Source organism: Psittacula echo, assembly GCF_963264785.1.
Source record: "Psittacula echo genome assembly, chromosome: 4".
Taxonomy (NCBI): Eukaryota; Metazoa; Chordata; class Aves; order Psittaciformes; family Psittacidae; genus Psittacula; species Psittacula echo.
Window position 1 is genome coordinate 69,725,223 of NC_137738.1, and position 144,179 is coordinate 69,869,401.

At 41.8% G+C, this 144,179-nt stretch overlaps 4 protein-coding genes across 6 annotated transcripts; 3 read left to right on the plus strand and 1 right to left on the minus strand.

Moving 5' to 3' along the window:
- The first annotated feature begins 862 nt into the window (after nucleotides 1-862).
- UBE2J1 (ubiquitin conjugating enzyme E2 J1) lies at nucleotides 863-28,694 on the plus strand. 2 transcript variants are annotated; one of them, XM_080616774.1, is made up of 8 exons: nucleotides 863-1,051; nucleotides 10,202-10,275; nucleotides 11,944-12,075; nucleotides 12,699-12,783; nucleotides 14,258-14,363; nucleotides 16,776-16,905; nucleotides 20,709-20,840; nucleotides 26,260-28,694. In XM_080616774.1, the coding sequence occupies exons 1-8, from the start codon at nucleotides 1,021-1,023 to the stop codon at nucleotides 26,527-26,529; spliced, it is 960 nt and encodes a 319-aa protein (XP_080472900.1). In that variant the 5' UTR covers nucleotides 863-1,020; the 3' UTR covers nucleotides 26,530-28,694. The 2 variants fall into 2 exon arrangements, with proteins under 2 accessions (XP_080472900.1, XP_080472901.1); XM_080616775.1 differs by lacking the exons at nucleotides 863-1,051; nucleotides 10,202-10,275 and adding an exon at nucleotides 10,364-10,578.
- A 630-nt stretch (nucleotides 28,695-29,324) lies between these two features.
- Nucleotides 29,325-52,404, plus strand: LOC308220299 (gamma-aminobutyric acid receptor subunit rho-2; the record flags this gene model as incomplete). Its single annotated transcript, XM_080616143.1, has 9 exons — nucleotides 29,325-29,512; nucleotides 32,694-32,800; nucleotides 39,850-39,917; nucleotides 42,441-42,664; nucleotides 44,879-44,961; nucleotides 46,424-46,564; nucleotides 46,809-46,961; nucleotides 48,280-48,476; nucleotides 52,096-52,404. The coding sequence occupies 9 exons, from the start codon at nucleotides 29,325-29,327 to the stop codon at nucleotides 52,402-52,404; spliced, it is 1,470 nt and encodes a 489-aa protein (XP_080472269.1).
- A 23,129-nt stretch (nucleotides 52,405-75,533) lies between these two features.
- Nucleotides 75,534-103,539, plus strand: LOC308219599 (gamma-aminobutyric acid receptor subunit rho-1; the record flags this gene model as incomplete). 2 transcript variants are annotated; one of them, XM_080614822.1, is made up of 10 exons in its annotated part: nucleotides 75,534-75,655; nucleotides 89,433-89,486; nucleotides 90,929-91,035; nucleotides 92,405-92,472; nucleotides 95,780-96,003; nucleotides 98,830-98,912; nucleotides 100,069-100,209; nucleotides 100,677-100,829; nucleotides 102,275-102,471; nucleotides 103,252-103,539. In XM_080614822.1, 10 exons carry the CDS (start codon nucleotides 75,534-75,536, stop codon nucleotides 103,537-103,539), a joined length of 1,437 nt encoding a protein of 478 aa, XP_080470948.1. The 2 variants fall into 2 exon arrangements, with proteins under 2 accessions (XP_080470948.1, XP_080470949.1); XM_080614823.1 differs by lacking the exon at nucleotides 89,433-89,486.
- Nucleotides 103,540-110,524: 6,985 nt separating this feature from the next.
- PM20D2 (peptidase M20 domain containing 2) lies at nucleotides 110,525-123,879 on the minus strand (the record flags this gene model as incomplete). The annotated part of the gene is made up of 7 exons (XM_080616535.1): nucleotides 110,525-110,920; nucleotides 111,712-111,819; nucleotides 115,936-116,071; nucleotides 117,386-117,540; nucleotides 120,446-120,588; nucleotides 123,188-123,336; nucleotides 123,418-123,879. 7 exons carry the CDS (start codon nucleotides 123,877-123,879, stop codon nucleotides 110,718-110,720), a joined length of 1,356 nt encoding a protein of 451 aa, XP_080472661.1. The 3' UTR covers nucleotides 110,525-110,717.
- Between the last annotated feature and the right edge of the window lie 20,300 nt (nucleotides 123,880-144,179).

A 144,179-nucleotide genomic window follows, 5' to 3' on the forward strand; every position in this document is an offset into this window, starting at 1 on the left:
GCTGCGTCCTGTAAGGAGGAAGATCTCTTTGCCTCTTTGAAAATTCAGCTCCTCATTAAGGTGGACTAAAGTTGCTTTATTTATTTATTGCTGTTACCACAACATCACTGTGCAACAGAACAGGAAAGGGAAGAGTAATGCCTTGTTTTGCAATTCTGGTAACATGAAGGGGTGAAAAAAAATGAGTGTTTCTGTTTACAACTGTTCTCCACTGCTGTTCAATCAAAGAAGGAAAAGAGAACTAAGATAGCAAAGCATGAAAAAAAAAATATTTCTTAAAGATGAACAGGAAGAATGTAAAAGTAACTTAGATGAAATTAAGGATCTAGAGACAAGAATTCATAAGGTAGAGATAGGAGTTTCAAGCTTATGTCGTTGAAGACAATAGAAAAGCTCAATGATTCTTAATTACAGCTTGTACTGAATCAAAAGGAAACAGAGACTGTGGAGATTATGACCACTCTAATTTACATATTTCCTTAACTGTGAATTCTTAAAAGCGCTATCCCAAGCGTAGTGTGGCTGTAATCAGGCGGCAAAAAAACCAAAGGTATAGCTACAAATATTCCCATTGTGGCATGGAAGAGGTTGCCCCCGGAGCCGCTCGTCTGCTGTGGGGCCCGAGTGTTGCCCACTGCTGCTGGAAACTGGCTGCTTCCTCCACGCTATGACACAGAAGGACGGGCGCCCTGTGTAGCTTAACCTCTGCGACACAACCACACCGATCTTCCCCAGCCAACATCCCCCGCCGGGACCTGCCAGCCTCCGCGGCCCGCCCGCGCCCAGCTGCACTCCCAGCTCCCAGCCCCGGCTGCGGGGCGGTACAACGAGGCCCGGGGGCGGTGCCGGCGCAGCAGGTGCCTCCCTCCGCGGTCACGGCGGGGCCGCAGCCGCCGCTGCCACGTCAGGGGAGTTTCCAGAGGCGAGGCGGGCTGGGACCGGCCTTTCCCCTCCTCCATCCCCTGCCACCGCTGCCGGAGAAGCTGCGGAAGGAGCGAGCGAGTGGAGGTGCCCGCTGCCATGGAGGCCCGGTACAACCTCAAGAGTCCGGGTAGGAGACGCGGCAGGCCTCGGCGGGCGCTAGGGAGGCCGCGGCCGGGCGGGGCTGCGCGGCTGTAGGCTGTCCAGGCCTCCGCCATTCGCCGCGGGCGGTGTGCTCACTCCGGGGCCGCTGCTGCGCGCGAAGGGCTCGGGAGGCCGGCAGTCGCCTCCCGGGGCGCGGGGGGACAGGTGCCTCACCCGGGCCGGAGCGGCGGTGCGGAGGAAGGATGGGGCCCTGGGCCGCGGCGATGGCCGTGGGGAGGTGGAGGCGCTCAGGCGGCAGACGGCTGGGTCGCTTCTGCTTCACAGTGCGATGGCATTGGAAGGTCCCTCTGAGCTGTAATTCGGTTTAGAATGCTCAGGCTATTTGCTCTCTGTGTGGGTGTGTGTACGTGTGGTCATTCCTGCTGGTTCACGGAAAGCAGAACCTTTGAACTTGTACTCTCTTCTCCTGGGTATTGCCTCATTTCTGTGTAGGTGCTTGTGAGGGGACGGATTGTCAATGATAGCTTAGTCTGTGCTGCTTAAGTTTGCTTTGCGTCAGTGTTACTGTAAACACTGTATTTACATGTATATGTGTGTATGGGATTCAGTGTTAAAATTCATACCTTATAACTCCTAGACTTTCTGTTGAATCCTTGAAGTGAGAGGAATGCCTCAAAATGCGGCAGATGTCTTGAGAAACAGCGCTGGAAGGGAAGGGTTTGCTTCCTGGGAAGAGAAACTGAGGATGGGTTGGGTTCTCCCACACAGCTGTGTTGGAGCCGTGGCCCCTCACCAGCTGTGCAGGGCTTCACCGCCTGCGAGCTGCATGCTGTCACTGCTGAAGGAAAACCCTCTTCCATAGCTTGTAAGGGCCAGTTGGGTTTGCATGGTGGCTCCTGACCTGCCCCTGCTTTCCCCCAGTCCAGTTTTGGGAAGTAGGTATTAACTCCCTCATATTACTATGTTGAATAGTTGCTTTATTCTTTAATCATGCTGTCCTATTACTAGTATGGGCGGTGGGGAGAAACTGAGTGTTAAGATGACTTGTACCTTACAAATGTAAATGACAGGCTTATTTACAAAATATGCCTCGTGGCTGATGCATCTATTGCTAAATTATGCCCCTTGCCCTCACACCCATGTTGCATAACTGAAAGATAAGAAGGATCACAAAGCAAATGATGTACTTGTTAATGTATTAGAAAGGAAGCTTTAGTTTTGTTGGGTTTTTTTGTTTGTTTTAGGGAGATATGTTGGGCGTGTTGCATGTATGAATTCACAAGGCCACAGGAACATGCTCACTAAGTGCGGTTTGCCATATCATTGGAAATAATGGTGGTGGGCTGTATGACATGCTTTCTGATTGGAGAGGGTAAATAGTTGTGCTTTAATTTAGAAATGTTCTGCCCCTCTGTTATTCCTATTCCCCCTTGTTTTAAAGAGAAAATTACCTTTACTGGAATTGGTTGTCAGCACCTCTGCTGTTCTATAGCAAAGTGAACCATACTTGGCAGAGATGAATGATTCATACAGTGGGCCAGTATCGTTTCCCCAAATTAAACATGTTCTATAGCATATTAATGTATTGAATTCAGAATCAGAATTACCAGATTGGAAGGGACCTTCAAGATCATCGAGTCCAACCCATGCCCTACACCTCGACTAAACCGTGTCACCAAGTGCCACATCCAATCTCTTTTTAGGGATGGTGACTCCACCACCACCCTGGGCAGACCGTTCCAATATTTTATTACTCTTTCTGTGAAAAATTTCTTCCTAATATCCAGCCTGTACCTTCCTTGGCGCAGTTTGAGACTGTGTCCTCTCGTTCTGTCAGTTGCCTATTTCTTTCCATATAGATGCTGAAAATCTATAAATTATTGAAATCACTTTTAAAGTCTCTATAATGTGATTTAAAACACTCACTTCAATATTCAATATGCATGAAATTTTTCATAAGAAAAAGATGGGCAGGGAGGTGTTGAATAAATATCAAAAAAGATTTAAAGTAAGTAGTTTATTCAGCAGTTGTTGTCCACTGAAATGAGTTGGCTGTAATTATGTATAGCCATTGCTTCTAGTGCAGCACTTTTCCTCCTACCCAGGTAGATAAGCATATGCAATTACTTAATATTTTTGTATCTATTTTACAGATTCTTATCTTACATGTTACATGCGCAGTTTAGTGATGGTATCTATCTTACACTTGCCACTCAACTGAAGGCATAAGATGGAAATGTAGATCATTCTGATATTAAGGTGGTCTTAATTGATGTAAATGCACTGAAATGCGTAAAGCTGAACCCACACCATGTTTCCTATTTCAAATGGTTGTGTCGTCTGCAGACTGAAGGGATTGTCTAGGTAACTGAGCTCTCTAAAGGCTTTAGAACTGGTAGCTATCCTTGTGCCTGTTCCTGTTGCTCTGACTTGAATAGTTAAAATCAAGCTGCTAACCTTTAGGTCCTGGTCAGCTTTAGGGATTTGGAATGTGCTATCTTGAGGCAGAGTGAAAAAATAATTGTTTCATACCTGCACAAGAAGCTTCTCCTGTTCAGATCTGCTTTTGGACTTGAGCAACCTCTGTTTGCAGATGGTGACTTTTTGCCTGCTCAGCAGAAAGAGCAAATACTACTTTCAGTTTTAGTGTAGGGTATTTTAATGATTATACTAGTCTTTACCATAGAGGAAAACACATTTTAAATTGGAAAATCTTGTTAAAAGAAACCTGTGGTTTTATTGATATTCCTTTCAAGCCAGATTCTGTTGTAGAGCAATGATAGGAGCTGAAGTTTTTCTGTGGTTATACGTGGCTACATGGATCCCTCTTCTTTGAGTAGGCATGCTATGCCAGATTGATGAGGATCGGTTAAGCTCTCTAGTGCTGTTCTTTCTGCGTGCTTTCAAATAGACCACATAAAGAGCAGTGTTGCTACACAGCTTGCTTCTGTTCTAATAGCTCATGGTCAATATATTCATCATCTTCCTTGTTCCATTTTCTCCAGCTAATGTTAGTTCAAACAAACATATCTGAAAGATGGAAACTCTCCACAACGTGAAACAAGTTGTTCCCTTGCACACTGTGTCTCTGTTGATGAGAAGCAACACAGCTGGTGTCCTTAGCAGGTCTCAGTTTACTGTAGGTACACGTCGTCACCACTGCAGGTCTGGGCTTGAGGAGGGTGGTGTGCTAAGCTGCTGCTTGGCTCTGTCAGTTATCCTCTGTGAGAGCAAGAAGGTATAGTGGCATTCACCTGAAGCTGTCTCCTCACACCATCTGTCAATGTGTCTTTATTTCTTCTCCAAAAGACCATTAATTTTGGAAGGGAAGAAATTTTGAAACTCTACGCTTCATCCTTTGGTGTATTGCTTCAGTAAGGCAAAGCCTTTTAAGCTGTTGCTTCGTATTTTTGGTTGTATTTTTGGCACTTGTAAAAGGGCAAGCTATTTTCTGTCTTAGGATTTCAAAATGGATTAGTCAATGTATATCAGCCTGCTACCATATGGCTGATAAACCTCTCCCGTCAATATTAAAACTTGGCTGACTGAATGACAGACTTCATCCTCTTCATGCTTCAGAACATCCCTATTTTCTGAAATTTGTAAGAGAGCTATTTGGAATAATCTCTTACTTTTTTTCCCTAAGAGTTGTGACCGTTAGCCTGCTGCGAGACCAGCCGCCATATCTCATAGTCAGTGTTTTGTGGCAACAATCTCTCCCTTTCAGGTAGGATGTTAACAGTTACTGAAAAACTGTGACCAGCCACTTAGTGACTCATGTAGAGCCTATGAACAACAGCGCTGTTTTATTTTAGTTTCGGCAGGGGTTTTATTTTGTTTTCAGCTGAAATCCTCACCTAGATTATGACTAGTGAGGGCACTGGAGGTCTGGGGAAAGCATGTGGAGGGAGGCATGGCTTGCATGCCCTCCGTTTCCTGCCCAGGAACAGGGCTTTTGGTTTCTGACTGATAATGTGCTGAGATTGTGATCCTCTTAGCTGTCATCTTCAGGACGTTTACTGCATTTGCTACAAACTATACTTCCTTCTCCACTCCATACAAGTAAGAAGTGTTCCTTGTCAACAAGCATGCATCAGTTCTTTGTTGTTAAAAAATGGTTAGTAGGAAATAGCCAGTAAGTACTGTGCTGCTTAGTACTTTCCAGGTATGAAATAAAGATAGATTTTGTAAAAATAACAAGTTGAGTGGATGTTAAAAATTGATTAAGGATGAAGACATTGTTACGTGTTGGTGCATTCAACGAGCACCTTACGTTTGTTTTATCTGCCTTTGTGTTGACTGAACAGTTGTTTTGAATTGTAACTACAGAAGAGTACTGTACTTCCTGCTGCTCTGAGGGAAGTGAGGACTAAAGGCCTGTTGTCTGAGAGTGAAAGAGAATAGACTAATAAAAATTTGTTTGGTTGGTTACAGTCATGAATACTTTATGTAAGTACAGGCGGCTTGTGGGTCTTGCAGAAAGATAGCATGAGGCTGTTAAGATGTAAAGCAGCTATTCAGGAGGCTTGTGGGTCTTGGGAAAGGCCCTTGGCCTTCAAAAGAACTATCAAACCAAATTTTAAAATAAGAGCAATTTTGGAACCCATGGTTGGCCCAGGCAGTTGTGCAGTTCTGTCGTCGTACACTTCAGTTTTGTAGGAGCAAGTGTTTTGTCTTGTTACATGTGATAAGCATAAAATGGGAACTTGACTAGTGGAAAACATCACAGAAGCAGCGAGTGGTGAGGGACTTAATTGTTTCCATTTGTGTTTAGTTAGACAGAAAAGTCATTCTCTGGTATGGAGAAATAGTGTTCTACTGATTATGGTGTTTGGAATAATGAAACTACAGTAGATTTTGATAGAGATGACTTTAAAATGGTGATGCTGATCACCCAGAACTGAAGTTTTAACTCTTTATTTTGCCCATTCCTCTAGTGCTGGAGGATGTAGATTTGATTCGGTGGCCGCTAGTGGTATGGGAAGTATCAGTAGTGTTATGGGTTTCTTCCACTGCTGGCTTCCTAGTTCCAGAAGACTGAAAAATCTGGAAATCTTTGCATGGTCTGTTAAAAGTATGCCTGTTTCTACATACCGCTGTTGCTGAATTGTTAGAGCACTGTCCCGTCATAGACTGAGCAGTAAGGAATGCTTTGTAAAAGAGCTTTAAAGAAACAGAATATGTAGTATGTTCTCCTCATCAGTGGTTAAGGGCTTTAAGGGGTTTAAGGGCTTGCCCAACTGGCAGTTTCATCTCTCTTCGGGGATTTTATTTTGGATGGATGTGACTAGGACATGTTGTTCTGAAGGATCAGGTATCATTGCATAATGAAACTTTAAATGTGGTCATGATTAAAGATTAAGTGACTGTAAACTGCTGTGCAAAATTTTATGAAAATACAAGGGGTTGGAACTAAGTGATCTTAAGGTCCTTTCCAACCCTAACTATTCTATGATTCTATATTTTTGTGAAATGGCATACAAAAATATATACAGGAACTCAAAAATCTATTTAAATACAGATGTGAACTTAGGTTAAGAAAGTCAGGGCAAAATGAATAAACACGAAGAATGAGGAGAAGAGCATTAGTAATGTGGACCTCACTTGAAATTTTGGTAATGTGGTTTTATTTCTAGAGTAGGTGCCATTTGAGACTGTATTCTGCTAAAGGATTCTAATTTATATTTCAGGGTACTTTTGGCTGAAGCCCCTCCTATGCCTCTTTGCTTTAAATGTTTTCTTGCATGCTTTAGTGACCACATCACTTAAAGGGATTTTTTTTTAATTTTTTTTTTTTTTTTTTTTTTTACTTAAAATGTCAAAGCTCATCAGTGTTGTCTTACAAGAAATCATATGTACTTTACATGTAAGTGAATCCTGACTTATTTTAAATTGCATGATCCAGCCTTTGTGAAGTTGAACTGCTGACTGTCTGTGATTCGCTGTTACGTGAAATTTAGGGATTTTATTTTGAATGCGAATACAGGCACTTTGATTGAATGGGTTCCCAGGTGCTTTGGGCTGCTGCCAGGGCTGGTTGTGGTGGTGGTCGAGCAGGTGACACTGTGAGCCCAGTGGATTTCACCCACCATGGGTCAGAGACTCTTGGCTCAGTGGTCAGGTATTGAGCAGAGGGGGAAATCTCAAAGCCAGCTGGATTTAAAAGACTTTCCCAAAGTGTCATCCATGACACACGTGCCATCTAATTGAAGGGCCTTGATGCTCAATTCAAATTGATTGTGTGGTTTCAAAGTTTTTATTTTTCTAATATTATTATCTAATATTTTTCCAAGTTGTACATAGTAACATTATTAATAGACAAACACTTAATGAATTTGACTTGTATTTTACTAATAGCTTAAGTGGGCAGAGTAGTTATAAACCCCTTTATCCCAGAGAAACTTTGCAAGAGTTTCACTGATTCCCTGGAAAACCTGGATTTGATAAGCAAATTATATCCTTACCTATGCTGTTTTGGTCAGCCATGGGGACAAAATTACTCTTTTTTTCTGTATTTCTCCTGAGTAGACCTCTAAATCTTACTTAAATTGAAGGAGAAAAAAAAAAAAAAAAGCAGCCATTAAAAAAATAAAAAAGTAGAAAGCATTTGCTGAAACAGTAAAAGTGGTCAGGTTGTTTTATTCTTTTTTTTTTTTTCCACAGATCAGATAGGCTAGCTTGAAAGGTTAGGAGATCTCCAGCTTAATGCCAGCTGGTTTGGGCTCCTTTGTTTATTATGTCCTTTTTCAAACAGAAGAACTGCAAATTGGTGGAGTGAAATGGTTGGTATCCATTTGAGGAAAATGCTGTCATGCACAATGCTCTCATGCACAACCCATATCACTTAAATTTGAATTTGTTTCACTGCAGTTATCTTTGTGTGCACAAAATGCTGTCTCTTCATGCGATGGAGTACTAGGGGCTGAGCCTTGCTGAACTGAGACCTCCTAACTTGGGTTTGATCAGTGTCACCCACCTCACCTCTGCCCATGTTATCCAAGAGAAGCAGTTGTGCTGAACAGAAATTCCAGGACAGTTTAAAGTAAACTTTAATAAGAAGTAGGATTTGACCAGGGAACAATTTTTGAAAGAAATAAATCTAAAAATCATACATGCATATGTTACACAAATTTTGCTCATTAATTGTTATGCCACCACCGCTCAGTCCTTAGGGAAGCTGGTGGCTTTAAAACTGATTCTCAGAATTTTAACAGAACATTTTGCTTTTCAGAAGAATTTGGTAAGTTTGGTGTAATACAAGAGCCAGATTGTCAGGCAGAGCCTCTGGCCCATAGCACCCGCTCTTCTTTTTGTTCCCCAGAGCAGTGAAGAGATCCTTCACCTCCTCCCAGGACAGAAACTTTACTCTTTAGGGTCAGCCAGAAGCTTAATTTCCTCAGCATGTAATTTCAATTAACATTATGATAAATCGTTGCCTGTGAGTGTACCTGTGAAAGCATGGTTATTTTTCATGCTGTCATGCCACATAAAAAAAGTACCTTGATTATTTTGTCTCTAAAACCTGGCTTTGAAAAATAGAATGTCTTGATTTGAAATTTGTTTTGTCTGAATTAGTGATACTTTCTGACTATTGACAATTCATAATTCTTCATTTTGAATAGACCCAAACCAGTCTTATTTTTCAGAATTGCCATTGCTACATGTTTGCTCAGATGACTCAGTGTGATTTTAAGTGGGTTGAAATACCATATTTTGCATCAAAGTTCTTTTTAATGAAGTTTAGAAAAGAATGTCGTACTCGTTGCAGGCAGACTTTGTGAATTATGGTGGGTTTGGCTTGGTTTTTAATCTGTTGCAGCTTTCACTAGCTGAAGAAGGGGCTGTGTTAATGAATGCTGCAGCTATTCTTAAAGAAGGAACAGTTTAATGATCTCTTCACTGGATCACACGTTCTCAGAATGAACTTTTATTGGTTCAGACTGTTCTTTGCATCCTGTCAGTTGACATTCTGGGGTGTGGAAACAGAATCACAGAATGGTTTGGGTTGGAAGGGACCTTGAAGCTCATCCAGTTCCAACCCTTCTACCATGAACAGGGACACCTCACACTAGACCAGGTTGCTCAAAGCCCCATCCAGCCTGGCCTTGAACACTGCCAGGGATGGGGCAGGACAGCTTCTCTGGGCAACCTGGGCCAGTGCCTCACCACCCTCGTAATGACAAATTTCTTCCTAATGTCCAGTCTAAACCTACCCTCTTTCTGTTTAAAACCATTTCCCCATGTCCTGTCACTACAGGCTGTGGTAAAAAGTCTCTCTTCTGTCTTAGAAGTCCCTCTTAAGTATTGAAAGGCCCCAGTAAAGTCTCCCTGGAGCCTTCTATTCAGGCTGAACAACCCTACCTCTCAGCTTTTCTTCGTAGACTTGTGCTTCTTAAGATACCCTAGGTTGCTTAATACTGAAAACTTCTTACAAGCAAGTTATTTCTATTACACTAAAGCTAGATTATATATTTTGCTGTATTTCATGCTCTGAGAGTGGAAGAATGTTTCATATTCTTTCAGCATTTTATGCTGGCTTAAGATATCTATAGTCTGGCTTCTTGATAATAAGCTAATGCTATGAAAAAATACATACAATATCACTCAATGAAATACAAAAATATATACTTTAAACTGCTTCCATTTAAAATTCTACTTGACAGGAGCCCACTTGCTGGTTGTCCCCACCTAGCTGCTGTCTGTTACTTCTCAGTGCAAACCCTTGATTCTGTTTTCTACCTGCCAGCCACTGGCACTCACACCCAGGGTACAGCCTTGGAGCTATGCGGTCAAAAGGCTGTTTCTTTCAGGGCAAATCTGATGTGCACTGCCAAAGATCCTGTGCCCACTTTTATGCTGGTAGGCTGGGTACAAACCTTTCTCTGAGTGTCAGTAAATGAAAAACTACTTTAGCTCCAGTGTTCATTGTTGAGAAACTCTGTGACCATGCAACATATTTTTCATAACTTTGTGCTTGTGTAACTCACTTAAGATTTATTCAGTGTGAGTAGGTTGTATTGTGTCTTGGATCATAACTCCAGTGCAGAAGCTGGTATGTGCTAGAAAAGATTAGTTAGCTGAAAGGAGCTCTTCAAGAACTGTTTATGTATTTTTGTATGCAAAACATGTAAATTTTTTTTCTTTATTTTCATGTCCTAAACTTTCTCTTTTTCAGCCGTCAAACGTTTGATGAAGGAGGCTGCAGAGCTGAAGGATCCTACAGATCATTATCATGCACAGCCTTTGGAGGTTTGTTTCTCTATGTGTTTGCAAGAGCTTGTAATTAGGCTAAGTTCTCTGTATGCGTATGTATTTAAAATGTGCATATTTAAGTACTAGTAGACCTTTTAACATTTGTTCAGCTATTTTTTTCCTTTGATGAATATTAGCAGCATTAGCAGAATTCCACTTTAATGGTATTGTAGTTTCAGGTTGTTGGTGAAAGTACATAATACCAGTTTTACACTAAATCTGAGTAATTTTATTGCACAGTTATAATAGGTTTGTTCCACTTCCTCTTTCCTGAGACTGCGTAAATGCATTATGTTTAAGGTAAGCTTTTTATACCCAAACCTGACATCTGGCTCAGTTGCTGAGTTGCTTAACAAAACACTTAGGCCTAAGTGATCTATGAGGATTTTGCATACGAAAACACCTGTGAAAAAGCAACTCTGCATGCATTATAAGAGAGACTGCTTATATTCCACTTAAACAGTAGTTTCTTGAAGTCTTCTGAACACCCTGTTAAGTTTTTGGGCTGAGGGGATAGCGAAGTTCTGGTGGCTAAAAGCTAAGCAGAAACCCCTTCTAATTTTCCTGGAATAATAAAAAAAGCACTGTTCTGTGGTATTCAGTTCAGGGTTTGATTTAACTGTTCATAGAAATGTGGAGCACACTTAGTATGCATACGGAAAATAGGTGCTACAGAATGGACTTTATTATTGACTAGTTTTTGACTGCACCTTGTGTTTTCCCTTCCTGTGGAGAAATGTAAGGTTTAATTCATGCTATTACTTGTAACTTACATGAAGGTCTTATTTCTGAGTTAGAACAGTGACTTGCTGGGAAGAGAACAGCAGCAGATGAAAGGAAATGCTGGAAATGTTGACTCCTCCTATCCCTGAAAAAGTTGTAACTAGCTTGGCAGTCACAGCCCTGTGATAGCAGTGTTCAGTGTTAGTTGAGAGCTCTCACTTACTGACAACAAGCGTCATTTGCACTCCTGTCCTAACAGTAGGAGTTGTTCTGCTTGTAAGTATTCAGTGTGGGCAGCATGAGATCTGATACACAAAGCAAAACACAGAACTCCAAAGAAATACTGCTCGAAGAGAAGTTAGTTACATGTCTGATGAAAATGATATTCAAAATTTCAAAGTGTACCTGTTGTGCAGTAAGGCACAATAGCTGTTTCAAAATTGTTTATGGATAAGCAAAAGAGGATGAGAATTCTCTGGGGTGTTAGTCAAGTCCCAGTGCTGAGTTGGCCGTGGAAGGAGCTTTGGAGAGACTTGTTAATGTTCTTCCTTGAGTGGATATCCATCAGTTCGCCAGAAATTATTACTCACTGGGGCAAAGACCTAGTTTTCCCTTGGTTGACTCTGTTTTCCATCTGTCAGGTAATAAAACTCTTGTCATAATTAACACAACTAGAATGCAGAGCTTGAATAATGAATTTGGGGGTTTCAACAAAGCCATTGTGTAAGAAAATTCCCAGAAATCTACAATATTTTATCCTCTTAACCAGAATCTTAGTACTGTGTTGGTTGTCTTGCTCTTCATTTGATTTTGATTTCTTAAAACTTACACTGTGCACTGTTTCTTTAACATGTCCTTATTCAAGAAAATGGTGTCTAGTTGGCTGCTTCTTTGATAACACTCTTTCTGTTTTTTGGTCTTCTTTTGTTGGGGGTGTTTTAGGATAATCTTTTTGAATGGCACTTTACCGTTAGAGGCCCTCCAGATTCAGATTTTGATGGAGGGATTTATCACGGGCGAATAGTACTACCACCTGAATATCCCATGAAACCGCCCAGCATTATTTTGCTGACGGTAAGCATGTATACTAGTTTCTTCTTTTTACATCATCAGTTTAACTGTAGGTGTCTGAAAGGGAGATGCTTGGAATTGAAGGTAGTTTTTGTAAGAAAAGTGGCATAGTACAATTAATGCTGCCAATTTAAGACCAGAAGTCTTTCAAAGTAACTTTGGTATTCTGTAATTGCATGTAACTTTGAACCTAATAAATGTAAGTTTTCTTCAGGAGTAAAGACATTGCTGATGTGATTGTCTAATCTTCTGTTCTCTCTATGGGCCTGCTTGGTCTCTGTTGGAGATGTTGGTCACGTGTAGGAAGGCAGACCTATAGTTTGGAACAAAGGCTCACATTTGTGCCTGGTTTCATAGGCTGTCCGTGTGTTGTATGTGGGTTACAAGAACAACAGCAAGCCACCATGTTACACTGGGACATGTGAGGTATCAGTTAAGGGTTTCTTAATGCATAAATAGAGGCAGATGGCAGAAGACTGAATGACAGTTTTGTGAGGTTGACAGTAATGTCATTATCAAGTGTTGTTTGCATATAGATTTGTTTGATCAGGATTTTTCCAACATGCACCAAAACCCAAGAGCTAACTTCCAGCATGTTTTATTGTATCCTCCTTCTTCCTTTGAAGGCCAATGGCAGGTTTGAAGTGGGGAAGAAAATTTGTTTAAGCATCTCAGGGCATCATCCTGAAACGTGGCAACCATCATGGAGTAGTAAGTAACATTTATTTGGAAAATGTTAACCCCAACAAACAACTAGATCTTTAAACTGAAAAAATCTCACAAAGAATATTTATAGTGGAAAAGGACATGGATTTTGAGAGAGTGGAAGTATGGGGATATTCAAGAAATGTAAAGTTATAAAGGAGTGACATAGGAGGATTTGGGAATGGTATTAAATAATTATGAGGTGAAAGGGCTGAGAAACTGAGGGGAAGTGATAAGCTTTTATTTATTTGGATGCACAAGCATGAAGAATTCTCAGACTACTTAAAATATTCTTTGGTTTTCTTTTGTTGTGGGTTTTTTCAGTTGTTCTTATGAAAATACTTTACATCCTAATTACCCCCTTTTTGAATAATTACTAAACTCAGCTGAATAGAGGGGAATGTGGTCAGCTTTTAATCCTGATGGTGTACTTCTGGACGCTCAGGAAGACAGACACATGGTCTGAGTTCAGCGTAACTGAATGTTTCTACATTTGGCCTTTTTTTTTTTTTTTTTTTTTAATGTTTCATTATTATAGAAGTGGAGAGTTGGTGCAGTTCATCCAAGGCAATATTTTTGTGTTTATAATTTTAGTTTTGCCAAGTACAGCACATCAGTTACTTCTTTGGATATCAGTTGCATCTTTAAAATATGTTGATAAGGTCTTAGAAATTTACTCTTAGACCACTCTTCAACTTCTGTAAAGTCTCTTATGGTCTTTTTAAAGAGTAGAAAATACTGTCTTCTAAATAAGGGGTGTAAACATCCTACCTCTATTTTGTGGTACTTATCTTCATGTGACACTTACTAAATCTGCTTGCAAGATGTCTTGAATTCTCAAATATCATAACTATGTAAAACAAAATGGAAGGACAGATGTTGTCAGAGATGTTTTGGATGACAGTTCAGTTTGGATGAGCTGTTACTAGTATATAAGTAAGCTCCTTCCCTGGCATGATGACATAAAAGGAACAAATTCTGCAGTGCATTGCATAGGAGAAAACGACTGAGCTTGTGAGCAGTAAATTGCAGAATTTGTGTCTAATAGAAGAAAATGCAGGCGTGCGAACACACACACAAAACAAAACAAAAAACCCCCTAGTGAATCCCCCTCTTCTCTCTTCCCTCCTCCCCCACAATTTGTACGTTAATTCTGTCACCATTTTTTCTTCAGAACCCATTTTTAAAGTCTGGAATTCTAATCTTTATATTGATGCAAGATTTTTGTGACAATTTTTCTTTTCTGTGTTGGTTGATGGAAAAATAAGGCATTTCATTTATAATGAGAAGCCTGAAAAATGAACAAAGCCTTGCTATGTACCAAAAAACCCTAGTGGTGCTTGTATGAAATTCACTTTACTCCCTTGGACAAAATGAAGTTTTGCAGGCAGAACTGCAACTTTTCTATATTGAGTGTAGCGTGAGATGACATAATAGTTGTTTCTCCAATCTTGTTTGTATCTCTGTTTTCCCATTTTAGTAAGAACAGCTTTATTAGCCATTATTGGATTTATGCCAACCAAAGGTGAAGGAGCAATAGGATCTCTGGATTATACTCCAGAAGAAAGACGAGCTCTTGCAAAGAAGTAAGTACTGGGTTTGTTAATGTAGGTACATATATATGTACTTTCTTTTAGGATTAAGCATTGAGTAGAAAGTAAAGTCACTTCAGTCTGTTCTCTTGCATTTATTCCAAATATAAAAAAAAGTTTTCTGCCTTGTGTGTTTATATATTTTATATGTATATATATGCGTGTATATATATACAAGTTTGAGGTTTTCTTTCTGAGCATTGTGCAAACTCTGAACTTACGGTCAAACAAAATACTTTCAGAGGGCTGTGTTCCTTTTAGCGTTGTGTAGTCAAAGTTAGAGCTTTATCTGAAATTCAGGCGTAGAGATGTAATTAACATTGCGATACAGTGGTAATTGCAGCATGGGGGGAAAATGAGCATGTTGAAATTGACAGTAAGTGTAGGTAGGGGAGAAAACAACCAAGACAATGATACATGGTGTCCCTTAAGGCAATAATAATACTACAACAATAACAAAATCTGGAGCAGCTGCTTCTGAATGATTTTTAGGAAATTAACTTAAAATTATATTTGTGACTGTGATGAAATTATTAACCTAGTGTACAAGGGCTTTTGGTGTTGCCTTCCTTATGCTCTTAGAGAAGAAACTAATGAAGTACAGCCTAGGTCAGTGGGGACAGTAAAGTGGATTAAGAACAGGCTGAGCTGCCTAGCTCAAAGGATTGTGGTAAGCAGCACAAAATCCAGCTGCAGGCTGGTGTACTCTAGGGGTCAGTACTGGGCCAGTGCTATTCAGTGTCCTTAATGACCTGGATGATTGGGTAGAGTGCACCCTCAGCAAGTTTGCAGATGATACAAATCTGGGAAGAGTGGTTGATACACCAGAAGGTTGTGCTGCCATCCAGAGGAATTTCAACAGACTGGAGGAATCTCAGCCTCAACGAAGAGAAGAGCAAAGTTCTGCCTTTAGGGAGGAGTAACACCAACCAACAAGCTGTAAAGGAGCTTGGAAGGGGAGGATCTGGGGGTCCTGGTGGTTACCAAGCTGATCATGAGGTAGCAATGTGCCCTTGCTGCTCATGGTATCCTGGGCTGCATTAGGATGAGCATTGCCAGCAGGTAGAGGGATGTGATCTTTTCTCTGTATTCAGCACTGGTAAGACATCTTGAGTGCTGGATCCAGGCTGGGGCTGGGTCCAGGTCAGGGTACAAGGAAGATACGGATTTACTGGAGCTAATCCAGTGTAGGTACATGAAGGTGATTGAGGAGCTGGAACATGTATCATGCTAGGAAGGCTGGGAGCGTTCAGCCTGGAGAAGAGGAGGCTCAGGGGATCTCATCCGCCTGTAAAAATACTTGAAAGGAACGTGTAAAGAAGGCAGAGCCAGGCTCTTCTGAGTGGCATCCAGTGGCAGGACAAGAGGCAGTGATCACAAACTGAAACTGCAAAATTCAATCAATGCACGAAAACACTTTTTTTTTTTTTTTTTTTTTACTGTGGGGATGGTCAAAGCACTAGCCCAGGTGGTCAAAGCACAGGTTGCCCAGAGAGGTGATGGAATCTCTGTCCTTGGAGGTATTAAAAATACAACTGGAAACAGACCTGAGCAATGTGTTTTGATTGACCTCACTTTGAGCAAGGAGACTGGACTGAATGATCTCCAGAGGTCACTCCTTACCTCAACTATTCTGTGATTATCCTTAAATTAAATCTTAGACTTGTGGGGTATTTCATCTTTCTCCTTTTCCCACCTGGGGAGGAGAAGGTATTTGAAAGACCATATCCGAGTCTTATAAGTGAAGTTACTGTATTCCAAATTGCAACCAGTACCTTATTTTGTAGGCATATGTGAGTTTATTCTGCCTGTACTCTGGGCCAATCAGAAGCTGTAGCTTCTGAGTTAGCATTGCACTGAGTCAAAGCTAATAAACCCTACTTAGGCATAGACTTTAGTGATTTGGTTTTGATACTGTATTATCAAGGCTGTGTGGTTTCTTACTGGCTTGGAGAGCTGCCTGCAGTGTGCCCTACAGACAAATTATGTGTGCTAGAGAGGACAGGTAATGCTCTTGCAGAAGCTGAAATTCCTGGATTTGAAGTGCAAGCTCCTGGGTCAAATTTAGTATTTCTGATAATAGTTAGAGCTTGATAATTGACATTTTTAATTTGCTGTAGATACAAAGTTTTAAAATGGTAACAAAATATTAATAAAGTTTAGATAATGACAATATGTAAGTAAATTGCAAATATTTTTCTAAATGACATGAGAGAATATGTATAGATACAGTTCTCAACATATTTTTCCAAGATAATGCAATTTGGGGTTGAGGGAAGTGCTTTTAAGCTATTACTCTTGACACCACTTGTCTTTCTGTGGGTTGTTTTGCAAATAGTTTGTTCAAACAAGCACCGAAGAACATTATGAGAACACTCTATTCTGAGTTATGTCATTTGTGGCCAGGTCACAAGACTTCTGTTGTGAAATGTGTGGCACATCTATGAAGACAGCCCTCTTACCACTAACATCCGGAAGAGTGTCAAGCCAGGCGGACAAGGAGGCTAAAGAACTTGCCAGACAAATTAGCTTCAAGGTGAAGTCAGCATTTTAAACTTTCATCTTTGTTGTGCAGAATTAAAAACAAGAAAAAAAAAAAAAAAAAGAGGAAAAGCCTTGTAAATTGCAGAAACATTCATCATTTCATAAACCTTCATCAGTCACTCTGTGGAAATCTGGTTTCTTAGAACAGTCTGAAAGGGAAAAATAGAAGTGGATCTTTTGCAATGTACCAATTAATAAATTGTACTTCTCAAGCACTGATTGATTAGTTTTAATTTCAGTGGTGAGCACTGTGGTAAGAACTGCTTAACTATGTCACTTTTACTTCCTTGTTTTCAGTCGCTAAGAACTTGATTAAATTCCCCAGAACTAGTGTTATCATAAAAGTATTAGGAAACTTTGGGCAAAGCTAACCTAATTTTTTTTTCCTTTGTGATTTTTTTTTTTTTCTTCTTTTGGCTTATGGAAGGAATAAAACATATTCCTACTGAAAAATGATTGCAAATTCTTTTGAACTACTCTGCAGCTGAAGATACTGAAAGTTGAACTCTGGTATGGAAGTTGCTGTTACCCAAAAATGTGTTCTGTAGCTTGTGTTTCACTGAAAGTAAGGTTTGTTCAGTCATATACGTGCCTTAGAAAATTGCATGTCTTGCATGCACAGGGTTGTTTTTCACTGGGTTTTCCACTAAACTCTTAAATCAGCCACTAAGGAAGACTGCTGTGCATGAGGGCAGGAAACTACAGTGGAATATAGTATCACGATGTGGCACTGGTGCTGGATAGATACTAAGGTCAGAGGTGCTAATATGTCCCCTTTTATCACCAATGTTCTCCTTACAGTGTCCTAAAAACTACTTTTTTTTTTTTTTTTCTTGTGTGCCATGAGAGTAAAGACTGCCTCCTACTGAGCAGGACCTTTATATTTCTGTGCAATCTCACATCTAGACATGTTGACATGGTTGGGTCTGTGTATAATAATGCTTATGAAAAAAAGTCTCAAAAATCTTTGAGAAGATGAGGAAACAGTTTTGAAGTTGAGCTACTTGGAAAAGCAATGGACTGCCTGCTCCTGGCTTTATTCACAAGGGTTAAAAACTGTAGTTTTATTTAAGAGCTGTTAATATTCATCACAGAATTTCTAGAAATGTCAGAGTATATATTTCTCTTTTTTTAGGAAGAACTCTTACGTTTCATACCTTTCTCAGTTTTAAAATGACAGAGACATTAATCTCTAAAGAATATTGATGTGTTCCATATATCCACATACTTAATTCTACATCCTAATTAAAAGCACTAAGCAAAGGAAAAATGAACAAAAGGCTTGGGTTTCTACAGTCTTTTACAATCCATTGCGGGGTTTTCACAAGGTGAAGCAGTTCTATCTTCTGGTTGCGCCTTCCCTCCCTTTCTCAAATTAATTTTTAGGGATTGAGTTCTTTTGAGCTTCCTGCTTCTCTGCTTTGCTTGACTTTATTATTGTTTGTTTGTTTGATGTTATTCCATTCATGTGTTTGTAGTAAACTAATCATATGAATTACTAGCAGGGAGTACAAAAGGTAGGAATCATTTGGATATATTCCGTGTCAATTTATGGGGTAAGATTTAACGTCAGATAGCTGATTGAGTGTATAATTTGAGAGCACCTTTCTACTAGCAAACATACTAGCAATCGCTGCTAGTGAAAAAGAGATTTCCTAACTTTTTCTAGATGATCCTGGGATTGTGAGAAATCATTTAATGTTTAAGCAAAATTATAACTTTTTAAAAAATACCCATGTGTATTATTGAGGAAGGAATATGAAATTCAGGAGGAAAAAATAACAAACCGCACTTCCTCATTATAGTTTTCCTGCTTCACCTTTGTTCCTGACTGTTTGAATAGAAAATTACTTCTTTAAAATCAGCTTTACATTAACTTGTAAATTGTTTTCTGCACTTTGAGAGCTCCACTCCACTTAAAAGCAAAAAAGGAAGGTAGATGACTAATAGCATATGCATTACTGTAAACCAGCATGGTTTACCTACATATTGCTATCACAAGGCATATCTTGCCATGAAATTAATTCTCTGCTTACCCTCATTATTACATTTAAATATATTGATTTTTTTTCTTTTTTTTCCCTTGATGACGATGTTGTCTCAGTTTTCTGGAAGCACAGGTAAAGGCTGAAGAAAATAGAGACTGGGTGACAAAAAAAGATATTTCAGTTTTGGGAACTTCCAAGTGCTCTATTTTCTTGAATTTTAGTCCAAATTCAGGCTGGCACACTAGACTTAGTACTTTCATAAATGAAAGTAAATAAAACGAACATTTTTTAGTGTATGTGCTTTATAAAGATTGAACTCTTGGAAAAAGCAAAAGTATGAAAAGCAGTGATCACAGGTTCCGGGGAGGGAATGTACAACTGGATATGGGAAAGGAAAATTCACCCTGTGGCTTTTCAGATGCCTGTCAGAAGATGTGGAATCTCCAGCTTTGGAGATGGCTGAACATGACTCTATTTTGAGGAGGGAGCTGGACCAGGTGACATTTAGAGATCCATTCCAGCTTTAATTATTCATAATCCTGTGTTGTTTCATTGCTGTTCCATATTTGAGTCATAACTTGTCTTATCCAATGATAGAATAGTTAAGTGCAAAAGAAGAGCAGTGTCATCAGATTGTGTTTAAAACTTAATCTTCAGGTTGTTTCAGTGACATATTCTTTGGCTTTTCCTGAGATAAATTCCCTTCTTCTTGGCGTGTATTAATTTCACACAAAATAGAATCATGAAAGAATATTATTTTGTGATCTTATCAGCTTGTTATCACCATAACTGGTTGGTTTCTAATACATTGTTTGTATTTCTTACTACTACTACCACTACTTATAACTGCATTTGAAGACAAGTGTTAGATTTGGAATTGTCAACTTTATAACAAATTGAGATCCAGATACATGACTTGGAAAGTGACTTCTTTGCTGATAAAAATTGATCTGGTCATGATTCTTTTTGTATAAATTTAAAAATATTTCAATTGAGGACTATGATGCTATGTCCTTTTCTATTCCCAAGAGATTATTGTAGGCATATATATTGTTTTAGCAAGAGGTTTCTTTGTGATCCTCTACATGTCACTGCTGATTGTCTTAAATTTCCAAAAGCATAAAATGTAAATTCTGGGAATTGATGCTTATTAGACGTTTTATAAATGTGTACAAAAGCACTATTACAAGACTTGGTTTTGTGTTGTTTGTTTTTTCGTTTTTTTTTTTTTCTTTCGCTCTGCTTTTGCTGAAATTTAAATACTGGAAATTAAGGTATGCGTGCCTGACGCAGGGTAGTGCCCTGCATGTATGCCAACTCTGGCTGTGAGGCAACTGCAGTGCTGAAACCAGTATAGCCACATTAAGTTAGCACTTACCAGAGACTAGTTAGCCCTGCTGAGAAACAGGCTATATTAGTTCACTTGTAACACTAGTAGTCAGCATTCATTTAAGGACATGAGAAACAGAAGGTTTGAAAAATGGCATTACTTCTGGCGTAATGTCCTGAATTTTCTAAAGAATTTTCTTTCTTACTCGATACGTCTGTGTGTTTTTTGAATGTTATGCCTGTTACATGAAAACAGAGTTGTTACTTAAGACTACAGATGCACAAGCGTAAGTGTATTTCTAAAGAGAATTTCTTAAGCCTGTTGGTGTGTAATTGAAATGCAGTTGGCGTACTTGATTATTACATTTCAGTAAGTCTCATATTCTGTGAACGTTAAAATACACATTCCAAAATGAGCCAAAATTTTTTGGAGCACTTTTGATCTTGTCTCTGAAGCCTACATATGTACTCCTTGTAGGCAGAAGTCAATTCATCCAGGAAGTCTGATGCTGGACCCTCAAACACGTCAGGACTGAACCACTCTGCCACTGCACGTGAGCCCCAGCAGGGTGGTGCAACAAGAGCATTCCAGGATCCAGCAAGTGCAACGGTATGGTCTGTCTTTGAGCTTTATCACTGCAAGTTCAGCCATAGTTTGAACATGCAGTTGGTACTATTAAGCTGATTGGAGGCTTCATTAAGAGTATGTAGTTTGTACTTCTTTCTTTTAGGATTTCTGCGTACTTCTATATGTGTAAACTTTAGCAAATAGTATGCTGAATCACTTTTAAAAATAGTGATCTCTTTACTTCCTTCTGTTAAATTAAAACAACAAATAATGCTCTTTTAGCAGTTCTTGTTCCCACTAGCTCCTTTAATGTATGGGTTAACAGTTCATTAAAATATTATGGTGTCTGAAGTACTACAATTTACAATCTGCATAATACAGGATTTTGGACTAGAATTCTTAGCCAGAGGCAAAAAAAATGTTTCAGTGATAATTTGTAGCATTTAAATATTAATTAAGAATATCTTCCTGGTTTTTATAACCTGTTAAGTGAATCTAAAATATTCTTACTGTTTGAAGTATAACACTTATGGTTTAATACTGCTAGGTGTAGGGCTTACATAAGGTTTTGGAAGTGACCGAGGTCTGGTAGTGGGCCAAGGCAGCTGCTGTTATGACTGTGGCAAATGCAATCTAAAATCACTGCTAAATTGCAGGCAAATCCCAGCTAAGCTGTCTTTTTCAGAGAGGATGGGGCTGCAGATCGGTTAAAAAACCTAAACCACGTCAAATAACGTCAGACCATCTGTTGCATGTTTGCAACATATTTTCTAGCTATGCAGAAATATAAACATGCTAATAGCGTACTTTTTCCTACAATAAGGATTTTTTCAGATTGTTCAGGATTTAATAAACCCTTTTATTTTACTCTTATTGCAAATCCTGGCTAATATAGTAGAACTAACCAAAATACCAAGGCATTGCTGGCATCTGCTTGAGGAAAGAGACTGTTTTTTGTTGGTTTTTTTTTAATTCAATTTCTAAGAAATGTCTTTTCATCATTTATGCAGATTTAGTAATTAAAGATTACCTTAATTTTCAGCAGAACAGTCCCAAGTGAAATGAGATATTTAAACATGTAAATTTATGTAAAGATATTTAAAGGCAATGAACTGTAAATGGTGGAAAGTGGATTCGTGTTTTAAGGAGTCAGACTGTTACACTCATAATTGTTAATTTGAGTTTGAAGCAATACCTGTGTTTCTGAGCTGTCACATTTTGAGTGTTAGGTATTTTCTGGAGCCATTAGGAAGTGAAAAGTTAAAGCCACACTGTGGAATAAAGAATTGTGTAACAGGAAAGACTACTTTAAAGAATTTGAGCTATCTATCTGTGTTCTTATTCATGTGAAAGTAAATAGAACTCTTCTCAAAGTAGGGGGCCAGAGGCATGAAAGAAGAGTATCTATGCAAACCTCAGATTCTTTCTACTCAGCTTGGCTTCTTGCATGTGTAAAATCTGATTAGTTCTTGTGTAAAGGCTTAATTCTACTTTACTAAGTTTTAAGCATTGAATGAGGGCAACATCAAAACTATCTGCTCCGTTTCTTGGATAAAGTGTTTACCACTTATTCTACAAATGTGTGTTTTAATTAAAAGCTACTGTAGAAAATTTGTTCTTGTGAACTTGAAATTTTTTTCCCTTTGAGAACAAAAAGGGCAGAGGTAGACCCAATACTGAATCCTACCACCCTGTCACAACCTACATTTAGTGTATTGATGTGGAATGATGTTCTACCTTGGTGCTTATAGTTGATGAATAAAGCTGATAGTTGGTAAGAATTACAAATTTATGAGTTAAAAACTGTGGTTAGCCTTTTTTTCTGATAACCTGGAAATATATATTAAACCTCAAAACACCTGTTATTAAGCAATATACTGTAGCAGTGTCCTGCACTAATGAACTGGCTGGCTGAAGTGTAATAATGAGGAGTGATGAAATAGTGTAACTGAAGTCAACTAATCTTGAACTGATGAGGGACCTTTCTGTAAGAAAATGAGGCTATGTTCTGATATACAACATTTATAGAAGCCCTTATTTTTAATCATGTGTTCTGAATGATATATTGTGAAAAGCTATTTCCTTTTATCGCTATTAAGCCATGTCTTAAGTTCCCTAATATTGCAGCAACAATTTTAAATGGCAGTCAGGAGAACTTGGCCCAACTTTGATTCATTAAAAACCAGACATTTTTCTTGTTGGCTGTTAAGCCATGCTGTGCCAAACTTCAGCTGTTCTTCAGTTGAAAGCTGTTACATGGGCAAATAAGTATTTCACTGGTCCTTCTGTCTTATTTTGGTCATAAGTATAACTGAGAGAGGCTTCAGTAACCCAGAGGATTTAATATGGTTCTGAGTTCGTAGAGTTTTTATGTTTTTAAAACATCCATTCTAAGATGATTATTTAATTCTTCCAGCATTCTGATAAAAAATTTTAAAATAAAAGCCTGCACATGTAAATGATGCGGTAAATGCTACCGTTCTTCAGTAGGCTGAACATAAATTTCCTTGCTTGTGTTTTGTTGTACAATAGAACTTTTTGTTAAATCTAATGTATATTCATTTTATTGAACTAGCCTTACTTGTCAAACTGCACTTTCTCTGAAGCAAAGTTTTCTACCTGTCCTAACAGTTTCAGAAGCTTCAAAAATACTGTGACACGTTAAGTGCATATTCAGTGACTGTAAAGATCAGATGCTAAAGGTGGCTACAGCATAGCTCTTATTAAACATTTTTAGTCTGTTAAGCCTTCATCACCAACATTTCCAGTATAATTTGGCAGAAAACAACTTAAAATTGGATGGAAGTTGTCATGTGAGGTTTTGTTAGTCTGAAAATCTCAAATCTCAACATTTTTGCTTAAGGAGAATTTAAAAACTTGCCCAAGTGAAGACAAGAAGATTGATTTCATTTTTTTCACTTTTTTTTCTTTTCTTTTTTTTCTTTTTTCTTTAACATGTAATACAACTCATCTGCCATTTTTGGGGATTCTTAACATTTTGGGAGTCTTAGCAATTAAGTCTTAAACAAAAAAATCTTTATATTATGGGAATGGGGCCAGACTCTTGTCAGTGGTGCCAGGTGTTAGGACGAGAACATAGCATTAGCACATAAACTAAAACACAAAGTTCCACCTGAACATGAGGAAGAACTTCTTTACTGTGAGGGTGACTGAGTATTGGAATAGGTTGCCCAAAGAGGTTGTGGAATCTCATTCCCTGGAGATATTCAAGAGCCATCTGGACACAAGTAAATGTGCTTTAGGTGACCTTGCTTGAGCAGGTAGGTTGGACTAGATGACCTCTGGTGGTCCCTTCCAACCTCAACAGTTCTGTGATTCTGAATATTTAAGATATGGTAGCATCTGGTCCCAAATTTATACCAGATAATAATCGCTCCTTCCTTATCTATCTTGCTTCTGCATGTCTGCTAATACTTTGTCATTGATTATGTTGGGAATCCCAAAGCGGTGGGTTAGCTCAGTTTTGCGTGAGGCAGTCAGTCTTCTGCAGTCCTCCAAAAAATAATTTCAAGCCTTGCAATTGTCAGTGAGGTTTCTCTTGAATCAGAGTTCCATTCATGTCGGTGTATGGCACTGTGTCTCATTCAGAATAGGACCATAGGACCTTTCTGGTTTATTTTTAGGTTTAAAATTTTGGGAAGAAACCTGGGTGTGTGATAGCCAGAGCTAATTACTTTTGTTAGTAAGTGTAAAGGCTCACGAATATTTCTAGACTCCTTTTTTAATTCCTTTTTCTAAAGCTGCTTTAACAACAGTTTGCCTGCTGAATTTTGCTGGTTTTGCTTCCTGAATGAACTTTTCTTCCTCCTCTTCTGAAAGATGGGAGTGTAGATGAATCTAGGAACTTCATTTGTCAAAGGCTCAATTTCTCTAAGTCTTTATTTCCCTTGGCATGAGAAGCTTCCAAGTGGGTTCAATGTGAAGCAGGATGACTTTCTCCTGCAGTGTAATGGAAATCATGGCAAGCTGCTCATGACGTTGTTCTTGGCTGTCTCTGCTGATAAAATGACATTTTTCTTTGAAGCTACCCAAGCTGCTTGTTTGCTTAGGCAAGAAACCTGTGTAAACAGGCAAGTTGTCAAATGTGTAATTACATCAGTGCTTCTATGCTGATGATAAACAGTGGATAATACTAATGATGAGGAGGTAGGAAAAGAACATCTCTTCCCTGGGCTAGTCAAATACTCACTAGGTGAAAATTTGGATTTCTTCTCCTACATGCAGAATATATGGCCGGAGAGTCACAATAGGACCATGTCTTGCGGATCTACAAGTCTGGTACACAGTTGAGGACATGCCCTGTCTGGCCATGCTTAAAGGATATCTTTTGTGGATATAGTAGCTGGCCAAAGCAGAGCTTAGGGTTGTGGATATTGTGTCTGTTAAAAGGCTTTTGCTTGGAAGTAAATATGGAATGTCCTGAATTCTAATTTTACCTGCTGTAATGATAACCTTTTAGAAGAAGAGAGGGGGGAGAAACCTAACTCTGGAGAATAGCTGCAGGGAATACCTGCAAACTATTCTGAGAAGTCAGAGCATGACTTCAGATTAATACCTTTGTGTCAGAGATACTATTTTTTAAGCACTTTGAAACTTGGCAGAATGTTTTATTTCGAACAACTATGCTGTGTCATTATTTTTAATACTAAAATGTCAGAAGTATGAGCCTTTTAGTATTGCAAGGAGGATTAGGACAGTGGAATATTGGAGACCATAGTTTCAACCTTGCAAACTGGAAAATTATTTTCTTTAAATAATACTCTCCTGAGCTGAACATCAGTTGCTAATGTTTATTTTGTTCACTACATATAATGGCAGACCAATGTTTGACCAGTAGAGGGCAATAGGTATGTGCATGCACAAGTACAGTGCTCAGTAATTCATGCTGGAATCACGTAGGTGTTTTGTGTTCAGGATTGTTGTTTTGTTTTTTCCAGCGGTGTTGATGGTGATGAGAACAGAGTTTTGGACCCAGCTGTCCACAGTAAGCAGTGCAGCTTTGCTTAGTTATGGTTCTCTGGACTTCTTTCAAGTTGTTTCCCTTTCAGTATAGGTGATAGTATAAATCCTCAGAGACTAAACTATCTGGAGGATTATTAAAGATTTATTGAACTGCAGAGAGTTAATCAAATTGTAGGCAAAGATATTTGAAATCTCGTGATTTGGAAACAGTCTAGAATTCAAGTACTGTTTGACAGACTTTCTTCCTTAAAAAGAATAAAGTACTTAAAACTGCTAATCTGCAGCTTGAAATAGACTTTTCAAGACAATATTTGGACAAAATGATGTCTATAACAATCTTGTAATTACTAGCGATATGTATTATCAGGCTTTCAAGTATTAACAATTATCTGAAGAGTATGTTTTAGTCCTAATGATTTTGTTCCTTGCTGATCCTACACAGTGTCTTGTCTCATAAGTATCCATGTTTCTTTTTTAGTCTGAAACCCAGAACAGCAGTGCAGCAGCCAGTCAAGAGCATACTCCTTCAGTGTCCACTAACACGTCTGTGAGTCCTCGGCAGCGCCGTGCCCAGCAGCAGAGTCAGAGACGGCCTCCGTCTTCAACTGACTTTAATCGGGTACAGCAACCAAGAGTCAACATGAACCACACTGGATCAACTGTTCTGATTGTCCTTCTGACTCTTGCATTGGCAGCTCTCATATTTCGTAGAATATGTTTGGCTAACGAGTATATATTTGAGTTATAATTAATTTGGTTTGTCACAACAGCAGTGACTTGAATGCTTCATTGAACATTCTCTATTGGGTATTTGGTATGATATGAGAACTGTTTACAGAGATTACTTTTTGTATTTACGCTTAAATCGTTACGAATGTTAATGTACCTACAGATACATTACTTGTAAGAAAAGCAAAGTTGTACATGTAACTACAACAAGTGTTAATTGAGTGCCCACTAGATACTTGGAGAAACAGTGCAGTGGAATAGTATCATTAAGGCATGTGGGAGAGGAGTCAATCTGAGTAATTTATCAGCTAGAAGAAGGCAACTTAAAAGAAGTGGTTGATTCACTTTTTTTATGGAACGTAAATGCAATTAATCATGTCGTCTAAGTTTTAAGATATGACATTGGAGAAGTAATTATGAAATGAAACATAATTACATGTTTGTGTCAGTGAACTCTTAATTTAGATGAGAGACAGTTTTGTAACCACTTTTATTTACCATGACACATTTCTAGAGGGAGAACACATACAAATTGGTTGTGATGCTGCTTTGTGTGTGTGGAAGGGGAAAAGGATTGTAGGGGGAGTAAGAGGGGGCCAGAAAGCTACTTGTATTATTTTGGTTTTTATTTTTTGGAAGAAAGATTGGATAATCTTCTGCAAGATTTGAATGTCCTCTTCTAATATTCTCAAATGTATATCTTGTTTTCTTAAATTTGAAGATTATATAAAACATGTCTATTCTCACAATAGTTATAAATACGTAATATAATTATTTACCCAGAGCTATTGTCTTTTAATTATACCAGAAATATACATGAAGTGTTGAACTGAATGTTTCATATGTGGTTTTATTTACTAAAGAATATTTGAATGTTGTCAAACTCTCATATATATGAACATGTTCAAGAGAAATATTTATTAAAAACCCTGGTAGTAATAAACAGTTTCAAGCCACTCTTCAGATACGTTCCAGGTATCACATAGCCTTTATGTGTGTGGTTTTTCCCCCCATGTTTTGTTGTTTGTGGTTTATGTTTTCATTTTTTTGAATTTAAAATGAATATTGGACCCAAAGGCTTTCTTATTATTAGATTATGAAAAAAAGAACTGGTAATATTAATGAATGCTGTTAAAGCACATATACAAGCAATAGACATACAATTTTTGGGTTTTGAGAGAAGAAAGCAATCGGTGGGATAATTTTCTTCTTGTATTATTGTTCAGATTTAAATGTATTCTAGCATGTTTATTTCAAAGGCAGTGAAATTTAGCTAACTTCCATTTCATTGCTGTCAGACATGACAGCACTGATTTAAGTGACATTCTTCTCCTGTTTCTCAGCAGAAACTTTTGTTAAATATAGCATGTACTAGTGTTCTGGAACATTAAAGTAGCTATAACAACCTCTAAAATAAGGAAAGCCCACTGTGTCCAAGAGTGGTGTGAAAATGAGGGAAAGAAAAACCAAAATCCAAACAATACCCAAGTTCTTTTTTTAGCTCTTCAGGTGCATTGTTTATAATCTTGCTTGCAGGTACAATGGAACAAAAATCAAAAATAGTTTTGAAAAGGTCAGACTAAAAGTATGTAGTTTGTTCAGCCAGTTATTTGCACATTGTGCTGCAAAACAACTTGATGTAAATATACTGATGTATTTTATATTGATGTTTTTACCTAATTTCTATATTCATCTCATTAGAAATTAAAACCCCCAAAACAACACTCCAAACCCTACAAAATGCCTGGAGACAGGGTCTGTGGCCTCTAAAATGCAAGTACCGTGTTTCCTAGGTGATATGCTGTTTGAATACGTGTTCTGTTAAAGTACTGCAAACCTGGGCTCATGGAAGAGAGCTCTGGAAGAGGTCTGACCCAAAAGACAGCTGTGCTGGGTTTTGACTCTCTAGCTCCTCTGAAAGCTTTGGTCTGAACGTGCTTTTCTTTTCCTAGAGCCTCACTGCTGTGCCACACAAACTTTTGCTCTCCTACCTGTACCACACACTGGCTCTTAGTAAAGCCACAAAATCCACAGGCGCAGTCTGCATTGCCCTTTGAAGTGGCTATGAGGGAAATAAGTGTTACGTGGTTTTTGAAAACAGCCTCCTCTTTGCAATTAAAGAAACAGTGCTTTGTAACTTCATTTTTATTTCCATCTTCTCTAATGAAATTCAAATGCCTGATGGTGCAAATACCTATTTGAAAAAATAAATATTAATGGTGACTTAATTTTATGTAGAGAGTTGATTGCATGTATAGATACTTTGGGGGTTATGTGTTTTGAAAGTTAATGGTAAAGTAGTCATTTTCAGAGGAAATAACTCATCTTTTTATCTTCAACGGCATAAAAAGCCTGACTGAATCAGAAAATAAAATCTCAACTGCTGTAAAACCATCAAAGCATATACATTTTACAGTTATACAGACGTCTGAAATGTGGCACAGGTGCCTTCCAGTTGGAAAAGATTCCGTGCAAAGGAGCAGAAAATCTGGAAAGCCTGGTGGACAGGGACAGCCTGGTTTTAGAGTCTGGCAGGAGGATAGCCCTGTCCTGAGATTATGGGATTGAGCAAAAAGCCGGCGTGCAGAATTGCGGTTTTTTTACATAACAGCTTCAGTAAATATCCTTTAGGACCCAGTGGAAATGTTTGGTAAGGCAAACTTCATGAGTAATGGCCAATCGTTAAGTGGTGATGAGGGAAAAGCTGGGAGTGAGAAGCCCCTGAAAGCCTGTCGAAAGCATCACGTCCGGAAGGCAGCATTTCTGCTGCTGATTGCCGGCAAACGCGCGGCGCCGGAATTAAGAGTTGATTCAATGTTTAAAGCCGGGGGGACTGGTGCTGCAGGAGGTTACTGGAGTGCAGAGTGCCCGGCTCCTGTTACCAGCAGGATGCCTTATTTTGCAAAACTGCTTTTATTAATCTTCTGCTTAGTTCTTCTTGTGGAAAGCAGAAAGCACAGGAGGAGGAGGTGGACAAGCCAGCTGGACGTGCAGAGGGCAAGGTAAGGGCTATTAAACCACCTGTGTTTCTTTTCCTGCAGTGTTACAAATACTACACAGACCTTAAGATCTGCCCTGTGTGTGTCTTTTGTGTGCAGTATATGTGGAAACAGCTTCGTATATGTTTTTATAATAGTGTCAGATAGAATAACCAGTTTTAACTGTAGATGGATGCATTTAATGCTAATGTTAGTCAACTGTTAATGAGGCAGGTTTTTGCAGAGAAGCTGACCTCTTCAGCATGGACTGTGGTCAATATATTCTTAGACCTATATGTGAATTATGAATTTAGAGAAGCTGCAATTAATAGAGAGGTTCAAATCTACATATTGTTTCAGCACTGTTTCAGGAGCACGTTATTTACCCTGCTTGCTGGAATATCCGTGCTACTTATTACACTTGAAATTGCCTGTTATTTTCTAACAATCTGAGGTGGGAATGAGGTATCATTGATGAGTAGAAAGAATGAGTATCATGCATGATACTGATTAATAAGAAATAAATCCCTGGAGGTTACCCTGGGATCATAAATCAAAAGCACATTTTGAAGAACTACATTTTGAAGTCCAGCAAAGGTACAGGAAAGAGTTAAAGGTCTTAGTATAGTTTATTAGATTTACTATTGCTGAGATCTGACCAGTGGTTTATATGAGAAAAGATAATCTTCCAAACCTGTCAGACAGTCCAAAGTATGTTATCCTTTTTTGTAGTTATGTCATCTAGTGGCAGTTATATCTTACAAGACTGCTCATTGTTTGAAGGGCTCAAAAATAAAATTGGGTTAATCCACTTATTAAATGGCTTCACTAAGGCTGTAAACCTCCATATTTTCATTTATTTTTGTTCATTTTTATTGGTTTAACACTCAACACTTTTATAGGGAGTGTTGTTAATTAAACATCTTGCAATGAAATGTTGTGATATAGTTGAAAGCAAAGGATACCTAATATGCTCTGGTTTATACTACTTATTGAAAATCTACAGTAGCATATGCTGTTAGTGACGTACACGTTATAAAGCTGAAACAGCTACTACCTGATCCTGAAATGCTAAAGCCGACTGAAGTTTTACCACTGATTTCCACAGAATCGCCGTTATGGAATGAGATCTTTCATTTTACTCTGAAGTTTTTTCCAAGTCTCTGTTCTGGAAAATGCAGGGGATTCAACAGTAGCATTTCCTTGCAAACCATTCACGTGTAGTAGAGATCGTCTACTTTGAAGGAACAAAGTAGTATAAATCATTCTTTTAAACATGACTTTGCCCCAGAGTGATGCCATTCTCTGGGTTACAACTGCTTGAATCTTTTGTACGTCATTTAAACACTGTGAACATAATATACGGTTTCTACAGTGCTGTTATTTTTATGAAGCTGTGATAAAGTGGAAGTCAAAGCACTGCTGAAATAATTTCTATAATTTACTGTAAAGAGTAACTGGTATTATTTGGTTTCCTGTGGAATGATGGCTTTAATGAGCAGCTAGGTAGAATCTGAGGAACTGTATACCTTATATATACACACACATTATTTATATGTATATATACACATTTCCTATGCAATATACTTTGAAAGTATATGAAATCAAGTTTTAGCGCATCCCTGCTCATGGCAGGGTGGTTGGAACTAGATGATCTTAAGGTCCTTTCCAGCCCTAACTATTCTATGATTTTGTGAAATGTGAATGACATTTTAAATACAGAAAATTCTGCAATATTAAAAACTGTATGGAGTAGTGACATTGATATTTTAAATTCCCAGTTACGTTTAAGAAGAATATAGTTGTGTCTAAACCAGCAGTGAACAGTGGACTCTTCTAGTAAAAGGAAATCAAAACCAGTTCCTATGCTAGTTTTTTAATCATATAAAAGAAATGGAAAGAGTGTCCTTTTTAATAACTTCATCACATTTTCTGTATAGTATTTCTCTTGCTGCCTTACCACAAGAAATAACAGTAAATTTTATAGTAAACTTATTAGCCAAGAAAATGTATTACAATGTTTGGAAATCTACATTGATAAGTTTGGCATTTTGTGTCCTTTAAGGTGATACAGCAGCCTGATCTGAAGATATTTATATTGACTTCAAGAAGCTAGCTTGGGTTGTGCAAGCATGGAACATCTTCAGTTCTGCAGTTCATTACTTGAATGTTGCATAGAGGTTATTTCCCATGGAGCTTTGAGGGCTTGGGGACCTGGCCCTGCAGGCAATGAGACAGTCATCTGCTAGGTGCACACAGAAGTGCACTGTTGAGCCTGTGCCTGCATGGGAAAGGAATATGGCAAAAGGCGGGTTAGGGCTGTGGAGGTAGGAACCCAAGTTAAGAAGTGCCAGGTTAAAGTGCTATCTGTGCATCCTTAATTGCTTCCCTTGTTCTGTGTTAATACTAAGCTGCAATGTGTTATTTTCCCTACAAGTGGTATTCAGTCTGCATGCTGTATAGATAATGCTTGCTTAGTTAGAAACTGTCATGTTTAATTTCCCCTTACTCCTGCATCCCCCACCTCACTGATAAAAACTCCTCTACAAATTGAAGTATGACTTAAAGAAATAACTGCCCTGTACATCATTGCTGTGGTCATTGCCTGGTGCAGCTTCATGCTATGCTATGGAGAGGCCAGGCTTTGCATAGGAAATTGGAGTGTGCTCATGAAGTAACAGCTCCTGGCTTTGATAGTAGTCTTTTCACATTTTCCAGGGATCTGTCATTCTCTGTCATTTATATTGCAAAACTGGGTGAAGGATATTGGTGACACCTATTTATATGAAGTTGAGGGCATTCCTGCTGATGTACAGGCTGACAAGTGGTACACTCACAACTGACAGAACGGTTGGTTAAACTTGTTGTCATCCCTGTTGTACTGTTATCGTTGAATCTCTCAAATAAAAAGTTAGAGTTTTTCCACCCTTAGTATTCAGAAAAGTGCAGGGTTGCAGCTCTTGCTGCCTTCCTTAGATAAAACCCCTCTTTTCCTGCTGCTGTGAAGGGAAATGTGTGGGTTTGTCATTGTTTAAAGTCAGAAGACAAAGCGCAGAAACTACTTGTACTGAAGCAACTCTTCCTCCTTGGGGCTGCCCCACAAGTCTGCTGTTCCCATGGTTCTGGAACTGGCTAGCAAAGGTTGGCCGCAGAGTGCTGCTCGGGCACAGAGGTGTCAGACCAACATGATTGCTGTCTTTTACAGTCACATCTACAAAAGGAACCATGACATGACCAAAACCTGGAAAGGAAAGACAGAGCAGCTTCTCAGAGTCGATGACCACGACTTCACCATGCGGCCAGCTTTTGGAGGTGAGAATAAAACAGTTGTCTTGATTTCATGCTCATCTAATTAAATACAATCTAATTAGCTAAATAAAAGTCATCTAATTAATGAAAAAAACCAACCCCAAACTTCTGTCCAGGTGCACCAGTGTGAAGGGAAAGGACTTGGGTGGTTTTAGGAGATGTTCAAGGCAGTTCAGAAAGGCTTCATCCTCACAGCTTCACAGCCCTCCATGTACAGCTCCTACAACCCTTCCTGTTGCTAAGTTGGCTCTTCTTTTCGCTAGTGTTCCCCAGAGCTCAGGATGTGCCAGTACGTGCTTCAATCTCTTGAGAAGATGAACAGGCTGCGGGTTTTAATGTTGTAGTCGGGATGTTGCAATGAGCTTTTCATCTGATGTGATCAAACTGCAAAGTAAAGAACTACTTGCTATCCTGTAGATTCTCCGTCCTCCTCTTCTCTCTCTATGGCCTTTAAAGAGAGCAGTCTGGGAAGCTCCTGTGGCTGCTTTTGAAGCAGTAACTTTTCTTGGCTTCATTCTGTGCTCAGATAGGAGCCACTATCATACAATAATCTTGCTGGAAATACATTGTCTTCTGACCATTTTCACTACTTGCTACAAGGCTGGTGCTGGTGTTTCTGAGAGATGGTGTTTCTGGTGCTAAAGAGCATCCAGGCTAGCCCCAAGGACAGATACAGCATGCATTGTCCATAGTTGCAGGCACTGAATGGACAGGACCACACACAGCTTGTAAATTACGGCAGTGGGAAGGAGGAGAATCCCAAATACTTACCTCTTGCCAGCTCGTGAGACGGCAGTCACTACTAAACTACTCTCACTGAGGGTGTCCATCCATACCATGTTTTGTCATACTAAAATGGGAGGGAATAGAGCAAGCAGAGAAAAATAGACAGCTCAAAGAGAGAGCACCACTATGGGATCCTTATTTGTTTTGGTGACTTTAGGTTGAGCAGGGTTGGTTTCAACTGTAAATGGTTTTCCCAGCCAATGAAGTCAGTGACAAACTCTGCTTGTCCCAAAGGGAAAGGATCAAGCTTTCCCTTCAGCAGGTAAAAATCAGTGCTCGTGTCAGAGAGGGAACTTTGCTGATCTTCTAGGTAGCAGAGGAAAGCTTCAAAGCAAATGGCTCAAACCCCGGAGAAACCCAGATTGTTAAAGTTGAGGATGCTGAGTTAGGTTTTCAGATTTAATCCTTTTCTAAAGCCAACTTCATTTCTTGGGGCTTGGTTGAGGGCTTCTGAATGCCCAGCGTGGACAGACTGGAAGTGCTGATCCCTTCTCAGTGAAGCTGTTACCACTCTGACCAAAAAACTATTGAGAAAAATCCTAACAGCCTTCTTTATGAAGGAAAAACACGGTGTTCCTCTAACTTTTGATCAAAACCTCTTTCAGAGCTACAGGAGACAAAGTTGGGGTATGAGTAAAGCTGTGCAGGAGCTGAATGTGATAAGGAGCACTATGGCTTTGTTGAGGCTCCAGCCTTGGAAAGCATGAGTTACAGTCACAGCAATAGCTCGGGTGCTACAGGTCTTGCACAGCTTCAGAACTGTGCAGTGTATTTTTAGTGACAGATTATAAGCCAGATGGAAAAATATATAAAGGAAAGAAAACAAAAGTCTGGTAGGAGGCGATCCTCTTCTGTAATGTTATTCGTCAGGCAGTCACAGTGATTTGTTATGCACTGTGAGTCTTCCCGGTTTGTAGCTGCGGCAGTGCCAGTCAAACTGATGTGGTCTGACCTGCATAGGATGAAAAGGCTTTTGTACTGCAAAAGCAGAGTAGAGGAGCCTGTGGGATGTGTGTGACTAGCTGGTTGCTGCCTTGTGAGAGCAGCTTGAGGAACACTAATGGAGAGTCCAGCCCCATGGGGTTGCACTGGGCCTGTGATGTTACGGTGCAGTTGGGAAAGGCAACTCAGCTCTGGAAAACATAAAACATATCATAAGGAAATTGTGAGTGACTTTAGATTACAAAGAAACCCAGTACTCTAAATATGACGGTTCCCGAGCCTAATAGAATAATGGGCAGCTCCTAACCTTCAACATTTCTGGTGGACCAGCCCACAGCTTCACCACTGAGCTTTAAGCTAAAAAGGGGATGTCGCTGCTCTATGGTGGCCACAGTGACTCTTCCTGGTCTGCAGAGGGCAGTCAGCAAGCTGCCAGCCCGGCACAGCTTTGAGCACTGGACAGAGCAGGCTGGGGTTATGCAAGCTGAAACAGAGGAAAAACATTAGAGAAAGGTGAAGGGGTTTTCAAGAAAAAGTATGTTTGCAAGTGAGCAAGCAACTGTTGTGTAAGTTGTGTTATTAACAACCCAGTAAGCATGGCTGCCTTGCCTGCTTTCAGCCCATTAGAGACAGGCTATTGGGTATGGCGGGAATGACAAAGTTTTTTGCTTTGCTGACGTTCAAAGTAGCCTCCATACGCCAGAATAGACAGCAGTTGTTTTGACCCTTAGGGAGTTATCTCCATGTCAGTGACCTTGTTCTAGCTAGCAGATGTTCAGGTATTATTTACAAATATTAATATTTAAAGATTATGTAAATGTTTGTTTTGCTGTCTTCCTTAAACATCCATTTTAAGCGTTTCATCTATGACATCTCGTATTTTACAGGGAGCCTGTGAATAAGCAGCTTTAGTTGATACTTAAAATAGCTGTATCTTCTTTGTTGAGGAGCAGCCTAATGCTGCACTTTTATTATATTTCTTCATAGCCTAATAGCCTAATGTCAGCTGGTCCTTGCTGCCCTTTCTGGGCAGCGTTTTTGTCAGGATGGATGAATAGTGGGGTGAACAGAGCATATGTAGTTCACTTAGCGTTCGTATCAAGGGCTGGGATAAAGCTTGCTTCTCTCTGGATGACCAGCCGTCACTGAGATGCAGAGGAAAGAAGCTCTCTGCAGCTAATGAGCACATCTCATTGGTGGCTGCCTTGAAGCCACCCACACCTAAGAGGTCCTAAACATATGTACATATATATATGTGTACATTAAAAAAAGAAATATATACACAAACACACACACACATGCAGAAACACTGAAGACTTTTGCAGCTTGCAGACATGGGATCTCTAATGGACGTTTACAAGCCTCTCTGGGTGCACACAAAATATCTGGCAGCAAAGATGTCTCAAAACCTGCTTGTTTCCCACATGGATATTTTTGTCTCAGGGCCTACATCTGCCTCACTTCTTCAAAGACAGATGAGGGGACAGAGAGACTGTCTCAGAGGAAACAATGAGCCTTTGAAATCACTGCCAAAGAGAAAAAATAGAGATGTCACAAAGGTTTAGTCTCAGAGCTGGAGTGGAAAACTGACTCCAGGCATTTCCATGGTACACGCTCTTCCCTATCTTCCAAAGCCTGTTAAAAATAAAACCCATGCTTATGTCCAGTACCTGTTTCTATCTGGGAACTGATTCACTCTTCGCAGCTTTCATGCTGCTCCTCAGTGGGTTGGGTGTAGGTGCCGAGACACACTGGGATGTGACAGGCTTTGACGTTGGGCACGTTCTTCAGTCATTCCTGAGCAGGACTTGTGTAAACCTCCTGTGTTCCCTGGAGGGGGTAGCCCCAGACCGGATGTCCCATTTAGCCTCGGGCAGAGTTTGGCATTCAAACTGGAGTTTTTGCAAGGAGAAACAAGCCACAAGCCACAAAGTCTTGTCAGTGTCAGAACCCACCCAAAATGGAGAGTTGCTGGGACTGTCTATTCTGCTTGTACAACCACTGCATGCAGATGCAAAGTGGGTCTTCTCTAAAAGTATTCTGAACATCACCTTTTCTACATGCAGCACCTAAGCTGAATGAGTAATGGCTTTCACTGAAAAGTTTGTCACAAAACAGAGCAGCTTACTGCAGGGGAAAGAGAAATGAGGAAATACTCTTGCCGCTGATCCTCAGGACAGCAGGTTGTGAACTTGGCAAAGGAATAAAGACACGCAAAGCCACAAACACTTTGACAGGCTGGTTCCTGAGTATGCCTTTAATACCCCAGTTTTCAAATCAAACCGTTTTAAATTATTCAAACTATTTTCAAATCAAGCTGTTGCCTTTCCTCAAGGCCAAAAGGCTTTGCCTTATTGTGCTTGCCTCAAAATATTGAGGCAAGGACACTGATATGCAGGAATTTACTGATGCAGTTTTGGCAGCGCTACCTTTACAGCAAGAAGGGGCAAGGGTGCTGCATCATGTCACGGGTAAATCTTATGCAGAAATTGTGGGGCTAATGCATACTGCCCAATAAAAGAGAAGGCACAAGCACTGCTGTCAGCCCCAGATTGTGCTTCAGGTCACTGAAATCCTCTCTCAACATGCAAATATAAATATCTCCTTCAGGAGGAAAATCTCCTGTTTTCTATTTCCAGCTTCTGTATCGTCAAATTTACTAATGACTGTGCAAGTGTCTTGAGCTTGCTTAGAAGCTGCCACTGTGCTGAGATGCAAGGGAAATAGTTTATTGGTGGTTTCATTTCCATGCTGCAGGTGGAATTCTGTGACTTTTATGCAGTTGTTTAGGAGTGCAGGGTTTGCTTTCTGGTTGTATCAATCCTGCTGAATTAGGATGTGTGTTCTGCGAGATATTGCTGTGACAGTGATGGAGATAATGGATGTTGACGTGTTTTCTGTTTCTGGAAGAAATGCTTCTGTTGAAGGTTATACAGGTTTTTTTCTAGACCTTGATCTATAAATACTTGAGCTCAAGTTTAATTTGAATAATCGCATGAATTTGCCTGACACTTTTCAGAGACCTTGAAGTATGAGCTGAAAAGCTCTGCTGGGCTGCAGTCTTTGAGCAAAGCAGCACTGCTTCCTCTTCTCCACAGCTTTCACGTGGATCCATTTACCTTCCCACCCAGCAGTGAACACCCTAGAGAGGAGACAGAGCTTTGAGAGTTCTCCAGTGATCCAGTATTCAGGTCTTTTGCTGCTTGTAATTCTTCAAGCTGATCCTTCTTTATTTCCTCTCTCTGAAGAAAGAATTAATATTGATAAAATATTGTTTATGATAAGGAAAAGGTAGCTGATGAGGGCTTTTTTACGTTTGATGATATAATCTAGGCTACCTATTCAGTGTGTCAGATACCATCTCAGCTGTTCTTTTCCCTTCCCATTCAAACCTTCCTCATCCTCTGCTCCCTGTCAATAAGGAGTTTTTTGTTTGCTCATCCCTAGTGGAATTTGATGGGGAATTTGGCAAAGCACCTGGAGCCTCAGGCAGTTACAGTCCCACGAGCTGAGCTGGTGCCACCAAAGGCAGAGGGCTGTCTGATCGGCCACCCCGCTTCCTGCCTGTCTCCTCTGGCTCTGGTGACATACTTGGCCACCTGACAGGTCTTTCCCTGGGCTGATTCAAGTCACTGTCTTGGAAGCAAACAGCTCAATTGCTGCTGCTTGTTGTGGCTGGGTTAATTTTCAGTGAGCTGAACAGTCTTACAGCAGGTCCCACCGCAACCTCAGTCTGCTCCTCTATGCAGCCTCACCCTTCGCTCAGAGTCATTCCCTGTGTAATCTGGGCAGGGGTCTGGAGACTGTTCTCACCTGCTGAACGAGCACACCTGGGTTGTGAAACCCTGTGTGTAAGAAGGTAACAATCTTCAGCACTTCTCAACCTTGCTGCTAGACATGGTTGTAACAGCCTGTCTTGCATTTCATCAGTGGGTGCAGACTGGGGCTTTGTGAGTTTTGGGGAATGCTTGGAACAAAGGAAACTGAACACTACCAGGGTGAAAATTTCCTTGGCCTCCAGTGAGTCTTTGTAATAAATCAGCCACTGAAAGAAAGCAAGATAGGCTCATGTCATGGGAGTGAAAAACCTGACCAAAGTCTCTGGGCTCTTGAGAAACACCCCAATGCTGATTAATTGGAATTTCTCCCCAAGTAAATCTTCCTGCAAACACCCTTCAGCTTGGACAGACACCACCAAGACACCAATAGGAATGAGCAAATATCTGCTGGCATTTTTTCAAGCATGAATTGCAGAACTCTGTGTCCGAATGTGATACATAGGTGTTTGTAAGCATCTAGGAGCCATAGAATCACAGAATGGTTTGTGTTGGAAGGGACTTTAAAGATTATCCAGTTCCAACCCCCAGGTAATGGGCAGGGACACCTTGCACTAGGCCAGGTTGCTCAAAGCCCTGTCCAACCTGGCCTTGAACCCTGCCAGGGATGGGGCAGCCACAGCTTCTCTGGGCAACCCGTGCCAGCGCCTCAGCACCCTCACAGGGAAGAATTTCTTCCTAATACCTGATCTAAATCTACCCTCTGTCAGTTTAAAGCCATTCCCCCTTGTCCTGTCACTACCTGCCTTTGTAAAATGTCCCTCACCAGCTTTCCTGTTGACCCCTTCGTGTACTTGAGGGCTGCTGTATGGTCTCCGAAAGCCATCTAAAAGTGCTGGGTTAGACATGTTTTGGTTTCATTGCTGGGGGCAACACTCACTTAAATTGGAATTGGTGGTGCTGAGCAGCAGTCTACAGTGAAATTTTGATACAGGGTTTCTATTAATAAAGGAGTGTGTATTTATTAGAAGTTATTTTATGCTTATTTAATCTTTGTGAATTCTCTAGTTGCTAATTTTAAAGCTATGTAAAAGTAATAATATCAATGAGGCATATGAATCAAAATGGTGGTGGGCTCTTCAAAGATTAATGTAACTTGCCTTGTTGATAGGAAATGAGAAACCTCCAAGGAAGAGCTCATTGCTTCCAGTTTATTCTTCTCAGTCCCCTGTTCTTGGGCTAAATTTGTTCATAAAGGCCTAAGGTTTATGGTGGGATGTCTCAATTTTGACAAACATATGCAAACATTTCATCCAAGCTCTGGATTAGCTGGGCAGAGCGTCAGTGTTGCAGCAAATGCCAAGGGGAAGATAATGCAGTGTTTCAAAGGGGTCTTACATGTTTATTCGCCGACTCTTCCTCCAGCCCCCACATGAAGAATCATGGACAGAAATGCATAATGTTTGGCATGCCACCTCATAGTGCTAATTAAATACAGGTTACATAAAAGAACAGTTATTTACATATCTAAATCTCGTTCTTCTACAGGCCCTGCAATTCCTGTTGGGGTGGATGTGCAAGTTGAAAGCTTGGACAGTATTTCTGAGGTTGACATGGTGCGTAATCCTCTTTTAAGTCTCAGTTATTTCTAGTCATGAAAAGTCCCTCCCACTTGAAATCTGTGGGTGTCAGACTATTGGTTGGATGAAAGTAATGGCAGCATTAGGCAAATTCAGAGAGGGTGATGGAACCAGATACCCCATAACAGCAGGTGATCAAAGGCTTATCTCTGTAGCTTCAGGTGAGGATCAAAAGTATGAGAGAAAAAGAGACCTTAACTGGGAGAATAATCAGTGCTGTGAAGGATCTATCACAACCAAAAATATAAACAGCTGCCTCAGAAGGTTTGAAGGTACATGGTGAAGTTCGCGCAAGCCATGCTTACTGCAAGAGTTTTCTTCCTTAGGGAACAGTTGAGTCCATTCGTTTAAAATACAGAGCTCTGGGAGGCCCACTAGAAAATTAAGTTGGCAACATAAATGAGGAGGAGCTGCTCCTTCTTCATCACTAGGAGTAACCTCACCAGGGTGTGTGAATGCCTGGACTGCCTCTGCCACAGTGGAATTTGGTGTGTGGGAACAGTCTTTCAGTCGCCGACGATGCTGTTCAGGAAATTTGCACCAGGTTCAGTTGTGATTTAATATCTTCCTTTCTTTATTAAATAAAAAGGAGGAAGAAACATATGAAGTTGTTAACTCTCAACAGGTTTCAAGGTGTTCTCAGCAAGGGGAGGGACTAGTCTACACGAAACATGAAGACCTAAAGGAAGAGCTTTAGAATGATAGTTTTTACTGTGGTGAACATCTTGATTCAAACAAGGAAGCTTGCCTGCCTGGATATTGAAAGAGAGGATGTGGGGGGATGAATGCAAAGTAGTGCTGGGGCACCTGTGTATGCTCATGTGCTGTGCCTTCAGCAGGTACTGCCATTCTCTCAGTTTGTTATAAAGCTTGCTTCCTAAGGGATGTCTGACTGATGCCACATCGGTTCCTGTCACACTGTGCTCTGATGGTGAAGCTGCCCAGAGGTGTTTCAGCTGCTTGGCTGGCCTGGTTTTGGCTGGGACAGAGTTAATTTTCTTCCTAGTAGCTGGTGCAGTGCTGTGTTTTGGCTTTAGTCTGAGAACAATGCTGGTAACCCACCCATGTTTCAGTTGTTGCTCAGTAAGGCTTACTGTGATCAAGGACTTTCTAATCTCATGCTCTGCCAGTGAGGAGGGGCACAGGAAGCCTGGAGGCAGCACAGACAGGACACCTGACCCAAACTAGCCAAAGAGGTATTCCATACCACAGCACGTCATGCCCAGTATAGAAACTGGGGGGAGTTACCCAGAAGGGGCTGATTGTTGCTCGAGTGAGGCTGCATACTGGGTACAGGTTGGTGGGTGAGTGGGGAGCAATTGTATTGTGCATCATTCATCTTTCTGGGGTTTTATTCCCTTCTCTCTTTTTTCCCTTTTATTATTAGGATTATATTTTACCTTATTTCTGCCATGGTCAGAGTGGGAGGTATCTGGTCTTTGGTGGCGGAACACTGGAACAGGCTGCCCAGAGGGGTTGTGGAGTCTCCTTCTCTGGAGACATTCAAAACCCGCCTGGACACATTCCTGTGTAACCTTATCTAGGTGTTCCTGCTCTGGCAGGGGGATTGGACTAGATGATCTTTTGAGGTCCCTTCCAATCTCTAGCATACTGTGATACTGTGGTCTGCTCTGCCCCTTGCAGGGCAGCAAGCTGAGGGCTGACAATAAACTTCTTTGACAAATCCAGGAAAACCTATTGACAACACAAGACTGTTGCCAGGCAGTCCTTTGAAATGGAGCGTCAGCTTAACTGAAGGTTTGTCACTAACAAAACAAAATCAGGTGGTGGTTTCAGAGAGCGGTTGTTGTGTGTTTAGGAAGAGATCCCAGCCTGTGGGGTTGCTGCCTGCCTGGACTTGGCAGCTGTGGCTCCCATAACCACTCGCTTAATTGGGACTATAAAGAAAGCAAGTGTATTTGACCTCTCAGCATGAGAGCGTAGATTCAGCTCTGAAAGCAAGCAGCTGCCAGGTTGGGATCAACTAACAGATGTTTTCCTTTGTGTGACTGGAGCTCCTGCCCCCTCAGTGAGCTTAAAAAGGAGATTTATTTATACACTTGTATCGCAGGAAAAACAGTTCCCTCATTTAATTGCTCTTTGCAACAATTTAGTTCCTTCAGGGATAAATTGCATAGTGTTTAGCCTGACCATTAAGCTAATTTTGAACATGCTATTGATATCATAGTCCTTCAAGATAATTTTGCCAGGACTGATGAATTGTTTCCGCAGGGGACTGCTTCTCTTGGGGCTTATTTATATTCCTTTTGGGACTGAACATTACTGGGCACTGTAATACATTGATTGGTTGTTTATGTTTTGTTTTAGCTGAAATTGTTTGGTCAGGAAAATCTATCCACGAAGACCAGGAAATAAACAGAAGTTTAAAGGGGAGGGATTTCATCTACCTGATAGGAGTGAGTTTTCTTTCTGGTGTTTCCTAGATGAAGAGAGCAACACTGACAGACCTCCCTTTGGTTCTCTTCCTTTCTTGTGAAGGATTTCACTATGACTCTGTACTTAAGGCACTACTGGAAGGATGAGCGTCTCTCATTTCCCAGCACCACCAACAAGAGCATGACCTTCGATGGCAGGCTGGTGAAGAAGATCTGGGTCCCTGATGTCTTCTTTGTGCATTCCAAAAGGTCCTTCATTCACGATACCACCACGGACAACATCATGCTGCGTGTGTTCCCTGATGGCCATGTCCTCTACAGCATGAGGTAATGGTGCAGGCCTGCTGCTCCTGAGCATCCCCTGGGGCTTCATGTCAGTTCTGCTCCAGCATGGCTTTGGTGATCACCAGGACTGCTACTGCCAGCCCTGCTACTCCCACGGCTGATGCAGAGCCCTGTTTCCAGCATGTCCAGTGCAAAATGCTCCACGCGAAGCTGCGAGAAACCATGCTGTGGGCAGTTACAGGATAATCTCCTCCCAGGGAAAGCATTCCCCCCAGCTGTTTGCAGTCAGAGGAGAGCTTAGTCGAGCAGGAATGCTTGTCCCGGGGTCAGTGTGTGATTAAACTGGAAGCTGATGGTATACCAGATGGTGACCTCTATAATTATCCTATTTTGCTTCCTGTTTAGAAACATTTTTTTTTCTTTTTCTTTCCCTTCTTTTTAGCATTTGCATGTTGATGTAAAGGTTTACATTTACTGAAACTGAAATGACTGTTAAAGGCACCCTACACTCCCTGGTTTTCTAGCAGATCTGTGTGCTGGAAGAATCCTAAGGCACACCTGTCATGACCTGAAGGGTTACCTGGCCTGCGGGTGTACACAGATCGTGACTGTGGGCTTGCAGGACTCTGTAATACACAAGGACATGAAGGCTTAATCCTCTGAACTTCTCTACCTTATCACAGATTACCAAAAATACCACAAAATCACCACTAGCAATATACCTGTGATTAATAAAGTGTGTGTGTATATATAACCCCAGAAGTGGGCCAGTCTCCAGTTTCAAAGATGTAAGTTAACCACACCTGACTGCGCAAGAGTTAAGTGGATAATTTGGTACATAAAATCCAAGGAGAGTGAGAATGTGCATGGTATTTGGGCCTGGTGGTGTTCAGGACACTCAGAGCGTGATCCAGCTGACCAAGCATGGGTATTCAGTGGTTCTGAAAATGCCCTCAGGTGTCTTGAGATCTCTTCATGGGGATGGCACTGGGCTGAGGGACATTTCATTCCCCGTTTGTGCCTTGGGCTTTCAAGGCCATCTGAACGCTACACTTTAATTGAGGAATATCTTATTGATGAGTTGAGTTTCTGTGCTGTCCTTGACTAACAAACTATTAATGCCCACAGCTTATGCCACAGTTTAGGTCACCCCGAGGAAAGAAAATAGCACATTGTAATGAGGCTGAGTTATATGATGCTGAACTGCTGCACAACTGGGAGAGGTCATTGCTACTGAATTCCTTCTGGAGCATATCCCCAAAAAGCTTCTTTAAGATTTATTAATCTGGCAAAATTTTGCTCTAGTTTTATAGTCAAAATGAACACTGTGTACTTCTGGGGGGAGATGAGTGTGCAGGGTCAGAGTAGGGTTTGGATCACAATTCCTGGAACAGAAAAAGGTTCAAAACAGAAAACCTCTTTATCAACATCTGCAGTGAATCTAAAAAATGGTCACAGCCAACATATGTTGGGCTCTGAAATGATGACTCACAGCTGATTTGCCTCTACTAAATCAGGAGCTCCACTGCAAATCTGTCCACAAGAGCAAGTTGAATGACCCACTGGAAAACTTACATAATGTTGTGCACAACTGGACTAATTTACAAACCGGAGCAAATAATGCTGCAGCTCTTTAGCTAAGATATGAATTTAGCAGAGGCAAAAATTAATCTCACTTTTTGAAAGGCACCTGCACCCATTCAAACCCCTTGCCCCAGGAATACACCTCCCAGATTAAAAGAATTTGCTCAAGGACTGAAAGAAACTGCTTTTGCCTTAATAATGCATGTATTGGAGGAATTTTGTGGCTTGCAATACAGATGGTCATGTTCCTCAGGCTTGTGTCATTGTTGGGGTGACTACAGAGAGAACTGAGCAATGGGGGAAATCGGGAAACTTTAACGAAAGTGGTCATAAAAGAACCTTTGAATGTAAATGATGATTTTATTTTATGTTGTTGCTTTGTAGGGAAATAGTTGGATATAAAACACGATTTAAGTATCTGTACTAACATTAGTATTACTTTAGTATCTGAGATAGTGCTTTAGTTCCTTTGAAATTACAGCTTCCTTTGGAGTTTCTCTGTATAATACATATTGCTTTGTCTTGGAGAATTGATGGGCATTTTCCTGGGGGTTTTATGCTAACATTGTATGTAATTACTGGCTTTAAAGCTGCAGAATGATTTTTTTTTATGATAACATTGTCCCTTATTGATCCTCATGGAAATCAGCTTTCCTCATTTTCAACTTCTAGGATCACAGTGACAGCAATGTGCAACATGGACTTCAGCCGCTTCCCCTTGGACTCTCAGACGTGTTCTCTGGAGCTGGAAAGCTGTACGTGGTACCTGTGTTTCTAGCTAAATGTGCTCCATGGGTGGCTGCACAAACACAGATGACACATTTCAGAATACAGTCTATTTTAGAGCTTGAAAGAGTAGTTCATCAGGGTTACTATCAGCCTTCCTGTTGACTTGCTGTGTTGCATATCTAGACCTTCTGCTGCAAGGCAGGTGAATTTGCAAGGAAATTTTAGTAGATGGCACTTTAAAAAGAAAACCTCAAAACCCACCAACAGAAATGTTCAACAGATGTTTAAAAGTGAGACAAATGTCACAGTTGATTGTAATGATCATTGCTTTTCCTCTAAACTTCATCACCAATGTGCTTTATGTATGGTAAAATTCTGATACTGCAAACAGTGTGACCTGGGCTCAGCTTCTTTGGCAGGGAATTGTTCTGTGGAGAAAGTGATGTAAGCGGTGAGATTTTTGTGGCTGTTCTGTAAACTTTCTCCAGGGTGTGCCAGGACCAACATCAGGTCATTTTGAGGTCCTCCCAGCCATTTCACTGAAACAATTTCCTCTACAAACAACCCTCCTGCCCTTTCGTTCTGCACAGAATCACAGAATGGTTTGGGTTGGAAGGGACCTTAAAAGATCATCCAGTTCCAATCCTCCTGCCATAGGCAGGGACACCTTCCACTAGGCCAAGTTACTTCAAGCCCCTGTGTCCAACCTGGCCTTGAACACTGCCAGGGATGGGACAGCCACAGCTTCTCTGGGCAACCTGTGCCAGTGCCTCAGCACCTTCACAGTAATGAATTTCTTCCTAATATCTAATCTAAACCTGCTCTCTGTCAGTTTAAAGCCATTCCCCCTTGTCTTGTCACCACATGCCCTTGTAAAAAGTCCCTCTCCAGATTTCTTGTAGGCCTCTTTAGGTACTGGAAGCTGCTCTAAGGTCTCCCTGGAGCCTGCTCCTCCCCAAGCTGAACAAGTCCAACTCTCTCAGCCTGTCTCCATAGGAGAGGTGCTCCAGCTCTCTGACCATCTTCATGGCCCTCCTCTGGACTCACTCCAACAGGTCCATGTCCTTCTTATTTTGAGGGCCCCAGAGCTGAACACAAGAGCAGAGTCCCTCCGTTCTAATGGGGGAGAATCACCTTTGTTAACCTACTGGTCACACATCTTTTCATAGAATCATAGGTTAGGGTTGGAAAGAACCTGAAGATTATCTAGTTCCAACCGCCCTGCCATTCGTTGAAGGCATCCTCTCTGGAGTTACTCACCTCGGTAAATCAAATGCAGCCTAGCATGTGGTTGGATTTCTAGGCTGCAAGCGCACACTGCTGTTCATGTTGAGCTTTTTGTCAACCAGCACATCCAAGGCTTTCTCCTCAGGGCTGCTCTGAATCCATTCCCTGTGTTCATGTTTGTTAATTTGGACTGAGTCTAGTAACTTTTTTCCCCCCCTCCAAGCTAAAGTCACAACACATTGTGTTTCTTCTTTCCTTAAGATGCTTACACTGATGAAGATCTGATGCTGTATTGGAAAAATGGGAATGAATCTCTGAAAACTGATGAAAAGATCTCTTTGTCTCAGTTTTTGATACAAAAATTCCACACTACATCAAGACTGGCTTTCTACAGTAGCACAGGTATTGGCATTTTCTGTTTAATGCTATTGCTAAGTCTAATGCTGTATTAACTACTTCTTAGAGAGCTCTTGGAATTGTGTGTCACTGAAACGTAGTCTTCATGGCCTGTACAGTATGTGTTTTGAAAGATCAGTTTCTCTTTTTGCTACCCTTTAGAAATAACAGATCAATAGAAAGATCTTTCCTCTATGTGCCTACCAGCCAGGTTGTTCTCTCTAATTCTGGCTTTTCTATTGTCTCAAAGGTTGGTACAATCGCCTCTATATAAATTTCACTTTACGCCGACACATCTTCTTCTTCTTGCTCCAAACCTACTTCCCCGCCACCCTCATGGTCATGTTGTCCTGGGTGTCCTTCTGGATTGACCGAAGAGCAGTTCCCGCCAGAGTCTCTTTGGGTGAGAACAACTGCAACAAGACATGGCTGAGCAAAAGTCTTCGAATGTGACAGCTTTGGCAGGAAAGAAAACTGTTCATTTTGATGGCTAAAGATGTTGGCCAAGCATATATTTGTATTATCTGATGGTTAATATAATATAGCACCAATCTGCCTCTCTGGATATATCTAGACAACTAAAGCCCATCAGGAGGAGCTTTGTTTACATCAGGATTGGAGGAAATTCTTTCAGCTGATCATAAAAAGAGCTGATTTGTTTATCATTGCATGCATAGGTTAGAGAAAGGCAAAAATGTAATAGGAAAGATCTCTGAATGTTAATATGTAAGGCTTCCAATACTCAAAGTACACACGCAGTATTTTAGCCCACAAATTTGTCTCTCTTACGGAGCTATGCACTGCAGCAAACACATGAGAAGAGGCAGTCGGGAGTCTGCTCCACTGAGAGAAAAGTGTTCAGTGGATATTATTAAAAATCAGTAACTTAGATTCTGATGCAAGGGGAACAACAGTAACTGTGTTTACAGTGCTCACTTCTGAAGTGGCTGAAGTAGCTATGGTTGCTTTTTGGTTCTGTTTTCTCTATTCAAGTGTCTTTTGGAACTTGTAAATGTTTTTCTCTCCATAACAATCCAAAGTGTATACTATTTTGCAGGATTTCATCTTTATTTGTCTAAATATATATACACATACACGTGTGTATGTATATACATCTTCACACACATATATGTATATAAGCATACATACACATATGTTTATAAACACATACACATGAACGCATCTAGATACATAATCCCATAGTTGTTGTTCAAAACTTTGATTCCCACAGCTTGAACTGTAGACAAATATTCCTAGAGGTAAAAACATAATGCTTTGCTTTTCCATGGTTTCATGCAAAACATTTTATCATTATTGCACTTCCCTTTTAAGATCAGTGATTTAGACCAAATCCTCTTTAGCTGTGACCAAAAAACAACACTAGGTTGCTTCCTAGCAGTGCCTGTAACACAGATTGGTACAGACAGGAAACAGGAGTCCTCACCACTGGTCTTAGCAGACCTGACCCTAAGCACTGTGCTAAAACCAGAGATGTTAGGGAAGGAGTTCAATGTAGTTCCTAGCAAAATTATGACTGCTCTGTTGCTCCTCAAAACTAAACCTAATCATTGTGCACAGAAGTGAAAGCAGTGAAATAGTTCTGCATTGGCAGAACAGATTTGTTTCATATCTAACATCTCTTAGAGCATCTGTTTTTCTTGAGACAAAAGCCTTATGGGCTGTAGCAGTCCATAACATTAATTTCTCTTGGTTCTTTCCAGGGATAACCACTGTGCTGACCATGTCCACGATTATCACTGGGGTGAATGCCTCCATGCCTCGTGTTTCCTACATCAAAGCAGTGGACATCTACCTGTGGGTCAGTTTTGTGTTTGTCTTCCTCTCGGTGCTGGAATACGCGGCTGTGAACTACCTGACTACGGTGCAGGAGCGGAAGGAGAGGAAACTGCGGGAGAGGGTGAGAAGAGTTTTCCTTCATACTTTTTTTTTTTCTTACAGTTGATCTGGTCTTTATATTTGTATCTACAAACGGGAAACACTGACATCAGTGTGTATATAATTGGATCTTAGGCCACTTCACCTCAAACTGAACTGCTAACATCAGAAAAACTGGAGGTGGTCTCATAGGTCTTCATAGAAACTTCAGAGAAAAGAAGAGTGTGATCTGAACTGGGGAAGACTGCAGTGTGGAACTGTGTGGGGATGACAACAGAGGAAAGTATCAAATCTGATACTTCACTGCAGCTGCCACAATTCCTGTATTTTTAAGCTAAAGGTGTTATTCAGAGCAAATTAATTTCCTCCCCCTATGTTCAGCTTTAGTCTGGAAACTGAATCCAATGGAGGTAATAGTGGAGTTATTCCCCACTACCGAACACAAACAACACTCAGTCAAGTTTATGCTTGTACTTTTTAATGTGGTACGGTCGGTCCCATCCTGCATTCTTGGAGTTTTTTAAGCCCTCATGAGCAGCTCTGAGCAGCCTGGCTCTGCTGTAAGCAGGAGATAGGACTAGAGACCTCCTGAGGTCCTTTCCAGCCTGAATTATCCTACAGATCTGTGAGCCCCACTTCCTTGTAATTAAACACCATCACCTTCTGAACACTGACAGTAGGGCTTGGGACCAAAGTTTTTATGTCCTCACAGACCCAGAACATCACCGTGTTTCACAGCTTTTTTCTTCCATTTAGGAACACCTCACATTAGTTCAAAGGTAACATTAGTCACCTACTGCTTTTGACTCCTGGTATCAGCCTTCATAAATGCCAATGCAGACATCCACTTCAATATGATTTGACATTTCCCTCTCTGAACTACTCTGTTGGCTTTGCAATTCCTCTTCCTCTTGCACTTCTTCCTATGACTTTGGTGGAGTACAGAATAAACAACCTATCAGCCCAGTAGATTCCCTAGCTGACATCTCAGCAAAAATTTAGTTAGATACACTTTAAAAAGTGATTGGAATAAATTTAAGGCCTCTCCAAGGCCTTCTCAACAACTGTGGTTCTGGAAAGCTACTTGAACAGGTCCTGGGTAGCTTGGTTATCTATTCCCCCCACCTTAGTCCTCATCCAGGGCCCAGCAGTTCTCTGCAACACAAGGTGGAAATACTCTATGCAAGCAGTTGAAGCCAAGTGTGTCTTACTTGCTGCACATGAGCAGTGGTCTCTGGCCTTTTAGCCGGCCCTGCTCAGACTTCCCATGTCCAAAGAAGATGGTGTTTTGACAGTACACAGGAAATAACAGAAATCTTCCCTTCTAAGTTTGACTTGCCTAAAATAAATCTGTATTTTTTTTATAGGCCATCCTCCCTCTCCTTCGTCTTTAACTGTATTGGAGGGATGAACTGAGAGAGTGTGTTACTCTTCTGCAGAGTTTTCAGGGACATTTTCCTATATCCAGTGATGTTATTTATATCACAAATCTGCCCTTTATTGAATCTTGGGCGGTGAATTCTGTATTCAGAAAATGCCTTTTTACTACACAAGGTACAGTATTCTATCCAGTCTTCAACATGTGACAATATTAATCCTCAGTGATGGTAGTGGGAACAGAGATAATAAGCAGCATTATTTGAAAGGATTGAAGCAAAATGTAGGTGAGTGCTCTTGAAGAAACAAGAGACATATCTCACTGTAAATGTAGATCTTGTCAGGCAATGCTGCTCCCCTGTCAAAGACCCCAAAAAATTTAATATGAATATGCTAGGCTCCACAGAGGAAAGCTCTATGTATGTCTACATTAAGAAATTAAATGTGCCTGAGACCAAGGATTATTTAAACTAAAACCTTAGTATCTAAAACTAATCCTTCTTTCCCTCAGTATCAGAGAGGTTGCTGTGAATCTTCTGTGGTCTGTGCTTATTCCAGATTGTACATGGGGAACCTTTTGGTTCCTGGACATTCAGGCCAGAGACTCTGATAGGATTGTCAGCTGAGTTCCCATGCCTAGGGAGGCTCTTTGGCAGTGCTTAATTTATTAGTGTAGACATAGATTAAAACTGCTGCAGGGGGAAATTACGTAGCATACTTCTGCACGTATGCACCTATGTGAAGATGGGGGTGATTTAAGACTCTGTGGAGGTGGGTTTCCAGTATGTTAGGTTCCGTTGTCCATAAGGGTGACTGTTACCACATGTACTTGAAGCCACAGGAACAGTAATTTGACCTGAGGGTTAAGACGAAGTCTGCAGAATTTCTTTCTGTGCTGGGTCCTACAGCAATGAGCTTATTGCTGTTAACAGCTTTCCCTTCCACACACCCACCCACCCACATACCATCTCCTAGACCTGTCATCGTTGTCATCATTTGATGATAAAGAGCCTGGTGTAATTCCTCCCTGTGTTGTTATTGTGGTTCTGTTTTGGATTATTCGAGGTACACCTGCTTAGTATATAATACATCTTAGAACGCAACGGATGTTCAGCTGTACCCACGGAGTGCTCCAAGAAATTCCTGGAATGATGGGTCTGACAAGTAGAGCAAATGGGCTGCAAACTCGCCATGTTTTTCTGCACACAATCTGCTGATACCAAATCATTTTGTTATGACTAGAACACAAAAACCAATTATTAAGTTGATTTCCAGGTTTTCAGTAAACTGTGTCATCTGGTGGTTAAATAATTTGAAGAAAAAACCTTGAGTGCAGAGTTTTCCAGTGCCATCCCAAATATTACGTATTCAGGCGTATATACTTTTTTATATCTGTATCTATATATCCAGGATATATACATATTTAATTAGTTCAGCTGAACTTAAAACCAAGTCCTTGGGAAACCCACACATCAAGGTTGGTGGAGGAGAGAATTGGGGGCAAAGTATTTTTTGGTAAGGAAAGCAGCCTCTGGGGGATCAGAGACAGAAACTCCTATCAGAAAGGAGGTTTTGGAGTGCATTTTCATTGAATACACATATATAATCCATATTGCTGGGACAGAAAACCTGCAGACTTTAATCAGTAGAAGACAGAATTTGCTATTCAAAATTCTACCTGTATTCGTTGTGTTTTTTTAGATTTCTAGAATGCATGCTGGTGCTGCTGAAGTCAGTGCAAGTTTTGACATTAGCTTCAACACGACCGAGATTTTACATTAGGCTTTTAATTTGGTGCTTTTCTTGGTTTAAAATCAGGCTTACAAAGAAAACAAATATCTGCAAAACTAGAACTTGGCCCTTTTTCCCCCATAACATGTACTAGATCAGCCATTTCCATGGATAAATGTGCATTTTGTCCTTGAATGTTTATAAACACAAAGACTGCAAAATAAGGGATGTCAAGCCAGCAAGGCTGAAGAGAGCTAGCTAAAAAACCCTGGCTAGTTTTTATGTCTGCTAAAGCATTTTCTAACGTGTTGTGAAGATGCTTATCCAAGCAGTGTAGCTAAACCACGTCTCTTCCTTTCAGAACACAAGTAAAAAAACCCAAGTGACTTTTATGTTTAAAGAGAAACTTAGAGTATCTCAACTAAGATTTCAAGCTCAACTGTTTGCAAGCTGTCTGTTAAATAAGAAGACATCATTTCTGTTGCTAAAGTATTCTTCCAAAGTTCAGCTATATTTCTTGTTTGTGTTCCTAGTTTCCATGTACATGTGGAATACCTCATGCAAAAACTATGATGCTGGATGGAAACTACAGTGAATCTGATGCCAACAGCCTGGCAGGATATACAAGAAACCAGATGGTCCCAGAGGAAGAAAAACAAGAAAAGATGGTTGTGCACTTAACTATGAGCAATGAATCTAATTCATCAAGGAAGAGAGGCCTGAAGGGCCATGTGGGCTTGCGCATCATCCAGAACACTCATGCAATTGATAAATACTCAAGATTAATATTTCCAGGCACCTATATATTTTTCAATTTGATATATTGGTCTGTCTTTAGCTAAGCATGCTGGCAGTGCAGTGACTGACGCAGAAGGCATTTACAGAACTCTCTTTTGTTAGTTCTTTTTCAGCCTAATCTGGATGAAAAGCCAGAAAACTGGTTATTTTATTGCTTCTTTGGAGGGTAAAGGGGAGGACACATACTCCAGCAGGCAACACCATGCACAGATATCATGGAGGAACCTGTTGTGCTGATTTGCTTTCCAACCCACACCCCAGCTCCTGTTCGCTTTATGACAAGTGTAATTTCTCATACTTGAAAATATGTGCTCACCATTCACCCCAAAGGTGCTCTATGTTCTTTTGGGGATGGCCAAATGACCAAATGCAATGGACAACCAGAGACAGTGCTCGCATGGGCTGTCACAGGTTAGAAAAATGCAACTTGCAAGGGAAGGTCTGGACAGTGCATCTCCTATAAGGAACCTAAATGTGGCCTTTCCTTTTCAAATCTCTGCTTTTTTATTTTTCTTTGTCGTTGTTTTTTAAAGAAGACCTCCTTTCAGGGACCAAATTCTGCTTTCTCCAGATAGGATCTCAATCAATACCATTAAGACAGTCTACTAGCCAGGATCAGCTGGGTTGGTTACACAGCGCAGGTGGTATGTTTGAGTTGGTGGTCATGTTTTTTTCTGGATTAGAAGTAAGGAGTGATGATGATGCAGAGCAAAGAAGGCTGCAGACTCACAGAAGACGGCTCCTAGGGTCCATGGGTAATGAAAACAGGGAGGTTTACAGAGGTGTTCTCTGTATAACTTGAGCATGTGATATGTAGCATCTGCCCTCTAAAATAAGACAGGAAGCTGGTGTGTAGCATGTACAGTCAGCACAAGGTGAATGGGCAGTATCTCTGGGACCATGATTTTCTCTTTTCAGTAGCTGAAAACAGTTTTGAGGGCTGCACTGGTGGCTTTCAAGAGTTTTCCTCATCCTTGTGAGGAAAGTGCAGCCCACAAAGAAACTGTATATCCCAGTGTGCCTCTCCCAATCAACACACTGTCCTTCTGTTCGGGTATTTTGGATCAAGAAAGAGATGTCTGCCAGAACCTCTCTCTGCAGAAACACAGGCATGTCAGAGATTAAATGGCCAAGAATAATACTGTGAGGTCCAACGTCGATGTAAGTCCTTTGAAGCTGCTGGAGAGCATTGTAATAATCTTCTGTGGTTGACATTCCATTTTTCATCCTGTCATATCTCCCTTTCCTTTGCTGACAACACTGACAGCAAAACCCAAATGTAGAAGCATGATAGCAACAAGACAACGATGTCCAGGTCTGTGTGCTCCTTGTTTTTAGAAAACACCATGACATTTTGGCTCTGATAGAGATTACGTTAATCAAAATATTTGGTTATCAAGCTGAAACCCAGAAGGATGGGCAGATCCTGAAGACCCAGGACTGAGATTAGAAGCTGACTCAATGATAAGATTAAGTTGTACATTTGACTGGGATTGGGCCATGAAGATTCAGATAAATCACATGAATAAAGGAAAAGCAAACGAAAATACTGATAAACCCATAACTATTGGCATGTGGAATTCTCTGCTTACCACAGCAGTAATTCTTATGTCCTGTATCTCAACAGATGTAGAAGACGATAGAGGGCTACAGCTCCAGGCTGTCACCAATAACCAGGTTTTCCCTTGTGCCTCAAATATTGCTGCCTAAGTCACACTGATGGTTGCACTGTTATACTGGAAACAAAATTGATGAAAAGAAACTGAAATTAACAACTGTGTTGCCTTTAACTGGCCATGATAATAACTGACATGAATGGAGGTCTGTCTGGTTATAAAAGTAAGAAAATACGATCTGAATATGCTGGCAAGGAGAGGAGCCATGGAAGAACAGCATCTGAAAGGAAACATTGCCCTGTATCCCAGACTGCCACTGCTGTCCTTTTGAGCCATCAACAAGGTCAGTCCATTTACCACACATCATTCTTCTTCGACCTGAAACCTGGATACTTCTCACATCAAGAGGTGGCGATCACTATAGTAAAGACACACAAAAATATTAAAGAAAGAGAGCACTTCCCTTTTGAGAGGTTAAAGCCTGAACATAACCAGTGTATGTTCTTCAGCATTAGCAGTGTAAAATGAACCAACGCTGCAGCACAACAGGGCAGGGAAGGGACCTTTGCTGGGGAAAGGCAGCAGAACTCCACTGTGAAGTTGCTGGTGTGGGGAAGGAATGAAAAACTGGGTTCCTGAGCCCCAAGTTTTGCCAGTGTTTCTGCATTACCCATGGCATATGCCATTTAACTTCCTAGTGCCTCTTCTCTGTCATCTGGAAAGTGGGGAGCAACGATGTTTACCTACCTCATGAGGTGCCGAGGGCTTAACTTGCTTAACTAGCATGTGTGTGGCACAGTCATGATTTCTGAGCAGAACACCCAGTGGGAATTCAAAGGTTTTTCTTTTAGCTACCAGAAGTTCTTCAATGTGTCCTCTGAATCAGTCCAGCTGGAAGAAAGTATGTATCTCCCCCACATCATAATTAAACTAGAGATGAATGTAGCCCAACAGCCAACAAGCAAGCACTGTCAAATAATAATGCATCCTGGCATACAAAAAGGAGATATCCTAATGTTTACTTTGCAGTTTGTTTTTTTTACATCTCCTGTTCCCTTAGAAGTTACGTGGTGACAAAGACAGTCCTTTACATCCTATCATCTCTTTACTAGTGCTGCCTGTCATTTAAATGCTACCTAATAAACATCTTTTGGAGAGGCTACCTTACTGTTACTTTATATGCATGTGTGCATAACTGATAGAGATTGATGTCTGTTTCTACCAGACACAAAAATACAGCCTATAAAACCATCAAGGAGAGTATTCTTTCATTAAAGGGAAAAGAATATTCTCTCTCTTAGGCACCACTTATGCTTATTATTCATTAAAACAATAGATGAAAAGTGTAGATACTAATAAACCCAAGGCATCTCCTTCAGGCAGCATATGAATTGTGGTTTTCTGCTTATTAAAAGAAGAGTGGCTAGGCATGAAGCTAGGACAAATATTTGAAGTATTGTGGTGAGAATGTATTTCCCGTTTCATCTTCCCTGGATTCCAAGAGACTCCATGAGCACTGCCTAACTTCTAGTTGCAAGATCCAACCAATGTTTTGAGAAGTGGTGCCTGAAGCTAGGCTCTGAGCACTGTTTGATGAGTGCAGCCCAATTCTGTGAAGCTTGAAGCATCTGGACAAATAATGTCTGAAGGACAGGATTTTCAGAAGTGCACAAGGCGTTTGGGTAAAGCTCACTGGTGAATACACCTTTTCTGAATAACGTGGTCCAATTGTAAACAGAGAAAATGTCAGCCCTGCTCATTCTGCATCTGGCTCCATTGTACTTCTGTTTCTAACCAAATCATGTCTCTGAAAGAAATCAACTCTATATAGAGATATATACATACATGTATAATATATATGCAGGTAGCATATAACCAAGTAAGACACTGGAACATATACCTATGTTAAATACTGTACATATATGAAATTGTAATGTATTGTACATAAATTGCTATTTATTGTGCCCAGAACACTTACTATATTGAAGTAAGAAAAAGAACGCTCTCACTGCTAGCCAAAAGCCAAGAAAGGAGGTACTGGCAAAAATCATGGGTTCTCTCACATTTTCCTTCTGAAAAGGAAATGTTGAAAAGTTTGCAGGAAAGGCTGACGCTAAACTCTTGTTGTACAGTGGGTACAAGCCACTGTGCTGATGGCTGTAATCAAACCTGGTAATAAAATAAGAGATGGAAAGGGTGGAGAAGACTCCATTTCATGGTGTGAACTCTAAAATGGTCTTTTAATTCTGTTGGGAGACCTGTTACCTACTATCTAATGCCCAGGGATAAATGATTTGAATAAACACCTCATTTGTAATGGATTTGAAATAAAAAGCATCTCAAAAGGTGGAAGAAATGTAGTGGAAGCATACAAATACTTTGAAGTATGCAAGGCTCCTTGGGAAAACGGAGCTGGTAATAACAGCTATAAGCTTCAGAAACCTTTTGTGGAAACTGCAGCCCACAACTGAAGAAATGTTAATAATTACATTTAAGGGCACATTTTCAAGAGCCCAAATGGCAGGTATATATTTCAATCTCCATTTGACTATAAATGAGAACTTGTCATATAATTCCTCCTTTGTGCCTTTGAAAAGATTGTCTCCACATGTAGCAATGGAAGATAAAAGGGCTCTGAGGTGCCGGCTGCCCAATCTCAGCTATTATCCCTAATGCAGACAATAAGACTAAAGTAAATGTGCACAGGTGAGGCTGAAACCCAGACCACTGAATAATGGCTATTGTCTGTCAAATTTCCACAATGGAGAGATTACAGCAAGGTACAGTCTCACTAAGTGAGAAACTGCCCTGCTGAAATGTAGAGAACAGAAAAATGTATTTAAAAACCAGCAAGACTTTAGCCCTATTAAAATTAAAATGTAATCCAGTCTCACACTAAGCTGATTAATTCTTTTGCAAAAAATGGCATTTGAAATAATGTATCGGGGTCATTTGAAATAATGTATTGGGGTCATTACTTTCCTGGTCAAGAGGAATTACCATTTCAGATGAAGCACAAAGGGTTGAGAGGGACATTGTGCACAAGCAGGGGGCACGGTGCTGCTCTTAGTGTCCAACTCTTGCAGGTGTGACTGCCAGGCTGAGCAGAGCTCCCTGCAGAGGTGAGGATTGGAGTACCCCCTGTCCCAAGAGACTCAGTGCCTGAGCATCACACTTCACCATGTGGCATTCCTTGATTTGGGCAAGAAAAAGCTATCCTCTGCCAGAAGTGGTAGCATCCCCACCAGCTGTGGGGTGGGGTGGTGCAGTGATACAGCTGTTTTCACTACAGGTTTGGGTTCAGTTCTGGCCATGGGTGTCATCAGCTGGTCCTTAGCCAGAGTTTCACGCGGGAGCCACATGCCCGTGGCAGCCCAGGGCAAAGAAGCACCAGGCAGAGGCCTCTCCACACCAACACAAGGAGAATTGCACAGCCTCCAGGTGTCCCATCGCCTCCCAACTCATCCTGCCAGCACCGAAGAGATGGGGGCTATACCACTGGCATGTCATGAAAGGCATCCCCCAGCCCTCCCTTTGCAGGGGACCCAGGAAGCAGGACAGCCCTGCATGGGCCGTTCCTTGGAGCAAGCAGCAAAGCCATTAACAGATAATCCAGTGCCTGATTTTTAAGATTTCCTGCCTTTGAGAAAATGAATAAGACTTATCTTGGCCAGTTGTCCAAACTGGACTTCTCCCACAGGATTTGTAGGGGTGTCTGGGTGTGGATTTGTGCACTTGCAACCATAGAAATTAGCTTAGGAAAAGTGCTTGGCAACTCAATCCATGCAAAATGCATGTAAATGATGTGGGGGAAAAAAAGAAAGAGATTTTACTGCTCTACTTGTCATGCAGATTTATAGAAGAAAATTGTGTGTTTAGCTTAGAGGGAATTCGGAGAGGGAAATGAAAGGACAAGTTAATTGTAACGACAGTTTGTATTACTTGAACAAATATATTTTGGGAAATGGGACAGAACATTAGAGCTGTAAAACTCTCTAGCCTCCTGGCTCTTTCCATTTTGTCTGGACTTTTATTAGGGTCCAAATTCATTTCAACCATGAAATTTTAAACTTTTCTTATTAAGGTGAATAATGATCACATTTTATAGGTACTGCTGCGAGGAGACCTTCAATGCTGAGCACAGGCTGTGATTGCAGCAGCCTCCAAGCAAAACTACTGCTCTTTTTTAATCTAGAGTTTCAGGAGAGCTGCCATTCCACAAAGCAGGAAAGGCAGAGTTATTTAGCTGTTAGGTAAAGAGACAAGATGCTGTCTGGGGAGCTGGACAGGAGAAAGGCCAGATCATTTGCACTAGATAGAAGCCTCAGCATCTAAGGCATATTAGTAGGTGCTCAGGTACAGCACTGAGGACTTTGTAAGGCTACGTAGGGAGGAAAGGAAACTCCTGCTTGGGCCACACCTGGAGACACTAACCATCTCAGGTGGTCATCACCCTAACCATCACCCCTAGCCATGATGGTGACTCAGATGCAAGCTGCCACCCCAGGGAAGGTGACAAAGGACATTCCTGCAGGGCTTGGCCCCTCCATGAAACCCTTTCTTTGTGGGGTCAGTGTTGGTCTGCCCCAAACAGCTCTGATCTGTCCCCAGGATGGCACACTGAAAGACATGTTTCTCTTCCTCAGGGGCCGGGGTGAAGGCTCTCCATGTGTGTTTTGTCCACGAGGGAGGTTGGTGCCCTGCTCTGCAGATGTGATGAGTGTTTGCAGGATTTCTGTGGCTGTGCCAAAGGTAGTATTTGGCCAAGCCGTTATCTTCTCCTCACTTCTCCATCTTGTCTTCATTCGTGGCTGTAGTGTTTGCGCTTCCTCTTCCTCAGTCCTCTGGCAGCTGACGTAAACATTACAGCGTGTCGGTGTTCTTCCCACGTCTCAGCTGGTGAAAAAAGCCACGGAAACAAATGAGTAACAGCTCCAGTACAAACCACCTTTGTGCTGGTGCTCTGCCAAGGGAAGAAACCGCTGAGGCTATTTTACAAGTACAGACTCTGTCCCTAAGATCATTCCCTTCCCGTATGAATCTAATAAACCGATGAGTTTAACTGGGAGGAGGTAAAACAGCATGGTACAAATTAAAGAGAGAAGGATCTGTTTGACTTGACAGAGGAGGAATCAGCCTCAGAAAGAAGTCCAAGGCTTACCCTCACATCAGCTATCAAGCAACATGGTGCAGATGCAGAGCAGACAGCCGTGTGGGCCTGGCCTGGTCCTCAGGAGTACCCATCAGTGCACCCAGGACTGGAGCAGGCACCCAGGACACAATTTAGATCCCGAGTTTCATTCCTCAGTCTCTCCATCCGTGCTACTGGGCTGCCATCTAAGACCTTAAAATGCTTCCAGGCACACCTGTTCCCAGGACAGAGGCTGCCCTAAAGACTCGTGGCTGCTCCAAGGCATGCCCCTGGTCCCTAGCTCAGCCTGAATGCCCTGATGTTCATCTCTCAGCCTTCAAGCCCACCCACCTTGCTGGCTGTCACGTTCTGCTCAGCACTGTGGTATTAAGCTACCTCAGCGCCATTTCCCAGCTGCCTCCCTGAACCTGGACATACCTTAGCACTTTGGGCACCTTGCTCGTATCTCAGCCCAGCCTCCACACTTCCCACTGTCATTAGAGCAGGTAATGGACTTCAAGACTTCACCCGTGCTTGCTGCCAAGCAGACACCCCTCAGCCATCTTTTGGTGTCTGTCCTGACCCTTGTTTCTGCTTCCCGTGAGGCTGAAGGAGGAGATCAGAAATGCCCAGAAACAAGCTGAGGGCACCGCAGAAGAGGAAAAGAGGCTGAAAAACGTTTCTCAAGGGATGGGAAGGCTGGAGAGGGTGAAGCTGCTGAGCTCAGTGCCTGGGTGCTTGGGCAGAGTGCTGGTGTGTGCCAGGTCTCTGTGAGGTCTCAGTGAGGCTCAGACCAGCTCCCACACTGGCACTTGCTAGCCAAGGAGTGGTAGACCTGGGACATGTCCCCGCCAATGGGACAAGGCCACCATGCCGAGTGCTGCCACAGGCAAAATGGTGTTGGCAAGGAGGCCAGCAGCCAGCTCCTGCACCCAAAGGCAGCATCAACTGCACTTAAGTGACTTCTGACAGACACTTGTATAGCCTGCTCTCAAAACCCACAGCCTCCCTGGGCAGTTTATGCCAGTGGGTAACCAGACTGAAAGTTAGAAAGTGTTTTCTGGTAGCCAGGCTGGATGTCCCTAGCTGTAACACGGGTCTGTTATGCCCTGTGCTACCTGCAGTGGATATAAGGGGAAGTTTATGCTCCTAAGTTTGTGCAGATATGTATCAGCTTTCCTCTGCTCTTCACTTCTTTGGACTAGGCGACCTCCACTCTGCCTGTGACCTTCCTTGAAGCCACCTAGTTTGTATACAGAAAAGCCTAACAGCAGCCTTTCTGCAGCCATGAGTACGAGCCCTGTTCACCCCCACCATTTCCTTCTGCAGAAGAAGTGGCGTGGTTTCAGGTTAGAATTTGATTTTCTTTAATGTTTTTCAGTGATTTCATTTAATGCCTCATTATACTGCATAGCCCTGATAACTCATCCATGAACAACAGCCCCATCCCTTCCATAACACATGCTCAGATTATCTGGCAGCCCACAAGTGACTAGTTTTGAATGTTTCCAAAAATTCCACCAGGCAGAATAAACCCCTTTCCTGACTTAACCATCAATAAACTCACACATGCCATGAGTGTGTACAAGTGCTTTTCCACGCCTTCTGCATCACTGCAAACTTTGGTTCCTGACATCATGGCAAATAATGCCCCCAGTAGAATCCAAAGCAGGACTTTGATAGGGATGTGTCTCTTACAGCTCAGCTTTCCAGCAGGGAAGCTCTGATGAGCTGAGTACATGTCCTGCAGCTGGGCAGTGGAGAGGCAGGAGGAAGAATGAACCCCTGCCCTCACTCCCTTGCACCAGCACACTCATGGGCAGGCAGAAGCAAAGCTGGTCCCTGTTCGCCTGGGATATGGATATGGATAAGTGCATTTTCATATTACATCTGACGTAATAAGTCAGCTAAATGACCCTCGTCAGGGGAGGGCAGCATGTTAATAAATGGTCGTTACCAGCAGTTGACAGTTGGTTAGCACAGATTAATTCCTAATGAAGAAAAAACCTCTTTATGTAATGTAATGCTTCTGGCTGGGGCTCAGGGGTTGCAATCATCCACCCACGGCAGACCTTTAAATCCGGCTTTGTTCCACTGAGGGAAAAATAGACCACAAAAAAAGTCTGCTATTTTTCAAAGGTTATGATTCAGGCAGCGTCACTCGGATCCTAATTCCAGGAGCACTGAGCTTGTTTTCTAAAGAGTACAATATGCTGCACCATAGCCTGGTGATGCAGATGTGGCGGAGGAGGAGGTGGGAGCAGGAGGGGGCACTGCGTGGATCCTACGCCAGGAGATGCCCTGGTCCAGCCCCGGGAATTCCAGGGCCATCACATGTGGGTGGGGTGATGCCAGCTCCCTGGGCACAGCTTGGGGCTGGCTGATGGGTATCAGGTCATGCTGGGTTGCATGGATTCTCCCTGGGAAGGTGTGAGGAGCAGGGTGCAGCTGTATTGGGCTGTGCTTGCGTGTGGGGCCAGGGCATTCAGCCCTCACCTTCCAGCAGCCACAAGGAAACCAGCTGTGAAAAGCAGGAGGTCAAACCCAGCTTAAGCAGCAGGGGTTTTGGCAGCGGACTGGGTGGCTGCCCGGGTCCCACCAGACTGTGTCACGGTTGATGCACACACATAGGCTTTCACCCTTGCAGTCATTAGGAGGCTCCTGGGACATTTATTTCCTCTTGCAAGGAAGCAATGCGTTTCACACTGACTCCTTACTTTCTTCTCCCTCCCTTAAGACATTCCTTGAGGAATTTAGGATTTAGGAGCTGGTTCCTGGACTCCTCAGCAGGTGACACCATCTCTCCAGGCTGTGCCAGAGTCACCCTTGCAGGAGGATGTACACGGCACCTTCACCCACCCCAGCAGAGGGCCTGAGATATTCTCCGAAAGCCATGATGTCGAGACGAAAACTCACTGGAATGCCAAATCCACTGAAACATCAATAAATAGTGTCAATAATTACCAGTTAACAGGAAAAATCGTTATGGTTATCCTGTGACCTAAGGGTAAAGATATAATAAAACTGATCCACATACAGGAAAGTGATTCGCACTTGTGAGGACTGTTTTTTCACTGTGTTTATTTTCACCATGATCTGATAGGAATCTTCCTACTGATTTACTGATGGAAAAATTTGGAAGTAATTTTAGTTGTGGCTTGAAGCAAGAATTGTTCCATTTTACTTCAGCATTTTATATTTTACAGTATATTGACTTACACAAAATAAATGTATATAAAGTAGGAGAAGCCCTGCAAGCTGTGACATGTGAATGGGAGATGATACGAGACCTCTCAGTGGTTGGGGTTTTCTTTCGTCTCCTTTGCGATTCACCTTGCTTTTCCACAGTGGTGCCAAGCTGTGGAAAGCAGATTAAATCTGTAAGAAGTGAGAGAACAAAGTAAGTTCTGTGCAGGAAAAAGGACTTCAAACAGGGAGAAAGGCTGGCAGCAGAGATACTGTCATAGGCAGAGACTTCAAAAGAGACGCAGCAGGTAATTAGCTTTGCAACTAATCGGTGCAGCTGTAGCGAGGTTTTCAGGCCGTTTGAGCAGGTCTGAATGCTGCAAATTTCTCGTTAAATGATTCCTTAGAGTTATTGCCATTCATGTATATCCATGGTAAGGCAACCTGGAAGAGCCCTGTGCTTGTGTCCAGGAGCATGACGTTGTCTCTAAAGGCTTTCCATATCCCCAAGTCCTGGGGGTAGGAGAGCAGAGGCACCGCTGCTGAGGGATGGCCAGCAGCATCCCAAACTGCTCTGTGGCTTAAACTAGCCACTGTGACAGATGAGAGAGGTGTAAAGGAACACCATGGGACTGCTGCCCAGGCTAATGCTGCCCAGGGAAAACACCTCCAGAAGTCCCTGACCACCAAAGGCTGTCAGCTGGCGGCACCTGGATGTGCAAATGAGGCTTCTCAGCAGACTGCCATGCCAGCAATGGGGGCTGGTTACTGATGTGAGCAGAAAAGCCAGTTATCACCCCCTCTCTCAGCCTTTTTCACACACACCTGTTTTTTCCCAGTCAAGTCCATGAGCAGCTTTGTGCTTCTCAGCACAAAGCAAAATCCAGCTGCTTTTTACTCACGGGTGACTTTGCATGTGCTGCAATGGAAATTATAGGCCACACCTATAACCAACAGAAAATTTTGTGACACCAATAGAAAGCGAGCAATGAGATGAAGACATTTGATTATTGACATCAGAGACGGAACAGCCCCATTAGATCATCTTAATCATGTCTTTAAAATGCTGAATGCTTTTTAATGCTTTGTCTGGGCTATGAAAGAAGTTGCTGTAAAAGAGATGTCAGCCTGGAGATGTTAATGGGTTTTTTGGCTCCGGCATAATGGACAATGCCTCTAATACTAAATGGAGAGATGAGCTCTTGAAGCTGCAGAAAGCATGTGCAAAAAGCATGTAGAAACTAATAACAATCATTTATTAATTAGCTCTGACACTGCAGTACAGACAATGTTTTACAGAAATCCCAATATGTTCTGGGACTTTAGGGTTTTAAAGAACCAAGTCTGAAAAAAAAGATCACCAACATTTTCTGTCTCAAAACAGACCTTTTAGAAACGTTTGCTTTTTGGTTTTTCTGGGTTTATTTCACGTCCTTGTTCAGTCTTACTGCTCCAAGAAAGTAGGGAAATGAAGGAAGGGAAAAGGGAAAAGTCTGAAAAGCTGGCAGAAATCTTTTAATGGAGAGAGGAAGGTGATTCCAGGGGTTTGGTTTTGTTTTGTTTTCCTCTGTTGTGGCTTTTTTCCCTGTGGTTTATTTAAGTGTTGGAGAAGCAGCGTTCTCAGGGCTCAGCTCTGGGTGGTAGCATGACACCATGCACTGAGTGCTGACGGTACCGTGTCTGTTGGGGCCTCACAGCCATGCGGGGCAGTTCTTCCACATCTCCCTGCTCTGCACAGGGCTCCCAGACATTTCTCTAGCACTCCCTTTTTTCTCTGCCAGAAATATAAAGATCCTACCTGCAGCACACTGTAGGCAGGGGAAAGCAGGTCTGTCCCAGAGAGAGTCTCCTTTTATGCAGGGAAGTCCTCAGCCTCCATGGATGAGTGCAGTTGTGTTGGATTTCCATTTTTGATCAAAAGATCAAAACTTTAACTTTCTCTTCCTGTTCAAATAAAAACTTAAATCTGATATTAGAATATTCTTTCTTTTGGCAAGGGCATGTTGTTTTCCCAGACACATTATGCTTTATATATTCAGCACAAAACTCAGCCATGGCAGTCCTAGATACCATGGGCTAAATTTCCAGTGCAGATTTCAGCTTTTCCTGTTGGCCTGTCTGGGCTAACAGCAGCATGCTGTGCTGCAAAGCCATAAACTTGTGACTACGCATGCTCACAGCTTGCTTTTTTGGGTCCTTGCCCAAAGCATCTCAAACCACTGCCTCCCTTTCTATTAGCTCTGTTCTCTGAAATAATTACTTTATTTTCCTTTAAGGATAAACCATTCAAATGCTGTTAGTATCAAGCCTCCAATAACAAATTCACTCTTGCCAGACAGAGAGGAGAAAGGATTTGGCCTAAGAAACCAGAGCCCATTTTCAAGTTCCTGAGAGTTCAGGGAAACAGCCATTCAAAGCAAAGCCACAAACAAACCCACTAATGCTCAGCAGCTTTCCATAATTAGTGTGATGCCTTTTGAAGAGGGAGGGAGAAGAAAAGATGGATACGTTTTATTTGGGGATTTTTTTCATCTTTGGGTGGGTTTTATCAACTGCGGGAGCTGCTCAGCTGCCTCCCCTGAGGTCTCCAAACATCCATGTGTTAGGGTGGCTGTGGGCTGTGGCAACCTGGTTTTTTTGTATTTTCCCCACCCTGGGCAGTTTTATTGGCCATGAGGGACCTCCACAAATCCTCTCCCTTTTCCGGAGGGTACCAAGGAGGTGTTGTTTCCTTCCAGGTACAAATACACGTCTGCTTACAGTATCTTTTTCATGCTAGTGTAAACTTGCCTGATACACCAAATTGCATGAGCGAGACCCTACAAGGCCACACATATACTAAAGCAGAGTCATGTTTTACTTTTCTCAGGAAGAAATGACTCCTCCCCTTAGGAAGAGTTTTTTGCACTGCTTTTATGCCTCCTTCCCTTTCTGCTCCTGCCATGGCTTGCTCCGGATGTCCAACATGCAGCTGGCTCCAAGCTGCTCACCAAACCCCTCCTCCCTAACTCACCCTGGCCTCTGGGTGGTGATGCTGTGTCTGCACAGCGTGAACATATCTGCCAGGATCCCATCCGCTAGGAACCCTCTTGCCAGGCAGCCTGGAAAAGTAGCTGTGGAACTGCCTGTCTCCAGCAGGTGGGAGCCTGCCTGCACTGCTCCTGCCTTGCTTTTCCTCAATCTCTATGTCCCTGCACCCCGATGGAAATAAAAGCTGCAGATGGTCCTGTTCCCCGGGCTGCAATTACAGGAGCAGCCATAGACTTCAGTGCTGGCTGTAAGGCCCACCTACCATCCTGTCTCATCCTCAAAGGGCCAAGGTCAATCCCAGGTGGGATGCAAGCAAAAGGCAGCGGCAGTGGTGGCAGACATGGGACAATGCGGACACATGTTTTGGGGGACAGACAACTGCTCGGGAGCAACGTGGACACGTCTTGGGGGACAGACAGCAGCATCGTCCTGCTGCTGCTGTGGCTTATTTGCTTCTGAATACTTTGGCTTGATTGTGGACTGAAATGAGAGCTGGAGATTGAATTAGGAAGGTAAGGTGCTGAGTGTGAGAGGTTAAAGAGGACAAACATGCAGGAAGAGGAAAAATGCACAGAAAGCAATGTGAGAACCCAAAATGGTCATAGCAAAACCTCTATTAATTATGCCTGTGCTTTTGTCAAGGCTTTTCTCTTTTGTAGGTGTATCTAATATGTTTTAAGCTTTTACCAGTCTGCTAGCGTGTTTGCAAAGAGATGTACATCCAGTTTATTTTATCTGGATATAAAGCCATATAAGATGAATGCTGCCTCTTCTATCTGTTCCACCTCAGTGAGCTGCTGAGACCTTTCTGATGGACCTTTTGTGCCCTGGGCTCCCCAGCACTGCGCCTCGTGCTCGCTTGTACACTTCAGTGGCTCTTTTCAATGGCCCCCCCATGTGACCGCTTTAGCGGGATGTGCATAGATTCACATAACTGCCATGGGTCTGGTTTGGAAAGGAAGAAACAATAGTGAAACCATGTGGGGAAGCTGAAAAACAAAAAAACTGGGGTTTTCTGTAACACAGTTCACTGTCACATTACAACCCCAACACTGTACCCCTTCCTTTTCAGCAGCTGGCACTGTTCTTCCCATGCAGTTTCTGCTCATGGCAGTTCAAGGCCTCTCTGACCTTGCTGAGCTGGATGTCCCCTGCTTAATCGCTGCTCCCAGGTCAGTGCAGGAAGCACAGCTATACCCAGTAATGGTGACAGCATGTTCAGGAGGCCTGAGGAGCCCCCTCATTCTTGAAGAGGAACAAACAGGATGCTCTAATAATCAGGAAACTCTACTACTCAAGAAGCTCCACAGACATACTAAGCTTGCTCATTTGCTAATGGCAGTGATTTCTATGCTACATAATCATCTGTTGATTCCTGTACACTTGCAGTCTTTTACTGCAAAACAAGACCTCGTATTAGCATTTTATTTTAGATAAATACTCCTATCAGACTAATGTTCTACTAATTACAGTCTTGCATCTTCCCATATTACACCATATGGTATCTGCAGACAAGAGACAGAAGCTAAGCTGTTGGCGATACCCAGTGTGCTTCGCTATGTATTCAGCCCATTATTTGTATAAAGACATTAACAACAGCAGTCAAACTGAGCGAGTGCTTTGTTAAATTGAGAACCTCAGAGATAAAGCAGGCAATTGTTTCAGTTAGAATAATTCTTTTTTTAAAAGAGTGCAAATCCAAGCTGCATCCAGTACAAGAATTCTTGACAGGGAATTATTTGGTTAAGAAAACAGTCCAAAATAATCCAAGGATCATAGAACAGTTTGGGTTGGGAGGGACGTTAAAGATCATTTAGTTCCAACCCCCTGCCATGGGGAAGACAAAACAAGTGAGTGCCTGCAGGGTTACACTTACTGGCAACAGCCTAAGGGAGACACAGTCTGCTGTGGCATTTCTGTTTCATCACAGATCTCAGGACCTAGAAGCACTGCAGGCAGTTTGAGATCCAGAGGCAGTAAACAGTACCAGCTGTGGTGAGGAAACTGTGTCAATCAAGTTCATCTGTGATAACCCATCTAGGAGCTTTTAGAAGTTGCATATTACAGATTTGTGGCTTCTGTTTGCTGGTCTCTTCCTAGTGTGTTCTATGCAGATCATAATACTTTTTCAATTCGTTTTTTATTGCTGCTTGAAGCATCAGTGTTACAGTGATGAAGATCAGTAGCAGAGAAAAAGGAGCCAACCAGTAATTTTCCAAATGACCATGTAAAATACGCAGAGCTTCAGTACATCCAAATGTCAGACTAACATAATTTTAGCACAGAAATTCAAGGAATATTGTTATTAAAGCTGCCCCAATCTCAGTCATGTTCCAGTGTTAGTGCAAAACCATGAAATATCTCAGAATTGTCAGAGCTGAAATGCTGCAGCATATTCACAGAGGAAAATGAAAGCTTCTGGATTTCTTTATGCTAAAAATAAAAGGCTGCAGCGACTTCAGTTTGCGGAAACATGTAGGAAACCATTGGGACAGGTTGTCCATGGGTATTCAACCTACAAGTTGAGATGAGAACAAAGTAAGAATAGAAAGGTGGGACTTGCTGACAGTAATCACATCATTGACTCAGCACACTTAGGAAAACACTCTCACAAGCTCATGAGGAGGATCCCACGGCACAGCTCTGTGTACACCAGCGCTGGGCAGTGAGACAGCCTCTGCTTGAAGGCAATGCACCTGAGTGACTTGGACAGCTACTTCCAGGTAAGACGCACTGTTTCCTAGAAAGCATTTCACCAGCAGCCCCTGATGGCTGGCTTGGATGTAGCTGTCTATGCTGCAGGTAAGGAGTTTGGACAGGTGAGCCCCCCAGCTCTGCTGGGAGGTGCAGAGTGCTTCGGACACAATCCAGAAGCTGCTAGTAGACTATGTAGCTTGAAAATGTTTCTTTCAGTTGTCCTGTTCATGTGTTCATCCCTGAATAAATCCCAGTAAGCTATACAGGTGTCTAGTGCTCAACTGAAAAAGTTAAAACTGATGCTGAAGCCGTACTTGAAATATGTGAGTCCTGTGAGAGGTGGCCACACAGATCGTTTGTGGCCGGCTGCTGGTGGGTCTACCCAGTGAAAAGGGTGATTCCAAGCAGCAGCTTACTGAAAACCACTGTGTACCTCAGAGTATATCTGCCTAGGGATAATATTATGATATTTGCTTGTCTTTATTAAAAAATATATAAATTATTATAATCTGTTATTTAAAGACCTCTTTTTGACCAATAATTACATAAAGCTGTTATAACATACTGCCCTCTGAAGTTAATTATCACTGCCAAATTCAGCAAAGGTTGTCAGATCCAAACAAATCTGTCTTTCAAATGCAGTTAGATTTTGCAATGTTAACTGGTGCCAATAATTGATGGTTCTGAGCCTGACTTGTTGACTATTTGATCATCTAATCAGCACTTCCTTATGAGTCCAATAGCATTGGCTATTGGACTTCCATAGATTATCCCTGTCTGAGAACTAGCCTGTCTCCCTCAGAAAATCATGCTATCTTCAGTTAAAAATGACACTCGTAGAGAAACAAACTTCATTGTTACTGTTAGGAAAAAATAACGCCCAAAACCAGAATCAATTTATTTCTATTTCAAATTTGTCTTCTGGTGTCTTCCAGCCACTGAGGTTTGTAACGGATTTAATAAAGCTTTATCATGCGGGTTAGCCGAGTAGAGGAGAACTCTTGCTTTCAAGATTCAGACAGTCTTCATCATTGTGTACAGCAGTAATATGACCTTCATACTCTTACAACATTCCCTAGCAAATTTTGGCTGGTTTTGGTATGGAAGGGCACTGTTTGGCTAACTTTCCAAGAAAATTCTCCACCAATGTTCAGAGTTTCTCCTCCTTATCTTAAAATTATGACCCATGTTCTTGACTGCTGGCTGTATAGTTTTGCAGTAAGCTGTAGTCAAATAACAGCATTAAAAGTCTGGGCTTTTCCCTATGATACTCCATTTACTCCTTGTCAGTAATCCAGTTTTTCTGATTTGCTTCATGCCACTGCAGGCTTATTCAGGAAGCAGCCCCTGTTCTATTCTTCCCTACTGACAAGAACAGAACAGGAAAAAGAACTAATCTCTTTGGGGAGGTATTTGCACTACCTGATGAAGATTTGCCATTTACAGTCATATTCAACATGGGGGTTTTATCCAGTTTTCAAATGTTTTCTTTGTCTTGACACTGTATTGTTGCAGTTCCTTAATCAAAATGCCATGTGGTGCAACATTAAAAGCCCTACAGAAGCACACTGAATAGCTTCATTTCCTCCAGCAAACACATTTTAAATTAATCAAAAAAGGATTAGCTTGGAAAGATCTATTTTTTTCTTTAAAGCCATGCTAATTGACATTAATTAAATTAGCCTCTAACTCTTTATTTATTGAGCGTCATATCAGCCATTCCAATAGCTGGGATCAGTGTCAGGCTGAGGGCTGTAATTACTCCAGTTGTTCCTTTAATCCCCTATGAATATTGGCAGAACAACTCTCTTATTAAGCACTTCAGCCTTCTCTGAATTGCTATTGACAGTTCTGTAGTTGTTATTCACACCTGTGTTAACTTTTGCCTCGAGGTGGCCCAGTTGGAGTCTCAGTGTTTTCATATAAGAATTTCTGACTCATCACCCTTCTCTTTCCTTCCATTTTGTTGCTGTCTTTTGAAAAGCATATTGAATTATTTCTTGGTTGACAGGCAGGGGCCCTTAGTGCATTACTGATAAAATTCCCCATGGAGTGATGCAGATGGGCTGCAAGAACTGTAGAAGAAACTGGGAAGCCCTTTTTTGCTAGGGTTGTGTGTGTAAGAAATGTACTTACTAAAAAAAGGGCTGGATAGGAGGGCTGAGGACCAGAATCTATTAGTCAAAGTGAAATTAGTCCCTATCCAGGATGTGCAGAGCATAATTTTAATCTATGAATGTTTTCATATCATTTAGTTCTTGATCTTCAAGCAGAGCAAAACTCACACCCTGCAAGGGAGCAATCCCTCCTGGTAAATGAGTGTGCTGTGTGCTCTGGGAATTAGAACATATGGGGGAGTGTCAGGGGAATCTTTAACACTCGTAGCATCCCATGTCTGTCTTCTCTAGTATATCCACTACTAGCAGACAAAAATACTTTCCCACCGGCTGCACTAGGCACTAGCATGCATGTTTCAATGTTTTAATTCAGCTCTCTGAAACTGCTAACAGTGAAGCATCCTTCTAAAAGTGACTTTTTATCTTTCATTTGTCCTTTACTTCTAAAAGATTCCCCCCCCCCCCCCCCGTTTTTAGTAGTACAACGTCCATGTAAAAATGCCAGGTGCCTCATGGCCAAGTGCACACAAAGTCTCCTAATCCAGCTAACGCAGCTCTGGGGAATTGCAAAACTGACTGAAAGAAAAGGACACAGCTCAGCACGCAACCCACCTAATCTCTCAGGCAGAGTGTGAGGGCACATAAAGACACTCCCAAACTCAAATATGTCTCCGCAGGCACAATGACACATCTTGTGGGGAGAAAAGAAGCGTTCGGTGGACAAAGACACCCCTGAGGAAAGAGCTCTAATGAAACCAGAGTGGTATTAAAGATGTGCCTCGCTGGGGTGCTGCAGCATTTCGGCAGTGAGAAACAGCAGCTGAATGCATTCATCCTGAAGCACTGCAATTCACTCAAGCACATTGTTTGCTGTAGCCTTTTAGGTTTCTGCCCAGTGCAGGCTTGGCCTATTTCCCTTGCCTTTCATACAATGCACAATCCATTTAGGGATTTATAGCGGCTTAGAGGCACATGTACAGTGCCTTGCCTCTATCTGATTTTTATTCTGTGATAAGAAGGCTTGGGGTCGTGGGTTCGTTGCCACTTCTCCCTGTCATTCATGTTGCATGGAAATCTAATTATTCAGTAGTGTTTATGATTTCTTGAGGTCCACCAATATCCTCATCACTACCTGGAGAAGTCCCAGGGCTTGCCATGAAGAATCTGCTCTGATGCAAATTATAAGCAAGGGGTGCAAGAAAGACCAGAGAGGAGCATGGGCATAAAAACAAATATGATAACAAACCACAAAAGCTATTTGCAGTAGAATCCTTTTCCAGTATAAAGTGGCCTGATTCCTATCCTGGGGCACACTTGTGCCAGCACATACATTGACCTTTAACACTGAAAAGTAAAATATTCCTGTCTGGACATTTCCTCTGCCCCACTCTCGACAGCAGCTCCTGATCTCCACTCTCCATAAAGTTGCAGATTGGAAAAGAGTGTATTTGCCTCTTGTGCCTGCAGAGGAAATATCTTCTTTCCATTTTTCTGTGTGGGCTCCTTTAGTTTTAATCATCCCAGTGTAAATACATGTATTCTCACTTCTGCCGTCCTCTCAACTTCCTGGAAAGTTTGGTTTCAAGTCATGTAAAGACCAGAGCTACGAGTGCTATGAATAGCAACCAGTTCTGCTGACACCACCGCAGTCAAACTCAGTGGATATGACATTTGTCCCTAGGTTGATCAAATTCTTTTAATCATCTGTATTAATATCCTCCTTGGAGATGGTGCTATATCCAACAAACGTGAAGGATCCAGGTGACATATTTCACCTTACACAGAGCCAGAATGGCTCTCCTGTGAATGTCCCAAAGAATGGAAGTATACTTGTTAAAAAGGGACACAGGTAATACATTCAGAAACCCCAATAACTCCACATTAAGCCTGATTTTTAAAGTCTCTGACAACACCCATGATTGAAGGCAGTAAAGTAAAACACTATTCTGACCAGTGTGCCCTGGAGACAGAGCTGCATGGGGGAAATAACTTTTCATAAGTCAAACAGCATCCTATCAGTTACACATGTAGACATGCTCCTCCACCTCCTGCAAACATAAATCACAACAGAGGTACAGTGACACATTCATCCATGTTTGCATTAAAAGCTTTTGAAGGCAGACACCCATTAGGATGAGGTTAGAAAATGTAAATGCTATGGGCTCTTTTATGTGCGGCTGCTGCAGTCTGATTATAGCTCCAGGTGTATTTACACAGCTTATACTGTGTATTACTGCTCTGTTTGAAGCTTTGGGTAATCAATTAAACAAGAGAAGGCCCGGTTCGTGATTTGACTGGAGTTATTGCTGTGGCAGATGCTTACACTACATTGTGCCTTGCCCTCTTGGGCCCTGGAAGTACTCCTGGTTTCTTATGGTGGCTGGTGGTTTGTGTGGCTGTGCCTTCAGAGTGGATTTCTGCTCCTTACAAATTCAGCACCTCAGTATGCAGCTGACTCAAAGGCAAAAAAGGAAAAGCCTATTTTTTCTTCTGACTATGTCCTCATTTTGGAGATAGATGGGTTATAAATAGAACTTGTCTAATAGTTGAGTTTTCTGAGGGCAAATGGAAAAAGCGTATCTTTGGTTGGCTCAAGACTTGTTTATTTAACAAATTCTAATAATACAAGTGGGTCAAATGGAACGAAATGTTTACTTTCGTAAAAGTTTCTTATCATCTTTTGTTAATGAAAATCCAGGAAATATGGGATTCTAGTCTCAAGCAGCCTGGGAAACCTCATTTAAGAGACTCAATAATGAAGTCCAAGATCCCACTGAACTCCTCTGAGGAACTAAGTGACCAAGTGATAAAACCCTGGAGAAGGGAAAGCAACATCAGCTGGTGGGTGCTGAGTAGGTTCCTAAGCTGATCATTAGCTTGGGGTGGTGTCTCTGGGGAGAGGCTGCCAGGGACAGCAGCCCTCCAACACGAAGGGGTCAAACCTTATTCATTTCTGCTTGAGCAAGAGCTCTACATTTTTTTACCTTTCCCGTTCCATATAATTTGTTTCAGCTGCCTGAGATGTGAGGGGTTTTTTGTTTTGTTTTGTGGATTTTCATTTTCATTCAGCTCCTACTCTAACCCAAATAAACCTGGTGTCCCATTTCAAGAACAAGTGCATTCCAGGAAAGATGGCTTCAGCCATGAAAAGAACATAGTTGACCTTTCCTACTGTGAAACTCATCGTTGTTCATTTGACTTTATATCTACAGTCCATTCGACTTCTTGATCTGCTCGTGGATCAGCTACTGACTGTTTGCAAGGGCTTTGGTGTAACCATTTCATATTTGGATGGCTGTCTCCTGTCTGCAGAGCTGGTGTTGAAGTCAGGTAAGCCAAGGGAAAGTTAAAAAGTCAGTGGCATTGCAGATTTCAACTGGCATTTTCAAATTTGTTGTGAGGCCTGGTGCACGTTGCCAGGTGTGGGTGGAAGGTTAATACTTACGTTATTACTAGTTGTGAATTCGGAAAACAGAGAGTATGCTTAATTTTATGTCTGCGAACACCCACTTGATGGGTGAACAGGAAAAAAGCTGAGGGATCATTGAACCAAATAAAACTAAAATAGAATTAACATTTAAAGTGTTTTACACAAACCCCCGGGGCCTTGCACCCAGATGTATCAGCTGATAAGCTTGAATAACAGAATCATGTAAGGAGACATCAGTCAGCTCTCAGCTTGGTTACAAACTACAAAGCATACAAACTTGTTGAAAATACTGTACACCGCCAATTATTCATTCTTTTCTTGTTTGGTATCCAGAGGACCTCTATTTACTGAATTAAAACAGTGCTATATCTCTAACACATAGTTGTTCTCATGGAGGACACAGGCAAAATTTACTTTCCATCTACTCAAGTTCAAGATCAAGCAAAATCTGACGACAATATATAATAACATATTTTTTTCATTTTTTGGTTTATTTTTGATATGTCAGGCACAGAGACATCTTTTATCTCTTTCCTGAATATCTGAATTTTTCACATTTGTTCTATTTCTCATCCACCAACTTTCCACCATTTTTCTTTGTCAGGAAGAAATAGTGCTGGAAGTGACCCTGTGAAGTAGTATAGTCTAACTTTTGATCCTAAGACAAGATCAGCTATACCTGTCTTAATTCCTTCTGATGAATCTGGGTTGTTGAAATGAAATTTCGGTAGCGCTCAATGTGTTGTTCCTGTGGATCCCAAGGCAGTGTAGTTAATGTTCGCTGAAGTCGATAAAGCCATGGCAGCTCAGACCAGGTAGAGGTCTGCTTCCCAGGGTTTTTAGAAAGGGCTTTCACGAAAAGATATGGGTGATTTGACACACTGCTTTAAAACAGAAATCCATGGGTAACTGGCAGAGTAAGACAAGCCTTGTCAGCAATTGGATGGGACAAGGCTGGTGGTGTCTGCAGAGCATAGGGCAATGTCTGCATGATATGGCACAAGTGGGACCAAAGCTGTAAGACCTGGGGAGAGGCACTGAGGAGAGGGAGGGTAAATATGGAGCTTTAGGTAATGCAGGGGTGAGCTCCAAAGAGATGGGCAGTGCCCCTGGCTTCACCAGGTATTTTTGCCTTTGCTGGTTTATTTTCTTTAGCACCAGCGAGGGTTTTGTAGTCACATGCAACCCAGCACACCAGGGACCTAAGAGATCCTGCGGCTCTGCTGTTTGCTGCTCTGATTCAGCAGCATCCCTTCAAACAGCCCTGTGCAGAGAGGAGAGCTATCATCTCCCCCTTGCTGTCCTCCCCCTCTTCCCCTGCACACCAGGATACTTTCCAGAGACCCTGCTCAGCAGGGCAGCAAGGTACGTGACACAGGTACTGAGAGCACTGACAGCTCCAGCCACAGCACCACTGTATATTAATGTAGAGGAACACACAGGATCAAAAAGCTGTTTGTAGAACTAAATAGAAATGAGTTTTTGATGGAAAGTGATACATGTTTATTAACACTTTTCAATCTATGGCAATGTCTGTAACAAACAGCACTGCTACACAGTTACGTTATTGAAGCCTGACTAATGACAACTGCCTGACTGACTTCACTACTTGGCTAGCCAGTCAGAAATATATATATATGCCATAGCCCACAGGTACTTGAAAAGGGTTCAATTTAAACCAATTAATAAAATAACCTGTTTGGACAAAAAATACTTGTTCTCCGAGAATACATGAATTCAACACTGCTAGAAAATCCCTGCCATCTGACGTAGAAGGATTTATAGGTTTAGTGGAAATTGCTTTCCCCACTGTCCAGATTAAATACTGCAGGATGATTTTTTGTATGAGTAAACATCCTTCCAAGAACAATCAGACCGATAATGTCTTAAAAAGAGGAACAGGATCTACATTTTGGTTTTCTTCTTTTTGTATGGACTATTCCTGGATACAGAACCTTCAAGTTACATGTTGACTGTCCATAAAATGCATTTTAGCATCTTCCTCCTGTTGTGGGGATGGGTTTTATCCACTGAATGCAGAGCTCACAGACAAGGAAAGGAAATACATGAGGTATACAAAAAAGGCAGGTAAGTCTCATTTATTTACATTCAAATAGCTACAGTATGGACAAATGTAAGATTCAGGTGAAGATATAACGGCTAAGAGATAATGAAAATTTGCATTTGCAGATTGTGGTCTTTCAGTCAAAAACATTTTTTGTTGCTGGTTTTGGTAATGAATGTTTTTAATGCATTTTCTACAGTGGAAATCTACATTGCTCTCTTCTCCCCAGAAAATGGGTTTCTGATGTATCTGAAAGTTTGAAAGGGTGCAGAAAAAGAAGCATTTGCTTATATTTGTTGTGATTAAAATGTGGTAGAATATTTGCATGAAAGAGGAGAGGAAATTTAGGTCCATGAGGATTGTTGCATTCACTGAAGATTAGATTGACTGGGATCTCAAAAGAAAACATTCAGAATTTCTTTTATTATTGCCATACCTTTTGTTTTATAGAGTTTTTGAGAGGAAAAAGTTACAGCCTCTCTGCAAACTTCAAGGCTATGGTCAGTTATTAGAGGAAACAGAAAGAACTTTCAGTATTGAATTTACATATTAAAAATTATTTAAAACATTGACTGTTATCTCTCTTTTATGCAAAATCTGTGACATTTTGCTCTCACTACCTGTAGACAGCCATTTTAGGAGGTTTTGAGTTGAGGAAGGTTTTTTGCTGCAACTGATTTCTGATTACTTATGTCTAATTTGGGGAATATTTGGAACTCTGCATGAGGATTTTTATAGCCAGGCACATAACAAGGGGCATCTGGAGGAAAAATCCCTTGGATATTTTTTTGGGAACATAGCTGACACATTAGTTTTCTGTCCAAATGCTGTGTACTTCTGCTTGTAACAGATTGAACCTGTGTTGTTTCTGCTTTGCTATAGTCACTGTTTCTGTTCTGTAATGACTCTGTATCATCATCAATACTGTAATGTGTATGGGGTTGGAAATGCAGGAATGTCACAGTCTTGAGGAATTCAAACCACTCCTGTTACCCTTCAGGACAAATGACTGAAGGGCGGAAGCGATGGCAAGCACAGTGCCTTTTTATTTTCTTGTAGCAAGTCAGGGCTACATTACAGAGTGACTGCAGTGTCCCAGTTGGCACTTGGGGGTCCATGAGCCATTTCATACATAGGAAATGGTTTTAGCAGTGACACCTGTTTCGTGGAGGTATAACTGGCAAGAATACAGTGTCTCTGTTCATGATCAGCCCGCAGAGCATGCATTATCAGAGACAGTATGGATGGAAGACAGCCACAAAACCTCTATTTTCACTGAGGCTCCATGACAGTGGCAGCAGAGGTGATATGATGGCTGTAGAAAAATAAATGGGCAAGAAGCAAGGTACTGCCATTTGACCTGAAAAGTGACCAGCAGAGGAATGCATATACACAGCCATGTTCTTGTTTAGCATCTTTAACAGAAACTCCCATTGTACCAAACACTTAACAGTGCCAGTGCAATTAAGTCGACAATATAACAAATCACAGCAGATCACGGAGTGTTAAAAATACGTGACAACAGAAAATAAATACCTATTCAGTTCATGTAGGAAGTGCCTCTTCACCCATGCTTTGTATATACAGTGTAATTGTGCCAGGACAAGTCCATCAGAAAGCCTCGAGGTGTCGCCGCTCTGAAAAGCTGGGTCCACCTCACTCCCAGTGTGCCCACACTGGCCTTGGAGGTAATCTGTGGCCTATTTCTGCCTATTTCTGCCTCAGTAGAGCAGTACAGATGCTGAGGAGGGCTGACAAGGAGAGAGGAGCAAAGCTGTGATGTGGCTGCAGGGTTGTCCATCAATAGCGTGGTGCTCAGTACAGTGTTTATTTTCCCCTGTGATGGGCTAGGCTCTGAGAGACCAATGGTTTTAACAGGCTTATAATTTGTAAGGTGAAAAAGGTCATCTGCCTGATTTGGTGCTATCACAAGCAACAAAGCCTTCTGCATGAGTTGTACATTGACTTTCCAACTTACGATAATTACCTTCCGGTGTCAAATAAACTCAGAATAGGATCACAGATATTTTTTAACTTCCACTTCCACTCATTTGCTTCTGTTCTATGCCAGCTTGTCTCTTCTTCATCCATGTATTTACAGGTGGATCAAACCCCTTTTTCATCTCTGCTCAGATGTATTCAGAAGGTTAAGATTCTTATATTTGTCAGTGCAGGATGTTTCCCACGCTTTGACTCAATCATTTTCTTGTTTTCTTCTCACCCCTTCACTGCTTTTTCAAATTTGACATCAGGACTGAGTGCAGCATTTGTAAAGTCCTCATGTAGGTGTTGTATACAGAGTTATTCCTGTCAACCTCCTAGGATTGTGGTCGTTGTCTCCTCTGCAGCCCTACAGTGAGAGATCATGCTTGCTCAACATGACCAGTCATTTCTGTATGGCAGGACACCTCATTTTAGAGATACAGACAATCCTCTTTGGTCTCATGTGTGGGTCCCTATACATTAAGATGCTGATCAAATAAGACATTTTTGAAGTAGGCATGGTTGCTTTGCATTTAAGTAGAAGTCAATACCTTTTCCCACCACAGAACTAGATCCCGAAAGAAAAACAGAGCAAGAGGGGATGCTATTTAACATCAGAAAAAGCTTCAGTGAAGATTGTTCCTGAACATTTTGATATTGACTCTCCCTTCAACACTCGACCTCCCTTCAACAGTCGACCTCCCTTCAGCACTCGACCCTGAATATCCATTATGCAGGAGAAGAAGTCATAGCAATTTACTTTGTCACTCCTCTCTAAACACCAGTATCGCTTGCTCCACAGGGCTTGGGGTAAGGACCAGGGTGGAAAACCATCCCTTCACTGCAGCCTTTACCTTCTGAAGAGAGCCACAGGCCTCAGTGGAGGTTGATGGGGGAAATCTCTTCAAAGTGGAAAAGGCTGTCTCCACACCACCACAGGATGCTCAGGGCGGCTTGATTTGCACCCATGGCTTCCCTAGCCTCCAAAAGCTCTATAGGAGCACAAAACCATCCGCTTGCCCTACTGCCAGGGCTCAGAGAGCCAGCCACTGGTTCTGGCAGGCAGCATAGGCACCTGCTGTAGAGACCTGCCACCTTGGGTGTGCTGCCAGCATCCTGCTGTCCCTGACAGACTCAGCCAGCTTTGCTCCTGATCTTCATGGTGCAGCTGGCAGAGGAAGTGCATAGGCTTTTAATTTGTTTCTTTGGATGGTGTTGTTCTGCAAGTGTTGTTCTCAAATTAAAACTCTGCGCTTTTCAGCCCCAAGGCTTGTCCTTTGACCAGCTCAAATCCAGCAGAGCCCACAGCCTTTGCACTCCTGCTGACGTGGTGGATTGGATGAATGGGGGCCTGCGGGGTCAGACACCTTCTCTGTCACAGTTTTCGGCACTGCAGGTACCCCAAGGCAACCATTCTAGGATGAGACAGCGCGCAGTGAAAACAGCAAAGTAGATAGCTTTACTGCATGGGACTTATTTCAGAGACCTCCGATATTGTAATTCACTGCAAAAATGTCTGTGTGCCAGTCAAAGACTCAGCTACTTATTTTTGCTAATCTCCAGGGCAAATCGCCTCAAAGGAATTTCACTTCAAAGAGCGGCAATATAAAAATAAATCCTTCCTCACCTTGCAGACCTGCTCACAGTTTGCAGTCAGCCATGTGCAAATCCTGCAGGGTTTGCAAAGCTTTTTACTCCTGTTACATCCACAGTGCCAAAACTCCTACAGGAAGCAGCTGAGATCCGGAGCACTGGTAAGAGGGCTGTCTGCTGCTTTCCCAACTGCTCGGGCTCATGGAAAGCCACCAGGCTGCACAGGGGTCAGTAGAAGGATACAAAGGGTCACTAAAGGTTACAATATTGTTATGCCAAAGCCTGTGTTGTTAATTAGACTTGCAGAATCTGTGAGAGAGGATGAGCAATAGCGAAAGAACTGGCCTGGAGCTGAGCCCAGGTTGCTCTGCCAAAGCTAACTGCTGTGAAAAAAATCTCTTTTAACACTAAAATCTCCCTGGATAGCATTATAACCACCTTTCAGACAAACAACTCTCAGCAGAAGAGATTTCCCTGTACAAGATCTACAGATCGTGTTTGTTTAATCTTAGCTGAGGGACTTGCTTTATGTTTTCAGTCATGTTCCTACCATTCCCTGGACATTTTATAATCATTTTGCTTCACTCTGATCTCCAAATAGCAACTCATTTTCTGCTCTGCTAGAGCTCCCTGTCCATGTTTGTATCAGTAAGAGCTATCTTTTACAGCAGCTGAATGACATCTACAATAAGCCATGGGCTTGTTATCACAGGGTCTCTCTCATGGCCAAAGATCTTTATGGCATTTTCAGATGTGATTATAATTAGCGATGCACTTCATAAGTGATGGGAACCACCCTGCATCATTATGGCCATAGTTCCTTCCCAGTCCTTTCTGAAAGGCTTAGGATCATACCGAACATTTGCAACATTAGTTACCTTCCCTTGTTTTTGTTGAATTTGAATAGGAGTTCTGTGTTGTCAGCTCCTCCATAGGCTGGCCACATTGTGTGTGATATATCTGCTTTCTGTAAATAACACGTGGCTATGCTGGTACCTTCACTGCGGCTGCCTCTTACAAGTAGGGCAGCTCCTATCTTCTTGCCCTCTTAATGCTTTCTCTGGCTTTATAAATTCATCCCTAACAGGATTTCTTCCTTTACCTCCCAGCAGCCCTTAAGCCATTCTCTTGTCCTAGAGTTTTGGTGCCATATCTTATCTTCAGGATTGATCCTGAGAGCATTTATTTGTATGAACAAAGCTTACTAACACAAGCTGTCTTTAAGTCAAGCTTCAGAGTGCACAATAAGCCTGTAAAATGCCTGTTGAAAGCATTGCCTATAGGACCATAATATCAGCAGGGATCCAGGAGCACCAGCAGCTCCCAAGGCACTGCTTTTGAGGATCAGCAATTTGTGCTGAGGCTTGATACCATTTGCACCAGCAGCGCTGGGTCTCAGCACACAAACGAGTGTCTCCATCTTCCTTGTTGATAACTTGCCTTTCCCTTTCCTCCTCTCACCTTCATCTCCTTCACTCCTTTCCTTTCCCCTATTCAAGGTTCCTCCTCTTCTCCAATTTGCTGTTTCTCTTTTGTTGTCTCTGACTCTCTCTGCCCTCCTCTTCACCTGCCTCAGTTACTTGCCCCTAAGCACATCTCTTGCCCCTGCCACACAGCTCTGTCAAGTTTTCTCCTATTGCTTTTAACTCTATATTATTCTGTAACTTCCTTCTGAATTCCAGCAGCTGTTGCTGCTGCCTGTCTTAGCTCTTCCACCTTCCAGAAATCCTTTTCTTCTGTCCAGGAGTACCCACCTTCTTTGTCCTGTTAGACATTAGCTTATTTTTTATTATTGCTTCGCTATTTCTCCCATTTGCCTTTCCACACCTGTTGTTCTTTGAAGTAACTTCAATCCTGCAGGACAGCTTGGAAACCTTGAGGGTTTTTTTCTCACAACCCAACCAAAAGTGTCCTCTCTCTGTTGCAAATGAAAATGCTTTGAAAATTGTATTTTCTACTTTCATCATTATCACCAGTCTCCTTTCATCCTTTCTAAAACTTATTTTGAGTCTACGCTTCACATAGCTTCCTATTTTCACTCTGGTGATTCATGGCAGAACATAGTCTTTACTGGTTCTTCTGTAGCTATGTTCATATACCCATGTACTGGTCCACTTTACTGGCCCACTGATGATACAATACCCCGTCAATGTTGCTACCATGTAACTTGCTCAGGACCAGCAACTTCATATTGTCTGATAGCCCAACTTACTCCAATGTGTTTTAAGACCTGGTGTGAGGAGACATAACAGCCTTCAAAATCCTATCTGCAGCCCAGGAAAAAAAAAGTCCAACACCAAACCAAAAAACCCCAAACCAACCAACCAACCAACCAACCAACCAACCAACCAACCAAAAATCTCAGCAAAACAAACACACAAAACACACACAAAAACCCCAAAACTAAACCAAACCCAAGGATACTGCAAGGCAGTTTCCTCCCTTCTGAGTTCATATCAATTGTCTGATTTTCTGGTTTTGGGGTAGGATTCACAACAGAAATTCTCGTGTTGGTCTTTCTTCTAACAGCTGCCCAGCCACCTTCCAAACTCACTTGCGTTTTTATCACTCTCAGGTTTTGATGAGAGTGAATATCACAGCATGACGACATACTGTGTTTGTGTACTTGTTTCAATTTTCTTCTACTTGTTGTGTGTTATGGAAAATCTTGAGCAACACATTCCTGTCGCCTTCACCAGGCCAGTCCTGGTTTTATATCATTGCACCATACCACTTGGCTGTTGTCTCCTTTCCCACCCAGAAAGCCCATCTCAGGCTGCCTGGAAGCCCTCCCCACCTCCGAGCTCTTTCTCTCTCCTCTTACTCTGCTCTGTCTTTTCCAGCTATGGGCATTGGATATGTGAGATGTGGACATACCTTGGTGTTACTAATAGCACTGAAATGCTTTCTGTTTGGTTTGCTGCTTCACCCCCAGTAACAGCTAATCTCCTGCTTGTCTTTCTGAGCACTGTGGAACACTAAGCAAGAAATAGTCCCAATGATACTGAGACATTCTTCTTAAGCAGTAACAATTGATTTGGAGACTGTCACTATCTTAACATTGTTTCTGAAAGTGCAATGGAAAAAATTAAAGATACAAGGTACAAAGCAATGTTCTCTTTTCTGAATTTGCTAACACTGAATTTCTCTGAAGTCACTTGGCATCATTAGATTCTGAGGTAATTCTCCACCCAGAGATCTTATTTTGACAGTGAAAACTCTCGATTATCCCTCAGCTTCTTATTTTGCAACCATTCACATGTGGGGAACTTCCATCTTTCTGACTCATTGATTTCTTTACAAGTCTCTGGAAAGGAGCTGTCAGCACACTTTTGGAAATGGAGGTGCTCTGTGCCATCTTGGTCACCCTCATCTACAAGGTCATTAACTTTTCAGAGAATTCTACAATATTTATAGAGCAAAGATCCCTTGTGAAGGTCAAACTGCTTCTCACTCTTCAATATAGGTTTATCTGGTGTCTACTGTTAGTGGTTTTATTATATTTGTAGCTAATTTGTCCAGTGGAGCAGTCTGTAGCTTCAAGGAGTCCACTTAAAGCCCTTTTTCCAAAGGAGTGGAAAGTTGTTACCTTCCCCTCCTGTGACACCAAGGACAATTCAAATGCTGGTTCAGCAGTTTCTTACTTGGCTTTCTTCTGGGCAAAAACCTAGTGACTTGTTACTCTTCATTTACTTTAAATCTGCCTCTGGTGCCGTGTCACAAATATTTCTTAACTTTGCCCCAACAACAGAATTGTTACAATTCTGTATTTTTTGTAATGCAGACAAATTCCTTGATTGCTAATGTTTTTGATTGCCCTTATAAAGACAGAGTGCTTTCATTGCTCTAAGTGATGAAGACAAGTATAGTTTCGATAATTAGCTCATTATTCCTCGTTCTGCATTTGTACAACTCTTGCTTGGTACTCCATATAGTTCTTTGTATTCCCTTTCACTAAAATCCGTCTTCTTCACATCAAACTTTTTCTCCAGCTCGTTAAGGCTGCTTTGAATTCTGATCCTACAACCCAAACACCTGTTTCTCTTCCATGCATGAGTTTTATAATTCTGCCATCTGCATTATTACTGAAAATATTGACTCGTAGTTTCCAGGATGAAATTTGTGAAATGTCATTTAATGTCTCTTGAAAGCCAACTAATGGCAGTTACTCTAACCATGAGCTTTCAACCATGCTCGAAGTCACAGTTTCATCTCAACCATATTTCCCTAATTTAGTAATGAAACATTAAAAGCCTCACCCAAATCTACTTTTCCCCCTGCTTACAATAATGTGGCCAGTTACACTGTTAGAAAGTATATTAGACTGGTTTGATGTCAACTATTGCAAGGATTCACTTTGAGTGGTCTTTATAATCTTGTTATCCCTGGGGGGAGGAGACAAGTGGATCGTGAGCTTGCCCAATTTTCTTTCCAAACATCAAAACTCCAACATCCTTATTTTGTCCCCTTCTTAAAGCCAGGTTGTGTGCTTAACCTCAGGGCTGCTCCTCAGGCGCATCACCCATCCATGAAGAGTCCTCAGAGGTACCTGCTTACAGCACAGAGACTGTAAAAACTGGTGCTCCCGGTGTCCCCAGGGAAGTGCCATCAGCCTCTGTTGACTTAAAATACCTCCCATTTATCTAAATACTCCTTAACATGTTCTTCCTTAATACTGTTCTTCCCTGATCTGCACTGCACTCTGCTGACATCTGTTTATAAGTCAACAATTTTCTTCAAAGACTGGGGCAGACACGAAACCTTCCAGCACGTTCTGCATTGCCCCATTAGTTACTCCTCTTCATCCATTTCTCTTTTTCACTTAGCTGAGCCCTGGCACCATGCCTGTCTGGCAGGATGGACCTCAGTCACACTCCTTCTGCTCCCTCCAACCTCTCCTTTCAACCCATACAATACAAAGCCATCAAATACACCCCTTTGGATGCAATTGGATGCAATTTCTGCCACACAGGGACCCTTTCGTTTTTGCAAGATCAGGTAGAGTGCCATGACCACCAGTGGCATGGCATTTTGTGAACGACCTATATGTGTAGGTTTGTTTCATTTTTTTCTTTGCCAGTGTCCATGTCCAGGCAAAGAACAAAGAAAGTGCAAAATTGAACAGGTATGTATACATCTCCTGGCCCTGCATATTTTGCATTCTGAGATGGATCTATATTCCAGTATTACTGGATTAAAATGGGGTTCTCATTGAATTTTCTGTGGTGCTCAAAAATAAGATGGTAGAACAACTCTGAATCATAGAATCATAGAACAGTTAGGGTTGGAAAGGACCTTAAGATCATCTAGTTCCAACCCCCCTGCCATGGGCAGGGACACCTCACACTAAACCATGTCACCCAAGGCTCTGTCCAACCTGGCCTTGAACACCGCCAAGGATGGAGCATTCACAGCCTCCCTGGGCAACCCATTCCAGTGCCTCACCACCCTCACAGTAAAGAATTTCTTCCTTATATCCAATCTAAACTTCCCCTGTTTAAGTTTGAACCCATTACCCCTTGTCCTGTCACTACAGTCCCTAGTGAATTGTCCCTCTCCAGCACCCTTGTAGGACACCTTCCCATCGTTTCTCAGACTTCATGATGTGAACATTAAAAAGAGCCCTCTTTCCCCATTTCTTTTCATAGATTTAAACACCTACAATAGCAGTGGGTCACCTTTTTTCACCATCTTTAAACCTACAAATCATAAAGCCACATGACCCCACATAATTACAAGCAAACATGGGCTTACCACATGCCAAGATGAAATACATTTCTTGATTAACTTTCCTCAGTTTTTAGTGGCTTGTTTACAGCTCACAACTTCTAGCTCTCCCAGTCTGAGTACAAATTAGTATGTTTCTATCCTACGCTATCCCTGGGAATTAGTGTATTACACAGCGCATTGTGTCCCCTGCAGTGCAGTGCTGGATAAGGGCAGCTTTTCAACAGGGCCTTGACTAGCCATGATTTTATGGGCAGATCGAGGAGAACACACCTCTTGCCATTCTCCTGCCCAGCATGGCATGAACAACATAGTGGGTGCAGCACAGGAGGCACCACACAAGGAGCCTACCAGTCTCCACCTAGGGAGGGAGAGCCCAGAGCTGAGGTCCATGGCATAGCTGGCAGGGATGGGGGACTTTTCATCACTTTCATTGTTTTCCAATTAAAATTCCTACTGAAATCTGGCTCAGCAAGCTCCACACCCTCCCTTGCCTTGCGTCAGTGGAAGGAGAGGCTGTGGATCCGCTGCACCACAGCGCAGCTCGGACTGCAGAGCTTGTATCTACAAAGTTAAGTGTGTGGCTGTTTCAGAGAGTAGGGGGAGAGCGTCCACAGTCTCTGCACCACAGGAGGGGTGGAGGCATCACCCAAGCATGAAGCACGCAAGGGGGAAACAGGTATGAGGTATCTCTGCCCCAGTTGTCAGCTTCCTGGGGTGGCAGGCACCTCTGGTTGGGGTGGAATGTTTGGAGTCAGCTGCAGCCAGAGCCACCAGCCATAATATTGCTGATGATGCAAGTAACCAAAGGGACAGAGATTATGCCACAGCCACTTGTCAACAATATTTCCTGAGACAGGATCTGTTCTGACATCTCTTTCCTGATCTGCCACTCTAAGATTACCGTAAGGGATGGAGAGGACAGGCTGTCCCAGAACTTCATGAAATCTGATAATAATAATGTGTTAGCCCAGTTTGCCAAACCCATCAGTACCACTCCTCAAGGATATCATCCCTTGGACCCAGGAAAGACCGTGTAAATCTGGCTCCATTACTTCAGCAACATACTTTCGCTTTTCTCTTGAGGAAAATACATCAGATCTTGTTTTTCTCCTGAAGAACTGAAACCACGTCTTGATTTAACTCCTCAAGGAAGAAATGTTCTCAGATCCTAATGAGATTATTCTAACAAGAGTGTAAAATAGGTCACCGTCTATTACAGATATATTGCCTCCTGTAGAGAAAAGAGAGTAGGATTTATAGGTGGGAACACTATGCTGCATAACTAACTACAAACGAAAATGCCAAGATTGATGGTGACTTCTCTCACAATTGTTACGGTTACTTCCAGAAGCTCTTATTTCAAAGATGAAGAATACTGTGGGTTTTCTGGCGCACACTGGAAGTGTGGACCTGACACTCCTCTAGCACATGTCCTGTGAAGCCCTGAAACACTTTTTACTGCGTTGGAGTGCCTATAAGTGCCACAGTAAATCTTGGGCTTGAAAAAAAAGCTTCAGTTGCTTCATTCACCTTCAGCCCTGGCATGACTCAGCTTCTGGGGCAGAAGCATCTCATGATCCCTTGAAGCAGTGGGGGTGACCTGGCGGAATAATGATGGCTTTAGAGAGGTTGCATCATCCCAGCTGCCATCAGCAGCCTGAGAGCTGATGCTCTAGCAATGCACAGGAAGCACTGTGACTAAAATAAATGCCACTCTACTCCAGTTGTTGCTTTTTCATAAAGTGTCTCAGTGAGTTCATGAGCCATTAAATGCCTTTTGGCACTTCATGGGTAACGGTTGGGATGTAAATATTGACATTGCAGGGGGAAAAAAAGGTTGTTCATTGTTCAGTGTACTTCACCTCAGGAGTTATCAGTTAGTTCTAAAGACAGCCTGCCACCCCAGTGAAGGCAGGGGCAATCCTGTCACACTGTGTGGCTGCAGTGGCAAACAGTTGTGCTGAGCTATCTGTGAGCAATGTCTGGACTGAATCTCCTGAGTGCAGCTGCCACAAGCACTCAGGGACAGCAGATGCGTGAGGGCAAGCCACAGTGGCGTGCCATTGATTCACAGCCTGAATGGGCAGGCTAATGGGATCTCATGATGGAGCTGCCATTGATCACTTAGCCAGCAGAGCACTCCCCAGGAACTGGACCAGAAAAGCTATTTATTGAACAGAAAGAAATGAGGCTTCAAAAGGCAGTAACTGGGGAATGACTGTCAACAGGTAAAGAATGTTTTGCTGACACAGGAGGAGGCAGGAGAGTGGGGAAGGCTTCGTAACTTCAGAGCTGTGACAAGGGGAATGAGACTGGCAAAAATCCAGGGGGAGGACATGAATCAAGGCACAAATGAACAGAATGTCTGGAACGCAGGGACATTTTGTCATAGAATCATATAATCACAGAATGGTTTGGATTGTGAAGGACCTTAAAGATCATCTAGTTCCAACAGATGATTGTCCTTCTTATGTTGGGGCCCCAATGCTGAATGCAGTACTGCAAGTGGGATATCACCAGAGTGGAGTAGAGGGGGAGAACCACCTCCCACAACCTGCTGGTCACGCTCCTTTTGACGCAGCCCAGGATACGCTTGGCTTTCTGGGCACAAGCACACATTGCCAAGTCATATAGAGCTTCTCGTCAACCAAAACCCCCAAGTCCTTCTCCTCAAGGCTTCTCTCAACCCATTCTCTGCCTAACCTGTGTTTATGCTTGGGATTGCCCTGACCCATGTGTAGGGCTTTGCACTTGGCTTTGTTGAACTTTATGAGGTTCGCACAAGTACACCTCTCAAGCCTGTCACAGTCCCCGATTTATTTATGCTGGTTTGCGATAAGGAAATAAAGTTTAGAGGCAGTGGAGAACCACCTGGAAGAAATAAAGGGAGCAACCTGGGGTTGCTGGGTGCAGAGAGTGGGGAGGATTTAGCCACAAATCCTTGATGGCTTATACTTTGAAAGCTGCCTCAACAGGCAGGATAAGGCCAGGGCCAACATGAAGTATTAGATAAGCTCCACAAAGAGAAATTAAAATTAGAAATTGCAAGAACGTGCCTGCTTCATCTCTGTTTGAATACCAACATTATTCCTGAACAGCCAAGAGTTTACTAGGGCATTTTAAAGTCATGTAAGTCGGTCAGCTTGTTGCCAGAATCTGCTTATCCCCAAAACACATGAAATTACTTCCTGACAGCCAGCGGATGAGAAACAGGCAGCAGTGAGACATGTCAGCAGCAGCCCAAGGACGCATTGACAAGGCAGAAGATTACAGAAAGCACATTTTGCATTTGCAAGTGCATTTTGCTGCATGATGCCTAGGTCCAAGAGTGCCTAAGAAGCTGCTCCTTGCAATAGCAATGCTGCTGCATGGCCCAAGGCCATGTGTTCTGTCTGTGGGCTTATTCCCACAGGCAGAAGAAGAGCAGAAAACATCCCACTTGGCCAACACTTTGCTTCAGGGTGAGTAAATGATACAGCCCGGTGTATATAGCCCACCCCTAGCCTGGGAGATGTGGAGCTTGCCTGCTTCTCTGTGGCAGCAGAAAGGTGAATTTCCCTCCAGTGCTATCGGCTTTTATAGAGTTCCCAGCCCTGGGAGAAATCATCCTGCATAGCCTCGGTTTGGCCACTGCTCACCAAAGGGATGATGGTGCTCGGGTGGCGACACAAAAGGAGTTCTGCTGCTGTATCTTCAGAGGGATTTGAAATGTATGTTAATGGGCAGAAAGTCTCATTAGTAGAGTTGATTAGAGTTAGTTTTAATTACAGAGAGAAGCTATTTTTTTTTCAACTTTTAATTAAAGGTGAGTTAGAACTGTTACATATTTAAAACGTTACTTTCACTCAAGCTAGTGCTTACATTGCTAAAAGCAATATGAAAGCATTGCTAAAATCCTGTAATGATAAAGTAAAATGGTGACCGAACCCCTGAGAGGAGTTTTTTCAGCATCCAGCTGGGGGACAGTATGAAACCAGAAACAAGTTTTTTACCTTTTTCTCCCCTGGAATACTTTGCAAAGGTTTTGTTCTCATGAACACACGCAGCCACCTCTGGTGAGTAAACGCAGCTCTGTACTCTCCACTGGCAGAGGCTCCTGGGCAGCACACCCTGGCCCTTGCAGCGTGTCCTCACTCCAGGGCCCTTCATGGTGCCAGCCATGGTGTTGGAAGGAGGCAGGTGAGCCGCCTGCCTGGGTCCTTTGCCAGGCAGTCAAAACCAGTGGTGTCCCACCTTCCAAATTCATCACTCCCCTTATTTTGCCCTGTCCAGGCTCTGAGCCCCCTATCCCGCTACCCTCCACACCTTCTGCCATGCGTTTGACTGGCACTGACCTTTGGTAAAAAGGTAAATAAAAGGTAAGAGCTGTTTCACACGTGTGACAGAAGGTAACACCATGGGGTCCGGTGCTTCCTGCTGTGCTTCCTTCCTGATGCCCACACCACCTGCCCGTGACAGCCTGTCTCAGCGCTCGCTTTTCCTGTTTCCATGCAGCCGGCCGCAGCGGCAGCGACGGGAGGCCCATGGAGAGGGACACAAGCAGGGCAGGTAGGTGAAACCTTCCGGTGGCTGCTGCTGGCTCAGCCTTCCCTTCAAGCATCCCTTCTGCAAAGCTGAGCTCCCCTCATGGACTGTCCATCACACCACTCATCCCTCTGCCACTGCCAGGCAAAAACACAGTCAAGTCTGCTCACAAAGGTTTTGCCCGTGACTTGCTAATATCTCTCCCGTGCCTCAGCATGGTATGAATCTTCCCCAGTACATGCTCACAATGCCTACAGGTCTTTCAGAGACTAAGATAAATCTAAAGCAGAAGCAGGGGACACCTTTCAAAATGCCTGAGGGGTATTCGTGACTCGAGCTCACTAATGGAAGTAGACGACTTCCCATTCCTAGAAATTATTAAAATGAGACTGAGCATCTTTATAAGATACTCCGGAGTCCAGATAAAGCTCTGGGCTTGAGAGATGAGCCACTGATAACACCACTTAAGTCTCTGTTAGGAAATTGTTGTATTGGCTTCTTCTGGTACAACTGCCCAAGAGTCTGTGAGAAGTACAGCATGGCAAAGCAGTCTCATTTAGGAGGAGCTTTATCTCAGGAACATATTGCCCATCAAGTTGCTTTGTTTTCATCTGATCTGTTTCTATTTTGTCTTGTGTATATTCAGACAAGTGCCCCTCTGACCATGCCATCTTTTCTTAAACTGAGAACCAGCAAAACCTTTCCTCCTGTTTCTGAGCCCTTCTGCTGCCCAAGTGGCTGGCAAGCAGCTCCCTCTGAGGGCAGCAAGACTTACCCTACATGATGGAGCAACCAAGAAGCTGCGGCCATCACCATTCCAGCCAAACACTGAGGGAGATTTACAGCATTTTGCACCTTGGATGTGGAGGAGGAGCAGAGCATCCTCTGCCCAGCATTTGGTGCAACTCCAACAGTTTCGAGAATGACCCTCCCAGGCTCTTTAATGCTCCATTTTATCCTCATTAGGAATCTGGGGCAGGAGCTAATAATTTTATCCCAAGTTAGGGAATGGGTTGCCTCCTGGCCTGCTTCCCAGCCTGCCTCCATTTTGTTCCTGGGCAACAGCCAGTAGATTATTTGGTATATTGTTTCCCTAATTCCTGGCCTCATGGCACATCACAACTCAATGTCAGAAATGCCTCTTCTTGTCTGTATTTCCCCACTGACCTACACACACTACTCCTCCAGCCCACACCTTGAATGATTGTCTCCAAACTGCTATAAGCAGCGATAATCTTACAGAGACAAAATGTCACCAAACAAAGGTTTTCTCAGTGCCAGAATTACCACAGGTGCCTAAGCTGTACGGTGAGCGCAGGGATCATTTATTAGTGACACACTGCCAGCCGCTGAAGCGGTCGCGTGATTATGGTCTATGGCGTAAATGGTCTGAGGGATAATGGAGCTAGGCATACTTCTCACAGGACTGCTCAGGGCTCACAACTGTGCTTCTGTCTTCCTGCTAGCCCAATCCTAAAACGAAGCCCTGACATCACCAAATCTCCCCTGACGAAGTCAGAGCAGCTGCTGCGAATAGACGACCATGACTTCAGCATGAGACCAGGGTTTGGAGGTATGAAATGTGTACATCTGTCATTGTTCCTGCTTTACACTGTCACTTCTTTATACTGTAGCACGTACTCAGGTGAACAAGCAGATTGACAAGCGGAGCATTTTCCATCTCTAATTTTTGTTATTTTCTGTTGTGGCTTCATGACATGCTCAGGTGGAGAGCAGTGCAGTGATATAGCCTTCTTCCTTGGATGAGCAAATAGTGCGCTCAAAGGCATGGAAAGGTGATTGCAGACAATATGATATTCCTGATATTCAGCGACACTTCCGTTGATAAAAATCTGCAAATACGCCTTATGTTTATCCCTGGATGACAGGAAATTCTAAGATTTCACCTCACTACAATGATGTGTGTGCATAATCAAATAATGTACCATGTCTACTGACCTGGCCATTTCATTTGTAACCCAAAAGCAAATATATTTACTGTTCATGCTTGCTCTTAGTTTTGTGGTTGTGTGGTAGAGCAACCGAAGCTTTCAGGGAAATGGATGAAGTAGAACACATTTTCTTTCAGCCCATCAGATTAGAGAATGCTGTAATTTATCTACGCTTTCTGGCTGACAGATGGTCATTCAAATCCAGGATACCATTATATACTCTGATGGAAGAAGATTTTACTGCTAAATGCTCAATATACCAAATACCAGCATGTTCAATTAATTTAAAAAGGTTTCAGTTTCATTGCAGTCTGCTAATGTGAGCATTATTTGTCTTGACAGAGCTCCCGTAGCGTAATTGCCAGAGGTATACAACAGCCAGTCAAACCTGGAGAAGAGAGAAAAGATCAAAATCCCTATTACATGGAGTCACAGTCAGACCTCTGGGGAGCCCCAGGCTCAGTGGCACATGCCTGTGTCTTGCAACACATCCCCTCCCATCACCCTGTCTTTTCCACAACTGAGCAACGGGTGATGTGAAAGTCAAATACACAGAATAGCTAGCTCTCAGGGATGTTACTAGCCTGAGAGGGAAGCAGAAGTGAGGAAAAAATTTGGAGTAACTCTCCCACATTCCCTTAGCTGTGCCAACACTGCCCATGTAAATGGATGTTCTGCTGGGCCCCCGTCTGGAGAGCTCTGGACCCAAGCGCTAGAGCTAAAAGCAATGAAAACTGCATTTAAGTTTTTAAGGGACACGTGTAGGACGACACAATAAAAAGAGGAAGCCTGCAATAGGTCAATGTCATTGCTGATTTTGGTTGTTATTAGGTTTTTATTATGAATTCCAATAATTTCTACTTCCAATTTGTTTACTGTCATTTCTATTTCATACTGAGCACCTATTTTTGTCTCTTAGATATGAAAGCCAGAGGATTACTTTGTCTCACCAGGTTTATATTCTGCAAACTTTTAATTTTTTCCCCCCAGGCCCTGCAATTCCTGTTGGAGTGGATGTCCAAGTTGAAAGTCTCGACAGCATTTCTGAGGTGGACATGGTAAGAGTCACAGAAGAGCTAAGGTTTAGATGGGACTTCTGGAGACTGCCTAGCCCAAACCCCTGCTGAGAACAGGGCCAGCTACAGCAGGCTGCCTGGGTTTGTGTCTGTGGGATTTGAATATCTCCAAGGATGAACACTCCACAGCCTTTGAGGGGTAGATTCATGTTTGATCTGAATCTGCTGACAATTACTTCTATTGATCTCATGCTACCATTTCATCTCCCTTTCAGCAGAAGGCAGAAACCTGACATTCTCTGCTCTAAGACAAGATGATACAACACTGCCAAGACGGTCCCAAAAGATGAGGGTTTTTACATTTTCTTAAAAAGTGATAACACGTTTAGAAGTTCCGAGGAGACCAATTAATGTGTTGGTTTTAAAGCACTTTGATATACTGCAGACACGGGCTCACTTCAGCCACGTCCTGAGGTGGTCGGTGGCCAGCTAGCTCCCAACCAGAAGTCATGAACCATCCTGAGAGCAGCACTCATTCAGACTGTTAAGTCCTGTTCTCAAAGGGCAGCCACAATGAGCTCCGAGGGGAGAAGCTTCTCCGGAACTTGCCTTTTGGCACATTAGCAGTTTTATCACCCCAGGTGTGTGAGGGCAACCGGCATAAGGCTCCGTTGGTTATTAGGTTTTTGTTATGAATTCCACACTTACTATAGCTCATATATATATATATATACAGTATCTTCACATTAACAGTGAAGTAGGATTTCAGGGGCATACAGGACTAATACTGGTGCTTTGCACAGGATAAATTCTGTACTGAGTCTCTGTTCTTCGTTTCCTACCATACAATTAGTAACGTAAACCCAGCCAGTTTTCAAATGCTCCTGAAGAAGTGCAGATTTTGGTCTTGATGACTTTTGCTGGAAGTGGCTTTTTTTTTATCACCAAACACTGCTGAAGTAAAGATGTTATTTCTGCAGGAGATTTTCCATGGGAAGATTCTCTATGCATACAGGACACGTAAACAACAGCCTGTGCAGAAGAGCAGGAGCATAGAAAGGAAACAGCTATTTCAGCTTTTGAGTGAGCTGGGTATCTACAGTTAAACAATGACTTTCAGGGTACAGCAGGGTTGCAATGCTGAGGCACATGAGGGTGTGTATTCTCCCCAGTCCTGGGGAGCCCTCCAGATGGCTCTTCTGTTTCCAGTGCTCTCGGCACTCTGACTGCCAGCCACGGGGACTCTGAGACTTCACCTCTCCTGGAACGGTCCCAGCCCTTCTGGTTGAGGAGAGAGCTTGTGAATGTGGCCAGAGAGCCCCTGAGAAGCCTTGGAACTTGAAAGCAAAGAGAAAGAACTTAACATTGAGGATTTAAAAGTAAAAATAAAGCATCAAACACACTCATTTTTTAAACAAGCGTTATGATTTTGAACAACTTCCCTTGGTTTTTGAATACTGCCCTTGCACATCATACTGCAAACATCCAGTAATACAGGAAAAACACTGTATGGCCTCCGGTAAAAAAAACATTCAGGGTCAATATTGGCTATTCACAAAACAACGATGGAGAAGACTTTATATTGCCAGAATGAATTCATTTTAACTTGTGCAGCTTTACAGAAAAAAGCCATAGTGGTTTGCAAGACCATCGATTGTTTTTTAAAGAAGAGACACGAGTGACAGAGATATTCAGTCTGCACTAAATTAAAGCCTGAGGAGTTACATATATCAGTGTTTCCTTTTTTTCCTCTTGCTTTCTGACTATTTGCAAGAAAGTGGTAAAATAATAGCAGACATTATAAAATTTCATTAGGATGTTAGAAATCAGATTATTTTTTCCCCAATTAATTTAAAAACTTACAGATACCTATTATAGGCCAGAGACTCTGTGTCCTGGTTTCAGCTGGGATAGAGTTAATTTTCTTCTCAGTAGCTGGTGCAGTGCTGGGATTTGGATTTAGTTTGAGAACAATGCTGGTAACACACCCATGTTTCAGTTGTTGCTCAGTAAGGCTTACTCTGATCAAGGACTTTTCAATCTCGTGCTCTGCCAGTGAGGAAGGGCACAGGAAGCCGGGAGGAAGCAGGGACAGGACACCTGACCCAAACTAGCCAAAGAGGTATTCCATACCACAGCACGTCATGCCTAGTATATAAACTGGGGGGAGTTACCCAGAAGGGCAGATCACTGCTCGGTCGGGCTGGGTATTAGTCAGTGTGTGGTGAGCACTTGTATTGTGCATCACTGGTGTTTCTGGAGCTTTAGTCCTCTCTCTTTTTTCTTTCTTTTTTTTTTTTTTTTTAATTATTATTAAATGTTACTCTACTTTCATTATTAACCTCCTCAATCCATGGGGTTTATCTTTTTTTTTTTTTTTTTCCCTTTATGAAGCATTTCCAAGAATTATGTTGGCCTCTAGTACAATAATAGCACAGGCTGTAAGTAACAAACCACTTCAGCAGCAAAAAGAGTGCAGAACTCCCCATATTTCAAAATGCTTGGGAAGTGCTGTGGAGAAGAAGTTCAATTGTCAAGTACTTAAAAAAAAAACCCAGCACCCCAAACTTAATCTGCCTTCTACCTCAGACACCAGGGCTGACTTATGAGCCTGAGACACTTCCCTCAGTTTATGGGCAATCTATTATGCTACACACAAAGATATTGTGCCTTTGTGTGAGGTTATCTTCAGATATGTGAGGTCTTCCTTTGAAATAAGGAATAAGGCAAACCCAAGTGTATGTGCCTCTGGGGTCTGATTCCAAATACAACAGAGCTCAAAGAGAAGGAGCGTGCCTCTGGTCTAAGAGTACAATGTGTGGGGAGAAACAGCAGAAAAAACAATTTTGGTCAAATACCAAGTCAAAAAGAATTCAGTGGCTGTGCTGGAGGGACAGCTCTCACTGCAACATGCTCTTCCAGCTGCCTGGGAAGCTGCAGTTGCTAGAGCAGCATGAAGGGCAATGCAGGCAGCAAATGCTCCTTCACAGGTGCTCCCAGAAATGCAGCACCATATAAGACTGCGGGATTAAGTGGTCGGCAGCACTCTCCACCTATCACTGCCTCAGCATGTCTGCCTTTTCGTCCCTGGAGTGGCTGCAGACATCAAAATGCAGTATTTGAGTTTCAGAGGTGCATTCACTGCCTGCATGGCCTCTGATTTCTGAATCCAGTAAGTCAGTGTGACCTGGGGAATAAACAAGCTGCAGCCAGTCATGTCCCCTGCAGCTCAGGGGGTGGATGTTCCTTCAGGAATGGTACTTTACAGCCTGTGGTTTGTCCCAGAGAGGAGAAATCACTGCTATATGGCAATAAGGTGTATGCTGTGACACAAGCCTGTTTGTTGCAGGACTTCACCATGACACTTTACCTAAGGCACTACTGGAAAGATGAGAGACTGTCTTTCCCCAGCACCAACAACCAAAGCATGACCTTTGATGGCAGGCTGGTGAAGAAAATCTGGGTCCCTGACATGTTCTTTGTCCACTCCAAGCGTTCTTTCATCCACGACACCACCACAGACAATGTCATGCTGCGGGTCCAGCCGGACGGGAAGGTACTTTACAGCCTCAGGTAAAGCTGCATTCAGCCAACGGGAGTTATTAGTGGAGTGAGAGAGAAAATGGTTTAATTGATTCCTGTATAGTGCTTTTGCATGACTTCATACTGACAAAAAAAAAGCCTAACAAAGAATGAATGTGCTGACTATCCACTGACATCTGAGTCCCTGTGCAAGTTCATTAAGTGCTTGATGCAGGAAGTCAATCTCTATGCTAATGTTGCTGCTTCCACCAGTGTGCCTTTGCCTCTTGTGCATTGTTATCCAGTGCTCCTGCTGTCAGAAAGCTGTAGCCAGATGTCATAGTCCCCTTGGGGCATCTTGCTGGGGACCAGGGAGCTGTGGGGCACACTGATGAAGAGGCAAGGCACAACGTAAGGAAAAGACCAGTTTCTGGTAATAAACTGAAGTCCAATGCAGCTACGGTTATCCACTGTATAACAAAGTCTCTGGGCCTAGCAAAATGTGCAATTTCTATTCTAATAGGTAATTTTGAAGAAACATTAATTAGACTAAGCACAACTTCAGCTTTATAATAAGCAACAAACCATGTAGAACATCCTTCAGCATCTGAAGTGACAAGCTTCAGAGAAAGGGTATATGGTGTTAAAGCAAACCAAACATTTGACTTTGGCTTTTCCTGCTTTTTGCTCAGTTTCATGTGAAATGCATAAAAGCTCCTTGAAGGGACATTTTGGGTATACTGTTTTGTCTTCTAGTTTGAGGGGTGACCCCAATCCTGGCTTTCTCCCTTATTTTCCAACTGGTTGACCAGCTTCGGGAGCAACATTGCTGACCTAAGTCTGAACGTTATTAAAGCAGGAATTTTTTCTTTCTGATAGCTAACACTTTCATACTTGGAGAGCTTTCATACTTTTATACTAGGTGGGGAGCATCTGTCAGTCTCCAAAAGAAACTAAAATCAGGGCTTTAGTTTTCCTTGGCTGCAGCTCCACTCAATTAGAAAACGAGTCTTGCCAAATGAGCTGTAAGAACCTATTAGAGAGGAAATTGCTGTACAATATTCGGATGCAACAATGTCAACAGCCTCCACAGCAATGAAATGGTAAAGCACATACTAAATAAAAAAAGCATCAGATGACAGATAATGTATTCTGAAGGACAAAAGAGAATGAAAATCTGACTGATAGGAGGTCAGCATCAGCAAAATGCATACATAGGTTTAACTAATGATAAGGTTGCAGAAGCTGTGAAGACCTTTAAGTGCATTTTATAAAGCAACCTTAGGAGTGGCAGAGGTAGAGCTGAGCCTGCCATCAAGTGAGAAATTCATCTTCCCAGCCTGCTGAGGTGTTTTGTGATGTTATGAAAGGAAGGGAAGCAAATAAAGTCTTGATTCCCTGTGGGGTATCAGTTTGACAAGAATTTTCTTGTTCTATGACATTTTTATCTTCCTGTACATTGTAATTCAAAGTCTGAAGAATGTCTGCCTTCTCCTTATTATAGCTATTTCTTCACTCAGCACATTAGACAAGGTTCGGGTATTGCTTAGTCCTTTGCAAAGTTTGCTCAGGCCCTTAGTACAATAAGAAAAAAGACAATAAAACGTCATATTGCTGCATGATACCAATCACCTGCGCAGCAAGCCTTTATGGTGTCTAAAGAAGATGGGAATAGAAGAAGATCCAACTACTCAGATCCTGCCATGCACAGTCTTGTGCTTAAAGAGTTGTCCTTTATAAAATGGCGGTGAATGTCTTGAATAGCAAATTGACAGAGTTTAATTATTTCATTCGGTGGCGACTGTAGGTTGCAGTGCTTGATGAACACTGGGGAAGTATGAATGCTGGTCTCTTAGGAGCAAACGGGTCATTGCTGCCTGCCTGCCTCTGCTGCATGCCTTTGCCTGTAGATTGTATTTTTCCTTGATGTCTGCCTTTTTAAGGTTCTTCGCCAGACTTTGTCTCCTCTTGTCTTGAAAACCACTGTAGACCTCACTGGCACCTAAACAACAAGTCTGAGCCAAGCACTTGCACTCAAAGACTAAATCCAGATAGGAAAGCAACATCAGTAAGAGCCCGCACTTGCAGAAGGACTACCAACATAAGGAACTGCACTATGTTTCTATCATTATGTGACAGATGTCTGTCTACCATTAGCACTGCTATAATTCATTAATTCTTTCTCCACTATGACTTACACTTCTATCTTCGTTTACTTTCCTAGAGTTCAAGACAGTTCAGTCAAGATTTATGGATGTTTCCAGTGCAAACACAAAATCATGCTATTAAAAACGAGATAATGAGACTATAGCAAGACCAGAGCTTTTGATTGATGGGGAAGGGCATTTCAATGGTCTTTGTAGCATACCCGCTCCAGCATTGCCTGTGCCCTCTGGTGGCTGATACACATGTGTGGTCACTGGATACTCATTTAGCAGCCGGAAAATCAGAGTGCAGAGAAAAAAAACTACCTGCATCCCTCATCCCGCTAGGATGCCTTTGGAAAAATTGACATTATTTCACCATACAAAGCAACCCCTAAAAGCACAAATCTCTGCAGAGAGATGTTGGCTGATAGTCAAAGAGGAAGAACGTTCCTCTCTGCCCTTTCCCATTTTCTCCTCCAGTATTTTTGTCATCTAGTAGCAGTTTGTCATGGCCTAACTTTCTAGTCACCTCTTCTAACACGGGTTTGCTTAGAAATAAAAATGGCTTTAACTAAATTGGAACAGCTTTATCTGAGTGGAAGGTGCTTATTTTCAGTGGACTGTTACTGGCCATATAGTTACTTAATAAAAAACCCAAACTCACAGCTTTATTATTTTACAGTCACATAAGAAGACAAGTTTTTAATGGAGTGGGTTTTATTATTCCTAGAGTTACGGTAACGGCAATGTGCAACATGGATTTTAGTCGCTTTCCATTGGACACACAGACATGCTCCCTGGAGATTGAAAGCTGTAAGTAAAGCGAAGGGGAGCCAAGGGCTGCACCCCATGGGCACCCAAACTGTATTTCATTATACCAGTAATTATACCAGTAATTAAATTGTTGCTACATGCATGGCGGCTCTCACCAGAGTCACTGCAACACTAAGAGAAACTCCCTGCCCCTATATTTTCACTGGAATTGGATGGTGTTTGCAACAACGCATTGCTTTGAAAAACCAGCTGTGAGCACCGTCTTGCCAGTGTCCCTAAAAGCCAGGCTGCCCCGCTGTCACCCCATCCCCAGGGCCACTTCCCTGCACGTCAGCAGTCTCCAGCTGCATCCGCTTGCCCATGAGCCCTCAAATACACAAATAAATGGTCCTACACCCTTCTTGTGGACTGTCTGTTCATCTGTGGTGTAGCAACCATGACGGGGCACTGACATTAGTCAGCTTCCTCTTACATTTCTTACACCTATTTGAGACAAATGCAGCTTATACCCACATGTAGCTCCTTTGTCCCAAGTATGATGCACATATGAATTAGCTAAATTGCAAACAGAAACATTTTAAACTTCTCCCTTTTTAGGAGGTTTTCCCCTTCTCCTTCTTAAGATTGCAGTAAGAAATTGTAATCTTAATTCTGTTCTAAAGAATTTATGTGTGATTTTTTTTCTCCCTCTCTGGGAAGAGCTGCTACTAAACCCATCTGAAAGGATTAACATTAATATATTTCCACATGTGTTAGAACAGCAAGATCTGTGATGTTCATGTGTGCCCACAGGCAGAAAGCTTACCCAAGAGTTTTTCCTCCTGCGTGCCTCAGACCATCAGTAGGTTGTTCCTCCTGTTACCCTAAGCAGTCCCTTTCCTCTAGGGCTCCTTTCTTTGCTTCTGAATTTAGGACGTTTAGAAGGGACAATTTTTGAAGTTCTGATGTGGTGGGTTACCCAACATACATATTATGTGTGTGAAATTATGATGTACCAGGCGTCAGGCCTGAGGGCTGTGACAAGGAGCAAGTCCACTCCTTGCCGCAGACGTACCCACCATTGGCATGGCTCTCAGCTAGCTGGTGGCACAGTTGGGACCTCACAGGTAGCCTGGAAGGTGCGTGGGGACACACTGGGCTGCGGGTGTGACATCTCAGTGCAGTGGCACTGCCCAGGTTCACTTTGCTGCCCTAGATGCCTACACTGAAGATGACCTTATGCTCTACTGGAAGAATGGGAACGATTCCCTAAAAACAGATGAGAGGATATCGCTGTCCCAGTTCCTGATCCAGGAGTTTCACACTACCACAAAGCTCGCCTTTTACAGCAGCACGGGTGAGTACCAGCGTGTCTGACAGAGAGTGGGCTAGGGGAAAAAGGGGTGCAAGCTGTCCTTTCAGACCTTGGCCATGAAGGATTATTCATTGGGAGGCCTCTCGGTGGCCCATGAGACCTACCTCTTTTCTATGCTGAAGCTGCTGTCCCTGCCACAGACTTCTATCTTGATAGTTATATAGTCTGGAAAGGCAATCCTTCTTCAAGATCACACCAAGCCTTAACAAGAATTAAACTCTTCAAGTGCACGGGTTATATTGTCTTTGGAACTTACGGTACTGAAAGACGCTTTGACTTTTACAGCTGGTTCCATAAGGAGCCCTTTCTGTAAATTGCAATTATCTGTGGTTATTAACAGTGTTTTTCCAAAAGCAAATGAGGCGCTTTTCCCCTAATGCAACATGACCTTACCTGAAAGTACTTTGGTACATGTGTGACTTCTCTTTTTCCTTCTCTCTGTTATACAGGGTGGTACAATCGCCTCTATATAAACTTCACTTTACGCCGACACATCTTCTTCTTCTTGCTCCAAACCTACTTCCCTGCCACCCTCATGGTCATGTTGTCCTGGGTGTCCTTCTGGATCGATCGACGAGCAGTTCCCGCCAGAGTCCCATTAGGTAAAAACCAACCTTGCAGTCAGCAGACCTAAGAGACAATTGCTGCAGCTGCAGCCTTGACCATCAAGATGAAATCCCCTGCGCTAAGCACTGCCCCCATTGCCTTGTGGCACAGAAATCAGCTATGCCACACGTGTGTCCCCCATGCAGGGGCCTGGCCCTGGTACAAACTCCCCATCTGCCCTGCAGTACCAAGCAGTGCACAGTGCAGTGTGAGGGATTCAGCTTTCCATTTTGCATCATCTTTCAGACAGATGAAGCCATATGTCAGAGGAGTCTCCATGGGAGCAGAACTATGATACGGATATAAATCTTCCAAAGCAGGTGCCTTGCCCTTAGCAAAGTGCTGTTTATGTTTTCCAGACTTTGAGACCCAAGCTTGTTTCTGCTTACTGCAGGCAACACACTCCTCAGGATTTTATTTATTGTTAAAATCATATTCCTCAGTGGAGAGGATATACAGAGGCATAACAGAGATGGCAAATGGAGTAGTTATCCATGTCTGTGTTTAGAAACAGCATCCATTGCCTTGAGACCTCATTAAAAGCAGCATAAGGGTTTGAGCTATGGCTTTTTGGAAGATATAGGCACTGCCTTTAGCAGCACTCTTTAGCACCCAGATACTCCTGTGAATTCAGTCCATTATGCTTATATACATCATTTCAACTTTCAAAGGGATCATAAATGTGACATAATTAGCCCCTGAAATAAGAGGACCACAGAAAGCCTCCCTCAGAGCCAGGATAACGCTGAACTACAGGGGTTCTTGCCTTTGCTGATGTGCTTGTTGTGCTCACTCACGGTGTAACATGGGGCAATGTTGCCCTGTGGGACCCCATTAGTCTCTGCTCTTGCTCCAGGGAAGTCACAGACCAGAGTGAGTGATTTCCCACAAAGCAGGACTTCCTAGGAGCAGATGGAAAACAGGCCTGTGGAAATGGGTGGAAGCAGCAGTAGCAGCAGCAGATGGGCTCCATGTATGTCCATGCTGCAGAGGGGCTGAACTAGAAGATGAGATACTCAGGATAATAGAGTCATAGAATATCTCAAGTTGGAAGGGACCCATAAGGAGCACTGAGTCTAACTCAATGTACTTGTACCCCTCCAGCGACAGACTGTCCTGAGCCTGGGGATGGGGTGCAGCCAGCACATGGTCAAAGCACTGCTGCCTGGCCATGGGGTAGTAGGCTGGTGGTGTGGTGAGGAGCCAGGCTGGCAACACCCTGAGACCAGAACTAAAGCTGGTTTCACCAAAAAGGCAAGAAAACCCAAGTTAGAAATCAGGGCTGCCTGGACCCTCTCGGGCAGTGATGCCCATCACCCAGCTGTGAAAAACAATACTGAAAGGTAAATTCCGATGTCAGGAGATTGTAACAACAGCTCTATTTGTGATAAAGAGTCTGGCTTGACACAGTCTTATGGTCTCTCTGGTGGTGTATTCCCAGGGATAACCACTGTGCTGACCATGTCCACGATTATCACCGGGGTGAATGCCTCCATGCCTCGTGTTTCCTACATCAAAGCAGTGGACATCTACCTGTGGGTCAGTTTTGTGTTTGTCTTCCTCTCGGTGCTGGAATACGCGGCTGTGAACTACCTGACTACGGTGCAGGAGCGGAAGGAGAGGAAACTGCGGGACAAGGTGAGGTTTTCTATCTCTAATGCAGCTTTATGCCCCTCGGAAAAGGTATGGCAAATGCCTGGGAATGTTCGAAACCTTGCAACTACAGTGTGCTGCTCCCAGCTGCTTGGGGAGAATGCAGCAAAAAGACACCAGCAATGATGCATCCCAGGTTATAAACAATCCATACCCAAGCTCACTGCTCTTTCTTCAGAGTCTGGGGATGCTAGTTCCTTCTACATATAGTCCTCCACCACCTGTATAGATGGGATAGGTTTTAGGATTTTACCTTTAAGTATTTTTTATATTGAGGATCCAAGCCTGTGAATAGCACCAGATGGATACTGCATTTTGTGCTTTATATAACCTTTCTCCAGGCACAGCCCGAACCTACACAATGGTCCAAATTTTTCCCTCCTGCTTTTGTTACATTTAATTATAACCACCTAAAATTTCAGCCTCTTTCTTCAAATGGGGCAGGCCTCACACATTCCTCCTTGTGGTTTCCCCCGTCTTCTGATTTTCTTAGCTTCAAGGTACAGGTCCAGTATTTATTCACACCTTGATAGCTGGGCTGACGCCAAATGAGCTTTCCACAGCCAGCCCCACTCTCTCCCTGACAACATTGCGTCTTGCAGACACAAAAATGGAGCAGGAAAAAGCTGTTGATCCTCTAGTTCTCCCTTTTGTGTCCCAGCAGCCTGAATTAGAATCACAGAATAGAGTTGGAAAGGACCTTAAGAAGGGATATTTGTGTATAGCTGGACACTACTGAAAACCATTCCACACTTGTGTCCACAGCTTCCCTGTGCGTGCAGCCTACCTCAGCCCCGGCCCATGATGATGGACGGCAGTTACAACGATGGGGATGTGAATGAACTGGGGCACTACATGTCTGAGAACGGGAACAAACAAGACCGAATGATGGTGCAGCTGGCCCTGGGGTCTGAGAGGGGCTCGGGCAGGAGGAAAAACCAGAGATACGTCAGCATGCGGATCGACACTCATGCCATTGACAAGTACTCCAGGATAATATTTCCTGGTGCATACATCCTATTTAACTTGATATACTGGTCCATTTTTTCATAAACATACCTAACTCCTGTAGTCACAAAGCATCGTGACATTCAAGGAAAGTACAGTCTCATAGGCTAAGAGAGAAAACTCACTTGTGGCATAAATAATTGTGCAAGTTATTGTGCATTTCAGCAAAATAGAAGCGATATGATTGGAAGTTTTATACTTAAAGCTGTGCTACGTTCCTTCTTGTGCCTCACAGGCCACTGTAAACTATTTTAATAAGTGACTATAATTGCCAGTTGCTTATATATACTGCAGCCTCCATTTAGTGCCCCTGAGATCCCAATTCGTTAAGTACCCCAGCATGCGCATGCATCCTTCAACTCAGCAGACTTCTACACATTCAATAACAGTAAAAGCAAGAATATGCAAATACTTGCATGCTTGCAGGATGAGGTCAGAAACAGTCATTACAAACACAAAACATCCAGTGCTGGAAAACACTTCGACGATGTTATTGCTAGCTACAGCTTGCTTTCACCGCTTAATGCATGCTGCCCTCACAGTACTGCGCTGGCAAGTCTACATAGGAATACTTTCAGACTTGTGCTTTGTGCTGATCATATTTAAAAGAAAGAAACCCCGCCAAGCTATTTTGACTATCTTTTTAAAGTATGACTTGCAATGTACATTCACTAAGGAACAGCGCTAAACAAATCCTCTTGGAAACACAGGAGCTCTCCTTGGATCTGCTTATTTGAATCAGTGGGAGTTTTCTTCTTGAGTTTCCTGGGAAAGCGAGCAGGTCTCTGGACAAAATGACCCAGTGAAGACAACCAGGTGTCTACAAAGAGTAAAACTACTCTGAGAGAAGCCTCTTTTCTCTGAGATAGTGTGGGCATTACCGGCCTGTACAGCCCGAGAACCTGTTGCAGACTGTAAAGCCACCAGTGGTTGTATTTGCTTCCAGGAAAAGCCTAGTTCATCTGGGGTTTAGTAAAAGCATAACAGACAGGTGCTCAACAGGTGACAAAGCAGTAGTAAGGACTTTATACTTGAGTTACTAAAGATACCATGCCAAAAACTTCAGAGTGAAGTAAAAAAGGAACTTCCACCACAAGGCAGAAGCTCCACTGCAGACCCAGGTACAACTAACCGAGGACTCTGCTTTCATGCTGCATCTGTCTCCCTGGCACCCTGCAGCCCTCTGTGCCCTTAAAGCAGGCTCAGCATTTTCCAGGGCAGGAGCAAAGAGCCACAGCTGGAGCTGGGGGCACTTGGCATTGACTGAAGTCCCAGCTCTCCATCACAGTTTCTGCAGAGCAACCAGTCAGTAGAAATATTCCATATGTAAGAGGCAAAATGTGTAATGCAGAAGTAATAAAATAGCTCAGGAAGACAGGAATCAGTTGAATGGAATCAGGGGCCTTCACAATAAGAGGAGCACCAAAGGTGTCTCAGAAAGTGTGGTGTATAGCATGTCTGCTGCCACGTGCTATACAGCTACATCCACAAAGCTAACCGAGGGCTTGGATGAACACATGCACAATTTTTCATGCAATTACCAAGTTCTCTACTCCCTGCACAGCAGCTGCTGTTGTCTCTTACAGATGTAGCTGCTCTGAGAATCAGACCAAAGCAGTTGTGTCTCTAAAAGGAAAGTGAATCTTCTGACATGAGATCTCCCCTGGCCTGACAAATCAGCCACTCTACCGTCAGGCTCGTGACACAGACTTTGCAGCTATTTGAATGCTGCTGGCTGTTGCTTTGATTTCCTACGTAAATAAGCATCATGTAAACATACGCAGCGTTTCTTACAACTGCTAAAATCATGATGTGCAAAACGAGCTGTGCTCATCTTGCCCTTACAGCCTACACTCCATAGGTGAGGTGATGAAATCACAAAAGCTAAAAGCCATTAAAACACACCCATCCATAAGATAGTTTTACTACTCATTTCTACATAGCTGCTTTTTTCCCCCCCACATACACACACTTAGCTTCATTTTATCAAGTTTCCTCCATATCATATTATTCTTCAGTAGATTTTTTTCAAGAAATTAAAGTCTATTTCCTTAAACCATAAATGTTTCAGTCAGAGGCAGAATGGTCACTCCGGCAAAAGCAGAGGAAAGGCTGGCCACCCTACCTTATTCTTTGCTGCAATGGCACATTTTCCCACAAAGAGCTGCAAGATTCCTTAGGTACTACTTGCACAGGAATGCATTTAGATTCTCAGTATTGTAAGAACCCATTTATTCCTACAATTTAAGAAGAGCACGAACAAGAGTGCCAGATCTTATAGTAAGCTCTCCAGCTTCATAAGAAGCTTAATGCTATATAGTTTGCTGCAGTACTGTACATTCCTTTCTAGACTCCTTAATCTCATACTACATTTGGCATCTGACTAGTATGCGTATAAGGAAGATTCTGAAGATAAAAATGGGAACTAGCCCGTTGAACTCCCTGGCTTTCAGTGAGAGACTGGTTCCTAACTTCCAAGTGATTTTCAAAGCTTCCCTTCCAGCTCACCAACCTGAAAAGATTCCCCAACCACCATGTTTGGATTTACATTGTTAATTTACTTGTGTTTTATTTTGGGAAACTCTAGTGCCTTTTCAGTCTTATGTAAATTTGTATATAGATGTATTCTATAAGTACAGGATATGTCATATACAGGCAGTGTTTGCTATCAACAAGTGTACTCATTAAACATACTTACATACACCACTTTTTGTCTTCTAGCCTTTCAGTGCATGAGTTTTGTACCCAATCATTAACACTCTCCGCCTCTCCCTGTCCACAAGAAATCAGTTATTTGTTTGGGTTTATTTCTAGAAGCACTCAAAACCACAATAAAACTTCACATTTGTACAGCATTGTGCATTTTCTATCTTCAAAAGAATGATCTCCATGAAAGTCCATGAGGTGTGAAGTGTGTTTCAACCTTCAAGAACCAAAAGTATATACGTAAAACAAAAGTATATATATAAAACAAGAAAACCAAAGAAAATTACAACTCCTGATGACTTTTAAGTACTTATTAAATAGTTATGAACAAGGCTCCAGCACTGTAATTCTGATGAACATCAACTACATTTTTGTGCTTTTATCCTTCAATATAGTCTTAAGAAGCTAAGAGGAAATGGGCTGAGACTACACTTGCCCATTACCTTTTAGACTAACCAGCTGAAAAAAGTAACTTTGTATAGGTACACTATACATATGTGATATACACTATACATATGTGATAACACTGCATAAACAGCTGTTAAGACTATCCACAGCCATGTGGAGTTCAACCTTTCCTAATTCTGAGGCATTTGGCTTCTCACTGTATTTTTAAATAAGGACTTTCAAATGCAGTTGTGGCTGAATAAACTCCTTGATGCATTTGTCAGAAACTTCCATTAGGGCCTAAAGGAATCTAAAACTGCAGCATTCATGCCAATGTTTCCTTAGCAAAGATTTTGGGTAATAACTCTTTAGAGGTATGCACCTTTGCTCCCTGACAAAAAGATGTGGGCTCCAGCAAGAGTCAGCTAGACAGAGTGGTGGACAAAAGCCCTGTGGATGGCTGTTACTTTGAGGCCCAGGAAATAGTAATTCTTAGGGAAAAAACAGGAAATCACATAGACTTTTTATTTTCATCTTAGACACTTTGCTCTAAATAAAAATCTGTTTTAAAGAAAGCTGTTAACAAGTTGTAAGATCACTCAGTGAATACAAGACAAAGACTCACTTCAACAGCTAATGTGTTATGACTCTGCAGTCACAAGCAAGACTGTGCTTCTGTGAAGAAATGTAATCAGGTTCAAGTACTTAATGGCAACAAAATGATTACAGGAATATGATCCACACGAACATGTGACAGCTTCCCATTTATTGTTTGAAGAAAAGCTACTGGACCCTTCTACACCACGTAAGCTCAACTCAGCAGGTTACAAATTCTCTCCTTCAAATCTTCTAATGAAAAGTAATCCACTGCATTTCATGGTTTATTTTTTGTTTTAGCCATACCTATCCTCAAGCTTTAGGAAAGACATTAAATAAGGAAGCACTGTAGTTGGTAGGGCAGAGGCTTTAAGTTCTTCACAAAGTCTGGACATAATCACCTCATCCGTCTGTGACTAATATTCAGCTGTTCAGAATCATTTTGGCAATTACAGTTTACTACCTACACATTTTGATTCATTGCTAGAAGTACTATTCTTGACATATATTCCAATATTCTTAAGTTACAGGCAGCTTGGGGGAGACTGCAACTAGGGTAACTTAAAAACCACGCCTGATATCTTCATAGATTTATTAGCACAAATTACCAATTTTATTCCCATGGGAAGTAAGTTTCTCTCATATATAGTATCATTGTGATAGCAAAATCCTAACATTAAATCCCAAACTGCTTTAGTTCTAGACCTAAAGAATGAGTGTTTTGAGGCACAAATCAGAATTAACTGGCCTGAGGAAATCCAAAGTCTCTACCCTCGAAGACTTCCAGAATTCAGCAAATGAAGACAAGCTCACCCTACCTAGTGCTGGCGACAGCTCCAAGCTGGAGGCTGGACCACATTTAGCCTCACAAAGATTCTCCAGAGAGCCCTCCCAAGCACCATTCCTATTATTCAATGGATTCTAACATAGTTAAAACAGCCCTACGATTTATAAAGACTACCATTAAATATTGTATTTGAAGAGTATTAACCCTCACAAAAAAGCCTGCTCACTATGGCAGACCAAAATGGAAAGCTTACACACCCTAATTCTTACATAATCATACCAAACTGGGGGAGGAATCAAACACGCTATTCAAATGAAGGCATGCAGCATCCCAATATTAATCAAAAGACAAGAAAATTCAGTCACAATTGAACTGTTTTATTGATATCAACTCATCTTTAATCAGCACTTCAGTTTCATTTTAATTCCTGCAACAATTACAACAAAATGAGGACATGATTTTAATTCAGAAATGCTTAATTAAATGATCTTGGGCATGATGCAGCCAACAGCCAGCTAGTCTGGACAAAGAGACCTGAAAAGGCTGTAACACGCATCAGCCAGTAGGAAACAACAATGCAGCATGTATCGCAATCACTAAGATCCCAACACTGCACCTTAAAAGCAACAAAGCAAGAAGGTAAGCAGCTCATGCAGGAGGAAATAAAAAGACGCTAAGGAAATTCACAAACCACTTTGCTAACCCAACAGAACTTAATGAATTGTAACTGTGTCTGACAACTGGCAAGGCAGGATTTAAGTCAAAAGTTGCAGAGAAAGTTCCTTTGACAAACCTTGGACCAATTTCAGTTCAATTTAGTATCCAACTTACAATCCTGGACATACCTGTAACTCAGAGTCCAACCCTCACCTGTTTCATGTATTCATCTGTCAAAACTGCTTACTACTGAAAGCAAGGACACTGGTGTAAGGACAGACCATCTTGGAACCTGGAGTACTTACAGTCATGCTCTTCAACTAACTGGCTTGTAATACAAAATAAACCCCTTTAACAGCCTCTACTTAGATAATCAGTTACTTTTTCAAAGGACATGGAGCATTTCATATATTTAACAGATAGTATGTGTCCTATTACTACAAGCACAGAGGCTGAAGTATCAGAAGGTCTAAAAACTGTCAAGTTGTCTACACAACATATAGAGGCTGTATAGTCATACATACAGTCATCCCTCTAAGAAAGGAAAGTCTCAAAAGAATTCATAAACAGCAGCTGGAAGTCTGTGTTAAAAAGTGTGCAGAAATACAGAGGGAGTGCACAGTTAAACTAAGGAATCTGTTTCTTTCCAACATTAGAAATTAAATATAAAAATTAATAGAATATAAATTCTTATTAGAATTCTAGAGTTCACCATTTAGAGACTGGTTCTGAGAAAAATCAGGTTTCTGAAATTATTCTGGGTATTCCAACTTCCTGGGGAACACAGTTTGCTTGACTACTTTTCAGAAGCTTAGTATAACACTTATGCTTAGAAAAACGTTAGCCAGAAAGCTGCTTTTTCACTCAGTCTGTCCATTGACTCAGCAATTTGTATCTGAACAGAAGATTAGTTCCTTCCCTACGTACTCAAGCAATCCTTTAAAAACTGAATTAGAAAAAAAAATTCCTAACATGTTTGGACACACAGAACACCAACCTAGGTAAAACCTGCAATATTAGTGTTTCTGGGAAGCAAAATAACAAGGCTTAAACGAATTAACACACAGGAAGGACAACTGGCAAGACTTAACACATCTACTTATCTTACAGGATACAGGAACAAACAGGTTTGAGAAGCCAGGTACTGCACAAGCAATCCCCAGTGCAAACTTCTCAAGAGCTTACTGGTTTGCACACACCAGTTTAAGGTTAGCCTCATTTACTGCTTCACAGTACCAGGCTTGCAACTTTGTGAGAAAGATTCCCACTGTGTCAGCTAGATTTACACAAATTCTTCAGATCAGCTAGGCTAGTGCAACACTTCGTGTGCACACCGGTACTGCCTTAGAGTACAAGTTAAAAAAAGGAGCACATGCATTTCTCTGCAGTGGTTTAAATATGTTAATTTAAACAAATAAACATTTAGTTGCTTTCCAATTTGTTCATCAATGACTTCTCCATACCACCTCCAAAACTGTTATGAGGCAAGTCAATGCATTTCAGGACAATCTAACTTTAAAGATGCCATTTCCATACAAATGGCTCTGCTCCATTGCTAGAGGTTACTATTGTCAAAATCAGGCATTCTTCCAAACATACACCCTTCTTTCCAGTGAAACCAGCTCAGGTTTTAAGCCTCTATCTTGTGATAAGTGACTGGCCAAGAAAGTGACTGGCCAGACAGAAATACTTCATGGATCTGATTCAGCCTTTGATTACCAAGTGAACAGAGCTTATTTTAGAACCAGCATTTCCAGGTAGATGTCGTATTTCCCCTATAAAGAATAGTACTTTAGCAATACATAGAAAATCACTGACAGGGAACTAAACACTATCATTTTATTCAACACTGCAGCTTAAAGACAACGTATTTGAGATTTCTTTCCAGAGTTCATCGCCATATTGAATACAGCAAACATTACAGATAGATGAAATTGCACATTTTTTAAAACAATGATACTGTTTGCCTTTCCTAAAGTTCCCCCCCAAAATTGAACATTTCTTCAGCTATATGTTTATCCAGCCCCTTTCGGGATTTAAATACAGCATCTCCATGAAGTCAGTCCTACTGAGAGAAGCTGAATAAAGTTTAATGGGATGCACATGCTCCTATGCCAACTCCAGATTCTTTGATATGTTCTACTGGGTTTATTTGCCCCTCTTCTTTTAGCTTCACCTGTCTAAAGTCTTCCCTGACTTCTTCTAGAAGACCTGGCTTGAAAATGACATCCAGTGCTGTCATTGCCAAAGCTTTTGCTGTGCGCAAAGCATAGAACTGAGCATTCTGTGACCCTGCAGAAAAGCAGTAAGAGAAATTTCAGGTTAGACTACTAGTATTAGACACAAACCATTAGCATAAGGCATATTCTATAAGACCTTCAAGTTTCAATTGCAAGAACAGTTTCCTAAAAATCTACTTGCATGAAGTATGTCTATTTTCTGACGCCTCAAAATAAGTTTTCATACGCAAGTACTTAACTTTCTGCTACTGACATAAATAAGACTGAAATCAGAAAAGTGAGTGTTCACATTTTTCTTTTTAGAAAATGCAGAGTTTTATACTATTATCTCTATTACATTTCCCAAGTATTGTGCTTTAAGGAGTAAAAATTACTTTCACCTTTTGGCTCATGTATAGAAGCTCTTCTGAATATGCTGCTAGGAATAATCATTCTAATTTCTCCTGTCTAGATGGCATACTAAGTCAGGCTTTTAGCACAAGGAGAGGTCATCCTTCCCACATACATTCAGCTTTAAATACACACACACACACATTCTACATTTTGTCAGCTTTTTTCTGCAACTCTACAGTTAGCTACGCTAATTGTCCATATTCAGCTCAGATCCCACCATGCTTGAAGAAAGTAAGTTCATTTCACATGTAGCCACTTTCAGATCTAGTACTTAGATTTTTATACATTTACTGCACACTACCTCTGAATACCACAGAAGCATGTGCAAGCTTTAATCCTCTGTAACTTTAAATAATTTCTAGATCTGCTGTAGTGAAAAGTTAGGAACCAGTCCCTACAAGGCACAAAGGTTCCAAATACAAACCTCTAGCCCTTTTCACTTCCACTCACCTGCAGCTTCTGTGTACTGCTCAGTATGATTCAATGCATCAGAGCCAATATAAAAATAAGGATGAAGCCCAGGGACTACAAATGTCACATTTCCAAAGTCTGTGGAACCTAGAAGCAGCATAGAAATTTTCTTAATGAACAAGTGTTAAAGAGCTTCGAATGCTGTAAGAAAATGCATGAAAGATATCTCCAGCCCGTATCTAAAATGTAGTATCCTTTACCCCAAATACTAAATATTAAAAGCATACCTAGTGAGTCATCCATACAGAAGTCTTCATCACCAATATGTTTTCCCTAACTAGCAATCTTCAGATGCCGCTCTCCACTGTGCTTATGATCAATAATCAGTTACTGGACTGCAGGGAAGATTTACCAGCATGTCTCTATTCCATTTACTGTTTTTAATAAGCATCTCCTGATAGTAAGCTGTTAATTCAGAAACAATGAAAGCTACAAACCCTGTGAGTACCAGGTAGTTCAGCTATTTTCCTGCTACAGCCCACTTTTCACCAATATGCAAATATTCAGCATTAGGTAGGGGACTCTGAAGTAGGAACAATCTATCTTTAAACAAAACCAGCTTGAGGACAACTATTTTTTTTCATGTGCCTTTGGATTATTCTAAGTTATGGAAACCTTCAGCAGCACAAACACTCTTAAAATAACAAGATCAGACTAAACTCCAGGCATAATGCTCGTACTTTGTAGACATAAAATTCTTAATAGCAATGGCTAAGATTTTAATGCTTTCATGCCTAGCTAGTGTTACGTTAGCTACTGGTATCTCACAGTACTACCTTTTCTAATGATTCCACCCAGAAACAGTAGATTCTCCACAGTAAATCATCCAAGAGTTTGCAACTACTTCCCAAGTACTACCCCCTCCCCAATTTTTTAATACCCAAACAGGCAACCCACTCACTATTTGGTGAAACGACATTTAGAAATCAGAGAAATCAACATATCAATTACTGTGAAATTCAGATTCCAAAGGAAGCATTGTTTCACGGTGGGGGAAAATAGGGATTACCAACTAAGATCTCATTTAACTTTTTTCAGGCCAATCAGAGCTGCAAGATCTTTTTCTTTAGCAAAGCATTACATAGTGCCTGTTCTTAAGATTTAAAGTTATCTGTAACACATCATGTAGCCTCCATATCACAATACTTTATGGAGAGAAGGTATCGTCAATGCCTTAAGGATTCAGTAATGAAGCGATTGAAGGATATAGATTTTACTTGGAAACAGGTATTTATTAAAAGCGAGTCCATAGAGCCTACATTATGTGATCAAAGAGGACAAGACTAGCTTGCTCTTTGCTCTGCCTACAAGCTGAAGTGGCAACACTTGCCCAAAACCATGATCTTTTCCCATAAATTCAGTGTGCATTTGGAAAAAATCCAACTCTCGGCACAGCAAGTTATTTTAATTTTTAGTAGTCTAGAGTACTGCTCCATTTTTTGGTCAGTCTGGAAAGACAAACCAGAAGTCTGGAAGTTCTGCCTACTCCAGACTAGGCCAAGAGTTCTAAACTTGCTTTACTAAGTCCTAATACACATACTTCTGGAAAGACTGTTGGCCTTCTTCCCTGCTCTCACTCACCAAATGAAGCATGGAAGATTTCAGTGCATCCCAGCTCTTGGGCATGTAGTTCCACTTAAATTTATATCCATATCCAATCTACTACCAGTTCACAAGTTATTTTTGCAGAACGTAAAGGATTAAAACTTGGTATTTTCTAGTAGGATGGAGAGCTTACCAAGCCAAAATCCAGGCAGCTTTTCACGAACATCAGTCACATCTTTCCCTCTTTCAGAAAAAAATGTTACACCCTTTTGTGGTATTAACCTAGTGCCATGTTTAAAACGTCAGTTACTCCACTGGGTTCCATACAAACATCTGGATCTGTATGCTTGCTAGAGATGTATGAATTGGAATTCCTTCTAGAGGCATAAATAACTGTACAATTATCAATGCAATATATAGACTTGTGTGCTATCTTCAAAAGAAAGGTACTGGGGGCTCCAGCCTTTCAAAAATATATCCTGAAGCTGACACAGAAACCTCTTCAAGTCACTGAACACATAATGGAAATCAGTATTATCACAAACATGAATGGAGGGAAAAATGCAGAAGATTCCATGAAGCATTTATATACAGCCTCAAGCTTCAAAAGTGGTATTTTCAAAACATACTAGCGCCATAAGATCATCTATACCAGTCTTGTGCACAGGACACCAACGAAACCCACGAATGCTAAAAGTACCAAAGTTATCACAAATGTGGGTACCTCAACTAAGGCATGCTAAATTAGGCCATCTGCTTTGGGAGGTAATCATTATCCTGGAGTTGAGCCACTCTACCAGCAGAAGGAGAACCAGGTTATGTCACCTGGTCAAAGCCAACTCAGATTCACATTATCTCACATCATCCTGTCTGTGTGCCAAATGAGTGGAGTGTGCACAAGGCACACAAAATGTAGTATGATTTGACGGACTGAAGGAATTCTTTGTAACGCTTAGCTGCCTAGAGCGATACCTGTGAGCAGACCGATACTAATACCCATGTAGAGGTGGCAGCGAGTATGCTCATCTGTTAAGGACTTTTCTGCTGCACAGACATGGAGAAGCAACTGAGCTATCTTCCTTCCCTTTCAACAGAAGAAACTGATATCCTAAAAGAAAACATTGAAAACCATATGAAAACTAAACAGAAATAGAGGTCTTGAAAAAGATGAGACAAAACATTCAACCCCCCCCAAAAAGGGTAGCATACAAAATTCCACTCCTATGTCTCTAGAGATTGTGGTCTGTTATCACTCCTGAAGCCTCACTGCAAAAATTCAGAAAAGTAACTGTGGAAAGAAAATTCAGTAAAGCCTACTGTAGTATGAGAGAAAAAAAGCAGTCGCTCAAGCACATTCTGACATTTGACAAGCAATTTAAGGACAGGACAGGCATATGGGGAGTTTCAGTTTAAGCAAGTTAAGAGTTAACATTTTGCACATCGTGTAAGTTACATATGAAAGCACTATTACAATTAAGTGTCTGTACCAAGCTCATCAGAAGTCCTCTTAATGCAAGATCATGAGTATTCAGGATCTTCACCCTTAAACCAGTGTTTCGAAGGAAGCTGCTACCAGAGCTCCAAAAATTTTCATTAAAGTATACATTCTAAGGGACATTCCTCAGACCCTTTCTTAGGCTAAATGAGCAAAGTTGTAAACTTTACTTATACCACAAGGAAGAAAAAAGTTTAGAGAACTCTGTCCCCAAACACCAAGATCTCAAATATATTCTGCATTTAATATAGAGAAGACTAGTGCTGTAATGAAATTAAGTGGAGTAACAACTTTTTACTGAGAACAATCTCTTCCTTCTAAACACAGAGAAAAAAACCTTTGATATAAGTGGAGTAAAAATGTTTACATATACAGTTATGATCAGTACTGAAGACTTCAACAGAGCTCCTGCAGAAAGATTCTGAAAAAAAACAAGTTATGAGTAATGAGAAACCCACCTGAGTTTTCAAGAATTCACATTCCTATTACTTTAGCTCTGAGAGACCAAGAAAGTTTAAGACATAGTCAAGACTCAGAAGTGAACACCTACTTGAACAGCACCCTTTGGAAAACTAATCTGTTGAACTCATGAACTAAAGTTAGAGGCATAAAATTATCTGTTAATGGAAATAGGTTTAAATTAGGGTTACTGAGATGCTTAAACTTCCACTTAAAGTCTCTTAAAAAACTCCCTCTCAAATATTAGTCAGATGCTAGCAAATTTGTTTATATGTAAGCTTGGAAATATTATTAAACAAGGTTCATGAAAATAAAGTCCAATCTCCATTCACAGCAAACCAGGATTCTGCATTTGAAAGCAACAGAATGGGCTGCAATTCATTACACATCCTCCATGTTCTCAGGAAGACTGTTCTTCGCTTTCCATCCTTCCATACCTCCCCCCAACCAAGTTGTTTCGTATTAGAAATATTTTCAGAAATATTATTCAGAAAATTACTATTGTTGGGAAAACTTCCTAGTTTCTACAACAAATACAGAAACACAGGCCAGAGGTATGATCCTTTTACAGAGCTTCAACTTTCTAATTTGGCTTTTTCCTCTGACCAAAGTATGTTTAACCTAGCTCTATCCCATTCTTTTATACACTTAAAGAGTTGATCAACTTAAGCTTAAGTTGTAACAAAAACCGCAGGTGGAGTTACCTGACAAACCATTCAAGATACAGTCTTCGGATATAAATTCTATTCCAAGCTTCTTTCCATTCTCCTTGTAAACTTTCTGCAGGCTCTTATTTGGAAGCACGTTGTAGTAATCATTTTCACCACCTTTTATTTCCACCTAGACAAAACACTTGAGTTATTAGAAGTTTTTCTCCAACTTCAGGCAGTTTAATGAAAACAATTTAAAGACCAGAAAAAGTAAGTACATATCGATACTTCCAGTCCATGTCAAAACAGACATACGTGCTAAGTTTCTTTCAGAAATCCAACATTCTGCCAAGTATTACCCTTGATCAAAACACAGCTGGTGTTCCATCAACTTTGCACTAGACAGCCAAATTCCAGAAGCATGGATTTCACTGATATCATTTCCAAAAATAGGCAACACCTGTAACTGACTAAAGGTTTCCACTGCAGGTACTATTAAACTACACAGAAATCATTTTAGGCTTTCACCAGATTTACTATTGTTTAGAACACATCCAGTACTACAGCCCTACCCATAAATGACTTCACACCAGCAAGAAGTTTGAAAACAAATGTAAAAAAAACATACCAATGTCAAATTTCAAAAAGAGATCTTAACTTTGTGAAATCCTTTTCTAGCTAGAATGGAGAGGCCATACAAGTAAACAGCATGCAATACCTCAAACAGACCTTAAATCTCACTAACTCACATTCATGTACACCACATCTATTCGTTCTGATGAGCACTAACATTCTCTTCACAGCTGTATTAATCAAACCTGTAACTATAGAGTACATAGAACCATGTATCTTAGCAATACACTGCAAGGTAATCATATTGCTGGAACCAGCTACAGGAAGCATTTCCATTTACTAAAAGCAAACAAATAAGCAAACAAAAAAAAGACTGCTAACTGAATCACAGAATGGTTGAAGTTGGAAACCCGCTCTGGAAATCATCTTGTTCAACTCCCCTCCTCAAGCAGGGTCATCTAGAGCTGGTTGCCCAGGACTATATCAAGGCAGCTTTTTAATATCTCCAAGGATGGAAACACTACAATCTTTCCAGGCAAACTCTGCTTCACTGCTCAGTCACAGTCTAAATATCAGGAAAAACCTTGGTCACCATGAGGTGGGTAGCGCACTTGAGATAGGTTGGGGGATTTCATCCTTGGAGATACTCAGAAGACTACGTGGCACCAAGCAATCTGCTCTAACTGGTACTGCTCCAAACAGAGGCTTAGATTAGATGACCTCCAGAAGTTTCTCCCAACCTAGATTCTTCTATGATGCTGTGTCATTCTATTTATAAACCAAAGCTTTCTTTCAGGGGATGCAGCAACAAAATAACAAATAGCATATTCTGGCTAAACACCAAGCAGACAAATGCTGTTAAGCCTCCATTTCCTATTCCAGCCTACCTTACCTTCATATATTAAACACATGACCATGAATACATTCTTACTTTGCATCCTGTGGCTAGTGCTGCAGATTTGAAGCAGTTCTCTACCTTCTCGATCAGAACAGAAAGATCTTTCATTGAAGGGGCACGCAAGTAGAACTCCAGCTCAGTGTAAGAAGGAATGATGTTAGGTTTCACACCACCATTTTTTATTACACCTGCAGAAAGGGAAGAGTCATATTATCAGTGTTAACTACAATTGCTTGTTCTTCAGCTCTGCCATGAAACTCTTTGCTCAAGAACTAAATACATAAACAAAAACCAACACATCAGTCGAGCATGACATACAAAGCATGTCAAAAATACAATACGTGGATAAAGTTTCTTCATCCCATCAGATTAAGTGGAACATGTGTATATTTTCCAGCACAATTTCATTACATTCTTTGGTTAGACATCTGTTATAAACCTTAAAGCCAAACTAGCATTTGTAATTAATACCCTGAAATTCAATGCAGAGTATATAAAGCAAGATGGCTGCCATTGAAATAAGATTTTGTTATAAAGGCTATCTTGGATTCCAACTTTTAGAGTTTTCCAACTTATTTTGCCAGTTTGGAGAGAAGCCAAGTTGCACTGCTCAACAATACCAGAGCAATGTGCATGTTGCAGTTCACAGAAAGTTCATTAAATTCCTCGTACTAATTCTTTAGAAATACTGGAATGTATAATATAGGTAGTTTTATTCCAGAGTGAAGTTTGAGCTGAAACTATTCCCTCAATTACACATGTGCCAAATACACAGTTTCAATTATGTCAGAGCCTTAATACCTAAATATTTCAACAATAAACATTGTAGACTTCAATTCTATATTAAGATTTCAATGCATTAACAGCTAGCTGCTTTCAACAGGGTGCTTTGCTTGTTTCCCTGGCCTCCTACCCTCAATTTATATATGTGGAGTAAGATTTGTTTTCTGTAGAACCTGAGAAACTATCTACTTTAAATGGAAATACTGCTCAAAGCTACTGATGCATGTCACTGAAACCTGAAATGACAGCACTATCAGGAGGCAAATGGGCAACAAATCTTTACTTCTGGTGCAGAAAACCTATTAAGACTATGAACTCCCCCTCAAGCAAAACGTTTCACTCTCGAATAAAGTAGACAAAGTGCTGATTTAAACCACTATCAGTTCTAGTCCATAACAAAAGGAACAGCACAGGAAAAGAACCAGCAGGCAATCCTGCAAGTTTGCAGGACACATAATGTAACATATGCTCAAAACAAGTAGCTCAATAAGTAAATAACTTCCACTTGTAAACAGAACTTGATAGAGTCTGAGAGTATGTTTACACTTAAATTCAAAGCAGCTGCAATAAGGACTGGATAGATTATCTAGCTTAAAAGTAGGCTGCCTGCACATGACTAGTAGCACCCAGTTTGCCCTTTTAGATGGAACTGTTTTGTTGGGGTTTTTTTTACAACCTGTTTAATACAACTTCTTAAATAGAAAAAGAAATCTACATTCCTGTATTTCAAGAGGGCAACATTTACTCATGAAGTATCAGACAAACTCAAAACAACAATATTCAGGTACATAAAACATGGCTTAGAAATTCCAGACTTCAGTAATGGAAATTATTTCAGTTTCTGTTAGTGGGTTAAAACTAAGATTCTTAGGATCACTTCAGTCAGCCACTGCTGTTACTACAAGTCTACAACACGAGATCTCCAACACACTGTTCTAAAGCAAGCATTCCTAAAATTGAATCTCATTCTGGCTGCTTATACTTTCCCAAAAGTATTTTAAGTATTTCCAGTTTGAAAATCAGGTTTATGACAGCAGATGTAACACAGTAATTTAAGTTTTGCTGTGTTTCAGGAAGAGTTACTTCTAGGAGGCTTGTTTAGATACTTAACTTTTTGCCCACCTTATCCATGTAGCTTCTAGAAACTATGAAGAAATTATTTAGGGGTTTATGCTTAGATTCAATAGAAGACTCAGGCACCTCCAGCCTTAAACCTGCAACACTCGGCTTTCAGACACCAGAACTCATAATTAAGCACCCTGTTTCCTACAAAGCCATAGGATAGGGAGGCTATGCCCACGGTGTGAAACTAATTTGGGTATTGCTGCACAGCAAAACTGCAAACAGTTAGGCCTTCCAGACTCCATACAGATATCCTGGAGCAAAATACACACATGTATTATACAGCACAAGCACTAAGAGGCATAATGATTAGCTCAGAACTTCTGTATGTGTTTTCAGCTCATAACAAGTATTCCAAATAAACAGTTCTACACATTCAGAAGTCCTGCAGAAATGGCAAACTTTCTTAATTTCAACCTGGAAAAAAAGCTGTGTGGGGTGCAATAAGGGAAACCTGGGTTTAGAGATGAAGGGCAGCTTCCATGTCAACTTCTGAAACTTTCTCACTGTAGAAAAAGAAGTGCATGATGCTGAAGGAGTATGAGTGAAGCTTAACGGTTAGCATGTCTAATTGCAAAAGTGACTTTTCTACTCTTTAGTAGATATTAGAATCCAGTGAACATCTAGTTGATTGGGCTACTAACTAAAACTACAGGCTTCTGCCATCACTTGGTTTTGTACTTCAGCAAACAAATTTCAATCACTCTAAACCCCGACACCCTTCCAATAAATATCATCTAATTAATGGAATGCCCACTACAAAAAATCCTGCAGTAAGTAACACTTTTTCGGACACATTTAACCTTACACCTTTGCAAGAACATGTACATTAACTTTAAGGAATTCAAGGCCATGTTCCAAAATAAACTTAGCACTTTTTTTGTTCCTTTATGAACTGCAACTTCAAAGTGCAAAGACTTAAAAATTGCCTAGCCTCTACCTAGGTACCACAGTCCTCTTTGGAATCCGACCTATAAACCTATTTTCAGAAGTTAGTACTAGACACTGACATGATTTTAAAGGTGACAGAAAGCTACTTAAAAGAAATTCTGCTATTTCATAATACTTGAAGAGACTATAATAATTTAGTGCAATAATGCAATACTTTAAATTGTGGGATTTTGTAAGTTAGTATTTCAACAGCCTAAGCTCTTACTTGCTAGACATTAGATTTAATTAAGATCTCACCATGAACTCTCCAGGTCGGTTTCATTTGCTGTCTTAAAACAGACAGATTGTTGTATGCAAGAACAGCAGCATCTAATGCATTAACTCCTTCCCAAGGATAAGCAGCAGCATGAGAAGCTTTTCCATAGTATTTCACAGTCACACTAGGAAATAAAAGGCATTGCTTATTTCTTTTCCATTCACTGAAAAAACCTCTAAAATAAAAAGTTCCTTTTGTTCAGAGAAATGTTTCAATTTTGTGCAGAACACCACCAAACAATTTGCCTAACACTACACTGGTGTAAAGCTGAACTATCTCTGAATGCAGGAAAATGCTTAAAGATTTCTAGAAAACCAATGAAACTGAACAATATCAAGAGCCTAATATGCAAAAGTTACCAGTAATACATCACTATACAGCCTCTTCCTGAGAAGTACAGGCTTCACATACTGGATTCCTCCAAGACTTTTTTTTATACTGCCTGACTGTTCTGAGTCTTAAAGTTACTAACATTTTTCTCAGAGGATAAAAACCCCTTTTCTCTGAATTAAAATTATAAGTTGCCTTAATTCTCGTCAAACATATGTATGTGTACAGTGCATAACGCAGCAAAAGCACATTAATAACATCACATATCCATGTCTAAATAACAAAAGGTCTTAAGTGTAGTAAAAGTAAAGCCTAGTATAAAATACAGATTACTGTGCTACAGCAAAGATATTCTTTCCCTGTACACCTCAAAAATACTGATGGAAAAAGATCTAGTAATAAAGGCTATCCTCAAACTACACAGAAGTTAAAATACTGCACCTAAACATATGCAGTAAGCATTCATGCTTTGCTTCATCTGAGGGCCATTTATATTAGCTCTACAATTTAATATTTCAAATTATATGAAAACTTTTTACACAAAAGGCAAATATTAAATACTGTTAACTACATAAGGTATTGCTATTTATCAAATACACAACTATTCATTTTTTGCCAGTAGCAGAGATTTTAACTAAATCTGTTTGTACTCAATACTCACACAAAGAAAAATCCATTTTCAAGCTCAAAGAGTTCCACACTTGTCTCTAGCCAGAGAGGACCAGCCTAACTTGCTTGTATTGCACAAATGCCAACTTAGCCACTTATCCTCAGCTGACCCTCACACTCTGAACCATGCTGTTAATACTGGCACTTAAATATTGGACAGTAAAGAAAGACACAATGGAGTGCACTGCTGCAGCAGAAAACACCTCCTGCTACTGCCTACAACCCAAGCATGCCCTTTTTCATTCCCCCTCATCCTCCAAGACAACCATACATCTTATTCCATAAAGTATATGTTTAGAATTTCTTATCATTATGAAACCCAGATAGAAAACTTATCTGCAATCCCTCAAATCTACTCACAAAGGCAGCAGGACAGATCCCTAGATATTCTCCAATAAAAAAAGAGAGAAGGAGGCAAAGTCAAGCAGAAAGTCACGGGGTTTTTTTCCCCATCACAAGAAACTTGTGCTTATTAAAAAAAAAAAAAAATGGTTCTTTCAGTATTCCTTTTCTTATACTTCTATTGCTGCACAAATGTCACATACTCTTAGAAAAACCCAACAGATTTTGGTGAAAACAATACCACCCTAAGCCAGTCTAAGAGTATCAGCAGAAGAATGTGGATCCTGTTTGACCAACAATAAATAGGCAGATTAAGTGAAGGATAAGCAAACACCAATCAGCAAATTTTGGCATGTATCCACCACAATTATCCTACTGTGTTAATTTTACCTTAGGCACATGCCAGCTTTCAGAGGTTGCAGATACAGAAGTACTAGCAATTTCGTGATTAAATTACTTGGAAACAACTAAAGACAAATTACATTATTGAAACAGCCCTTGTACCTTTGGAATCTCATAATTACGTAAATCATGACAAACTCAGTATTCCAAGCTTTTGGAAGTAGCAAGTTGTTTCACTCTGCACTTCAGTTCTATGCTGCCTTCGTGTTCCAGTTTAAGGTTATCCAGCATCATACAGTAGAGTCCTGCATCCATCACCTCTGAAGGGAGATTTCTCAATCTTACCTTATCAAACTCAAAAGGCTAATGCAAGAGTTGAAATGCACAGAAAGACAAAATTATCAGTGAAAACTGCATTTTTAGAATTATACAGACTTAGGGTACAGTAACCAAAAAACAAGTTAGGATAACTCTTGGAAGGAGACTACAATAACCAGTTAAGACTCTTCAGAAACACAACGATGAAATATAACAGAGAGGTAGCTGGATAAGGAAGACTCAGTGTTCCTAACCTCACCTGTTTTACCACAGAAACTTAGCAATAACAGAAGCACTTTTAAAACTGATTAAAATAAAATGCATACAGAGGACTACATGACTTGGTGACCAGGAAAGAAAGGAACTATTATCCATGAGACCCCCTCCAGTTGCCTTTTTTTTTCTTCCTCAACGGATGCGATAATGGATGTTTAAACAGAAACATCCAGAAACATTACAAGAATGGATTTCTGGGAAACATACAAGATTATCCCAGTGCAGTCAGAGACCTTTAACACTAGGCTGAACACCGCACTTCTGAAGAATGGCTCAAGAGTGTCCAGAACCCGGCTCCTTAGCTGACTGCACACACTTAGCTCGTCTGAAGGGCACTTGCAAGGTCCCCAGCCCTAAAGCTCAGTCCCTCCCAAAGCAGCTCCCTTACTGAAGGGAGAAAAGGCTAGTCACAAGCCCGCCCTTTCCACCTGAACGTGCTCACTCACTCGTGCTCGGCCACATCGGGCAGGTAAGCTGCGTTTTCTTGCGAGGGGTGCGCCATAAAAACCACATCCAGGCCATCAAACGCTCCAACGTTTATCAGGTCTATTTTGCCTCCTCCTTGCTCTTCCGCAGGTGTGCCCAGCACCGTGATCTGCAGCACAAATGCAGAGTCAGGACCCGCCCGACCCACAGGGGCCGAGGTCGCAGCTTCCGCCCTCGGCGGGGCTCTCACCTGGACGGCGGCGGGCGCCGGCTGCGGCAGGCTCTCCAGGGCGGCCTTCAGCCCCAGTGCGGCGGCGGCTCCCACCTCGGCGATGAGGTTGTGGCCGCAGGCGTGCCCGATGCCGGGCAAGGCGTCGTACTCGCAGAGGAAGGCGACGCGCAGCGGGCGCAGCCCCTGTGCCTGGGGGGCGGCTGTGCCCCACTCTGCGCGGAAGGCCGTGCTCAGCTTGTAGCGCGGCTGGACGGCCCAGGCGGCGCCCGGCAGCTCCCCGCTGGAGAAGAAGCGGGTCATGGTGTCGTGTGCCTGGTGCTCCTCGTAGGCCAGCTCAGGCCGGCTCCAGATGTCCCGGCTCAACGCGCTGAGCCGCTCCGCGTTCAGCTCCACGCTCTCGCACGCCCGCTGCTTCAGCGTCTCTAGCGCCGGCAGCACGGCGGCGGAGGGGCCGCCCTGCGGCGGGTCCTGCGGCCTCATGAGGGAGCGGCGGGGCGGCCCCCGAGGCACCTACCGGGCATGCAACCCTACACAGCGACCGACCTGCCGGCCAACATGAGTCGGGGACCGCAGCCGCCCCCTTTTATGGCCTCCCCTGCGCCGCGGGGCACGCTGGGAAAAGTAGTTCGTTACCCCAGCAAGGGCTGCAGGCGGTGCCTTGTCAGAACTACCAGTCCCAGCGCGCCCAGCGAGGGTGGCACCCGTGGGGCTGCTTCGTACTTTTCACCGATGTACTGTAACTGCAGGCTCACCACAGTCTTTGCACACGCGTGTCTTTACCGTCAAAACAAACTGAATTCAGCCTGCACCCTGTGTGTTGTTTTCCAGAGATCGCATTCAAGTGCGAGATCTGCCATGACACTGTAGGGCTTGGAAAGCAACATCCGATTTTCTCCATTATCTCCTTCATTTTTTCAGCTAGAAGCCCTCTCTGCCTGGATTTTGCTCCCTCCCTTGCGGGGCTGGTCTCTTCTCTCAACTAACAGGTGATAGGACAAGACGTAATGGCCTCAAGCTGTGCCAGGGGAAGTTTAGATTGGGTATCAGGAAAAACGTCTTCACAGTGATTCGGAAAAAACTCCAGGAACAAACTCGCCAACAAAGTTTTCTAGTTGACGTGCAGGTATTCTTTATTGTGGCTCCGGGAGACACGGGGGATAGCTCCTCCTAACGTGTATCACCGTGTTGCTACACAGGCTTGTCGTGGTTTAAGCCCAGGCCGTAAATCAGAACCAGGCAGTCCACTCTCCCCCGCCCCCCCCACCTTTCTTCCCTCCGCTTCTGAAGGGACGGGGAGAAGAATCAAAAGAATGTAACTCACACAGGTTGAGATAAGAACAGTTTAATAACTAAGGTATAACACAAATCACTGCTGCTACCACTAATAGTAATAATGATAAAGGAAATAACAAGGGAAGAGAATACAACCGTTCATCCAGCAGTACCTCGCCCCCACCCCGCAGTGATCCAGGCTTCCGGGAACTCTCAGTTCTACATCCTGGGCATGACGTGCTGTGGTATGGAATACCTCTTTGGCTAGTTTGGGTCAGGTGTCCTGTCCCTGCTTCCTCCTGGCTTCCCCTCCTCCCTGGCAGAGCATGAGACTCACAAAGTCCTTGGTCAGGGTAAACATTCTGAACAGCAACTGAAAACATCAGCTTTATCAGTATTATTCCCAGGCCAAAAGTCAAAAACACAGCGCTGCACCAGCTACTAAGAAGAAGAAAAACTGACTGCTGCTGCTGAACCCAGGACAGTATCCACCCCTTATTCCATACCATTCACGTCATGCTCAGATCCCACATTTTCAATATACCATCACCCTCATCTTAGTACATGGACCAATCCCTATAAAGCTGCTGAGTCCATCCGGTCCATGATGTTGGGCTCCATCTCTTGTAACAGTCTTTCAGAGCAGGAGGGGCTGTGTGCAGTGTTCACACTCGTGAATAACCTGGGCAATAGTGTCTATTGTTAAGTCCACCCCTCGATCATGAGTCTGTCTCTATGTTGCATCTCTGCCCTGATGGCCTGAAGTGTCATGGGCCCATCAGGCTCAAATAATTCAGCCTCCCCTTCAGCAGTTTCTGCAACTTGTCACTGGGGACTCCACACAGCTGCCTTCCATCTCCGATGCTTCCAAAGCGCTGCAGAGGCCCAGTGGACTAGATACTCGCCCATACTGTCCCACACACCATGACACTCACGACTGTCCAGCCTTGGGGAAAACCTCTCGGTCCCCCTGTATTGTCTAAACCCAGACAAGACCCAAACCTGACTCTGCTTAACTCTCGGGATCAGACAAAATGGTCGTGGGTAAAACACACTCTGTGTGTGTGCCAACATGGTGATCCCCATCACAATCAGCAGGCAGGTCCCAAGGGTACCCAAAGGCCATTCAAAACCTTCAGAACTCTCAAATGATGCTGCTGTACTTGTCACTGGGGCTGTAGCTGCTCTGCTTGAAGGCTTTCTCACCACCAGCTTCTCTTTTTCCGTAGTCCAGATCTTCCTCCTCTGCCTTGCTGGAAAGCGCTGCGGGGTCTCCTGCATCCTCCTGAGGATCAGGCTCACGGGGCTCAGTAGGAGGCTGCTGCTGGGGGATGCTCTCGGCCGCCGCGGGGCTGGGCTCGGCCGCGGGGCTCGGCTCCTCTGCCACCTCCTCCCACTGCTCCTCCGCCGCCTCCTTCCCGGCCTCGGCAGCCGTCTCCTTCCCGGCCTCCGGCCCCGCTCCCGCCGCCGCTTGGTCCCCGGGGCCCCTCTCCCAGGCTGCTTCGGCCGCCGCCGGCTCCCGGGGCCGCTCCCCCTCAGCTCCCCGCAGCCTCACGAAGACGGAGGCGAGGACGAGGGCCAGGACGGTGAAAAGCAGCGGGACGGCCAGGTACAAGTCCACGGCCACGTCCATCCCGCCCTGCTGCCGGAGCCCGCCCGCATTACAAGCCATTACCATAAAATACAATGAAACAAGAACCTTAGCCCAAGGCCCACACTTGATAAACACTAACACAGCAAATACCGGCTCTAAGTAAGCTACAGCATACTGAAACTGTGACATCAAGAGAAACAACTTTGAGAGCCAATAAATCAGCATTGTGCCTTGGTCAGATCTGTTGTTATCTCAACCCTTCATGCCCCATGTTGGGCGCCAAAAAGAACTGTCGTGGTTTAAGCCCAGGCCGTAAATCAGAACCAGGCAGTCCACTCCCCCCCGCCCCCCCCACCTTTCTTCCCTCCGCTTCTGGAGGGATGGGGAGGAGAATCAAAAGAATGTAACTCACACAGGTTGAGATAAGAACAGTTTAATAACTAAGGTATAACACAAGTCACTACTGCTACCACCAATAATAATAAAGGAAATAACAAGGCAAGAGAATACAACCGCTCACCAACCGGTACCTCACCCCCGCCCCGCCGTGATCTAGCCCTTCCGGGAACTCTCATTTCTACATCCCCAGACATGACGTGCTATGGTATGGAATACCTCTTTGGCTAGTGTGGGTCAGGTGTCCTGTCCCTGCTTCCTCCTGGCTTCCCCTCCTCCCTGGCAGAGCATGAGACTCACAAAGTCCTTGGTCAGGGTAAACATTCTGACCAGCAACTGAAAACATCGGCTTTATCAGTGTTATTCCCAGGCCGAAAGTCAAAACCACAGCACTGCACCAGCTACTAAGAAGAAGAAAAACTGAATGCTGCTGCTGAACCCAGGACAAGGCCATCCTTATATAGTCCCATATTCATGAGGCTCCATATGAATTACATCATTTTCCAGAAAGTTTCCTGCATGCATACAAAAATGTGGTGGTGGTCTCTGAGGGTCGTTTACTTCTTCCAACAATCTTCATAACTTCTGGCAGTCTTTGAACCACCAACTTAGTTAACATTACAGACATACATACAGACATACATACATACATACAGACATACGATCATCCTGTCCTTCTACTTACCAGTTAGTTTAACTGCTTCCGTCCTGGACATCTGCTAGTCCCAGATAGCCCCCAGTAGATGTTTACACCAGCTTAATGGGTTCATTAACACCACAAACATAGCAATCATCCTGTCCTTCTACCTATCAGTTAGTTTAACTGCACCCATCCTGGATATCTGCTAGTCCCAGATACTCCCCATCCCCAGGTCCTGTTTTTCTATTCTGCTTTTCTTACACTTTTCGTACTAAGGTCCTAAGGACCTAAAACTATGTCAACTCCCTTCAAGCACCGCAGTTATTTGCCATTACAAAGCCATTAACCTTACTTGGAACTGAGTACATTTGATGCTTTTGTGCCTTCTTGTCTCAACAGAGAGGGTGGTCAGGCATTGGATCAGGCTGCCCAGGGCAATGCTGGAATCACCTTCCTTGGAAGCGTTAGCAGACCGTGTAGATGAGGCCCTTCAGTGACATGGTTTAGTGGCAGTCTTGGCAATGCTGGGAATGGTTGGACTTGATTATCTTAAAGGTGTTTTCAAACCTAGTGAATTCTATGATTCGTTTAAGCACGGTAAAGCTGATGCCATCCCCAGCACTGCATTCACAGCATGCGGACTGAGCCTCTGCGCCATCCAAGTGCAGAAGGTTCAGCTCTCTAGTGAAGCGTTGGACTTGCTCTCCATATGCCACATGGCATGTGGGCACATAGTTCTGTCCACAAAAGTCCAAGCAGTAATCACCTGTGGTTTTGCTGACTTTCATAATGACATCCTGATGATCAGATGCCTGGTTTTACGTTGTTTTCTTTCCCTGAAGCTGCTGTTAACAGGGTGTTTGTTTAAAATGTGCATATATCACTAATAATGGTTTATCAGAACTTGAATGTGTGTGAAGTGCTCAGCCGGGAGTTTTTAGATACAAGCCAGATAGCAGGGGCCTTGCCTATCTAACCAATCCATACCTGAAGTCATTAGGAACAAAAGAACAAATTCTGGTGTTTTCCCTGTATTTATGTAATTACCAGAAATTCACTTTTTGTTCATTTTAATCGTGGTTTATCCACTATATCCTTTCCCCATTACTCCTCTGTCACCTGGAAGGTGCTTTGCTGTTCTGAACTGCAAGTTTTCCCCCTCCACAGAGGATGAGGGAGGTCCTTTTCCTAGTGACACCCAAACCCTACAGGACTCTCGGTCACTCCAAGCAGAGTTCATGTTCCCATGCCTTATATTTGTCACAAGCTATTTTTACTCTTGTAACCCACTCTGGCAAGTATTGTGGTTGTGGCCAGTTCTTTCCCTCTACTCTGGATCCTTCCAAGTGGAATAAAGCCACCCACCCAAAAAACATGGGCTGAACTTTCAACTACCGTGTGGGTACATGCAGTTTTTATTTCCCAGCAGTTGTGGGAGCACATACTCAGCAAAGGAGTCACATAATTCAGGTCTGTTTGTGCAGGGATTTCTAGGAAGCCCTTTGGACCAAGCAAGGTGTTCCTGAAGGTAGTGCCAGCATGCTTTAGGAACCTCTCTAAGCATGCACCAAACCCAACAACTTTTAGACTCACAGAAAGAGCTGGCTCCTGCCCTAAGTTGTAGTGAGGAGGGGGGAAAAACACCACACACATTTTTTCTTCCTAAGTACCTGGTTCCCTGAGGCGCTACTGTTCATTATAGAGTTTTGTATTTCTTGCTCCTGCCTCTCCTGTGCTTTTTGTGCAGTCTCTATTCCCCCTGCACGTGATGGAAAGAATGCCCCATATGACGCAGCTTGTGATCTGAGAATTGAAAACAAGGGGCTTTTTTGGCTGAATTAGTTTTCTGCCAGATCACTGAAATGGCTTTGCATGGGGTTGGATGAGAGCAGTTAGCATAGCACGCTGCAGAGGACATGCCAACACGTGGCCAGGGTGACTGTGACATGAAGGGCAAAGCCAAAGTTGTTCTAGTCTAAGACTGGCTTAGGCTGCTTTGTCATTACAGCTGAGAATTCTGAGTCTCAGAGCCATAGCTGAGCCTTAGCTAATTAATGGGCACAGGAACGGCAAGGCTTGGCCATGGAGCAAATTGCACTATGGCAACTGCCTGCAAAAAAACCAGCTGCTTGTCTGAAGGGCTGCAGAAGGTGCAGGGAGTGCTCAGGAATGCAGGCGTCTGAAAGTGAGACAAACTTAGCTCTGGCCCATCCAGGGAAAATTTACCACTCATGGGGAGCAGCTAAATTACTTTTAGGGATTATGTTATCTGCTCACAGCTTCCTGTTCTCTTTTCCAGTTGAGACATCTCAGTTAATCAGAGGGTTGAATCACTCGTGTGACCAGTGTCTTAATCGCTTAATGAAACTAACTTTTAGGATATACTCTCAATCGTTTTTTGTCTGCCATGAGGTTTTGTGAAGCATGCATTAGTAAGATATCCAATAATTAAAAATACCAATATATTAGAAAGCTTCAGTTCAGCTATTACACTGTCATGGTTTTTCTCCTGCTTTAGGAGAAGGCACCAGTATTTCAATATTTTATGCCCATTTGAAAATTCATTGAATAATATCAGTAGGAAAAAAAAATCACTTATATTCAGTATCTTACTTTTCTATAGGTTGTGCCTGGGTTATGATTATGAGAATGTTGTATTATAGTCAGTCTAAATTATAAGTATACAAGATGCAAAGCATATACCCAAACCACGTTGTTCTCATCTACTAGATATAAGAAAGAAAGAAAAAAAAAAAGTAATGCACTTTTTAAAAACAAGGTCACAAATACTATGCTGGTATTTTGATTGTGCTAAACGAATTATAATGCAATATTAAACTGTTAAAAATACTGTTACTATATAGGGTAAATACCATTCAGACAACATCGTGGTTCTTTGGGAAAAGCAAGAATTGTGCGTATATTTATTTGTAAGTAAACAAGAACAAGCTTCACAGATTCAATTCATATTCCTGGAATCAAGCTGTAAACAAATGCTTGTATTTTTGTTTTAGAGGGTGGATGAGGTTTGGTAGCTTTCCATTGGTCTAAAAGAAGGAACATCTGTTGTGGCCATAAAAAAACTTGATGATCAAGTTTACCACATCCCACATTAGCAACATTAGGTATTTATGTCGAAATCCGGATCACGCTGAACTGCGTGGAAGTTTTACTGTTAAACTCATGGTGGTCTGGATTTCAAGCCAAAATCCAAAGCTTTAAAAACAATAGCACAGTGAGTATTAAAACCAAAAGTGGGCTGTTGCTGTGTGTAGGAGCTATATACTGGCCTGCCTAAAATAGCAGTCCAGTCTGGTTTACAGATAGCTTTATATTAGGAAGTATGTATTCAGAGATACAATGCTACAGAAGTGGATTGTATGTTTAGAAAGAAAGTGTGATAAGGGCTTCTTTGGTCAGATTACAATATCAATATTGTCACAGAGCAGAAGAATTGTAAAGATTTCAGGAAAAGAAATGGCTTATGTCACTGTCTTCTTTAACCATTAATGGATCAAGGATGCCACTGTCTTGTACATTTCTTATAAAGGGAAAAGAAATGCAGAATGGATGGATTCAGAAAAGCAAAAGCTTTCTCCCTATAGACATACTGTTCCCACCACTTAACGGTTAATCATAGTGTGGGCAAAATTTTGTTGTTGTCCGGAGCAGACTGAGTCAGAAAATAGGAGCTTAATGTTCCCTTTAGATTTGGTTACATCATGTAGAAAACTTGGAATTAAATCTGAGTTTCTTCATGCAGAATGTTTATTTCTCAGGACCTTTTTCATGCTTTTCCTGACACCTGTGTGTTAGCTATTTGACTTAGTGGTTAAGACCTCAACATTTGTCCAAACGCTGTGAACCTGTAACCCAAAAGGGCAAGGTAAAAGCCGTGCTTATTGCTCAGACACATTAATTGAGAAGGCAGCTGTGGCTACTTGAGACACTACTGCCCCCAGTTCTTTGTACCTGCCAAAGTTGCCTGCCCCAGTTGTCATGGCAGAATGAGACCTAAGTGCCTCTGAGCTGTTTCAGTGTAAAGTCCAAGAGCTTAACTCAAGCTGCCCTGACCCCCTTGGCATTTTATGCTTTAAACACTGGGCTTTCTCCTGAAGCAGCTTAGAATTATCTGTGTTTTCAGTCTGCTGACTCCACGATGTGGGTGGCATCCTCTGGGAGAGGGGCAGTAATATTTTAAACTGACACAGTTATTTTCAAAACAATCACTTTCATGCGCCATTACCCACAGAGGCTGGCACGAGCTTTGCTAGCTTTAGACTGCTTGAACAAAACAGTGCTTTTCTGGCTGGTGCAGATTTTCATCTGCGCTCTGAAAGTTGCAAGAACACAACGAGGGCTCAGTTGTATTTTTGCCTTATTTTTTAAAAAAATTATAACAAGAAACATCAGTTAGCTCCAAGAAAAGATTGAAAATTGCCTGATTTAAGCGTTGCCAATTAGGGCAAGTAGCTGTTTAACAGACAGGGCTAGATAAACTCACATTTCTTTCTTTGGTTTGGCTCTCTGAAGAGTTATATAAAACTTACTAGTTATTATGGGCCTCCTGGAAGTTTGTACAGCAGAATGTAAACGGAGAATTAAGTCGCTGGTGTTACTGATACCCAAAACTCTTAACATGCAAAACTCACTGCCTGCTTGCTCTCTCTTTGATACTCAGACTTCTTTAGATGCAAGAAAAGCATCAAGTATAGGACATCATATCTTGGAGAACGATGCCTTGAACCCCTCCCATTCCTCTAATATGGAAATCCTGGCTCAACTATGCCTTTTTATTTCCACACCATTAAATTTACATGTGTATTTTAATCTCTAATATGGTCATGCATTTCACATTATACTATAGGTCAATTATTATATTTGTATCATTTCTTTAGTAGTAGCATCATTATGGTCATAATGTTATCCCAGCTTGAAAAGATTCATGCTGAAAATGGCCTGATCACATAGATGCCCCATCAAGACACTTGATGCTAAACCAGCTCCATTACTGCACTATGAGCCTTTTTTTGTTATATTTATTTAATTGTTGTATTATTTGTTATATTACATTTGGTCGTGTCTTATATGTCTAGTTCCTTCCCCCCTCTAAAAGGCAGATTTTGCTCAGTTAAAGTCAGATAAACTCAGCAATTGATTTCATAGCATGACTTCTTAACCGGGCACTTAATTAACACAAATAGCCCAGAGTGAAAGGAAAAAGTGATCATAAGATGCAAACAGCTTAAGTCTCTATTGATGCCAGCTCCTCTCTACAGCCTGAGCAATAAGCTAACTCACCTTTGGGAAGGACTGGAGCATGCCCATGAACAGTTATGGCTGGCTTTCCTACTGTGCATTTGCTGGCTTGCTCATAGACCACTTGTGCTGTGGGCAGCACAGAAGACAAAGACACAGAAAACAGGCAGGTGTAGGCTGCTCAAAAACTGCAGGCTCTTTGCCCATTATTGCTAACTTCCCCCCCACACACCTGTAAAAGAGAGTTAATAGATCTCTATATTCATGAGACCAAGTGTTCCCCCTGTTAAATCTTTAAAGAGCTAAAGAGAAAGTAAAAAAGTGTAACACAAATCTCTATTCATTTAACCGCTCCTGTCCTCTGCCAATTTTAAAAGTGGTTGATAATATTTTCAGTATTTATGACAATGTAAATATAAGTGAAAAATGAAAACTAGACTGATAATGAAAAACGAAACTGATCTTTCCTGATTTCAAATGCCCCTTTACTAACATATATATGCCACTAGTTATATACAATGACATCCTACGCTGTTACAAATAAAGTTTAATTCTGCTATTCATTCAAACAGAACCACAGTCAGGCCCCAGCTCTTTTATTCCCTTGGAGAAAGAAAGCATTTTGCAGCTTTTACAGATCTTTATTTTGAATCCCTTGAATCTGTAAAGCGTAACAGCTCTTTGTTCGTAGACAGTATCTATCTGTGGGTTAAACAGACAGAAGATGACCACTCAATTCAAACAATTCAATATTACATTTTCTATTGTCAGATTTCAATTTAACTATAGATGGAGATTTTCATCTCATTAAAAAATATGGGAAAGCCTCTAGTTTGTTCCATATGAGTATACTATTTTTCAGATAGATGGCAAAATTATGATGTATTTACAATCCACAAGAATCTTAAATGGATTACTTTGTTGGGCCTCACAAATTACTATTAAGTACTTTGTCACGGATTTAGTGGTACTGAGGAGCTATTGAGACAGTAAACCAGCAGCTTGCTGTGTCTAATTGCAAATCTCTTTACCCCCAAAGCTTTTTTGTTATTAATTTTTTAAAATCTGGAGTATGATACATTGCATAATCATAAATACACTTGTATTAAGTGTTGACATTTTCCATAATACCCAGGGAAATTACATTAAAAAGTGTAATTATTTTTGCTCCCATTACTGAGCAGATTTGTACCAATCGTGCAAATACAAACACAACAAGCCTTACGGGTATTCATTAATAACGATTATTTGCCTGGGATATTAATTTCAAAGCAAACATTTGCAAACCCATATTTTATCTATTCACAGTGGGAATATATAAAGCAATAACACGCTGGCAATAGCCATTATAACACACAATGATTTTTTAGTCTCTATTTAATTTATGTGGTATCATACCCTTAAGTAAACTCAGAGTTTATTTGCCTTAACCACATGTACTCCTGGGTTTCCTGATGACAAGAAGAGGCTTACTAGTATAGTGAATTTGCAGATTTGTTTGAGTTTATACCAGAACACAGTAATCACTGTGAAATGGAACCAGTATGTTCTTTTATTTTTTTAAATCTAAGGAAACTAGGACATCCAGCATATCCAGAAACCTGTGAACAAGTACTGAAAACCACAAACAGCTGTGGTCAAACTGTATTACTGAACAAGCTAGTCCAATCCATTTTGGTTTCAACTAATGGTTAAAATGATTTTGAGGTGAAGTCATGCGTTGCACAGTGACATCTGGCAAACCTGGGTAATGTGTTCTGGTTGTTTCTAGTCCAAGACAGCTTGATCTTTAGTTACCCTAGCCTGTTCGTTGCCGCCTAGAGTTAAGCTACTTTGGTTTTAAGCACATCATAGAGACCCTGAGTTGCAATTTGTTCAAGTACCTCATAACCTTATTACCTTCTCTTAGTTTATTTTAAATCTCAGGTTTGGTCTGTGCAATCACACTTTCTAGAGATTTGACACTCCTCCTACTGTCACAAATCTTTTCATGAAACATGAGACAAAAGTGGCTCAACATTAGCAGCTGGAAGATGGTTATGCCTCAAACAGCATCCTGTTAGCAGCAAGGTGGCCAGGGCCAGTTCCTGTAATTAACAAGTGCATCTCCTACATTCTCACGCACAATGTTCATGCATCAACAGATACTTGTGTGCTCTATAGTATGTTTTATGTATGTTATGTATCACATGTGACCTCCCTTCTCCTTAGCATGCTGCTTACTCTATCACATACCAAAGGCACTTGCTGGGACTTGTGTGTGATGCCAGGAGATGCATCCCTTATCCACCCATGTGGAGATGCACCTTTCCAGAAATCTGCCTGTGAATGTCATCACTGGAAGTCAAGAGCACTATTAAAAGAATACAATAAAAATCATCCTTGCATTGTGTGGGTAATCCACACTGAACAGGCATGTCGGAAAGAGCTGAGGGCACTGTGCAAGGAAGTTAGACAACTGTGGACATGAAATACTCTTTATGCTCACATTAGAGACCAAGAGAAGTAAATTTAGCCAGAGACTGACGAGGCCCATGATATACCTGTCCAGGACTGATCACTTTCCTTACCTTTCAACAAGGCTGCTGGAGAAGCAGTAGGCAGACAGACATGATCACCTCTTTGCTGAACACAGTGTTGCCCAGGATTCACCATCAGTGAAAACATTGCACCTTTCTTGTTGTATTCCCTCCCCACTCAGTTACGCTCACGTCTTGTATACGACTCCAAGACCTGCACTCAGTTGCTAAAAATATTACTTGATTGAATGAGCTCTGGTGATTAGTAGTCTCACTACACGAAGCAGCTAGGTAGAGCAAAAGTGCATTAAAAATATATGTTAAACTGCAGGATACCATAGGGAATCTGGAAAATTCTGTGGCTTTTAAGTGTGAACAGATGGCACAGAGTGACCTACTTTGGAATAAATAAAGACAGAAAGAGAGGCTAAAGTTGCTGTGGTGAGGATTGCCTGCTCTGGTACCGGGAAGCTGCAGTGGCTATGGGGCTGACAATGGGGAGTCTGGAGGCTGCCAGCTGACTTCACAGCCCAGGCATCATTAGTATGTGCTGGCTGTTCTGTAGCCTACTCTATATGTGCCGGTAATATTAATCTGGGTTCCCTAGCAGCAGGTGCCTCTCTAGCATGATTACTTTGCAGATTGGCAGAAAGTCCAAGGTTTGAGTGACTTGAAAGAGCAAAATGAAATCTCCAACCCAAGCAATATCTTTGCTGGAGTCAGCCTGGGTATTGATTGTACAGTATCACTTTTTGCTTTTAATAGATGCTTAAGAAAAAATGACTTCATTCTCCAAAGAGAAAAAAAACCAAAACAGTCCAGTACTTTCGATCGGCACCACAGACATAAAAGTAATTGTCAGATTTTTCCACTCTCCTCTTACAGTTGCTGTAAGGTATACACCTTGTATTAGTACTACTGCCAATTTCGATGGGAAAATCTCTAAAAAGTGTTATTCCTATAACATCAAGCATCCTCACTCTCCTCACCAGCTGTTTTGTAAATGCCACCTATTTTCGCTATCCTATCTGGCCTTTTCCAGAGCTTTCCTTAAACAAAGAGCACATAAACCCTTCCAAAAATATAAAGGAAAATTAAACTTGGATAAAATGTGATACTGTGAGACACAGTGTATGGACAGGTCAGGGACTTTACTGAGCTCTGCTTGTCGTGTAACATGGTTGTGAAACTCAGTACCAGCATGTATCCACTTGATTTTATGGACAGTCAATGCAAAACTGCTGTTTCCACCTGGCAAGCAAAATGAGTTATCTTAAGCCTGCTGAGCATCCTGTTTGTGAAACAGTATAACAAATCAATTATCCAGTATAGATCACTTGCTTTTTCTCATCTGTTCAAATTCTTACAATCTAAATCTGTATAAACATCCAGTCCAATTATGAGTACAGAGTATGTGCTTGGCTGCCTGTGTGTAGTATAAGGATATGCTTTCCCACCAATCTGGGACAAATCCTCCCAAGGGACACTAGGCTAAATATCAACTTGTTTTGAGATGGCAGTTGCAGAATTAAAACACTTCACACAGATGCGTTGTGATTTTGTTAAACCCTCCTGCTCATTCTTGAGCATTTTATGTCTTTCAGACCTTTTAACTCAACATGCAGAAAACAGGGACAGGTTGATATCAACGCTTTCCCAAACTGTTAGCATTATGGAGCTATATTTAGACTCTCTGACAGGGAAAATCCTGTATGATAAGATGTTGAAGGCACTCAGTCATCCAAGCCTCTGCCAGGCTCCATTTCAGATGATCAGAACTGGCCTTGAGTAACCTGTAGCTGACTCTGCTGTGAATAGGAGGATGGACTGGAGGACTCCTGAGGTCCCTTCCAGCCTGAATTACCTCATGGTCAGTGTCCAGAGTCAGGTCTTAGACCTTATAGTGACATTTTTCTGAAACTCACTGCATATGGTGTGCATTTTTGCACTTGCTTCCTCTTGGAAATGCCTCTCTGAGCCCTTTAAATGCTCCCTCATAGGCACTGCAGAAGCTTTTCTGTCTGGACAGTAGACCCACAGTCTGTGAAGTGACCAGAGCAGGAGACCTGTCTGGACATGAGGTAGAGGTCCCAGAGTAAGTGAGAATTTATCTCATTCAGCATTGTAAGGGATTAAATCATTAACAAAGCTTTATTTATCTTTATGGCTAAGATGGCTCCAAATTTTCATCTGTTACGTATACATCCATCTCTTTTGCTTTTATCTCCTGCAGGTTCTGTGCTTATACAGGAATATTCTATTTGCATGCAGGATGTAAAAAAGGTTTTGAACAAAGGCCTTGATTCACAAAAATATGTTGGTACCTAATTTATTCTGGAAAGAAATTAGGGGCAATGCAGTCTCTTACATGTTTTTTTACATTTATTCCACTGATGATATCACTCAAGTCACAGCAATACTTTTTATTCTTACCACAACTGATTTTGTAGCACAAATCCAGAGATGTCAGACTGCAGAAATTTGAATGCAAAGAAGCTATTGTTAAATATGAAAAATAGTGTTGTATGGTAGATAGATATGAGACAAAGCAACTTAAACGTCAAGAGATTTCAAAATGGAAAGTGATAAATATGAACACTGTTCCACAGAGTCAACAAGATAGCTCAAAGATATATGCCTAAGAAGTAATTTCTGCAATTAAAACCACTGTAGCTTTACTGAAGAAGTGCTGTAATAATACTGTGTCTGTTTTGCCTGTCAGAGATTAGACAAAACTCTCACAACCAGTCTCAGTTCCACTCCAGATAAATTCCAAGATTTAGATCAACAGGGTGATCAAAGACAAAGTCACAGTCCGAGTCATTAAGGGAAAGATCAAAGTATGTGGAAAAACCAGGGTCAAGCTCCTAACAGTGGTCCTTCAGTTCAGGAACAAAGTATTTTCTTCTTTAGCGCTGAGACCTCCATCCCAATCTCCCCAAAGGAGCACGCTGATATTCAAAGTAAAGCATGATGTAAGGAAATGTAACAGCATCAAAATTCTCTCTTATGCTCCAGCTCTCAGCGTTTCTGTCATGGAAGTGGTTATTGACTGGCATTTGAAGATGACTGACACCTATTTCAAATAGTTAAATTTCTCAGGAGGATAAAACATACCGGATTATAAAGTTGTTTGAGACTTAGTAACCTTACGATAACCCATTTGCTGTCTTTAAATGAATACAATGAAGAATCACTGATATTTGGTATTTCATTTGAAGGGGATGTCCTCAGAGCTCTAAATTTGGACTTACACTTAAGTCTGTCTGCTGGCAAGAGAAAATTTGGCCCGACACAGTGATGCTACAAGAACTTCGTTAAGACTGTTCATGTGAGGAATCAGAGTACAAGGACAACTTCAGTTTCCGTTGTACCTAAATGATGTTTAAGTGCCCGTGACATAGAAGTGATGTCACGAGTGCCTCCAGAACTGTCAGAAATCTGTCAAAAGCTGTGGCAATTCAAAAAAACATCAAACTTGGCAAAAAGCCAGTCTGATCCATGCTCTGAACTTCAGTTAGCCCATCCAGGTTAGATGAACAGTCAGGCTAGTTTCACGGGGTATTGTTAAAAAGCTGGCATTAAGCACAGTGAAAGGTGACACACAGGTAAAACACAGTATCCATATGGCGTCTCATATAAAAATGCTATTTCAAAAAGTAAATAAAAGGTGTATTTATGCATATAAAGTCATATTTTGCTGTAATGAAACCTTGCATGTACCTGAATTCGTCGCTTTTACATATTGCTGAATGGTGTCTTCATTATATTATAACTGTATTTTGAAAGTATGTTGCATTAGAAGGCAGACATCTATACATCGGGAAAGAATTTGTCACAGTAGCAGGTTTTATATTTAACCTCACCTCGGTTTTGACCAAATGGATAATTATTTCTGGGGGAAAATAAGGAACATTGGACTCTTCTTCACTTGAAAGTATTAAGGAAATTTTGGTGACTGTTGAGGGTGAGGTTAGACAGAGGTGTCTAAATTTTAGACGCTCAATTTATGGCGTATTCTACACTGTGTATCCCATGATAAAAAACACAGGATGGAGAGCAACAATATACAGTTTGACTTCTAGTTACTGCAATTTCCTCTGAAGTTCATAAGTTCACAGTAGGAATTATATTCTTCTGTATTTTTAAAACCCCATGGACACAGTAATTAATATGTCATAAGTCTGTGTTTTACACTATCTGCCAACAGTGCACTGGATGTTTTCTTTTAGAAACAGGTTTCCTGACTAATCCTTTTGTCTTAATCTTCCATCTGTCTTTTTGGTAAAACACAAGATGAAGAAAACCCAAAACATCAACTGTTTTCTTTTCTTCTATTTTTTTCTTGATTGCTGTCTTTTCAGTGTTCTAATGCAACAGTACAACAATAATCCAACAATATTTTCTCCTACTAAATTACAGTCTGATGTTCACTTAAAATAATTGTATTACACTGAACACAAATACAGACTCAAGCTGCTGCTGGCTGTATTTGCCATCTGCAGAGCCTTTCCCCCAAACTGTCTGGTAACATCCCATAGATTATTCTGACTCACTAGGATCTCACAAAGCCTCTGCCTAACACAAGTATTAGCAACAACATGTATTAGCAGTGGACGTCAACTCAATGAAGCAGCAGAGTAAAGCAGATAGAAAATTTTTAAGGGTGGTTCTGTCTGCATGTGAACTAATGAAAAATAAATATAGGGAAGGATTCATTTAATCAGTTTACATAACTCACTTAAAAGTAACTTGCATTAGGACCTCACCAGGAATTACTCTGTGATTATACCCTCCAGGACCCTTATATAAGCACGGGTTCTGGGAAAGGCTGTAATGAGGAGTGATGCTCCCAAAATGGGTCCTTTGTGTGCCACCCTTGCGAAATGCAAAAGCAAGCCACTAGAGGGAACTCAGCCTATGCCCTACGAGGCCCTGGCACTGGATTTTCCCTGCTACTCACTCACTTGGACCTTTAAGTTATAGCATGTGCGTTCTTAAAGCTATATGCACACGCTTTAGAGAAACCTTCCACAGTATCTCCATCTGTTAAAGCAAATGTACCAGTGTTCTCTGTATCGCACACGCACATGATCCATTTCATCTTTTATATTACTAGTAATGTAGTTTTTTAACTTTTTCTCTTAATTGTTTTCTTTCCTCATAATTTCTTTGTCTGTGTGGTGTCAATACTCTCTGGAAGTGAACCAAAAAATTACCTAATGTGCTTCTGGTTACTAGTGGGTGTGTAGAACACATTCCTTGCATTTCTGGAAAGAAAGGGACTTGGGAGTAGGAAATTGAAGAAGGGTGGAGACTTCCTAGAGATCCTTAGAAGGTGAGGTCAAGGAAGCTGGATGGAACTGAGGAAGACAATATTGAGAAAGATTTCTAAGTGAGCAAAGAGTTCCTTCTTTAGGTCATCATGTATTAGTTTTCTGCTCCTTCACCTTGTTCAGTATCTTACATCTGTGCAGATGGAAAGCACCATCCCTCACGGTCCTCAGGGCTCAGCCCACACAGCCATCTCAGTAATGTTAAATGTAAGCGAAGCTCTTCCTAAGAAAAATGTGACTAAGCTGGCATTTGGATCGAGACTGCGAGATTGGATTAAAATTACTTTTACCCTTCCCCCACATTTTCACATTGTGTCACCACAGTATTTGAAAAGTAGGGCATGTTTGTGTTAAAAATGGTATAAAAATACAACAGTTTGGAAGAGAGCAAGTAATAGCAAGCTGTAATAGCAATACAGGTTCACTCTTCAGTGTTGCAACAGGGGGAAGGAATAAAAACAGGCTGTCTTGCCTGTACATAAGTTTCTGTTTCATCTCAACGATATTTAGGTGTGGAGGTTGCCTTCCCACTGGGTGCTACTTTTGGGGCAGTGGAGGGAAAAAACCCTTTTGTTGGAAGGCTGCTTTTTCTGAATGCTCTGAAATACACCGAGATGTTGCCATAGATTCTGGCACGTTTCACAGGATTACAGAGGATGGTGACTATGTGATCCAGATGGGGGGGGTGTGTGTGTGTCACCAGAACTGGGGGTTCTCACCTGGCCCCTCTTTTCACCCCAACACTTCCTAAAGGCAGGAATTTCAGTGAGTATGTTACTTGTTCATTCTTGTGTACGCAGCTACGGCTCTCCAGAGCTTCAACATTTATCGAAACCAGCATGGTAGTCAGGAAAAAAAAAAAAAAAAAGAACTAAAAATTATTGAAAAATAAGGAGTGAAAATGAAATACTGTGAAAGGAGGCATTTAATTCTGCACGGGCACAGTTAGTTGATCGCAGTTACCTGTGTGGACAAAGTAACGACACCTATGTTGCCATTTCCTCATTATGGAAGTTAACTCGCAGCAAAAAGTCATATGGTTGCTGTTGAATAAGATCTCTATTATTATAAATTTGAAATTCTACCCGTAGCAAAAATGGGAGAAAACTGTAGGTTCCATGTTAAAGCTTTTGGGGTATTTGCTTAAGAAGGACTGCCTGGTGGTAGAGAGAGACTGAGACATTCATAAACTTCACCTTCTGTCCTGCTATAGGAAGATCCTCTTTCTTGGGAAAGACTGTCTTCCAGGATCTAATTAGAGCCAAAAGATAACGCAAATGTAAATTCAAGGGACTATGAGGATACAGCGCATGCGCATGGCCCCCTTGGCCAGCTGCTGGCTGCAGCATGTTTGCACAGCAATTGAAAGCAGCAGCCAACAAGCAGAACTCTTCACTGTCAGCCTTCCGCACTGCTTGCCTGTGGGGAGAGGACAGAGGGGATGACTGAAAACGACAGTGGTGTGTATAGGTTATATATTGTATCAAAGGGTCAAAAGCAGGCATGGACAAAAGTGTAATAGTCATCTTTCATGTGCAAATTACTAAAGCTAGTATGGAATAAAACTGTGCACAACACAAAACCTAAATGCAGCCTGATTTATCTCACCAGCCCTATCAAATACCAAACATTTCAAAGCAAAACATTATATTAATTCCATTTTACATACTACACACTGAGATGAGGAAGACTTGCAGATCACACAGCAACCATGTCTACTAGCAAAGGGAAAACCTGGCTGGATTTCCAGAAACTGTGCTTCTCGGGTTAGTGAAGTGTGCTGAGTGACCTTAAGCAAGCTATCTCACTTCTGTATGCCTGTTTTTCCAGCTGTAAAACATAAAAGCTGCAATCATTCACGTACATACTTTACCTGACCACTTCTAAAAACCTGTGGAAACCTGACAGCAGTAAGCACTTGTACAGCATTTGGTGATACCTAAAGCAGTGCTAGCCATTAGGAATGCTGTGTCAAGGTGCAATTCCTAGTAATGAATAATAGGTACTCATCAGACAGAGAAAAAGTCAGTGACAAGACTTGTCAGCTCATTCTGTCTTTTCTCAGATGGTCTCATTCAAGAACTGGTAGCAAATTGCATTTCATCTAGTCATTAAAATTACCTAAATTTGCAACATCATATGCTTAGGGAGGTAATTTTTTCTTGCAGTTTCATTCCTTCCCACATAATTAAATGGTGACATCTATGCTGCTTCTCTCTTACCTCCAAGTTGACCTTGTTTTTCAAGTTTTTTTCCTACCTGTCTTATCAGTTATTTTTATCTTATCACTTCTAGTACAGGACATAAAAATGTATCAGCACTTTCTTCAGTGCTGGCATAAAAAGAATGCCTCAAATTTGGACAAGGTCTATCAATCTACTACTCCATTAATTCCTACAATGACCTGTTGATATTCTAAATATGACAACATGCAAGTTCTGAATATTCTGATGCTAGGAATGCAACCTACAAAAGACTCATTTATATTTATATATATATAAAAGAAAATTACAGATTTCAAGCTATATATTAAGTACGGGCTAACTTTATTTTTTCTCGTGCAGCTATGCCACCAGGCAGTAAAGAACACAAGACGAGGTGATGAGAAAAAACAAGAGAAAGGCCTGACTCTATATACTAAGCTCTTTACTGAGTGAAGCTCTAAGCCTTGTTTCAGGGAAGTAAAAACAAAGTAAATTGTATTTTGATGGCCACTGCCATCACCACTTACAAGGATATTTGCAAATTAAGGTTCATAGACCTACCTGATAAAAGCATAGTGCTTCGTTAAAGGAGTAAATGACATCTTTCATAGAAATCACATCGCCTCAAAACTTTATGCTTCATGACATTACATCACTTCCTGAAAGACATACAGCCATATACTGAGCTACAACTAAAGGCTTAGCAAAGTCCTATAAATACAAGAAAAGTCCTTGATCCCCAAATAGTTCCTTTCAGGTATAAATTACAGAAATCACGCCAGTTTGCTCACCAGTGCCAACCTACAACATAAGTACACGTAATCAGTGCGGTTCTTGAGCTGAAGACAAGGGCTTATGAACTACCTGGACTAAGTGACCGCATCTGCCACACACAAGCCTGAGTATGTGTAACCTGTAGTAATGTCACTCAACTAATGTTAAACAGAAGCACCAATGCAGTCAGGATGTTGTAACATCTAAAGGCCTGCTTCCTGGGGGTTGAAAAAATGGAATTTTATCACCTCATGGGAAAAAAGGGTAGAAAGGAATGCTGGCTTCAACACAGGTGAAGAAGTACCTCTGCTAGGGTGTGTTCACTGTGCAAATTAATTCCTCAGGGCTTTTTTCCAAATTCAGCTGAATTCTTGGCCTTCCTGTCTTCACTTTAATAATATTCTTCTGTACCCTCAATGCAAAACAAAAAGTTCTCTGCACTGCTGATAACATTCTGTTGCTCAACTTCAGTATTTAGGTCTTTTTATTGGATAATTTATTTCTCCCTAATTGATGGATGTTCCCTTTATTAATCTTTTCTATTGAATCAGCAGCTAAGTATTTCCTGCTACCAAAAATATTTCACACTGTGGTTCCTGTTCTGCAAGGTATCAGCAGGTTTTCACAGTAAATGTTAACATTTTACAATCTTCACCTTTTACTTGCGTACTTCCTAGCCTCTTTAGGATAACGACAAGCCTATTCATAACATAAAAACGTCTTAGAAATTACAACAGGACATAATTCCTCTTAAACAGTTCAGACAGACATATGATATGAAAAAAA

Coding starts and splice junctions, on each gene's coding strand:
- UBE2J1 (XM_080616774.1), top strand. CDS start 1,021: ATGGAGGCCCGGTACAACCTCAAGAGTCCGG. Junction 12,784..14,257: donor GTGGCAACCATCATGGAGTA/GTAAGTAACATT, acceptor TTCCCATTTTAG/TAAGAACAGCTTTATTAGCC. Junction 14,364..16,775: donor AGACGAGCTCTTGCAAAGAA/GTAAGTACTGGG, acceptor ATTTGTGGCCAG/GTCACAAGACTTCTGTTGTG.